This window comes from Arachis hypogaea, chromosome 14 (genome assembly GCF_003086295.3).
Source record: "Arachis hypogaea cultivar Tifrunner chromosome 14, arahy.Tifrunner.gnm2.J5K5, whole genome shotgun sequence".
Lineage (NCBI taxonomy): Eukaryota > Viridiplantae > Streptophyta > Magnoliopsida > Fabales > Fabaceae > Arachis > Arachis hypogaea.
Window position 1 is genome coordinate 2,358,035 of NC_092049.1, and position 116,575 is coordinate 2,474,609.

General features: G+C 33.9%; 9 protein-coding genes across 13 annotated transcripts; 4 read left to right on the forward strand and 5 right to left on the reverse strand.

Annotated features, from left to right (window-relative positions):
• Positions 1-24,149: 24,149 nt before the first annotated feature.
• LOC112740545 (uncharacterized) lies at positions 24,150-29,391 on the reverse strand. Of its 2 annotated transcripts, none has more exons than XM_025789208.3 (3): positions 28,582-29,391; positions 27,107-27,185; positions 24,150-25,700 (listed from the first exon to the last, which is right to left on the reverse strand). In XM_025789208.3, the coding sequence occupies exons 1-3, from the start codon at positions 29,081-29,083 to the stop codon at positions 24,497-24,499; spliced, it is 1,785 nt and encodes a 594-aa protein (XP_025644993.1). In that variant the 5' UTR covers positions 29,084-29,391; the 3' UTR covers positions 24,150-24,496. The 2 variants fall into 2 exon arrangements, with proteins under 2 accessions (XP_025644993.1, XP_029147763.1); XM_029291930.2 differs by having other exon boundaries at positions 27,134-27,185; positions 28,582-29,385.
• Positions 29,392-46,820: 17,429 nt separating this feature from the next.
• Positions 46,821-58,955, forward strand: LOC112740930 (uncharacterized). Of its 3 annotated transcripts, none has more exons than XR_011870517.1 (6): positions 46,821-47,780; positions 56,417-56,469; positions 57,195-57,382; positions 57,458-57,675; positions 57,762-57,852; positions 57,933-58,955. XR_011870517.1 is itself a non-coding variant. In XM_025789652.3 (2 exons), exons 1-2 carry the CDS (start codon positions 47,279-47,281, stop codon positions 52,103-52,105), a joined length of 1,410 nt encoding a protein of 469 aa, XP_025645437.1. In that variant the 5' UTR covers positions 46,821-47,278; the 3' UTR covers positions 52,106-52,375. The 3 variants fall into 3 exon arrangements, 1 of the variants encoding a protein (XP_025645437.1); XR_003171325.3 differs by having other exon boundaries at positions 58,359-58,955; XM_025789652.3 differs by lacking the exons at positions 56,417-56,469; positions 57,195-57,382; positions 57,458-57,675; positions 57,762-57,852; positions 57,933-58,955 and adding an exon at positions 51,198-52,375.
• A 4,496-nt stretch (positions 58,956-63,451) lies between these two features.
• LOC112740931 (uncharacterized) lies at positions 63,452-63,919 on the forward strand. Its single transcript, XM_029291931.2, has one exon. The coding sequence runs from the start codon at positions 63,452-63,454 to the stop codon at positions 63,686-63,688; it is 237 nt and encodes a 78-aa protein (XP_029147764.1). The 3' UTR covers positions 63,689-63,919.
• A 1,456-nt stretch (positions 63,920-65,375) lies between these two features.
• Positions 65,376-67,846, forward strand: LOC112740933 (gluconokinase). 2 transcript variants are annotated; one of them, XM_025789656.3, is made up of 4 exons: positions 65,376-66,283; positions 66,381-66,423; positions 66,798-66,877; positions 67,364-67,846. In XM_025789656.3, exons 1-4 carry the CDS (start codon positions 66,265-66,267, stop codon positions 67,801-67,803), a joined length of 582 nt encoding a protein of 193 aa, XP_025645441.1. In that variant the 5' UTR covers positions 65,376-66,264; the 3' UTR covers positions 67,804-67,846. The 2 variants fall into 2 exon arrangements, with proteins under 2 accessions (XP_025645441.1, XP_025645442.1); XM_025789657.3 differs by having other exon boundaries at positions 65,882-66,283; positions 66,803-66,877.
• Positions 67,847-68,368: 522 nt separating this feature from the next.
• LOC112740934 (uncharacterized) lies at positions 68,369-71,300 on the reverse strand. Its single transcript, XM_025789659.3, has 3 exons — positions 70,837-71,300; positions 69,688-69,902; positions 68,369-68,854 (listed from the first exon to the last, which is right to left on the reverse strand). Exons 2-3 carry the CDS (start codon positions 69,865-69,867, stop codon positions 68,681-68,683), a joined length of 354 nt encoding a protein of 117 aa, XP_025645444.1. The 5' UTR covers positions 69,868-69,902; positions 70,837-71,300; the 3' UTR covers positions 68,369-68,680.
• Positions 71,301-71,404: 104 nt separating this feature from the next.
• On the reverse strand, positions 71,405-73,505 carry LOC112740932 (stromal 70 kDa heat shock-related protein, chloroplastic). Its single transcript, XM_025789655.3, has 6 exons — positions 73,019-73,505; positions 72,640-72,892; positions 72,471-72,550; positions 72,226-72,368; positions 72,021-72,119; positions 71,405-71,876 (listed from the first exon to the last, which is right to left on the reverse strand). Exons 1-6 carry the CDS (start codon positions 73,454-73,456, stop codon positions 71,828-71,830), a joined length of 1,062 nt encoding a protein of 353 aa, XP_025645440.1. The 5' UTR covers positions 73,457-73,505; the 3' UTR covers positions 71,405-71,827.
• Positions 73,506-87,544: 14,039 nt separating this feature from the next.
• On the reverse strand, positions 87,545-87,967 carry LOC112740935 (cysteine proteinase inhibitor B). The gene has a single exon (XM_025789660.2). It carries the CDS (start codon positions 87,965-87,967, stop codon positions 87,545-87,547), a length of 423 nt encoding a protein of 140 aa, XP_025645445.1.
• A 7,394-nt stretch (positions 87,968-95,361) lies between these two features.
• Positions 95,362-97,839, forward strand: LOC112740549 (uncharacterized). The gene is made up of 5 exons (XM_025789212.1): positions 95,362-95,422; positions 95,640-95,833; positions 96,149-96,208; positions 96,616-97,232; positions 97,347-97,839. The coding sequence occupies exons 1-5, from the start codon at positions 95,362-95,364 to the stop codon at positions 97,837-97,839; spliced, it is 1,425 nt and encodes a 474-aa protein (XP_025644997.1).
• A 4,344-nt stretch (positions 97,840-102,183) lies between these two features.
• On the reverse strand, positions 102,184-105,027 carry LOC112740936 (isoflavone 2'-hydroxylase). The gene is made up of 2 exons (XM_025789661.3): positions 103,944-105,027; positions 102,184-102,929 (listed from the first exon to the last, which is right to left on the reverse strand). Exons 1-2 carry the CDS (start codon positions 104,850-104,852, stop codon positions 102,318-102,320), a joined length of 1,521 nt encoding a protein of 506 aa, XP_025645446.1. The 5' UTR covers positions 104,853-105,027; the 3' UTR covers positions 102,184-102,317.
• Positions 105,028-116,575: the final 11,548 nt, after the last annotated feature.

Sequence of the window (116,575 nt, forward strand, 5' to 3'; positions counted from 1 at the left end):
GTCTTTGTGCAAGATGGAAGGGATTGCATGTACCTAAAAAATGAGCCGGGGAGAGTTAGAGCAGCCTGTGCTGAGGAAGATTGTCCTTGGCTGATTTTTGTGTCGAAGAACTCGGTTACCAAGTCTTTTGAGGTCAAGACATTTCACAGTGAGCACACATGTGGCCGGGATTATGGAAGCAACCTTGCTGATAAAAAATGGGTGGCTGATAAATTGGGATTGAGACTAAAAACGCAACCAAAGTTGACACCTATGGAGGCAATGCAACATATGAAAGAAGACTATAATGTTCAACTGAATCAGAAGATGATTACACGAGCAATAAAGCAAGCTAGGGAGACTGTATTGGGCAGTGAAGGGGCTCAATTTGGGAAGCTGAGGGACTATCTGAATGAGATACACAAAAGCAATCTCGGGAGCACAGCACATATGAACACCTTACCCCAGCCACAAGGGCCAAACTTGTTTCAGAGATTGTACATCAGTTTTGATGCTTGCAAAAGAGGCTTCAAGAATGGGTGCAGCCCACTCATCGGGTTGGATGGGTGTTTTCTGAAGGATTACTATGGAGGCCAACTGCTTTCTGCAGTGACCCAAGATGCAAATAATCATGTCTTTGTGATCGCATTTGGTGTAACCAGGGTTGAGAACACTGATAATTGGAAATGGTTTCTGACCTGCCTTCAAGATGATTTTGGGACAAGCATGCTCTTTGGATGGCATTTGATGTCTGATCAACAGAAAGTAAGTTTCATAATTACTAGCTAGCATCATGTATTGTTGAGTTTTCTGCTAGATTAAATGTGTGATATCATATTCTGCAGGGTCTTGTAAGGGCAGTCCAAAAGGTGATGCCAAATGCATTTCATAGGAAATGTGTGCTGCATATGTGGAAAAACTGTGAAAAGAGGTTTAGGGACAAACAGGTTAAGGGTTGTGTTTGGGAAGCAGCTAGGAGCACAACTCCAGTTCAGTTCAAGGCTGCTATGGATAGGTTGAAAACTGTGAGTAATGTAGCTTGGGAATACATGAGTAAGTTTGACCCTAAGGTATGGTGTAGGGCATTTTTCAGTCACTATCCTAAGAACGCTGCTGTGACAAACAACATGTGTGAGTCTTGGAATGCAGTCATTGTGGAGGCTAGCAAGAAACCAATCCTGACACTGTGTGAGGAGCTACGGGTTCATGTTATGAACAAAATGGCTAGACACAAGAGGATCCTAGGGGCATATAAAGGAAAGCTGGCTCCAATACAACAAATGAAATTGGACAAATGGATTAAGCCAGAAAGTCACAAGTGGAATGTTCAATGGTGTGGTGACAATGACAGGGTTGTATTTGAGGTGTCCAGGAATACACACAAGCTGGGGGTTAACCTGAAAAATCAAACCTGCACATGTAACTTATGGCAGCTCACAGGTTAGGTGTATGCATGTCAAATCAGTTTCAATTTTTTTGGCAATGTTGTTGAGCTATGGCAGATGTTATAATTGCTAAATTCTGTCATGTAGGTGTACCTTGTGTTCATGCTGTTGCAGCCATATCCAGAGTGAGGGTAAAGGCAACTGAAGATTTCGTCTCTCCATTTCTCACTATGGAGGCAATAAGGAAGACATATGACATCTGTATCAACCCTATACCCAGTGAGGAGTTTTGGGAACCAACTGACCAACTGAAGGCAGATCCACCAAAAATTGTGAGACGTGTTGGTAGACCAGTTAAGAGGAGAAAGGAATCAGCTACCCCTCCAGCTCCAACTGATGGCAGCAAGGTTAGAAGGACCTTCCAGGTTACCTGTAACAAATGCGGAGAGGCTGGCCACTACTTCAAAACATGTAAGGGAGCACCTAAAAGCCCTAACTGGCAACCAAAAAGCAGGCGAACTAACAAGGTATGGAATAATTTTCTCCATAATTTGGTTTTTTTTTTTTTTTTTGCAGCCATGAAATACTACCAAAGTTAATTGAACTCTTAACTCATTGTTCAGGGTGGTACTTCTGGCCAAGCTCAAAACAAACCCATGCATCAGAGGCCGAACCCTACTTTAGAGGAAATTAGGTTTAGATATATGAATTTTACTTTGCTATGCTTTTTGTTCTTTAGGTTTATTGGTTTCATTGGCTGTGTGTCTTTTTAGAACTGAATGGTTTGCCATACTATTGTTTTACTCCTGGAATAGGCTAAGCTAAAGAAGCATAAGAAAAAGATGCCCAAGAGGCCACATGCTCCACAAGAGGAAATGCCAATTTCTCAATCTGCCCCTCCAAAGGTAAATGTTATAGTATACTATGCAGTCTAACTTGTTTACTCATTTTTTGTTCTTACTAACTGGCTTATTTTGGATGTTGTTGCATAGCAATCTCAAGGTGAACCAGCCCAGCCAAGTCCTGCACCACCAGCCCAGACAAGGCCTGCACCAACAGCCCAGCCAACTCCTGCACCACCATCCCAGCCCACTCCTGCACCACCATCCCAGCCAAGTGCCAGACTCAGGCCCAAGCTGAAGACCTTTAGGCCACCAGGTCCTCTGTCTCCACAAATAGGCCACCAACCAGCATCTACACCAGAAAATCTTGAGGCCATCACCAAGGAAACAGTTGCTGCATCAAGTGGAGGAACCTCTTCAGACTTATTGAAGTTCATTCCAACACCAAATTTCAGGCCACCAAAGCAGACTTAGTTAACTAGGAATTTTAGATTATAAGACTAATCTGTTTGTCTTGCTGTTTATGTTTTTTGGCTGCTGCACCAGAATTCTGAAAACTGCATATGTTTAAGGACATGTTTTTTTGGTAAACTACTTGGACTCACATAGTGTGTGAGTTTTATTATGTAAACTTTGTCTGGTGTACCTTCTGTGTTACCTTATGGAAACTTTGCCTCACATGGCTTGGATTTGTGAAATGACAATGTTTAATCATTGTGTAAATGTGCATTTTTACTATGTTTTCAGTTTGGTTTACCATGATTCTGTCAATCAATTACACACAAATCATGAAATACAGAAAATACTCATAACTGACTAAACAAACTCTATTAATCCAGAAACATAGTTCATTACAATTTCACATTCTTTTCTTTCACTACATCCAGACATTGCCCCCATTACAAAATACTGAATTTACAATGTCAATAGGCATATTAACATTATGCAGCTGTTACTATACTACATCCCTTTCCTATTACAATGCCCAGCAAAATCAACCCAAACACTTTCCATCTGCTAAGAGTACTACTGTTCTTCTCATCGCTTTTGACCTCCTCCATCTTCTTCTCTATCTCTGCAATTCTTTCTTCCATCTTTTTCGTTGGGTCTGATACTCCATCTTGTACCACCTCATCAATACAAAAAGAGGCAACATACTCATCTAGCCAGGCAAAGTATTTACAATGTCCTGTGTTGTTCTACATCAAACATGCCTACTGTTCAGCTCCAACAAGTTACCAAAATAACGCAGCAACCCAAACAAAAACGATTTCCAAAAAATTTACCTTAAAATAGGAACAACCAAAGAAAAGCCTCCTAGGGTTTTTTGAAGTTCCAGATTCGAACAAAATGGCGTATGATCCGCAATTGCACACTGGAGGAACAAATTTCTTCTTCATCCTTCTCGACGCTCCTTCCGGAATGCTTCCATCGGCAGTCATTCCACTGCCCCAACTCTCGTCACCCCCACCGCATCTTTTCTCGCGACTGAATGAAGCACCAGAATTTGCAGTTGCCATACCCACCGTTGCAGGTCCTCTCACATAGCCAGAAGATGCAAACCCTAAATCATTTCAATCATTCAAGAATGGGGGAATATTAACCCAATGCAACGACGCCGTTTGAGTTGCAGGGAGGGGGTTTTGAGTCCCTGCAACAATTCCTACTTACACGTGGCACATTCAGTTGACACCTCAGCCTCCACCTGACACGTCATCCAGGCAACCTATTAGCAACCGGTCACAGGGGTCGATTCGTTCACTTATGTCGTTGGTTGAGGATCGGGTAGAGGTTTCTGGATGATAAAGGTGTGATATGTCCCACTTTAAAATGTTCAGGGGCCGAAAAGGGTATTTACCCTAAAAATTATATATAGCTATATATGCCTCCATTGGTATATTGTCTTTGCCCTAAAGCAAATTATAAATGATTTTTTCGAAGTTTTATGTTTTAAAAAAAATTATTTTGTAAACTTAATATGCAGTAATATTTACCTTCCTAAATTTGTTTTAGTATTAAAATTTAAAAAAAAAATAGATCAATTTAATAAAAAATTAACGAGTGGTAATAATGTACTTTCTTAAATTAACCAATTAGTTAATTATTAAACTAAAACAATAAATAAAATTATCAATGTATTTTTTTATTTTCAAAAATCATTTGATATAAAAAAAGAGTATTATTCATTTGACATAAGTCCTCTATAAAATGTCCATAGTAGAACTACTCACATCCACTCATGCAGTTACTAACAAGATCTCTATCAATATTAAGACCCAACTGATAAGTCATATCCTATTAAGTAATAGACATCTCATAGGATAGGTGAAAAATATGAGACTTTAGACGACATCTCTCTACCAATACGGAGACCAATACTCAATTATGGAATGGTCTCACTCAATCATATAGATCAGGTGCTCAAAATTAGCACGTTTGAACCTTTGAGGTATATCTTCATACGCTTGTTAGGCCTTGCCTGTAAATTCTATCGCGTCCATAAGACTCTATTAAACTAAAAAAAAACTTATGTAAATTTTATGCTCAAAATAATACAAATTTTATATTCATTAAAGATATAACTTCAATGTTATACCAGTTGAAAAAATTTGACAATATATTCCTCTAGTCTAATCTATAAAGAGTGCCCTTGTAGCCTAATAATTTTTGCTCCATCAAAATAACTAAAATAAAATACTTAAAAAATTAATATCAATAGTTTTCAACTAATTTTTTTTAAAAAAATAACAATAATCAAAGTACCCTAATCTAAATAATTAACCCAAAATAAATATAACCAACAAATGGCACAAGACTATTATAACATATTTAACATAAACTAAAAATAAAAAATGAAACAATTAAAACATATAAATATACATAACAAATTTAAATGAAATATTGATCTAAATATTCTTTAAATACATTAATATTTAAAATTATCTAATATAATATAATCTAAATTAAACAACATATTATCTCAAGTAAATACACTTTATAACCATTATCTATTTTATTATTATCTAATTAATTATATTTATATTAATACTTAATCCTAATTTTTACAAAATATCTATTCTAAATATTTAAATAAAATAACATTATAAAAAATAAATAAATAAAATTTAAAAACAAAAAAATAATTTAAAAAACTTATTTGAAATTTGATGTATGCTGAGATGAGATCAGAGGAGAGGAGAGGAAAGGAAGAGAATAAATTTTGAGAGTAAATTTTTGGATTCGGGCGAGTGAAATGAAGAGGGGCCATTTTATATAACAAATTCGTCGTACAGTTAGAAGAACTTTGTTGTTTGCTTAGAACCCGTTTGAAAAGTTATTTTTTTGAGTTTTTGACATACAAAAAGTCATATTAATGTTGTTTGGTATTGTTTTTTAAATATGCTTTTAACTTCTCAAAAAATTATTTAAGAGTTTCTGAAGAAGTAAAAAAATTTAACTTCTCTTCTTCTCAAAAGCTATTTTATCACTCTTATTTATTAAAATAACTTTAAAACAAGTACTTCTATGATAAAAATTTAAATACAAAATAACTTATTTATAAGCTGCTTTTAATATAAGTTCTTATGTTTTAAGCTCTTTTTTGAAAAGAGCTTAATTAAGTTGTTTACCCAAACTGGTTCTTAAAGCTCGTCACTAAGCTAAGCAAATTTTATCTAATTTTTTAAAGTTTGTTGTTGTATTAGGCGAACTTGTTAAAATTTAGAGTAAAGTATCGTTTTTGTTCCCAACGTTTGGGGTAAGTCCTATTTGTGTCCCTAACGTTTAAATCGTCCTATTTGTATCCTTAACATTTATAAAAGTGATTCAATGTTATCCTACTATCAATTATACTAACAAATCAGATTATATTTTTCAATTATTCTTACTTGGATGTATTCATTCTCAATTAGGTCTCACTTGGATGTGGTCGATTTTAATATTATACCCACTATTTGTGTTTAGATTCAATTATGTCCTAGAAAAGTGAATTATGTAAATGTTGTAGAAATTAGTTTCAACATTTGATAAGCTATTTTTCGGAGTAGATCATCGATTCTATCCCAGATATTTGTATTCTAACTTCAAGAAGAAATTTTTAAAACTCAAACTAAAGCGCTCATGATGTATAATTGACGGCAGGATAACATTGAATCAATTTTATAAATGTTAGGATACAAATAGGACGATTTAAACGTTAGGGACACAAATAGGATTTACCCCAAACGTTGGGGACAAAAACGATACTTTACTCTAAAATTTAAAAAGAAAAAAGTGAATTGTTGATATATAATGTTAAATTAATTTGTTTATGGAATTAATTATTTTTTTATAGAAAAAATCGCTCTAAGAGATCGTGGGATTTTTTTATTTAAATATAATATTTACGAAAATGTGTAATCTGTAGTGTATTTATCTATATGCACATACATCTCATATTTCGGGTATAATGTCTAAAAACTAGTTAAAAGCACATCTCAAATATATTGTACCCGAGATATGATACATAAAATTTGAAAACGACAAATTAGGTGCACTGCAGCTGGGATACATACAATTTATAAAAAAATATTTTTTTAAATAATTAAATAAACACACTGAAACATAATTATAGTATAATATAAATCTTAAAATGTTATCTAAATTTAAAGCACTACATCAACAAAAATCTTATGATCTTATCAAAATACAAACTCAAAAATTATTAGTTAAATAATAAGTATTTTTTTATTGATACTATTATTCATAGTTGAAATTGTAAATCATAAAATGTATAAATAACCTTTGATCTCATCAATTATTAACAATTTAGTACTCTTTATATGAAGACATTAATAATTTATACACAATTTAAACAAAGTTGTTAGCACAAAAATAAATTTTATTTTTAAAAATTATTTTATTAAAAGTAATTAAATTAAATTTTATAAAATTTAAATTAATTAAGACTCTTATATAATATTTATAGTCATCGAGTATTTTTTATATTTAAAATTTTAATAATTCAAAAATAATAAAAATTAAATAATTTTATTTTTAGACAATATGTGTTATATTTTATTTTATTAATATTTTAAATATAGGTAAAATTTATCATAAAAATAAAGTAGAAATTAAACTAAATATATATTATAAAAAATATTTTATATGCTGATGATGATGATAATAAGTCTTTAAATATTAATTACAATAAAATTATGAAAAACACTGTAATGAAAAGTAGTACATCTACGAAAAAATTCATAAGTAAAATATATAAGAATAAAAGATAGATAAATATTTTTTAAAGAAAATTTTTTTAATAAATTGTATGTATCCTAAGTACAATGTCAGAAATTTTTTTATGGTTGTATCCTAGGTATAGTGCACTCGATTTGCTGTTTTTTAACTTTATGTATCATATTCCGGGCTCAAGATGTACTTTTAACTAGTTTGTAGACACTGTATTTGGGATATGAGATATCAATAATGCTTTGCATCCAAGTGATTTTCTTAACCAAGTCCATCCAAGAAGTGATTTACTCTCACGCGCCGCACCACTTACTTATAACAGAACTTCAACGTAAAGCTTCCATTCTTTAATGTAAAGCTTCCATTCTTCATTCCTCTTCAATGCAAAGCTTCCATTCTTCTCTGTTTTCACTGTGTTTTTGTCTGATTATTCTCTCTTTCTTGTTAGATTTTCATTTTCTTCTTTAGATTTGTTATTTCGTTGTGTTGTCCTCTGATTTTATTCTCTTCCTCGTCAAATTTCGATCTGCATTTACGTTGAATCGAACTATATATTATTTTTCTGAATCGAATGTATTATTCTTATCAAAACAATGAATGATTCAAGTTCAAATCAGTTGAATGAGAGCGATTTAGATTATTCTTCTGAATTGAATCAAGTGGACGAGATTTGATGATCATATTTTTTCGGTTCATTTGTTATCACACGATGGTCTTGTTATGATAATATTTTGGTTCATTATTCAACAATTTTGATTTGAATGGAATGGAATGCAATTGAATAAAGTGATAATGAATAAATTCATCCTTCTTTGCTAAAATCAGTGTTGTTTATGAATTTGAATTTAGATAGAATGCAAGAGTTTCTAAATTTGAATAATGCACATTTTTCGATTCATTTGTTATTACACAATGATCTTGTTATTATAATATTTTGGTTTACTCTTCAAAAATTTTGAATTAAATGGAATGGAATGGAATGCAATTGAATAAAGTGATAATGAATAATTTCATGTTATTTTCATCCTTTGCTAAAACCAGTATTTTTTATGAATTTGAACTTGGATAGAATGCAGGAGTTTCTGAAATCATATAATGCACAATTTTCGGTTCATTTGTTATTACACAATGGTCTTGTATATGATAATATTTCAGTTTATTTTGCAATCCAGGTGTGTTGTTGATGAATAATTTGTCCCAAAAATTGGAATGACTTTTAAGACACTTGAAGAAGCTGAAAAGTTCTACAAAGATTATCCCAAACTTGTTAGTTTCTCTACGAAAATAAGGAACACCACTCGAAAGAGAGATGAAATTAAGAATCAATTAATTACATGTAATAGAGAGAGAAAATGGAAATCCAAGATATCTCCAACTCTGACGACAAACCCCTTAGCTGGAATTAGGGGTGTTCGCGGTGCGGTTTGGTTCGGTTTTAAGGGAAAAAGTCATCCGATCCGAACGCTTAATTTATGTGCGGTGCGGTTTGGATTGGATGAATTTTTTTTGAAATCCGATCCGATCCGATCTGATTACAAGCGGTTTGGATCAGTTTGGATTTGCGGTTTTTTTAATAAAAAATATTAAATACATATAACAAGTCTCAATATCAAATTTTAAATAATCAATAATGACATAACAAGTTTTAACAATATCTTAAAAAGCTAACGATAACATAACAATAGAAATAAAATTATAGGTTAGTTAAAATAAATAAATAAATAACATTTTGAACATAAAATATTTATTAAATAATAATAATACATGAATAATAGAAAAAATGTATAACAAATTGAACATGTTATAAGTATAATTGTAAATATAATAATAAAATAATAATATTATAGCACATTGTGCGGTTTGGATTGGATTGGATCGGTTATGAAAAGTAGATCCTAAATCCGATCCAATCCAGCGGTTTGCAAAAAATAGAATCCAATCAAATCCGAATTAGTGTGGTTTTAATTGGTTTTCGGTTTGGATCAGATTGGATGAGCGGTTTAATTTGGATCAGTTTGGATTTGAACACCCCTAGCTGGAATAAACTGTCCAACCAGGATTTATGTGTGTATATATATATATATATATATATATATATATATATATATATATATTGAAGGATGTTGGTATTTGGATCATTTCTAAAGTTGTTCTAAATCATTCACATCCTTGTTGTCCAGATCGAATAGAGATGCTTAAACAACACAATGAGCTAAGCATGCTTGTGCGTCGTACCATTGAAAATAACGAGAAAGCCGAAATCAGACCGAATAAAATATATCAGTCACTTATAGCAGTAGTAGGTGGTCATCATGAACTAAGTTTTATTGAAAAAAATGTAAGGAATTACATTATACGGGAAGCATAGAATGTTTCTAAACAAGATGATGCCAAAGAAGTTGGGAAGTACTTATTAAGAATGAAAGAGAAGAATCAAAATTTCTTTTTTGAGCTTAACCTTGAAGTTGATCACTCTATCAAAAATGCATTTTGGGCTGATGCAAGAAGCAGGTTTGGGTACGAGTATTTTGGTGGTGTTGTTTCATTTGATACGACTTACAACAAAAACAGGTAATTTTTTCCATTTTGATTTCGGTTCATTGTGATATACTATTCGGTTCATATGCATAACTAGTTTTGGTTCATAATGGATTTTCCTTCTGGTGTCCATTGCAAGTACAATTTGGTTTTTGGTTCTTTTGTCGGTGTGAATCATCACGATCAATCGACATTTCTTAGATGTGCTTTGATGAAAAATTAGGAGATTCAGTAATTCAAATGGTTATTTGAATGTTAGCTTCGTTGCATGGGAGGAAAGGCGCGAAAAGGGATTCTTACTGATCAATGTGCATCGATGCAAAGGGCTATTGAGACCTGTATGTCAGCAACAATTTACCGGTGGTGTATTTGGCATATCATGAAGAAGATCCCAAGTAAATTAAATGGCTACAAGCGACCCGAAAAGTTCGAACAAGAGATGAGTCATGTTGTTTGAAACTCGTTTACAAAAGATGCATTTGACAAAAATTGAAATGATTTTCTCATGAAGTATGGTGCTGGAGGTAATAAGTAGTTTTCAGGTAACCGTGGTTTCATTTGAATTAATTGATGTTATTTTTTTGGTTCAAACGGGTATAGCTTTCGGTTTATTTTCTTGTCTGATTTTTGGATTGTGTCCCATTTTGCAGAGCTATTTGAAGATCGTCATTTATGGATTTCAGTTTATCTCGATCACCACTTTTGGATCGGGATGAGAAGCAACAAAGGAGTGAGAGCATGCATAATTTTTTAAACAAGTTTATTACGCACAATAGCTCAGTGATTCAATTTGTGAAGCAATATGATAATTGCCTAGGAAGCAGAGAGCAAAGAAAGAGAGAGAATTATTTGATGCTGCAGATTTTTATACTGTGATACTGTGTGCAACAAAATCACCAATAGAGGCTCAATTTCAGCACGTGTATACTCACGAAAAGTTCAGAAAAGTTCAAGTACAATTTAGAGGAAAGGTGAATTGCATCACAAGATCAACGAAGTTTGCTCTAGGTTTTATGGCATTTGAAGTTGTAGAGCAGGTCTCTAACTCAACATTCAACAAGTTTGTTGTTACATACGATGCAATATCACGCGAAATAAAGTGCCAGTACTTATTGTTTAAGTCAAGGGGTATACCGTGCCATCATTCTCTGAGTGCCTTATATAACACCCTACCACACAGAGCTTTACGCCTAGGACGTAAATTAGGGGCGGTGAGGCGCTACGACCTCTAAAAATAAAATATGTACATAGATATAGTTGAAAGAAGTTATAACTAGGAGCCTTGAAAAAGAAGTTAAGCAAAATCGAAACAGAAATCGCGTCGCTCACGAAAGATAAGCGTAGACAGATAAGCAAGATTGAAAGGAAGGCTAAAAGACCATAAACATAGATTATAATTCTAAAATACAAATATCAAGCTCCGAACTTGACCTGCGAAGTAAAGGCCGACCAGAGTATATATATACATACATATAACCCAAAGTATCCCAGACTCGTAAAACTGACAACCTGTTTCTCCAAGTCAACCTCTAAGAGGGACAAGCATAAAATACAAGATGGAGAATCTATATACATATATAAACATAAATAAAATATAAGCCTAAGTCCCCAGAGTTCTTCGCTTCCACAGTCTCCAGAATGCTTAGTGAGGTACCTCCTGACTTGCATTTGAAAAGCAACAATATGTATGGAATGAGAACTGGAGGTTCTCAGCATAATAAAAGTGCTCACATAGTTAATATAAAAGGTCCCGGAAAAACCAGAGGCAATCCTAGAACTCCGACACTCAGATATAAACTTAAAGGAATAAACTAAACCATAAATTTGGTAAAACTCTCTAAGGTATTCAAGTCTCAATCTAACTCTAATTCTACAATTCACTTTCTGTCTCATTAAACTCTAAGCCTACAATTCACTCTCTGTCTCCTCCAATCTAATTGTGATCCAATCCTTCACTTTCCGTTTCCTCCATTCCTCCAAAACTCCGGTGCACAGACAAGCAATACATACAAAGCAAACACAAGTAGGATACAGATACAGCAGGTGGCAAATATAGCAGGTAAGCATAATAATCACATAGGCAAGCCGAATTAATGCACAATCAAACAAAACGTACATATGCATATGATGTATGCCTGCCCTATGGCTGATGAATCTCATCTGTCGGTTATATAGCCAACCCGACATGTCCTGGTAGTTAACCATTGGACAAAATACCAAACACGGAGCAAGTGGGACAACGCCGCAACCCTTGCATCTTACCTGCATACCCGGAGCAGGGGACAATCTCACCACTGCCTTTTACCCAGGCAGTGTTACAGTTCTCGACCCAGAGCAAGCAGTGACAGAACTCAGCCCTTGCATCTTACCCGAAGCCTCGAACTCTCCCGAAGCAAGTGGATAACACCACTGCATCTTACACGGCTTATTGAATCTTACCCGGAGGAAGTGGATAACACCACTGCATCTTATCCAGAGTCACAACATATACCCGGAGTGAGTGGACAACGCCACCGCTTCTTTCCTGGTCACACATATCTCATTATCATTATAATTCATTCATATTCATTCAACAATAGACTTAAAAATCAATTCTCATCAACCTTCATTCCTTATTATCACACCTCCCATTTTGTTCATCAACAATTCATACTCAAAACATAATTCATTATTTTCTAAATAAAGCAAACTCAAAACGTAATCCTTTTTGTTAATAACTCAAAATTAAATTATAAAATCCTTAAAAATCCAAATCTTTCTAAATAACCACTTCAAATGAAGCCTCCTATTTTCATAAAAATTACGGTAGCATCTCCTTTAAAACTTAGACTTTTGCCACCCCTCAAGGGTCCCAACCACCAAACCAAACACCTCTCGGTCATTCAAATCATTTTCAGTATCAGATTATTTCAAAATCAAACCAATTCCTATATTAAATCTTTTTCAAAAACCAACCAACTCTAATAGCAAACCATTTACGAAATTGAATCACACATCATATACCATTTACACAATCCATCAATAATTCATTTAGTTCATTCCTATCTTAAGGCCTTCTAGCCTAAGTTTTCACTTGACATTAAATATTAACTACGAGAAACCCAAACCATACTTTGGCCGATTACCCCTTAAACTCGGAACACTTCAAAAACCTCTCCTTTCACACCCTTGCTATCTAGATCGAGTAGAGATACTTAAACAACACAGGGAGCTAAGCGTGTTTGTGTGTTGTACCATTGAAAATGACGAGGAAACCAGAATCAGAACGAGTAAAACATATCAGTCATTTATAGCAGCAGTGGGCGATCATCGTAAACTAAGTTTTATTGAAAAAGATGTGAGGAATTATATTACAAGGGAAGTACAGAATGTTTCTGAACGAGATGAAGCCAAATAATTTGGCAAGTACTTATTAAGAATGAAAGAGAGGAATCAAAATTTCTTTTTTGAGCTTAACCTTAAAGTTGATCACTCTATCAAAAATGCATTTTGGGCCGATGCAAGAAGCAGGGATGCATATGAGTATTTTGGAGATGTTTCATTTGATACCACTTACAATACAAATAGGTATTCAGTTCACTTTGATATAGTATTCGGTTCATACGGCTAACAAATTTTGGTTCATACCTGTTGGTGTCCATTTTGCAGGTACAATCTGGTTTTTGGTTCTTTTGTGGGTGTGAATCACCACAGTCAGTCGGCACTTCTCGGATGTGCTTTGATAAAAAATGAGAATATTCAGTCATTCAAATGATTATTTGAATGTTGGCTTTGTTGCATGGCAGGAAATGCATCAAAAGGAATTCTTACCGATCAATGTGCATCAATGTAAAGGACTACTGAGAGCTGTATGCCAACAACAATTCACCGGTGATGCATTTGGCATATCATAAAGAAGATCCCAGGCAAATTAAATATATGTGTTGGCTTTTAAGGATGCAAAATGACCTTTTGTTATTTTCATCGGTTGTTGATGGTTGAGGATGCACATTACGTTCCACTCGTTATTGCTTCCATCATCATAGGTCTTTATGTTTGTGGCCCAGAGAAAGCACCTTTCTTTGAGGTCACCCGATACTTCACTCCACCTCGCAGGAGTTTGAAACTTGTCAACAAAGTGCTCGGCGGGCTGTACCTTTTGGAGTAAGGGAGTTCTATCCTCAGCAAAATTTAAGGCTGCCACAACCCCAATGTTTACAACATGCTCTACCAGGTCCTCTAAATCTTCAATTAGTATCGGGCTCTCTTGACTTTTCCCCTTCTCAACAGTTGATCCCCCCTGCTGAGTCATTATTTCTTCCTTACTCGAATCAGTAAAGCCAAGGCTGAACGATGGCGTAGGAAATTCACGCTTTACAAACAATGCTATCCTGGCAATCATCATTAATGCAATAGTGCCTTGAGGGGGTAAATGACTGCATGGTGACATATAAAATACTATAAGAATAAGAATAGGCAAAAGATATCAAAAGAGAGTTATATTGTTTAGAACTTACATTTTACAAGGAGCTGCTGGCTCTGTGGGTGTGCTTTCAGCAGGTTAATGGGGTTGTGGAGTGTTGTAGGATTATAGAAAATGTTTTAAATTAGAAAAAAAACTAATTCCACCTCAATTCACAAGAGATACACCGAAATAATAACCAAATACAGCTCTATATAAAAGAGATGTAATCCATTAAACTATGAACAAATAGACCAAAAGACAGACCGGATACACCAAAAGTATTATTCCTTATGCATTAATTATTTGTTCTTTAGATCCTTGGCTGGGAGACTTTACGGGGGTTGGTTGATTCTACAGAGGGCTTGATGCTACTGTCTCTGATGGAGGTGCACATACTTGAACTGGAAGTCTAACGAAGAGAAAAATAAAAAGTTAATAAACTTTCTTAAAATAGAAGAATAGAAGGTTAAAAGTAAGTTGGAAAACTTACATCTCGAGCGGTTCAGATTGTGAATGAGTCTCTTTCCGAAGAACGATCATTTTTTTTAGTCGAGTCATTGAATAATTCTTCTCCCCCCCAACTTGAAATCCACCAAAATCATGTCAGAATACACCTCAAACATTGAATAGAAACACAGCCTCTATTTTATGAAAATTTACATAGTTGCAGATTTTTCTTTTTTTCCTACCTTTTTTTCTTGAATAAATCATTAAAGGATTTTTTTTCTAAAAAAAATATATACAGAATCAGCAGAAGATGGTAACACAAGAATTTAAAAAAATGGCAATAGAAATAGAAATTACATGTTATCACTTGGTTTGTTTACACTATTTTGATCTGTCTGTGTTTGAAAGACAGGATCATTTTTATAACACCCTACCACACAGAGCCTTACGCTTAAGTAGTAAAGCAGAGGTGGCGAGGTATTCTGACTTCTAAAAGTAAAATATTTACATAAATATAGTTGAAAGAATTTATATCTAGGAGCCTTGGAGAATAAGCTAAACAAAAGTAAAAACAAAAAATCATATTACAGTCGCATGGATAATCGTAAAACGGATAGATAAAATCAAAAGAATGCTAAAAACATAATATACAGACCGGAGTTCCAAAATATAGATATCAAGTTCTAGACTCGACCTGTGAAGCTAAGGTCGGCCAGAGTATGTAATTACACACACACACACACACACACACACATATATATACAACCCAAAATATATAACTCAAACTACAGAATAAACACCTGTTTCTCCAAATCAACCTCTAGGAGGGACAAAATATAAAATATACATGTGAAGATTCTATATACATATATGCATAACCTAAAACAAAATATAATAGCCCAAAAGACAGTTCTTCGCTTGTAAGGAGGGTCTCCAGACGCTCAACGAGGTGTCTCTTGACCTGCATTTGAAAAATAACAGAAATATGTATGGAACGAGAACCGGTGATTCTCAGCATGGTAAAGGTGTCCGCATAGTTAATATAAAAGGTCCCGAGAAAGCCATAGGTATTCCTAGAACTTTGACACTCAGATTAATCTTAAAATTTATTCTAAATCAATAATATCGGTAATCTAACTAAGGGATCCCAACTTTGTTCTAACTCTGTACCTTCTGCCAACTCTAAACTTCCAAATCACCGGTGGAACAACCCTCTTTCACTCTTCCTCCAAGAGAGTGTCTCTCAGAAGCATACACATACATTTTAAGCAAGGAAAACACAGATAGAGGTGCAATTACAGCAAGTAGAACAAGTAGGAGATAAGCAGAGTTAAGCAATTAAGCAAACCAAAACAATACACACTCAAGCAAAACATATAAATGCACATGATGTATGCCTGTCCTATGACTAATGAGTCTCATCTGTCGATTATATAGCCAACCCGATATGTCGTGGTAGTTAACCATTGGACAGTCCCTCTGTGCACGCATCTCCAAGCTCAAAAATAATATCCATGGAGTCAAACTCTAAGTTCAATAATATAATATTCCATGGAGTCAAATTCCAAGCTCAAATATAATATTCCATGGAGTCAAACTCCAAGCTCAATAATATTTCATATATATATATATGCATGCCCATGAAGGAACCCGGAAAGTTAAAGTACCCGATCACATCTTGCAACAGAGGCTCAACAAATAGTCTCAAATATGCAAGCCATATAATAATATTTTTCTTTTTGAAATAACACTTCAAATCAAGACTCTAATTTTTATAAAAATTTTGGCAGTATCTCCTCTAAAAGTCAAACTTCTGCCACCCTTTAAGGGTCCCAACTACCAAACCAAACACCTTTCAGTCATTCAAATCATTTCCAGTATCAAATTATTTCAAAATCAAACCAATTTTGATATTAAATCTTTTTCCAAAACTAATCAACTCCAATAGCAAATCATTTACAAAAAACCAAACCACACATCATATACTATATACACAATCCATTAATAATTCATTCAGTTCATTCCTATCTTAAGGTCTTCTAGCCTAAGTTTTCACGTGACATTAAATATTAACTACGAAAAACCAAAACCATACATTCGTAGTTTCCTCCCTAACCTCGGAACACCTAAAAAATCTCTCCTTTCACAAGCTCCAAACTTCCAACTGTCAATTTCTCAAGCTTAATCACCCGAATTTTATTTCAAACTGCCCAATTGAACTCCAAATCAACAAGAACACAATCTAATTTACAAAATATCACTATAATCATCATAGGGTTCACTAATTCATTGATTCACAAGGATTCAAATTTTTTTTTACCTTACCCATGGATCAATTGGACAAAACCCATTGATTACCCACTTTTAAGGAAATTATTCAATTCCTCGATACCCAAACTCAAAATTATTTTATTTTCTTAAACCATCAAAATTATTCAATTCCTCGATACCCAAACTCAAAATTTACGAAATTGAGAAGAGGAAGAACTGGGTGAGAAATGTAAATTTCTTACCACTTTGTATAGAATTGAAGAGAATTCCGAGAGGAACATGTAGCCTCTGACAGCTCGTCAAACGGAGCTCCAGATTGAAAGTTACATGAAATTAAAATTGGAAACGAGGGTTACGATGTTTCATCTCCTTCTCCTCTCATTCAGCGTATTTCTTGAATTTTAAAGGGGAGGAAAGGCTGAATCAAAGTTTTAAATGTGAATTTGGTTATGAGCTTGGGCCCAGTTTATCTGGTTCGGCCCGCTGGCCTGGTTTTGAGCCAAAATCTTTAAAATTAGTGTCAAAATTCGTATTTTAATATTTCTACTCTCCTAGATTATAAAAATTCAATTGCCTAATTTTATTTTGAATAATAATTAATTTATTAGTTAATTATTTATTAATTTCACGAGGTTTACAATTTTCACTTCCCAAGTTTACCTCCGGCATTCCAAAAATCAAATAAACATCATTCAGTAAAACAAACTATTTAATTATATCAGGTTCTACGAAATTTTATCAAATAAAAGATCTTACGTTTGGAAAAAATCATAGTGAGCTTTCTTGGAGGGGAGCCCAGCTTCCGGTATGTCTGCTTTTTTTTTCCTGCATCCTGAAAAAGCAAAAACAATCACCGGCAACAAAAACACATTAAAATTGGCAATATACACCAAAAATCAGCATACCCTTGTACAACCTTTTCATTTGCTTTTTTATTTTTTGATTCTCTAAAAAATTCTTGTATTTCTTCATCAGTTCTAACATCAGTTATGACAGTACATGCAAAAGAATATGTTAACAAACAAAATTTTGATGAAAAAGAGTAAGATAGCTTTACAATGTATCTTACACATCATCGGATTCAGTTTCTTTTTCAGAAGATGAATCCTCAATAATGTGCTTTCTTTTTCTGAATTGCATCCTGGAAATCAAAGAAGTATCAATCAGACAAACACAACAAAATTGGTAAAATACCCCCGAAAGCAATGCATACTTTTTTGGTAGAGTCTGAACTTTTTTCTTTGATTTTTCTTTTATTATTCGCTCCGATTCTTCACTTGTGACAATAAATTAGAAACACTCTATTAATACATAAAATTTTCTTATAAACAAAAAACATAGCAATGTAATGACAATTTCAGAATCTTACTCATCATCAGATCCACTTTGGCTTTTCAAAGACAAATCCTCAACAATCTGCTTCTTCTTTTTGGATACCATTCTGAATAGCAAACAATCATTAGCAAAAAACGCAGTAAAATGACAAAATACACTGAAAAATATTACTTTTTTATTTTTCTAGTTGGTTGTTTTCTTTTTTTTGGTGGCTCCTCTGAGTCTTGTTCAAAATCATATTCAGAGGAAGTAGCAGTATCACTCTCCGATGAAATATCCTTTTTTTGTGTTTTTTTCTTCTTTTTCCTTCTTTTCTTCCTTTTTATTGTCGTCAATTTCTGTTTCAGCTCTACCCTTTTGACGATGCCGTGAAACAGACAAAACATTAGTTTACATCATGTACATAAAATAAATACACCCAAATTAGATAAAGAATTCTGTTCAGTTACCATATGTCCCTTAGTTTCAGTTTTGATCCTCTAAAGCAGTAACTCCCTAGTCCAGTGCCTCACCCAGGGCGGTCGAGGGATTGCATCTGCATTCTTGTTTTTGTGTTTTGATTTATGAAAGTATACAACCATCAAGGCATAGAGGCAGCCATAAATGGATTTTTTCTTTTTCAAGTGCTGGTCACTTATGCCCTTGATGAGGAATTTGAGGACATGGCCACCCCAATTCCACTCTCTTATGGTGTCCACACGAAAAATTGGAGGCATGTGGACGGGAGAAACCTTGTTTATCGTTGTCGGCAACAAGAACGCCATTTGAATATAGAGGATGAACACCTTCTTGAACATAAGCCGATCTTCATCAGTGTCAATACCAATATCCATCATCAAATCCATCAGATTCTTCAATGTTTTGCCTTGGAACGTTCTATAAAATTTTTTATCCTCCTCAGATAACTCTTTAAAATTAACTTTGTCTGGAAATAGGTCTCCTACAAAAGCAGCAAAACAAAATCACTAATTACACTCCAATTCAGTTGAAATATACTGAAATACCAGCCATATACACCTTTATTTATTTTTTTATTACATGAGATAATATGAGTTCAAAAGAATAGATTAAAAAGAATGCAAGTATAGAGGTTTTGTGTAATCAGTTACCAGATGCATTCAAGCCAAGGGCAGCTTCTATCTTTTTTTTGTTGATGATCAACACACCATACTGGGTGTCCAATCTGTTTCTTACCACATCAAAGGAATATGCCAACCCCTTCAAAAGTTTATGCGGCAGATTCATTAGAGGAATGTGCATCAAACCATCAAATCCTAATTCCTGGACGATGGCCTTCTTTTCTTCGCTCATGTTTTGGAACTTTTCATTCAATAGTTTTGTCGAGCATCTCAAATCTTTGGTTTTCTGTAAATAAATGAAATGAGAATCATTTAAATAAGCTATATTTATACAAGAAAAAATTGAGTTAGTCTAAGATATATGTGCTTACATTGTGTTTTTTTGCAGCAGGGTTCTTGCTTGCCATTTTTACTGTAAGGAATAAAAAATATGGTTAATAGATAAAAATATCACCAGTTACACTCGAATTTCCTTGATATACACCCAAAAAACTAACCATATACACCTCTATTATTTTTTAGATTACATGACATAATATGACTCCGAAATGATATTCAAGTCAACCAAACATGCATAAAATGACACCAGAAACACAAAGACAATATTCTATTTCTAGTTACACTAGGTATAGGACATCACCAGTTACACTCAAATTTGCTTGATATATACCGAAATACCAGCCACATACACCTGATGAACAGAATTTTTTTATGGTAAAGAATTTCTCAAATGAAATCTCGTTGCAAGTATAGTTCTAAACCAACAAATAATTCCCCAATCAAAAATTTGGTTGTCACAAGAATAAACTCCAATAAAAATAACCGAAGTATTCAAACCTCGGGTCGTCTCTCAAGGAATTGCAGGGTAGTGTGCTCAATTATTGGTTATGAGTTGTATATTTTGGGGTTTTGAATAAGAGGCAAGAAACAAAAATGGCAAGAAAGTAAATGAAACTTAAATGATAAAAGGTATTGGCAAGGGTTGGTGGTTAAGGATCTCTATCCTTGTCACTAACCACAATATAATAATTGCAAGGATCAATCCCATTAAGTCATCCTCTAACAAATGAAGGAAAGTCAAATGAGATATATCAATCCTAGTCCATAAGTCCTAGCCACTCACTAATTGACTTAGTGAAAGCTAGAGTCAATGGCTACCAACTATCAAATACTTGAACATTAGTAACTCAAGAGTTCCTAAGTTACCATCCCAAGCCAAGAACACAAAAATCTACTCTAACATCCTTCCAAGCATTTTGTCAAACACTTGGAAGGCATAAAAGGAAAGCAAAATAAAATTACAAGAAATTTAAATCTACAACTACTAATTGCAAGGAAATTAACAACAACAAATAATTAAACAATAAAAGAAATCAAACATGAATTGCATAAAAGGAAAATAAAAAGAATAAGAGTGTATCAACAACAAAGTGAACAAAATAAGAGATGACAACAAAGGATACAAGAAACAAGATGTAACAACAAAGAATTGAAAGGGAAAGTAGATGAAAACAAGAATTAAAACCTAAATCTAAGAAGATCTACCCTAATTCTAACCTAAATTCTCTTCTCTCTCTAGAATTCTAGCCTAAAACATGGTGAAAACTCTACTATGACTACTTGGTTCATCCCCCTTCAATCCTTGGGTTCAATAGCATCAAAATTGAGTTAGAAATGGGCCTGGGAAGCCCAGAAATCGCCCTCGGCGTTTTCACTTTAATGAAGTCACGTGTGAGCATCGACGCGCACGCATGGGTCACGCATACGCCTTGATGGCATTTTCTATCCACGTGTACGCGTCGCCATACAACTTCATCTTCTACGCGTGCGCGTGTGCTGCGCGTGCACGTCGATTGATGCACTCCAAATCCTTGGTTTTCCATGCATTCTCCTCTTTGTATGCTTTTCTCTTCATTCACTCAATCCAATCTTTGCCTTCTAAACCTGAAATCACTTAGCACCATAGTTATCAGAACCGAACCGGTGATCGAACCGATCAGGTTATTGGGTTACTGGGTCATTGGTTTAATCGGGGAGTGATTGGTTGAACCGATTGACCCAGTCCTATGTAAATAAAAAATAAAATATAGTCAAAAATTTATAATTAAAAATTTAAAATACATATTTTTACTAATATTTTAAAGGCTAAATTATATAGTTGATCCCTATGCTTTTAGTGAAATTGCAAATTGGTCCCTAGACTTTAAAAGTTTGTAATTGGGTCCCTAAAGAGAATTAAAATTTGCAATTTAGTCTCCGCCATTCAGAAGTGTTTGATTATATTCTGTTAAAATAGAGAATATGCTAAGAATATTCTGTTAAATCAAACACTTTTTGAACAGCATGGACTAAATTGCAAATTTTAATCCTTTTAGGGGACCCAATTATAAACTTTTAAAGTGTAGGAACCAATTTGTAATTTTATCGAAAGTATAGGACCAACTGTGTAATTTAACCTATTTTAAAAATATCTAGCTATTCTAAATAATATGGAACAGAAATAATAAGTATTTTGTTAATTTTACTCTATCATAAATATTTTTATTTTATTTTTATATTAAAATAACTATTATTTTCGAATTTTAATAATTTATTAATTAGCTTATATCTATTATACTATTATATACTACAAGTATTTATTGAAAAATAATATTAATAGATATTATATAATTATGAAAAGAAAATAATAAGTGACTTTATAATTACTGTTAAATAAAAATAAAATTAATTTAAGAATGAGTGAGCTTATAATTAAAATTAAAATAACTTAAATAGAAGTAAATTATTTGTTGAAAGATATCAATATATATTTTAATTTGTATATATATTAGTAACAAGCAAGTTAGCCTGGTGGTTAATGTTACTGTCTATAACCTTGAGGGAGTGAATTAAATTTAGCTATTTTAAGATCTAAAAAGCATGTTTTCACACTTAAGTACAATTCAAGGAAGAATAACAAAACCATGCTATTTCACTGAATAAATGTGGGAAAATGTGATAAAATCCCCCAAATTAAGCATGGGGTTTATCAACCTCCCCACACTTACACAATAGCATGTCCTCATGCTATACCAATAAGGACAAGAAAAGGGGTATAAACATTTATTCAATGCAAATAACCTAAACACATCTATCTATATGAATGCAAACTACCTAAATGCAACCTATCCAAGTGCAACTACCTAGATGCATGCAATTACTTAGGTCAAAACAAATCAATCCCCAAGCAACCAACATAAGCATAAGGGCTAAAGCAATAACAATCAAACCAAACCCACAATTGCATTGAATTATCAAAAAGATTCACAAACTCGCAAGAAAAGGGATGATCATGATGGAAACATGTAATTGAGCAATCGAACCCTCACCGGATGTGTATCCGCTCTAATCACTTAAGTGTTTGGGGTTGATTCACTCAATTGTCCCCTAATCATGCTTTCCAAGATTTGTTTTTCATCTAACAATCAACAATTACTCAATGCATGCACACAATTATTATGAGGACTTTCCATAAGGTTGTAATGGGGTTGAGACAAGAGTAAGATTGTATATGGTTAAGTGGACTAGAATTTGAGTATTTGATTAACCTAAGTTTTCCACCTAACCTATATAACAACCTATACAATTTCAAAACTAACCTAACTACCCATTTTTCACTTTTCACATACTCATACATTCTCTTTTGATTTCCACTTTGGGGCATTTTTGTCCGCCTTTTATTGCTTCTCTTTTTCTTTTTCTATTATTATTTTTTTTCTTTTTCTTTTTCTACATACATATTTTTTTTCCTTTATCATTTTTTTTTCTTTTATTTTTCACAATAAAGTATATACAAACTTATCAATGCATATGGTTTTACATTTATGCATGAGCATGTACCCAATCCCCTAAATTTCCAATGGAAATACAAAATACCCTTTTATCCCAACCAATGTCCCAAATTTTCCCACACTTGAATGATTCACACACTCACTAGCCTAAGCTAATCAAAGATCCAAATTAAGAACATTTATTGTTTTTCACTTAAAGCTTGTGATGTGCTAAAATTAAAAACAAATGAAGTTAAAATAAGCTCAAAGTTGGCTAACAATGGTTGATGAAAGGTAGGCTATTTGGGTAAGTGAGCTCAATGAAATGATGACCTCAATCATACAATTGCATGTATACATGGAATAATGGACATAAAGAATCAAATAAATCACAGATCACAATCATAGGAAGAGAACAATTACACACAAAAAGAAAAATAAGTGGTTATAAGATATAACCACACAATTAAGTTCAAAATTCACAAACTTGTGTTCTTAGCTCAAAACATATTCCACAATATATATAATTCAAGCAAGTTTTTCATAAAAATTTTCAATCAATTGGGGTGGTGCCCTATAGATAAATTTCTTGAAGAATTTCATTGTTTTAACTGAGTTTATTATATGTATCGTAAATGAATTGTTGTGATTGAGAAAGTTTAAAAATTCCTTAGTTTATTCTCTTTTTCAAACAAACCAAATTTCTTATGCAAAGAGGGATAAACTAGGCTTCAACAATCCAAATTTTTCTAATCACAACCTATAAACTATCAACTAAAAATGCAAATCCAACTAAAAATATAAAATATATACAATCCAAAGTGCAAAGTGCAAAATGCAACAAACTAAAACAAAGGTATCCCAAAATACTAATATGTACAATAATCCAAAAGTGCAAATAAAACAAAGTAACACAACATAAGAGATAAATGTCTGAAATTGTCACCCAAAATAGCAATTCCACCGACGGTGACAACGATGACCTCCCCACACTTAGAATGAAGCATCGTCCTCGATGCTACTGCTGAGACTGGGTGTGAGGGTCCACGTCCGCATCTGGCTGGGGCTGAGGCTGTGGCTCCACAGAGGTCTGCTGCGTCTCCGTGGGAACCTGAATCTGTGTGGGTGCCTCTGGCTGCTAAGTCTGCTCCTCCTCCTCTGCGGAAGAAGTGTCGGAATCAGGGGGCATCTCGGCGCCCAGCGAAACTAGCATCTGACTCACACCATTACAGCGTCGCAATATGCGACGCTCCCTGCGCTCCATGAGTCTGATGAGATGCTGTACTAGTAGGTAAGTCGGCTGGGGTGCTGGCGGTGGTGGTGCTGGTCCGATAGGTGCTGCTGGTGTTGTGGATGGTCCTGCTGCAGCTGAAGAGGAGGGCAGGCCAGGTGTCGCTGCTGCTGAAGCTCTAGCTCTACGCGGGGCTGGTGGCTTGTCACTCACCCACGTTCCCCACGGAATAAATCTCTCCTTTCCGTGGACTGTGGGTGGTGACTCATCCTCTGGCAGCCATGGAATTCCAGCCCGCTGAGCCATCTCTGTGACCAACGTAGGGAATGGGAGTGTGCCTCTAACATGAGCTCGCCACATGAACCTCTTGATCAATCGGGGAAAGTACAGCTCTTTCCCCTCCATAATGCATCCAACGAGCACTAACATGTCGATCGGGATCTCAGTGAAATGCGTGGTAGGCATGACATAGTGTGCGAGAATCTGCTGCCATGTCTTCGCCTCCCTCGTCAGGTAATCAAACAACATCCCCTTAGGCTTCGTCTTGCCGGCATCCAACACCCACGGGGCGTCCGGTAGGGCAATCACACTCCTCAGTGCATCATAGTCGAAGGTGAGGCAATGTATCTCCTCCTCAGCCCTATGATAAGCATCTTTGTCGCTGGCCTTGGGCTGGCAATGGAGGGCGTCCTCTATATCAGCCTCCATCATCAGAATCTGCCCACCTCTCAAGTGAATCGAGTCGAGGGTCGGTCTGAAGAAGTTGCAGTAGAACTCCTGAACCCAGGACTCGTTCACTCTAACTAACTCCCGATCCACGAAAGACAGGCCTAACCCCTCAATTCGAGACTCAATAGATTGCCTCAGATCGGGAGGGATAGACAGCTTCTTCTCCAAATTCAGATGCCGTTTCTGAAAGACCGGAAAGCGGAGCTCACAGTACAAATTAGGGAACCTTGTTCCGTCAACAGGAGGTAAGAGCTGATCCGCTTTCTCTTTGTCAGAAAGAGATATCTTGGCATAGCCGGAGATTGCAGAAGTAGTGGAAGACTGAGATTGCTTCCTTTTTCGGGGAGTAACCTTTGCTTTTCCTTTCCCTCTATCAGACATCCTGAAAAAACAGCAATAACAGGATATAGACAATTAAGGAAGGTAGAGGAATATAAAGCAAGGAATCAAGTAGCAGACAGAAAATAGGTAACCAGAGGATTGAGACATATTCATGAAGTGAGTTAAAGAAGGGAATTCTTGGAATGCAAGAAAACAGAATTTAAATCTCAGACAGAATACAAACCAAGAAATTCATGCAATAACAGCAAATGCTTGTTTGTTAAGCAATCACAACTGTCATACCCCAAAAGAATGTGAAAAGGGTTAATTTGACAAGTTAGAGAGACGATTAAGTCAAAAGTTAGAAAGGTGGTTAGAAATTAGTGGCATGACAATTATGGAGCTTAACCAAGAGAAGTCCACAATGTATAAGAAACAAGCACACTCACGTTCATAAGGATGATGCAAATCATTGATGATGAAATATGAATTGCATAAAAGCATACAATAGAAAAGCAAGCCTTCATCAATGTTCATGGTCACTAAGTTTGTAAAAATTGGTGTTGAAGGAATTAGGATTAGCACTTGGTGTAACCAAAAGAAAGTTGAAAGCAATTTCAGTTAAAAAGGGTTCACACCAGTGGAAAGCACCAATTGTTACAAATGTACGAACCTTAATCAAGAAAAAATACAAGTTTAAATCAAATGGTGAGCTTTGGCATTAGCTTCATTGGTCAAGTAAGGTGAAAATTGAACCTTAACCAAGAAGTCATAAAGCTTTTGACTTAACTTGAAATGTTGAAAACGCAAGAAGGTTCATATTGACTTGATTAATCGAGGTTCTATTTGACACAGAAATCCGTCAAATAGTTCCTTGAATTAACCAATTTCAATGACAAACGGGAATCAAAATAAAACGGGAATGCTGACCAAATCAACTAAGGAATTGTACTTGGTATAACGTGAATGAATTTTCAAACCAAAAAGTGCCAAGTTCCATCCCTAAGTTGCAAGTTAACAACAGATTGCTTCCTAAGAATTTTGGCAGCATTCCGGCAGTAAATTGGACGTTCCCGGATAACAAACAGCAGCAAAATAACACATGAATCCAGATTGCATCAAACATGTAAAACAATCAACCAATTCATATGGTTCAGGCAACATCAAGCAGAATAACACAAATTGGATCAGCATAGCAGCAATCAAACAATTCAAATGAATCCAAAATTAACACCGCAGTAACATACTATACACAGAACATAAACATCATCACCATTCAGCAAAGCAAATTCATTCAACCATTTCAGATAACAAGAACAGAACAATTATCAGGCCTAAATCCACTAACCACATCCTAGCTACCTAACCACATGCAATTCTATCTAACCTAATCAAACAGAATTCAAACTAAGCTAACTAATATTACCAGAACAGAATTGATTAAAGCACAAGCAAAAACAGAGCAACCTGAAGCAGGGGAGAACACGGGGTAACCTGGAAGAAGAGCAGAAATGGAAGCAGGAAGGGTAGAAGAAGGCAGCGCCGTCTAAAGAAAAAGAAAATGATATTTATATGAGTTTAAAATGATATTCAAGTCAACCAAACATGCATAAAATGACACCAGAGACACAAATACAATATTCAAGAACAACAGCACCAGTTACAGTCGAATTTATTTGAAATACAGCGAAAGTTTCTATTTATACAAACTCAGTTCCAAACATGCAAACATGCACAAAAACACATGAAAATATACATTAAACTATTCGCGAAATAGAACGTAAAACAGTTATCACCGATTGAACAGTTTGATGAGAGCAGTAATATCTATTTTAAACCAAGAACACATAATGAATCTACTTAATAAATAGAAATACGACTATATAGTGTTTCACGTTCGAAATGAGAAAGAGAAAAGTGAAAAACCTCGACGATTAGTGAAATAGTACCTTGAATAATCTTTCTTCTTTTGTTTCCGTATTTTATTATGGAGAGTTTGAAGGTTTCTTGTTGATTTCCTTGAGTGTTAGCGACGATTTTGATAGTTTTTTGAGAGATTTCAAACGTCATTTGAATCTTCAGGGTTTAGGGTTTTGATCGAGGAAGAAGAAGAACCATCTTTCATAATCGTGAGTGAGCGCACTATTGAAACCGTTGAGTTAGCGCGTGTTTACACACGCTCGTATAGGTGAGGGTTGTTTTTGTTGGGCTTGTCATAACTTATATAACTTGTAAGTCAAAAAAACTTGTATATATAGTAGGTTTGTACTTTTATTTATATATTATTATGTTTCATAAGTCTTACACCTATAATTTATTATCTTCTACAATAATCAACCAAATAAATACATCATAATGTTCTTATCTGTCTTCTTTTCTTTTTCTTTTTTTTTTTTCATTTTGTTAGTTTTTAATTTTAAACTTTTAAAGAAACTCAACTTGCTCCAGGTAGGCACAGCAAGGAGAATAGAACAAGAATCCCAGTAACATAAATATGAACTCATTAGGGCCATTAACAACAAACAATACAAGCAGAATTAAACCACGAAAACCATCCCCAAAGAGCTATCCTCTAGTTATTCCCTTCAATGCTCATTAATTTTCCATTTCCATTGGCTTAATACACCTAAATGGGCTCCAAAACCGCATGAACAATGTGTTTATGATCATTTCTCGTTGTATGAATACTGAGGTTAGTATTCCATTCTTTAAGTCAACAATGTGTGTTTTATATTAGTTATTGAGCCTTATCATATCTTGTAAGTTATGAACAATGTCATGTCGTGGTATCCATATCATTCAAAATATCATGCTTCCGGTTATCTAGGAATCTAACCACAATATACAAATCCAAACATGTCTATCTAGTTCAAATGTTTGAAAGTAAAATTCAAGCGATTCACAATTATATTATAAGAGAACCATGCATAGAGTTTCCATACCTGATTCACCAATGCAGTGTCCAACACCTTTCTTTCTTTTGAAAGGAGGAGAATCAGGAACAGCCATTTCATTTGAAACCCTTGCATCTTCATTGATTTTCTCTTTTTCCAATCTGTAGTTCTCATCCTTCAGTTTCTGAATGGTCTCCAAATTCTTCTTATTTTCATCCTCCAATTCACTGCATCTGATCCTAAGTGCAGCAATGGCATCGTTATCATCCAACCATTTTCTCTCCAAATTCTGATACTGTTGCTCTTTCTTCTTCAGTTGATCTTTGGTGTGAAGCCTCTGTAGCATCTCCAATTCATACTTCACAACGAGGGAACCAATCTCCGCTTTGTGTTTGGCATCTCTGGCCAACAAAACCTCTTCAGCTTTATCACAGTTGGTGCGTAAACCCGAGAAGAGCTCCGAAATGCTCATCTCGTTCAAGCTTCCATGGTTGCTAGAAGAAGCGAGGATCGGAGGTGAACCAGGTTCGGTTTTAGGTTGCAAGCCCATGAGATTATAAGAAGACCCTAAAAATGCAAACTTTGAAAGGGAAAAATATAAGAGTCGGTTTTGGCAAAGTTATTTGCTTTTGATGAAGCATAAAAATGCATATCCATGGACAGAGAATGTGTTTGAGAGAGAGAGAAACAGTGGAAAATGAAATGAGAATGGGATGTAGAAAAGCCGGAGAAGAATGTGAAGGTGGGAGTGGAAAAACAAAGAATCACACTGGAGAGTGACGTTCCAAAGATTGAGATGAGTAAAATTTGACCATTAATGTGGGAGTGGAAACATAGAATCACACATACAGGGGTGACAGTGGGCGGGTAGGGACGGATTTTTACTTTAATTCTATTATTATTCTTCAAATGTTTATGTATGGATAGGGGTGGAAATACATCAGGTCAGGCCAGGCCAGTCTTTGTTTTTAACAGGTTTGACCTGTCATGTAGTCAATTGGTCTGAGCTTATTTGTTATAGACTTTTTTTAAAGTATTAAACATTTATTCAGCTTGACTTGGACTAAAATCTGTTAAAAGACCTGATAATTTTTAAATAAATATATTTATATGTAATATGTTATATTTAATATTTATAAAAAAATTTAAATTTTAAAATATTTAAAATATACAAAACTATTTATAATTAAATATAATAAATTTAAAATATCTCATAATTTTTTTAATAATAAAAAAATTATTTATATATATATAATTATGTATTAACAAGTCCAGGCAGGCCTGACAGGCTAATAAGATTAATTAGTGAGCCTGGATTTGGCCTATTAACATAATAAGGCTTTTATAAAAGTTTGAGCCTATTTTATAACAGGTCAGGCCAGTCTAAACACAGACCAAGCTGCAGGTCCCTAGCAGGCCGCTTGGCCTTTTTCCATCCCTATGTATGGATAGTAGATTGTTCTACTCTAATCCGCATCTACAGGGGTCCGTCTCGTCTCTATTCACTGTTATAAAAATTAAATAATATTTTATTTTTTTATATTCATATATAAATTAAGATAAAAATTTTAAATTTATACTTAAAATTAAAATACAAACATAAGATTTATACAATGTCAAATAACTTGAAATTAAAAAAAGTTAAAATTTGATCGCTACAAATTTAATATTATAGCAAAAATACAATTATTTTTCATATACAAGCTATTTTACCATACAAGTCCATACAAGTCATTTTTCTTTAAATTACTCTCATGTGCAGGTCTTACGCACGCACATTTCACGCGCCTCTTAGTTTAACAGATTTCAATCAACGCGCGCACTTCTTCTCTTTTGTTATCCTCCTCCTCCTCCTCCTCCTCCTCCTCCTCCTTTTTTCATTGGAATTTCTTCTCCTCCTTATCTCGTTGTTGAAGATAATAAATAATTCAAGTTCAGATTATCAATTGAACCAAAACGAAATTGATTATTGTTTTGAATCCAATCAAATAGCTGAGGTGTGGTTCGATTCTAGTTAATTTTTTTGTTAGTAGTTTATGATTCTGTAGGTGAATAATGTTTCATCGTTGATAGTTTGAATTGAATGTAATGTAAAAGTTATGCATTAAAGAAAATATTTTTCTGTATTTGCAGCAAATTTGGGTGTAACACGAAGATATTTGAGTGTATTTTTTAAGAATTTTTGGTATATGTGTACTGATAAATTCTACATAATTCAAAACTCTTCTTCACCCTCCTCCTCATTTTTTGCTGCTTCTTCTTCTTCTTTTCATCATCACCATCATCATCTTTTTTTTTTTTATATATATTCATCTTTTTTTTCTTGTTTTTATCTTCTCAAGTTTCTTCTTATTTTACTCTTTTAACAAGAATAAAAACAAAAAAATCAAATAAAGAAGAAGAAGAAACACATAATGGTGCAAAATTACTTGGAAGATGATGAACTTACATTCATTCAACTAAAAGAAAGAAAAAAATAAAGAAAAAAAGAAGAAAAAAATGTAGCATTAGAAGAAATGCTTTTCTGTATTTGCAGCAAATTTGGGTGTAACACGAAGATATTTTGGTGTAACACGAAGATATTTGGATGTATTTTTTAAAAATTTTTAGTATATGTGTGCTGATAAGTTCTGCATAATTCAAAACTCTTCTTCTCGCTCCTCTCATCTTCTGCTGCTGCTTCTTCTTTTTTTCATCATTATCACCATTTTCTTCTTTTTTTTCTTATTCATCTTTTCCTTTTTATTTTACCTTATTAAGTTTCTTCTTATTTTACCCTCTCACCAACCCAGCAACACCACCTCCTCCTTTTCTTCCTCCTTCTTTTTTTCATTCGAATTTCTTCTCCTCCTTTATTTTTCTCCTTCTCCTCTATCATCAGTTATTTCGTTGTTGAAGATAATGAATAATTCAAGTTCGGATTGTCAATTGAACCAGAACAAAATTGATTATTTTGAATCCAATCAAGTGGCCGAGGTATGGTTCAATTCTATTAGTGTTTTCGTTAGTAGTTTATGATTCTGTAGGTGAATAATGTTGTTTTTGTTTGTGAAAATTATTGTTCATCGTTGATCATTTGAATTTAATGTAATGTAAACGTTCTGCATTAAAGAAAATATTTTTCTGCATTTGGGTGTAACACGAAGATATTTGAGTGTATTTTTTAAAAAATTTTGGTGTATGTATGCTGATAAATTATGTATAATTTAAAACTCTTCTTCTCCCTCCTCCTCATCTTCTGCTGCTTCTTCTTCTTCTTTTTCATCATCATCATCATCATCATCATCTTCTTTTTTTTCTTATTCATTTTTTTTTCTTGTTTCATCTTCTCAAATTTCTTCTTATTTTACTCTTTTAACAAGAATAAAAACAAAAAAAAAATCAAACAAAGAAGAAGAAGAAACACATAATGGTACAAAATTACTTGGAATATAATGAACTTACATTCGTTCAACTAAAAGAAGGAAAAAAATAAGGAAAAAAGAAGGAAAAAAATACAGTATTAGAGAAAATATTTTTCTGTATTTGCAACAAATTTGGGTGTAACACGAAGATATTTGGGTGTAACACGAAGATTTTTGGGTGTATTCTTTAAGAATTTTTGGTATATGTGTGCTGATAAGTTCTGTATAATTCAAAACTCTTCCTCTTCCTCCTCCTCATCTTATGCTGCTTCTTCTTCTTCATCTTCTTATTTCATATTTTCATAATTCTTCTTGGGAGAAAAAAATAAAACAAAGAAAAAAAAATTCATAATGTTGCAAAATCAATAGAAAGAGAAGGAGGAAAAAAATGTTGCAACAACAACAGTAATAAAAAAATGACGATGAAGATGAAATACGCAAAGAAAAAGGAAGAGAAACGCAAAGAAGGAGGAGGAGGAGGAGGAGGAGGATGAGGAGAAGGAACGTGAAGCGCGCTATGAAACTGTTGAGTAACGCACGTGTTAACACGCTCATATGGGTGAGCGTCCTTTTTGTTGGGTTTGGCCCAACTTGTATGACTTGTAAACTAAAACGACTTGTATGTGTAGCACTTTTCGCAAAAATATTACATCATTAAATATAAACTTTCAATCCTTATTCTTGATCACTTTTCACATTTCCATCATCATTAAAAGGTTTGAAAGTCAAGATTCATATATGAAAATTGAAGAGATAACAATTAATAAATTAATTAATATTAAGTAAAAAATTAATATAAATAAATATTAAGTAATTTATCACTTTTACTCTCTAAAATTGAAAAAAGTTGCCACTAAAAAAAATTAAAAATGCCCCTAAATTATTGAATATCGGCATTCTAAAATCCAAATAAATAATTATCAACTAATCAGAAGGACATGACTTATACATTATCTGAATCCTACTAATCAAATCAAATATATGAGAATTAATTACTCAAATCATATAAAGAATTCTATAGCACAAGAACATGCATTTCATTATATATATTAGTATAAATTCTTCAATTGTTGAGATCATAATGACATAACATTTCTTGAAATATATACCATGACAAGTTTGTTCTGATACAAGCTTTATGTGAGTCCCAAAATCATCACCATTTCATAGTAGACAAAAATGGAAGCCTAATTTCAGTGACATATATAGTACTTAAATACAGGCTTATGGAAGAATGAAAAGATTGAGATAGATTGGACCTTAAGCTGTATTTTCTTAATAATATTTTAAAAATATTAATTAGAGTAAAGATTGATTTTGTTTCTAATATTTATAATTTTTTTAAAATTCAGAATGCACTTAAACCTTGTTCTACCACAAAAATGATAAATCATAGCATAAATAACTAATCCACATTCAAATTCATAATGTTCCACCACAAAGTCAGATTATCAATTTTATTTAACAACAACTAACTAAGAACACAATATAACATTCAGCCATCAATAATAAACAACACAAAATCAACAAACATTCAGCCATCAATAATAAACAACACAAAATCAACAATTAACAACACAAAATTAGATTATCAACAATCAACAAGACAACAATAATCATCTACTTAATATACTAAAATTGAGTTTTCCCCTAGCTAATAAATATGACGTGTCGATCTCTCGTGAGTCCGTTCTCCCTCCAAAATGCATGAAATTTTCAATCAATTTTAAATTATTTTATAAAAAATATCTTTATTATAATTATACCAATTTAGGAACATATCTTCATTATAATTATATCAAATCAATATTTAATGCACTACTAAACTACTTTTCAATTATCAATTAAAAATACTTTTAATCATTTTAATAATAATAATAATAATGATATGATAATGGTACCGGTCGTGATAATCATGATAAGAATATTTGATTCTAATCATAAAATGATCAAATATTATAATATTAATAACGCACATTGATTTTGAATATTTTTAGTTATTTTAATTATATTAATTATAAAAATATTGATATAATTTTAATTCTTGTTCATTATTCAATAATAATAATAATAATAATAATAATAAATTGTAATAATAAAATTGAAATTATCACGTGGGTAAAGTAACAACTTAAAATTATAATAATTTATCACGGGTAATCGTAAAAATTATAATAGGGTTACGTAAAATTATTTTTAGCATTAGCATATAATAATTGTACAAGTTAATTTTTTTATTACTTTAACCCGTTATAATTCTATTTTCTTATGATATTTATTTCAAACATTTTAAGTTATTATATCCGTCCATAATAATATATCTCTACCCCCTTTCTATTTCAATCTGTGTATATTAGGTATAATATTCTTATTTATTGTCTGAGATTTCTTTGATCATGATAGAAGATAATGATTCTAATTATGATATGATAAAAATATATAACTTTAACAAAATTAATATATGATGCATAATTACTGTATATAATAAAAAATTACATTAATAATAAATAATTTACATATTTATTTTTGTTTTACTAAAGTCTATATATAGTATTTTTCTGTGGTACATAAATCTAAATTTGAGAGTCAACTCATAATTTTTTTTTTAACTACTTCATATAATAAGAATGTATTCTTCGTTTTTTTATTGAAATTGATCCTTTTAAGGTACAATTTATAATTTTTTATAATGTTTTTCATATACTCATTCTATTATATTATTCTTTTGATAATTTATTGATTGTTGTTACTCTAAGTTATTCTTATCGTCTAATGTTCCAGTTCGATTGTCTTTTGCCACAATTGTTTACAATGCATCACATCCATGAAATACCTCATTGAGTTGTCTTTACTGATTCGGATTCCAACTACATGGATGTAAGCGTTCAAAAAATGGGAAAATAATCTCTACTTTACCGAAGGATGGTTGGATCTACTCACCTATTATGACCAACCTAATGGAATGTGGTTAAAGTTAGCTTTCTTGGGAGGAGCTCGATTTTGATTGAGGAATTGTTTCCACAGAACTTTATAGGGCAAGTTTAAGTTCCATCCCCTCCATCCTTTTTACGTCTGCCCGAAAATCTTCGAAGTGGAGCACATAATGAGATTGAATTCCCTCAGTTTACGTTCAATTTTGTTAAATTCGTGACAAACTCGGATATGTAATTTCAACGATTGGTAATATATTTAAATTTTCTTATTTTAAGCTTTTTGTTATTAGAATAATTTTATAACATATTGTGATTTTTTTCAGAAATTACCGGTTTTCTTTTGTATGCATGCAATGCCATTGAGGGGAATAAGGGTTAGTTTGGTTTCTCGGTGTGGCAATTCTATACCTTGCCGCATTGCATGGATAGCGGATGATGAAGCTTATTTAACACGAGGATGGTCTGAATTTGCACGAATTCTAAATGTTCAAACTTACGATGTTGTTTCAGTTGGTTGTCGTTACGAGAATGACTCTATTCTATACATGACTAAGGACTAGAATAGAATCAATATTATTTAAGTAATTTGGTTTTAATATTAGTATTTGATTAAATTAGTATTAGAAAATTTTAAATTATTGTCTCAATTTATATATTATGAGTATTTTCCGTAGATGTGCTATTTTTAAATATTTTAATAAAATGAAGTACTCTCAGATATATTTAAGTTTATTTTTATCCTTTATTTCTTTAATTGTATTTTCATTATATTCGAAAAAAATCTCTACCTAAACATATAGTAAATCGTTGACCTAAACACAATTTCTTTGCCGATAAAAACAGATTTTATTCCATGAAAAAATAATGAAATATGCATCTTTTGATGATATATACAAAGTGTAATAGAAATAAAGTAAATATTATGTCATAATAATATCTTTAATTACATTATAATAAGCTCATGAATAATGTATGATTATATTATTTTGAAAAAATATTCTCATTATAATTATATTAAATTAATATTTAATATATTATTAAACTAATTATCAATTAATGACATTTTTTATTTTAATAATAATAATAATAATAATAATCTATCCTTTTATTAAAATACTCATTTAACTAAATTAATCTAAATATTTAATGAAGATAAAGGATAGATTTGTGTTTTGAATATATATTCTTTCTGTATTAGTATAAGTGTGCATGTCGCCTCCATATTTATTTTTTAGATCACTCAATTTTCATTAAGCGTAATAGAAACCATAAAAATCAATAAATAATTACTTGAGTTTTTCGTTATTCCTATATATAGGCTTTATTTTTTTTATAATACAGTTTATATCCATTTATTTTTATTTTTTATATAAAAATAATATTATATATATTTATATATCACTTTTTTTAACTCATTCTTATAAATATTGACATATAATTAATATAAATAACATATATATCGAATAAATATCTTTATTGAATTAATTATAACAACTGATACAAGATAATAACATAGGAATAATCTAATTATAGCAAGAATTTTCATTAAAATAATTGACCAATAATTTGAATATAATTAATATAGTTAAATTGATATAATCGATATGATTGAGAGTATATGGCAATTATAGCAATTATATCAATTTCAAGCATAATTAACATGACTTCATAATAATAATTCACGTGACTAATTACCTATTATGCAATAATAATAATAAGGGATAAGTATGGTTTTGGTCCCTAAAGTTTAGCGCCAGAATCGAAACCATCCCTCATCTAATTTTCGATATAAAATCGTCCTTAACTTTTTTTTCGTATTAAAATCGTCCTTTTTATTTTTTTGGACAAAAATGTCCTCTCCCTTTCCCTTTTCCCTCCCCCTCCACCCCCACCCCGTCTCCCCTTCCCCCCACCCCCACCCCCACCCCCACCACCACCCCCCACCACCACCATGCGTCCCTTTTCCCCCTACTACCACCACCACACCACGTCCTCCCCTTCCCCCCACCTCCACCCCCACCCCGCCTCCCCTTTCCCCCCACCCCCACCCCCAGTCACCCCTTCCCCCTACCCCCACCACCACCCCGCGTCCCCTCCCATTCCCCCCAACACAACCACCACCACCACCACTACCAACACAACAGCAAATAACAAACAGAGATCAATCAGCAAACTTCTTCCATCAACAACAAACAACAATTCAAAAATTAAGAAAACCAACAACTCAAAACCAACAATGATTCAACAAATCAAAGATTCAATAAATCAAAGATTCAACAAATCAAGAAGCAGAAGAAGCAGAAGACGAAGAAGAAACAGAGATCGAAGCAAGAAGCAGAGGCGGCGAGGAGCAGCGGTGAGGCGGCGAGAAGCAGCGGAGCGGAAGCCGACGACGACAAGGAGGTCACGACGGCAAGGGCGAGGAGGAGCAGAAGAGGAGGAACAGAAACGGCTCGACGAGGAGGGCGAGGCGCGAGGGCACGGCGGCGGTTCACGGACGCGGCGGTCGTAGGCGAAGCAACTGCGAGAAAGACCGTGACGAACGACCCGGTGGCAGTAAGCGACACCTCCGCGAAGGGAAAGCTCGCGACGACCCGAGTTGATGAAGCGGCGAAGATGAGAGGAGGAGGAGAAGGCAGAGGCGGCGAGGCAGGCAAGGCTCGCGAGGCGCGAAGGCGGCGAGGCGGGCGAGGCTCACGAGGCGGCAGCGGTCACCCTCCCCCTTTCCCCTTCCCCCTCCCCCTCCCCCTCCCCCTCCCCCTCTCCCCTTCCCCCACCCCCGCGTCCTTTCCCCCTCCCCCCTGCGTGTTTTATTTTATTTTTTTCAAATTTTATAATTTTTATTAAAGTAAGGGTAGTTTAGGAATAAAATTAAAAATTTTATTAAAAATGACGATTTTAATACGAAAAAAACGTTAAGGACGATTCTAAATCGAAAATTAGAAGAGGGACGAATTCGATTCTGGCGCAAAACTTTTGGGACCAAAACCATACTTATCCCTAATAATAATAATAATAGTTTCGACTTCATATAATTGATATAGTTCTAATCAGTATATAATAATAATAATATTATATGGACACAAGATTAATTAGTTAACCAAATAAATTTAGATTATGGAGTTTTATTTCTCAATCAAATTTTTTATTATTAGTGATTTTATTTTTTACATTTACAGTAAATTTTGACTATAAAAAGAAAAAAAATAGTTTTGATTGTTTTCTATTTTATTTATTTACAGTCATAATTAAAATTAATATAATTATAGTAAGTCTCTATAATTATAGCAATATAAACTTGCTTTATATATAGCAATAATATTATACATATTTATATATCTCATGTTTTATCTCTTTTCTCAAAATTTTGTCATGTAATTAATGTGGACAATATAATCTACTGTATATACTTAGCAGGTGTCTCTATTTATATAATTTTTTTCTAATAGTAGCAAGTATTTCTATTAAAAATTCCATATCCTTTGCAATTATTATAATTGAAATTAATTTTAACACAACAGCTTAAAATTATAATTTCAATCTTATCACGTGCATGGCACGGGTTATTACACTTGTATATAATATTAATGAGTCAGAAAGGTAAGAAGTTTAACTGTTTTAACATAAAAAAATAAACCCTAAAAATTAACTCAATAAGTAGTGAGTGAGAGAGGAGTGCTTACTGCTTACTAGTGAGACAACGAGGGAGGAAGGAGGGACGACAAGGTGAGCAGCGACCGAAGACCGGAGAGACGAGTTGGCGAGGAGAATGACAGCAACGAGAGAAGTGGGAGCGACGTGAGCTCAGTAAGGGACAACGACGAGGTGAGCAACTGAGCGAGGTGAATGAGGAGCAGAGGAGGGTTGGTGAGCAATGGCAGCGGTGTGCTTGGTGAGTGGAATGGTGAGATGAGCGACTGAGCGAGGTGAGCGACGGCGGCGGTGAGCAACAACGAGTGGAATGGCGAGGTGAATGGCAAGTGGAACTTGGCTAGGTTCGTTGGAGACTTGGAGTTTGGTTGAGAGGAGGGTAGTTGGCTATATATATATATGCACTCCGGGGAAGGTTCACTCTGAACCTGACCCCGTTCCGCCCCGCTCAACACCCTGTCCTGTTTGAAACTCGCCCCAACCGAATAAAGGCGGGTCCGGTACCCTGCGGGTTCGAGTACTTTTGCTATCCTTAATCACACAACCTGAATCCTGATGTACTTGATGTACTCAAGTACCAACACCAATTCATCCCACGTTTCACCCCAAACGAGTGCCTCCCAAGTATTTAGGAATTTACACTTGGACAAAACAACGGGTGATCTTAGGGATTTTTTATTTAAATTATTTAAATATAATATTTACGAAAATGTGTAATCTGTAGTATATTTATCTATGTACACATATATCTCATCAGAAGAGCTACACATCCAAGTCTTTTTGCATCTAAATCCAACCAAGCAGGCTCAACACAAAAAAAAATCACTCTCATTAAAGAGAGCGTGTACCAGATATCAAATTCGAACCGGACCGACCGGTTCAATCGAAAAACTGGTGAATCGGACCTTAAAACGGTCCCGGTTAACATTCTAACTGGACAAGCAAACGAATCGGTCAAATTCAAAAAATTCGGTCAAATCCAATCTAAACCGAAGATCGAACCGGACCGGTTGGCCCGTCAAAAAAATTGGAAGATATGCTAGGCTGGGTTCGAACTTGAAACCTGACAACCACTAGAAAAATTTTACTCTTTGTAATGTATGGTGTGTTTTTATAAATATATCACCAACTGTTAGACATATCATAATTAATAACTTTATGTATTAACTTTTAGTAATGCAAATTTAAGATATTTTTATCTTTTTAGTCTAATGAATAGTGTTCATATTAATTTAATTTATTTTTTTATTTATATTTACTCTTTCTTAAATTAATTATTTTTTTTATTATATATAATTATTAAAATAAACATTAAACTTTGTTAAATATCTATAAATTAAAAAAAGATAAGCAAAAAAATTTTATTAATCATAACATATTTTTGTTATTGATAATTATATTACATCTAATATTAATATTTGTCAACATATATTTGAATAATGTAATAGATACTAATTAATTATAAATTAGAAAATAAGTTAATTTAATATAAAAAAATTATATTTTATACAATTATTTAATTATGATCGGTTCAACCGGTTTAACCTATGATCCATTGGTTGAACCAGTGATCTAGTGACCCTTGTAGTCTGGCCAAGTCGATTGCCGGTTCGATTCTAATAACTATCGCGTGTACATGCATCGGAAACTCCAAAAATGTTACCCATCTATTCGTGCTCTAATATGAAAAACCATTCATATTTCCTACTCAAAACTGCAACAAAGGAATTTCAAATATCTTTTAAAATCTCTCAAAAAAATTTCAAATTCTCTATGAAAAACTATTGTAAAATCCGGTGGCATTTGGGATCATCAACAAAAAACACACAAAAAGAACAAGAAAGATTTCTCAAGGTACTGACAAAACTATTGTTATTATGTTCAATTACTTTCTCACAATTCTTACATTTCTACTAGTACGGTTTAAGGTTTAGTGAATCGAGTTCCTTCATTTAGTAAATCGAGTTTTTCTGATTCTAGTTTTCTTGTTTTTCTCTATAACTAGGGCATTGAATGAAACTGTGTTGTTAGTTTATTGATTCTAATAAATAATTTGATTCATCTCTTAGTTTAACTGAGGTTCATTTGAATCTAGAAACGAATTGAATGTGTCTTTATTGATGATTGAGTCTTTATGAGTTTTTTGTTCAAATCTGAACCAAATTTGGTCCATTTGTGAATTAACTGAGGTTCACTTGTTGCTACTGTTAAGTATTGACTTTTTGTTATACCTTAAGAAATTTAGGTTCATTTCTTAGTTTAATTTAGGTTCATTTGGTTTCATTTCGGTTGAATTTGCTGAACTTGTTCATGTGTGGTTGTTAGTTAGTTTTTGTTCAAATATAAATTAATTTCGGTTTATTTGTGAATTAACCGAGGTTCACTTGATGCTACTGTTAAGTATTGACCAAATTTTTATTTCTTACAGCCAAAATGAAAAAGAAGACCAGCTCAAAACAAGAGAAGCCACATTACAATGTAAGCATATACACATTAAATCAACTCTATTTTTGTATTATAATTATATCATATAACATAATGTTTTAAATTCTTGCAGAAAACTCACGATTTGAGATGCTTAACGAGATCGATAGCTAGGGTATTCGCCAACTTGAGTGAACAAAAGAAAGCCATCGTTGACGAAATGAGATTTGGTGCACTGAGACATATCTCATAATTAAATGTCGGGCACAAGCTCTTAAGAAAATTGATTCTTTGCTTTGATCTCTATCATGCATTGTTGGACACGCGCTATGGGAAAATCTACATAACCCCTGCCAAGATAGGATATGCACTGGGCCTAAATTAAGGCGGTATTATACTTTCCAGTTTTTACATTTATATTTTTCCTTTTTGATCTTTTTGTTATTTTTATATTAATTTGTTTATATTAAAATATTTCGTTTATGGGTGATAAGTATTGACAAAAAATTTTTATTCTTTAATTAATTTCGGTTCATTCCTTATTTTATTTGAGGTTCATTTGGATATAGAAAATGAAGTTGATATGTTTTTGTTGATGATTGAGCCTTTTTGAAGGCATGTCCAAATCTGAACTAATTTTAGTTCATTTGTATGTTGATTGAGCTTCACTTAATGCAGCTGATAAGTATTAACAAATTTTTTTATTCCGTAATGAATTTCAGTTTATTTCTTGTTTAATTGAGGTTCATTTGGATAACAGAAATGAATTCGATGTATTTTTGTTGATGATTGAGTCTTTTTGAGTACTTGTTCAAATCTAAACTGATTTGTTTATATTAAAATATTTTGGTGCTAGTGCTATTGTAGGGAATAATTTTTCTAAAAAAGTTGTGTACAGCAAACTGAATGAGCAGCAAAAGGAGATTGTTGACAGCTTCAAAGGTGCTACTTTGGCGTCTTTGACAAAGTAGCATGGACGTTGAAGGGGAGAAAAATTTGATGAAATTCAAGAGGACGTTCATTGTCTTCGTCCAGAAATGCTTTTTGTTGCCGACAACAATAAGCACAATCTCCCCAATCCATATGCCACCTGTCCTTCATGTGGAGACAGTCCAAGATTGGAATTGGGCGTCTCATGTGTTCAGCTTCTTGCTCAAAGTGATCAAAGCTCAAAAAGCAGGAGAGAAATTTTCAGTTGATGGCTGCATCTTTGTATTAATGATAATATATTTCTATGAAACGAAATTTCTTGATGCAGAAGCAGATGATGCTCTGGACACGGAGGAAACTGGTCAACTAGATTGTCTTTGAGGCAAAAAATAAAATGGTAACTAAAAAAATTATTTCCCTTAAAATTTCAGTTCAGGTACTTCCAAATTATTGTGCTAACTAAATAAGCTTCTATTTTAGGGACTTCTAAAAAGAGAATAATTGAAGGGGAGAAAGAAAGAAGAAAAGAAGGGAAAATGAAGGAAAAAAAGAAGAAAGAAAAAAACAAACTTATCATCCTGCATTCGTCTTCGAAAGAAGAAACTGTTTCTGAATATGAGTATACTTCTCACCATTACTTATCGAAAACTATCTATTTATTTAAAATTTTATATTATTATTTTAATAAAAATTTTTGTTGTATTGCATAGAAGAAGAAGAAATGCAGAAAACACCACCAAAGAAACGAAAACAACCTCAAAGAATGGCGAAGAAACAAAGCAAAAAAAGAAAGATTGTTCAGATGGATTCAAAAATCGAAATTGAATCCGAAGATGAGTAAGATTTAGAAATGATTATTTTATTGTTATAAATATATATTATGTTTTTATTGATTGAGTCTTTTTGACTGTTTGTTTAAATCTAAAATAATTTCGGTTTATTTGTAAATTAATTGAGGTTCACTTGATGATGCTGATAAGTATTTATAATTTCGGTTCATTTATTAGTTTAATTGAGGTTCATTTGATTTAGTTTTACTTGAATTTGCTGAACTTGTTCATGTGTGCTTGTTAAGTTAGTTATAGTCCTGATATTTGTCAGATGTATACATTAAATGTATTTTTGTTTATGATTGAGTCTTTTTTACTGCTTGTTCAAATCTAAAATAATTTCAATTCATTTGTAAATTAATTGAGGTTCACTTGAATGTTTGTCTCTACTTGTTTTCGAACATGCATTGTATGTTGTGAATGTTTAAAAATTTCGGTTCATTTCATGTTAAATTAAGGTTCATCCTAATTTTAAAAATCAAAACTTTTTGTATGAATTCTCATCAGCGAAGAAGTAGAGCAAATAAGTAAAAAAAAAAAAAGAAAACAAAAAAAATGAAGAAAAAAAAGATGGTGTTGCAAAAATAAAAGTTGCTCTGGATGAAACACAGAAAAATGACCGTGACTCGACGGACGCGTGATATGATTTATCACAGACATAAGATTAAGTTTTTTATATAAAGTTCTTTTTCTTTCTCTGCTAAGTTTTCCTAAATTCTAATGTAATTTCTTTGGTTTTACTGAATAATATTTATTTTTTTGCTTAGACTGTTAATTTTTTTTTTTGTTTACCTTCATTAGAGTTCCTATTGCAATTGCTCTTTCAAGCTCTCTTGTTGGAAGAGCTAAAATAATGAAAAATTTTTTATCTCTGTCCCTTTAGAAGCTCAAACAGAAGAAGCTTCTCTTAATTAGTAAGTACTATTTAAAATACTTTTTATTAGTTTTGATGCTATATCGTAATAATTTCAGTTCATTTTAAAACACATTACTGTGTAATCTAGCTATCCTCCCCAACTTTAACAGCAAACCTCGGCAAAAATTTTGGCAAGGGAATCAGAGCTAAAAGCTCCTATAAATGAGTAAATTTTACTTAAAATCTAATTTATTAATTTTGATACTATATAATAATAATTTTGATTCATTTTTACACACTTTTCTATTTGATACAGCTGCCCTCCGCAATCCCAACAGCAAGTTCACCAAGAAATTTCGCCAAAGGAATTAGAGCAAGAAGTTCCTGTAAAAGAGTAAGTTTTTCTTAAAATCCAATTATTAGTTTTGATGCAATATAATAATAATTTCGGTTGATTTTTAAACACTTTTATGTGTAATTCAACTGTCTTCCGAAACTCCAACAATAGACCTACGAAAAAACTTCGACAAAGCAATCAGAGCTAGAAACTCCTCTTAATAAGCTAGAAGCACTCTTTAATGAGAGTGATTTTTTGTTTGTTGGACTTGTTTTGTTGAATTTGGATGCAAAAAGACATAAATGTGCAGTTCTTCTGATAAAATATACCAGTACGACTAGGTATCCTTTAAAGGTAATCCTTTAATCAGCCTTTTATTACAATAATTTAAAAAAAAATTAAAACAAATACATCTAAATAGATTTAGTATTTTTTTAAAATTAAATACACATCCAAAATACAAACTAAATAAAACTGAAATTTAAAATTTAAAATGTAAAATTTTTGTTTCAATTTTAGCATTTTTAATTATTAACAGATTATCATTTAAATACATATTCAAAAATTAAATTCAATAAAATTGAATATTTTAATTTTAAAATTCAAAAAATAAATCTTAAGAATTTTAATTATTAACCCACACATCTAAAGTCTTTTTTTTTTTACCAAAGATAGGAGACTCAAACCCGCAACCTCTTAATTGAGTATGGGGAGACTATGCCATTTGACCTATTACTCATTGGCATCTAAAGTCCTTAAAAGAGATCATATTTTGAACTAATATGTTAGATATACTTTTATTGAATAAGATCTAAAAAACTTAGCTTAATTATTCATTTTAATAAAAAAATAAGAAATATTAGATGTGTTTTTATCGAATAAAATATAAAAAAAATTAGTTTTATTTTTAACGTTTAAATTTAAATTTTAGATTTGTGATTTTGGATGTGTTTCAAACATATTTTGTATATAAGTCAATAATTTTAGATATGTAATAAATAATAAACATACATTTTAATAATTTTAAAAGCATTAGTGTTCAAATAAGTAACGATAAAATTCAACAAATAATAAAAAAATGAGAAATATTAGATGAGTTTTTTATCGAATAAAATATAAACAAATTAATTTTATATTTAACGTTTAAATTTAAATTTCTGATTTATGATTTTGGATGTGTTTCAGAAATATTTTATGTATCACTTAATAATTTTAGATGTGTTATAATTGAAAACAAAAACGAATTTTTACAAACATACATTTTAATACTTTTAAAAGCATTAATATTCAAATAAGTAACAAAAAAATCTAACTATTAAAAAAAGAGAAATATTAGATGAGTTTTTATCGAATAAGATATAAAAAATTAATTTTATTTTTAATGTTTAAATTTAAATTTTAGATTTATGATTTTGGATGTGTCTCAAAAATATTTTCTGTATAACTTAATAATTTTAGATGTGTTACAATTGAAAAAATTAATTTTTACGAACATACATTTCAATACTTTTAAAAGCGTTATTATACAAATAAGTAATGAAAAAATTCAACTAATAATAAAAAAAATTGTTGAAAACTATAAACCTTTATCAAATTTTTATTTGTTATCTTTTTTTTCTTCCGAATACCTGCAATTGCTCTTTTATTTATCTTTAATTCGGTCTAATTATTTTATGTTGGTGGTCATCTCTAATCATTCTAGAGATAAAGATTAAAAAAATAAAAAGAAAGAAAGAAAAAAGAAAGTAAAGAAGAAGAAAAAAATATTGATGCATAGACTGATAATTCATTTATTGTTTAATTCAAATGTTGATATAATCTTATTAAAATTTCATTCGACAATGATGATGAATGAGTTTTGAGTTAGCATGCAAGTCACTTTAAATAGGAACAAAATAACACGAAATTTTTGTGAAGAACATGAGAGAGAAGAAAAAAGAACGTATACGAGAGAGGAACTGAATTTTATATTAATAAATGTCATATAATTATCAGTAACAAAAATATGTCATGATTAATAAAAAAATTTTTGCTTATCTTTTTTAATTTATATATTGATCCAGGTTTACAATTTAACCGGATAAGCATACGAATCGGTCAAACCTAAAAAACCCGATTAAATCCGCACGCGTCACTCAAATTTCAAAAATATGCCAGCACTGGGGTTCCAACTTGAATCATTCAAGTTATAAAGGGAGCCTCCTACCACTAGGACAAGCTTACTTTTTGTATTATATTTTATCTTTTTATGAATATAATATTAACTATTAGATATATCCTAATTAATAATTTATATATTAATTCTTTTAGTCATGCAAATTTAATATATTTTTTTATCTTTTTGTTCTAATGAATAGTGTTCATATTAATTTAATTTATTTTTATTTTATATTTACTCTTTCTTAGATTAATTATTTTTTAATTATATCATTATTAAAATAAAAATTAAACTTTGTTAAATATCTATAAATTAAAAAAGATAAGCAAAATTTTTTTTATTAATCATGACATATTTTTGTTACTGATAATTATATGATATTTATTAATATTAATATTTTTTAACATATATTTAAATAATGTAATAAATACTAATTAATTAATGAATTAGAAAATAAATTAATTTGATATAAAAAAAATTATATAATTATTTAATTATGACCGAGTCAACCGGTTGAACCAATGACCCAGTAACTTGGCCGGATCGATTGTCCGTTCGGTTCTAATAACTATGATTTTATCCAAGTGTAAATTTCTAAATACTTGGGAGGCACTCGTTTTTTTTTTTATGACTAAATAAAAAAAAAAAAAAAGAGACAAAATCAAATTAATGGGGAGGCACTCGTTTGGGTTGAAACGTGAGGTGAATTGGTGTTTGTACTTGACTACATCAAGTTCAAGTACATCAGGACTCAGGTTGTGTGATTCTTACGTTTTCCACTTCCACATTGACCGTCAAATTTTACTCATCTCAATCTTTTCAACGCCATTCTGCACCCGTTGTTTTATCCAAGTGTAAATTCCTAAATACTTGGGAGGCACTCGTTTGGGTTGAAACGTGGCGTGAATTGGTGTTGGTACTTGCTACTTGACTACATCAACTACATTAGGACTCAGGTTGTGTGATTCTGATTCTCCGTTTTCCACTTCCACGTTGACGGTCAAATTTTACTCATCTCAATCTTTGAAACCCATTCTGCACCGTCATTCTTTGATTTTCCACTCCCACCTTCACCTTCTTCTCCCGCTTCTCTCTCTCTCTCTCTCTCTCTCTCCATGGATATGCATTTTTATGCTTCATCAAAGGCAAATAACTTTGCCAAAACCGACTCCTACATTTTCCCCTCTCAAAGTTTGCATTTTTAGGGTCTTCTTATAATCTCATGGACTTGCAACCTAAAACCGAACCTGGTTCACCTCCGATCCCCGCTTCTTCTAGCAACCATGGAAGCTTGAACGAGCTGAGCACTTCGGAGCTCTTCTCGGGTTTACGCACCAACTGTGATAAAGTTGAAGAGGTTTTGTTGGCCAGAGATGCCAAACACAAAGCGGAGATTGATTCCCTCGTTGTGAAGTATGAATTGGAGATGCTACAGAGGCTTCACACTGAAGATCAACTGAAGAAGAAAGAGCAACAGTATCAGAATTTGGAGACAAAATGGTTGGATGATAACAATGCCATTGCTGCACTTAGGATCAGATGCAGTGAATTGGAGGATGAAAATAAGAAGAATTTGGAGATCATTCAGAAACTGAAGGATGAGAACTACAGATTGGAAAAAGAGAAAATCAATGAAGATGCAAGGGCTTTGAATGAAATTGCTGTTCCTGATTCTCCTCCTTTCAAAAGAAAGAAAGGTGTTGGACACTGCATTGGTGAATCAGGTATGGAAACTCTATGCATGGTTCTCTTATAATATAATTGCGAATCGCTTGAATTTTACTTTCAAACATTTGAACTAGATAGACATGTTTGGATTTGTATACTTTGGTTAGATTCCTAGATAACTTAAAGCATGATATTTTGAATGATAAGGCTCAATAACTAGTATAAAACACACATTGTTGACTTAAAGAATGGAATAGTAACCTCAGTATTCATACACAGAGAAATTATCATAAACACATTGTTCATGCGGTTTTGGAGCCCATTTAGGTGTATTAAGCCAATGAAAATGGAAAATTAATGAGCATTGAGGGGAATAACTAGAGGATAACTCTTTGGGGATGGTTTTCATGGTTTAATTCTGCTTGTATTGTTTGTTGTTAATGGCCCTAATGAGTTCATATTTATGTTGCTGGGATTCTTGTACTATTCTCCTTGCTGTGCCTTCCTGGAGCAAGTTGAGTTTCTTTAAAAGTTTAAAATTAAAATCTAAAAAAATAAAAAGAAAAGAAAAGAAGATAGATAAGCACATTATGACGTATTTATTTGGTTGATTATTGTAGAAGATAATAAAATATAGGTGTAAGACTTATGAAACATAATAATATATAAATAAAAGTATCTTAAAGTATTTATTGAGTTATCCGATACGACACAAATGTGATACAGATGTAGCAACTGGTTTCAACTTGGAAGTACCTATGCATCAGTGTATGTTACCTGTTTTATTAAGGCAGGGTTTAGGTCATAGCTGTGATAAGTTGAGAAAAATGTTTTAATAATGGCATTGAACTAGTTTGAAGCAGATTTTATTAGAGATGAAGCATTAAATGAAGCCTCATTTAAGGAAAGATCACCTGCTGGGCCATGGCTTGTTTACACAAGAAGGAATAGACAAAGGTAGAGTTGGGAATATAAATGAGCAACTATGGAAGCTGCTTGTTGAATAATCTGAATTTGTAAATCAAAGGGATTCAGCTATAATGAATTACAGGAAAGGGGGTGCATTAGCAGCAGAGTGTATGTTGCATTAATAGCTAGACAAGATTGTGGGGGAAAACTGGGTGCATTTGGAATTCTTATTTATCCTTGTTTTGTTGAATTTATCTGTCTTTGCTTTTGCATTGTATCTCCTATCGATAATTTTGTGATACTAGCAATATATATTACAAGGGAATGAATATTGTGCAGAATATTAGATTACGTTAAACACTAGTTTTAGCATTATAGCTGAACTCCAATGTTTGTGCCTATAATATATATTTTGGACTTTACTTGGACTCAACGACTACGGTTTCCTATTAACCTAACTTAATATTTGTTTGCCTTCTTCGTTGGGTCTTATCAACTTGTTCCGGGGTTATCTGAAACGGTGATTTGGGCCTGAGCATGAGGTCCAGACTCCTTTAGTGGCAGCGACCAACTTGTTCTTGGTGCTTAAGTTAGCAAGGGCTTTAAACAGGATTTTAGTAGATTGGGACTTGAACATACTTGAGGGGTGTCAGTGTATTTATAGTAGAATAGATAACCACTTTCTTAGAGTAGTTCCACCTTTGTTGGTGATGGATAACTGTTCTCTTTATTTTGGGAATTTGTTGAGATCTATCTTCTAGATGAGGTAGAGATAGTAGAAGAGATTTAGGGAAGTAGTTATTTATTTAGATAAGTAAGGCTGGACCTCCTTATTGCATCTGACCTCTGAAAAAGTCGAGTAAGTGGAAGAGGTCACCCTTGGTGGGCCTTTATCCTTAATAGGCCTGACTTTGTTTTGGGCCAAGGTATGAACAGTGCCTCTGCTTCAGTCCGAACTTTTCATGAGATCGGATTCAAGCATTTGTGGTTCAAGATTCCTTTGTTGGGTACACCGCCTTCATGAGGTCGGGTATTCGACGTGTTTCAAAATTTTGAAACGTTGCACTTTAGTGACATGGCACACATTACGCGGCAGTTTCCTGAGAATCCATGCGGTGCGTTAAGAGGGGTGCAAAATGTCTTTTTTGCCCCTTGTCTCTTATATAAGCTTCACCTCTTCCCTCTTCCTTCTTTTTCCATTTTTGAAATGCTCATTCACCTTCTCACTTTCTTCGCTCTTTCTTCATAATTGTTTATCAGTTTCAAGATTTCTCCATCGTGAATCTTTTTGAAAATTTCACTTGCATTTCGGAGAGGAATGTTCGTGTTTCTTGCTGATTGATGTGTCCTTCTATTTTCGCGTTTCATCAAGGTTGGTGCTTTGCCCATTTTCCTTGTTTTTTGTTTCGATTGCTTTGGGTGGTTCTTGTAATGATGTTTTGAATGGTAATTTGAAATGTTGGTGACTTTCAGGATGTTGTTGGTGATGGAGACTTTATGATTTATTTTTTATTGTCGCTCACTTGTTGTGTCTTGAATCTATTGAAACTGTTACTGTTTGAGATTTGTTGCTACGGACTATAGTTGTATTGCCCCCCCCCCCCACCCAAAATGGCGTTGTTTTGCATGTTGAAGATGACGCCATTTCTGTATATGATAATTTGTTGTGACGATTTTTCCTTTGTATGTTGTATTTGTAGGTATAGCCCTTATGTCTCCATCTATAATCCACAATATGTTGACCAAAGTTTCATCTCACCTGACTTGGGTAGATATAATTGTTCTTACTCCCGTCCATGTAATTGATAGAAAGTATGCTGAACAGTTTTGTAGACATCATAGGCTGTGTGAAAATCTGGAGGATGAGAGAAAGTGTGAAATTATTGTTGCTGATCCTGAGTAGAGTGTGTTTTCCCCAACTTGATAGATCGAAATGTCATTTCTTTTATGCCTATGATTGCTTTTTTACCAAGTTGGACGTTAGGCTACCTTTTTTTGATTTTGGAATTAATGTCCTCTGGGTTTGCAACGTCACTCCTATCTACACCATAATTCGTGGGCTTTTTTGAAAATATACCGGCTTCTTTGTCGGGAATTAAATGTTCGACCTTCCCTTAAAGTCTTCTTCTACCTCTTTGAGCTAACCAAACCTTTCGGTGCCAAAAAGATAGGATGGCTCTCTTTTCGTGCTGTTTAGGGTAGGAAAGTTTCGTTATTTTTGACGAGTCCTTCCACGATTTTAAAAATTACTTTTTCAAAATCCGAGCCGTTAAGAATGTCCGACCTTTCTTCTTTGATGAGAACGAGGAACCCTGTTTTCCTTTTTACTGGGAAGAGAAACCTATAATAGTTAAGTATAATGTATATGATTTAAATGAGCTTGAGGAGAGCGTAATTGGCCTGCTCCATGAATGTTGGGGACGGGCTCCTTATTTGGATACCAAAATTTTTTAGGAGATCACAGTCAACTCCAATCCGAGCTAGGTAGCCCTCTTTCCTTTTGCTTATAAATTTAGTTGTATGGTTGTGTTGATGATTAATGTGTCTTTATTTGGGTGTTGCAGAAAGGATGACTCCTAACTCGGCTGCCATGAAGACACTTTGGGCCATTAGGAAAAACGTTGTGGCTCGGGGCATACAATTAAAGGAAGGTGGTGAAACTACCGCCCTGTCCTCACCCTCGAAATCAGACTCGGGCGCGTCAGCCTCTCGAAAGGTTATACCCATCCCGGCGTCTCGGCCAATTCCTCCTATTTCCACCTTGGACAGTTTGACTGCCCGTCCTCCACCTTCTTCCTCCGAAATGATTCTTGCTGAGTTGGAGGGTATATACGACCAGAGCTTTGACGGGCTTGCTTGGAGTGAAAAGCACATTCTTGCACATAGCCACATTAGTATGGATGATGCGTCCATCAAAAATCATCTCCAGCTCCTGGCCCGAGGTGGAATTCGGACGGCAGGCGTATGTGCAGCCTTGGCCAGGGAGTTGGAGAAGACTCCCCTTAATGCCACCCATAGTTCATTGGTGGCTTCACAGGCCGAGGTGGTTTCTCTGAAGGAGGCAAAAAGGGAGCTTGAGGAGGAGAGGGATGCGTTGCTATCCGACTTGGGTAAAGCTCGGGTCAAAGCGAAACAGGCGGAGGCAGCCTTGGCTATGTCGCACGAGTTGAGAAAGGAAGCAGAGGAGAGCTACACCCGCGTCTTTGGGGAGAGGCTCGACCTCGTGGATGAGCTAACTAAGGCCCGGGACAAATATGCAGAACTCGAGGACTCTGTGGCTGAGGGAATGGACGAAATGTTTGCAAATCTAAAGGCCCAATTCTGTGTCATTGCTCCTGAGGCGGACCTTTCCCTGATCAGCCCAGACAACATTGTGATAGACGGAAAGATCGTCCCTGCTCCCGAGGAAGATGAGGAGGTTCCCTTGTCCAACCCGAATACTTCGAAGGCAGATGTCGGTCAGACTTCCTAGAATCCCGATGTTCCTCCTGGGAATGAGGTCGTTAGTGGCGAGATCCCTCCTCCGACTGGTCTGATTCCTGTTGTGCCGATTTCTGAGTATGACTCGACCCCTTTCGTCCGAACCGATGATGCTGTTATAGGAGAGTAGCTCACTCTTTTGTAGTTTTCCTTAATTTTCGTAGTTTGAATGCCTGATATGTGGGTCTTGGATGAACATCTTTTGTAATAACTCGTAATTGTCTAAACAATTTTATTCGGTAAAGAATATCACGTTTTGTTTTGTAAGTTCCGACTTCAGGTTAGTCGGACTTTGCCAAGTTACTTTTACATTTTGTTTTTGTGTTGCCTTACTTTTGAGGTCGGTCTTACGAATTGCTTACATAACTTTTTACATTAATTTGTACCACGTCGCTTTGTCTTGCCAACCATTCTTGATCGGATAATGATTTTCGCGATTTGTCGAGTATAAACTAATGCGTTTTTATAGGAAACTTTAGAAAAGAAGTGGATTTATCATTGATAGACGAAAAATGCCTTACATAAGTTTGCTACTAAGTATTTTTATCTACCCTTAGCCTTTACTATGGTGCCTCATTAAAATTCCCTTTAGAAAAAACCCTTCTCAAGAAAAAATCATGAATTCGGGAAAAAGAGTACACTAGGGAACAAGGAGCGCTTCCTAACTGTAATATCTTTTCAAATTACATGCGTGCCACCACCTTGGGAGTTCTTTCCCTTGTAAATTCAAACACCTTGTAGTAACATTTTCTCAAGATTTCAACAATCTTGTAAGGTCCTTTCCAGTTTGCAGTCAGTTTTCTATTGCCCGACTTCTGAATCCTGATGTCATTTCGGATCAGTATAAGGTCGTCGATGGTGAAGATTCTTTTGAATACCTTTTGATTGTATCTTAGAGTTATCTTTTGCTTTATTGCTTCCTCTTTGATCCAAGCTTATTCTCGGACTTCAGGGAGGAGGTCGAGTTCTTCCTTTTGTGCTCGGATATTGACCCCTTCATTGTAAAAGATGACCCTTGGAGATTCTTCAACGACATCTACAGGAATCATGGCTTCCATTCCGTAAGCAAGTCAGAAAGGTAACTCCCCTATTGTGAATGAGAAGTTGTCCGATATGTTTATAAGATTTGAGGAAGCTCATCTGCCCATGCCCCCTTTTGTGTCTTGTAGTCGGCGTTTTAACCCGGCTAATATGATTTTGTTCGCAACTTTAACTTGTCCATTTGTCTGAGAGTATTCTACCGATGTGAATTGCTGCTTTATCTTGAGGCTGGCCAGCAAGTTCTCAAAGGTTGAGTCTGTAAATTGAGTTCTATTGTTTGTGGTGATGGAGTGGGGAATTTCAAACTTTGTGACAATGTTTTTGTAGAGAAACTTCTGATTTCGCTGGGCTGTGATGGTTGCTAATGGTTACGACTCGATCCACTTAGTAAAATAATTAATCTATACTGTAAGGTATTTTACTTGTCTTTGAGCTTGAGGGAATGGTTTGAGGAGATCGAGACCCCATTTTGCAAAGGACCATGGTGAGGTGACGCTGATAAGTTCTTTGGGAGGTGCAATGTGAAAATTGGCATGTTTCTGGCAAGGCGGACACCTTTTGACAAACTCGGCTGCTTCTCTTTGCAAGGTCGCCAAAAGAAGCCGGCTTGGATCACCTTCTTGGCTAGTGACCGGGCTCTCTAGTGGTTCCCACATATGTCACTGTGTACTTCCTCTAGAACATCTTTCGTATTAGAGGTTGATACGCATTTTAGGAGAGGTGTTGATACTCCTCTTTTGTATAGAACATTGTGGACCAAGAATGCAGTTGTTTCATATTAATTTGTTATATTGATCTCTAATTAGGCAAGAATGCAGTTGTTTTCAATAAAGAAGTTGATATTAAGCATCCTTATGCATTGGAGACATCTTGCGTGCAAGATTTGTTGCATCGTAATTGGTAGTTTCATGTTCAATACATCTATAAGGAAGCTAATTGTGCTGCTGATTCTTTGGTATCAGTTTGACATTCTTCATATTTCCGTATTTGTGGTTATTTTTCTCCATGAAATGGTTTTCGGAAGTGTTGTGGGAGATGATATAGCTGGAGTTTTTTTCTTTTTCCCCGCCTTTGTCCCGTTGTATATACCATATAGAAAACAAAGCTTGGCAAGCTTGAGAACACAGTTCCTTTCTTTCTTTATCTATTTATCATTGTTATTGCAGTTTTTCTCATAGAGAGCTTTGCCTCCTTCTTGGATCCTCCAGATTTGGAATTTATTTCTATGTTTGCTTCTGCCCATATGGCTTCTTGCTTCCTTCTTCCATCAATGAAAAATATAGATGGAGTGCCTATCTGGCTATCTTGCTTGGTTGGACATCTGGAAATTCTTCATCCCCTAATCTTTTGGAGCTTCATTCCACTCTAAGTGCAGAGGTCCTTGAGGTCCTTGTGCATCTTTCTGATTTTGGGTTCAAAAGGTTCTTGGATTGAGAGAACTAGAGCTGTTCTACTCAAACCTTCCCTCCCAAGAAACATGGAAGAGTTAGTGAAGCTTTCTTTCGAAATTGCTTCCACTATATCTTGCTTGGAAGGCTCCAAACATGAAGCCTTCGAGCTTTCTACTCTCCTTGACGTGATGAATGCTGGTATTGGTGTTGAGTGCCATCCTATAGCAATTGTGTTATCAGAAGAAGGTATTGGAGGAAGGTCAAAAAGTTCTCACTTTTCTCTTTTCTCTTTGACATCCCTGCATAGGATTGTGCCCCTTTTGTTGCTTAATGCCCTTTTATTCTGAAAATACTGTTAAGTGATTATTGGTGACATCATATTTCAGATTCATGTATTTTGGATGCATAGGTAACACCCCTTTGGTGACTCTTTTGTTGTTGAGCCTTAGTTTTATGAAATATGAATGCTCAGCCAATGCAAGAATTTCTCAGAAAAAGATTGCATGCATTATAATTTTAACAAAATATAAAACAAAACGTTGTAACCAAACTCCTATCACTTGTGCTCATATTTTATGTTGGACTTGAGTCACCAGATGTTATGTTGGTAGTTCAATTGGGACCAAGAAAAAAGAAAGAGAAAGTTGTGCCTATATTTTATCAAATTAGGCAAGAAAGTTCGGACATGCTTTTCAAGAATTTGCTGACGAAAAGTGTTGGGAATTCATCCGGAATAATCAGTGTGCAATCGTCGTTACAAGTATAGAGTAATGAAATGGATTTGTCAGAACATGAGGAGAATGAAAAGAAAGAACAGGAACTTGTGTAAAAGAAATGGTTGTTCTATTCCAACAACTATAAATATGTTTACATTTGACAACTATAATCTACAAACACAAAATACATAGAAAGGAAAAAGTGTGTGAGTCTATTTTGTCTTTAAAAAATCAAAAAGAGAAAGAAGGACGTGTTCACTCTTTGATTCTTCTCTTTTTTCCTTCCCCATTTTTCTCTTTCACTTTGATTTTGCTTCCCTCCTAACAATGTTCTTCTCCGAACTCTTCTTCTTCCCGACCCAAACACGAGTGATTGAAACAGTGAGCACAGGCCGCACGATGAAAAGCGAAGGCAACAAACAGCTACCCCAACCGGTGTAGTGTGGAGTGAAGCCAGCAACGACAATCATGGCCTGTGCAATGCAGTAAATATTGAAGACAAAGACAGTGATGACGACAACATGTTTGAAAATTTTTTTACAGCACTGGGATTTTGTTGATTTTGCTTGGTAAGAGAGAGCTTTTTGGGAAGTAGAAACAATATAGGTTTGTTTTTGGTAACTTATTTGAAGCTCTTGAAGCCAGAACATAACACTGGGTTCCCAAGGTTGTTTATAGCCTCTTGCAATATGCAAATCTGATCATAGTTATGGTAAAGATGATCAAAGTTGCATCTAGTTGGTGCTGATGAAAGGGATACATTGGCTTTCAAGATTCATGTCTCCACAATGATTAGCAAATATTCCTACCATTTTCATTTTGCAAATATAAACTATGTTGTTGGTATTTATTTATTTTTATAGTGGAATTTATTTGGGATTTTTTTTAAATACATAAAATAACTTAATCATTTACTCATGTATTTTTTAAATTATTCATATTTTTGCGTTATATTACTTATATCATTTGTTATGGCGATAAAATATATGTTATCTTGTTGTCGCAACGAACGAGATAAGTAAGTGTTGTGACTAAATAGCCAGCCTGATGATGAGATAGAGTGGAGACAAGTAATCATTTTTTTGTTTGTCGTAGTTTTGGCTTTTCTTATGCTTTCTTTGAGTTTCATCTAAGACATTATGGCATGCTCTTCAGATATTAATAGACTGAACGAGAAATGGCACATTGCTGGAGCACTCGACTTTGAGGTTAGTTTATATTTTATGTTTTGTATTTTTTTACAATTAAAAAGTGAATTATTTCAAATTAAACCTTATGTTTAGTATAGAATTATGGTTAGGGTTATTTAGGAACACTTTTATGCATTAGATGCAATATTTAGAATTTGTTAACTTGTTTAGATGTACTATATATGTAGCATATACATAATACATTGTTATCCGTGGGTTTCATATGTTTGAATGAAATTAGATAAAGTGATAGTGTTAGGTATAATAATTTGGGAAAATTTTCAAGTGTGCCGTTGTACCGGTGTTTCAGTGATTTTTAACCGTTTGATCTTAATTATAAAAATATATATAATATATATAATTAAGATCAACGGTTAAAAATTACTGATATACCGGTATGACGGTACACTTGAAAATCTTCCAATAATTTGTTTTAGGTAAAATTTAACATTTTTTTTTCTGTGAACATCTATTTTTTCGGCAACATGTTTTGATAACTGATTTTTTTTTGTGAACATGAGCCTAAAGGAAAAACTGAACATGACACTTACTTTTTGGTTAACAAGTATATATTTTTTTAAATTTGTTGTTCTTTTAACTTTTTAATATGCTTATTTCGTTTACCTTTTCTCATATATATGTTTTATATTGTATTAATATACTCATATTTCTTTATTTTTATTGGTTGAGTTTAATGGTATTAGTTTTTCTTTTATCTTATTTTTTTTAATCTTTTCCCATAGAGATATCGACTATTACTTCCTAGGCGGAGTAGTCACACTATGTCTCCACCAGAGGTACCTTTGCCATTTCTCAAGGAGGCTCATTTTGGAGACGCTATCCAGCTTAAGGACTTTATCTTTGACAATACCTTAATATCTGCATTTGTTGAGAGATGGAGGCCGGAGACACACATTTCATCTATCATGGGGTGAGTGTACGATCACTTTGCGGCAGTACGTGCGTTGCTATATCTTAATGCTGATTGGGGGATACTTGATGACAGACAAGTCGAACATTCTTGTCCATATTCGGTGGCTCCCATTGCTAGCAGACTTCGATAGATGCCGACAGATGTCATGGGGATTGGCAGTGCTTGCATGGACGTACCATTCTCTTTGTAGGGCGATCCACCGCGATGTGACAGACATTGTTGGATGCATCCCGCTCTTGATATCTTGGATATACCACAGGTTCCCTCAATGGGGACCTAGCGACAGAGATGTAGCCACGTTCCCTTTTGTTTTTTATCTTTTAAATTTTTATAAAATTTCATAACTAATGCATAATGTTAATTTGTGATGTACTAGGTTGGTCGGTCTAGGGCAGCAGAGCAGGGACCACCACGAGGGGAGGCTGCTGAGATGGCGACACAGGTTGGACACCGTGTGTTTTGATCAGGTATATTATGAACAACTTTAGTTGGAAGCATGTTATTGGTATACTTTTAACTAATTATGTCTTAACCTTTTTAAATATAGTGCTTGTTTGGGCGCCATTATTTTGATAAAAAAAGATATTTTTTCAATAAAAAATATATTTTTTTACTTTTTAGCGTGTTTGGCAAATTTCTAGTAGTAAAAGTAAAAGCACTAGAAAAATTAAAAAAAAAATCTTTTTTGAGAAGCTGTAATTTACATCTTTTTTTAAACGATCTTTTTCTCTTAAAAAAAAGATGTTTTTCATGTAATAAATAAACAAAAAAGTACTTTTATATCGTTATACTCAAATATAATTGATAAATAAAAGGATCTTTTTGCATGAGATATCCAAACATAAAATTACTTTTACTTTTTCATAAGATCTTTTAAAAAAAGATAACTCAAAAAAAGATCTTTTCTTAGAAGTCCAAACAAGCTCATGTCTTTCAGTTCCGATGGACACCCTATGACCGACCTGAGTTGCAGGCTTTGTGTCCTGACTGGTTGAGGAGTGGGCATGAGATCCACACATGGAGGGCGGTTGTGCCACTAGTTTGCTTCAACTTTGTCGAGTTTCATATTGACAGAGTTAAAAGGCAGTTGGGGTCAGACCAACAGATTCCTGAGGATCCTGTCAATGTGGACAAATACTTATCTACTACGGCACGAGGGGATGATGTATGGTGGCCTGAGGTGCTTCGAGAGTGGTACGATCGATGGAGAGCTCGTCATCAGCCATGTCACATGATTACAATCACACCTGAGCCTAATCCCCGTCTCACACAGGAGTATTTTAATTGGTGGCTTGAACAATGTCGCGTTCGGTTCTTGTCTGTTGATGACATCCTAGCCGATCCCAGACTCGCAAAATTGTCAAATGATGTTCCACCTAGACACAAGGCAACTCGCGGAGAAGATCCACTACCCGAGAGCTCGGATAGTGCATCTAGATGTGGAGTCGGAAGAGGAGGAGGAGGAAGTGGAGTATCAACATCATGACAAGTTTTAGGACTTGATTCTTCTAGTGTTTCCACAACATTTAAATTTATTTTATTTATTTAAAAAAATCAAATTTATTTTGTCTGTGGTTTCGTTTTCTATAGGGCTAATAATATGTCTTCTAAAATAGAAGTCACAACATATAAAAATAACTACCTAGATTCTAAGAATTGTCCTAGCAATATAACACTCGGTTTCTTTTTGGCTGAAGATAAAAAATTAGATGCAAGTGAAAAGTGTAAAAGAATGAACTAAAAAAAAACAATTTCTAAAGGATAGAACTTACAATTCAAAATCATAGATTATAGAATTCGTACCGAAAGTAAAAACAATCTCTTTCTCAATATAAATTACTAAATTATCTACAAAAAATTTATTATTCATCTTTATTCAGAGTCCCTATTTAGTTTGCTCCTCTACCAATTCGAGTTCATCGAGAACAATCATGTTTATTTCAATTGCCTAAGTGATTTTTAATTGATCATGTCTCTTACAAAAAGCACCAACAATATTGACAATGCAGTTACTTGTGTAAAGATCTTATGAGTTCGAAGTACTTCTTGAAGCTGCAATCAGTGTTAAGTGTTAACCGCAATCTATGAGTAAAACAATGTACATAATATATTTATAGATAATTATTGAAAATCATAGCTAGTAATTCATTCTATTCACCTCGCATACTATTAGCACTAGTATATCGGCCTTAAATATTTTCAATTTGAAAATTGTGATTGGAAAAAGTAGATACTAATGGGAGTGGATCCTCTCCAGTAGAAAAAAAAACTGGATGGTATCCAGTGTAGGATCTCACCCTTTATTATTCTTTCTTTCCTATTTAATTTTGGTTCCATTTATAGAATTAAAGATGAGAGATCACACTTTATTCTCTCAAGTGTTAAAAAAATGGAGAAGATTCATTTCCGATACTAATTCATTCTTTAAAGTTGATGTACTAACATCACCAACATGAACAAGATTCCAAAATTTGTCTCGAACAATGGCATATAGATCGAAAAATCTCAACAAAATAACCACTTGCTCGTTTTTTCCTATTCATCCCTGTTGTCATCAATAATGATACAAAATTTTGGATCTTCTAAATCTTCCTAATTGAGTTTATCACCTTAGTTGTGAGAATATAATCAATATATAGAACTTCTTTTTTGAATATTCTTAGAAATTCCGTGCTATGGAACAAGATTTTTGTAATGTTCACTAAAATTTATGTGTTTGTATATTTTATTAGTTGGGTGTCAGTGTTTTAAATATGTAATATTTAAAAAGTTTTTGTGTTATATACTAAAATTTGTGTATATGCATCAAAATGTTTATGTTCTAGTTTTTTGAACATATATTAAAAAAGAAAAAGATGAAATCGATGAGGATGATAATAATGATAATAAAAGAAGATGAAGAAGAAAAAAAGATAAGAAGAAATTAAAGAATAACAACAACAACTATGACGACGGCGATGGCGACAATGACGATAACAATAATGATGTTACGACGACGACAACGAAAGAGGAGGAAGAAAAAGAAGGAGAAAGAGAAGCACAGACATAATTAAAAACTTTATTATAAAAAGATTTGGATACTTAGTATTTTTGTTTTTATATTGGTGACATAAATAATATCGAAAGAAAAATATGAATGATAAATAAATTTTTATGTGGTTTTTACTAGCATAATTAAAAAAGGAAAAGTATATGGAACCAAAAGGTGATCAGCCAAAAAGTAAACAAAACTGTTTAATTAGAATCACTTTTTGAATAATCTGTTTGAAAACTGCTCCTGGGATCACGGAGCACAAACCAAAACCCAATTTTTCATGGAGCCCAAACACATTTTGGCTGATTTTTGGCTGATATGTTTTTGGTTCCCTAGTTGTTCTCATTAAAAAAATATATATTTTTATTCTTAAAATATTTTTATAAAATTAATAGTTTAAAACTATTAGATAATAATTTAGTCAAATATATTAAATTATTCTATAATTATCATCTACCAACTTAAGATATTAAAAAAGGGAGTTCTATATTCTATAATTATCATTTAACAACTTTTATAAAATATTTTTTTTAATGATATGTTTAATCTATGTTATTAGGACGCAAAGTTAACAAAAACTCTTTTTTCCCGTAAATTCCCAGTCCAGAAGTCTCGGCTGTAATAAACTAATAATATCAGTCCTTCCCACGAATCTGTGGTTTGTGTTGTGGCTGTGAAATCTGAAATTGCAATTTATGGTTCTCTCATTTGAAACAGGAAAAGCGCTCGTCTAATCCAACACTGCTCCGCTTCGCGAAGCTTCTCTCGACTCTACCGTCCTTGCCGCTTTCTTCTTCCACCAACAACATTGACCCTCCGCTCTCGCGTGAGTTCTATTTGTCTCCGACGATGCTCGTTGCTATTATTTTCTCTAATTAATACTCATAATTTGACTCCACAAAGTGTTTGAAATTTATGTGGAAAAAATTGGCTTGGTTCATTCCAATTTAGTGAAGATGCCTCAGGTAATGGTGCTTGAGGATAAGTCGATAAGTTGGATAACCATGTTAATGTCATGATCCAAGTGAGAGAGAGTAAAAACCACAAATTTTTTCCCTAAACTTTTTTTTTCTCCAGTGGCAACTTTATTCTTTTGTTTTGGTTTATTAGCTTTTAGTTCCTAGATGTGCACATTGTGAGACAGATGAGTACTATTTTGTAAAATTTGATTGGGGACTAAAATTCCTCTTTTGCATGTTTAATTGCTAATCTTTGTAATGATTTGAAAATTAGGGAATAATGGTTGAAAAACAACAATGAAAGACTAAAGTCGCCACTCAAAAAACGTTTCTAAACCAATTGGAGGTTTTACTCGGTGAATAGACTAGTGTATGAATTATTTAATTAGTGTACCATCTTGGTGAATTTTCTTAACTGTTATTGTGATTAGTTTATCAACTGTAGTGATTTTTCCTTATTGCTATGTTAATATGGTTTTTCAATGTAAACAAAGGAACCTTGTTGATTAGCTTAATCCGATAAAGACCAAGGTCACTAAGTATTGAAGTGGATGTCATATCTCATAATAAGTTATTTGTGTGTTGTTTTCTGAATCAAGATAATAACATTAACTTATGTACCATAGAAGTTTTAAGTTAACCTTAATCAACAACAAATTCTTTATTCAATAGCATGATAGCAACAAAGAACCGAGAATTATTTAGAAAACTCCAAATTAAAGAGTAATTGATAATGGTATTTGATCTTGTTGAGCCTGAAATTTGTCTTGATCATTTTCACAGTGGTAACATAAGATAGTACTCCATATATTAGTTAATTTTTCTAGTCTTTAGTTTAAATTTAAAATCTGATATTAGAAAGTCAATTTTGGATTTTCATATCTGTGTTTTTTATTACTCATGAAGCTCTTTTGAATCTAGCCTTTATGAATTTGTTGTATTTGATTTTTTTTTAATAATTGTTTCTAAGCTTGTGATTGTATTTGATTTTTTTTTTAATAATTGTTTCTAAGCTTACGATTGTTTTACATGTAGACAGTAGACACTTGTTCCATGTTATTTTTCTAAGAGATTTTTTAGTTGGTCATAATAGGGTCAATATACTCTATAATATTGTTTTTTTAATGCTAAAAAGTTTTATATATGGCCATGTTATTTTTCTAAGAGATTTTTTAGTTGGTCATAATAGGGTCAATATACTCTATAATATTGTTTTTTTAATGCTAAAAAGTTTTATATATGGCTGAAGTGTATTATTCTGATTAATCTATGAGGAGAAAATTTCAGGAAAAAGTAGATAGATAAATTGATATGCTTCCAGTAACATCCATTTTTTAACTCTTATTCTAAGGGTTATTTTGCGTCCTGGATGTCTGTAAATAAAATGATGTATAGATATCTAATTATGTATTGCCATATAAGCAAAAAGTGTTTAATTCAACCATGTGTAATTTTATATACGTGTGTGCATCAAATTCACCCATGTAAATCTTCACCTCTTTTTTACTATCCATCCAAATCCTTCGGGATTATGCCATATTCTATTGAATTCTCTTTCCTTTCCTTTAATGTTCAGTTTTCTCTCTGCTTTGATTTCAATTAACATCAATATCTGTGAAGATGCTTCTTGTTATGTCATGTTAATTGAAAAAGGTTTCATTGCTAGATGAAATATTCTTCTTGGAATGCTTGGTTCCTTCTTGGTTGTTTCTGTTTTTTGTGCAGTGCCCAAAAGAAATATAGAAAAGCAAAAAGGCCAAATACCTAGATTTCAGTTTCAGTAATGGAACCTGTCAATTATTTATGATCGTAATAACTTGGTCTAGTCCATGTCAAGCTCAAATTTTCATGAATATGTAACACCCTCTGTTGAATCAATCTGCTCTGTTAATTCCAGTGTTTGCAATTGCATACCATTTTTAGCATACAACTTATTCATATTCAAATGCAGATGAAATTTGCAGAATTCTTCATAATATTGATAGCTATAGTACTTACTATTCATTCTATGCGCAAGTTATTCTTACATGTCAGTGCTCAATTTGGGAGCTGATCAGATTGTTTTTGCCTTCCATGGGAAACAAAATGGGGAAGCAAGAGAAGGATGATGTAATATTTTTGAAGATCGTACCTCCTGTGGACCAGGTATATGCCAAGTGGCTTGCTAGAGATGTTGAGAGAATTCATCGCTTTGTTCCGAAACATACTCGTGCAGTAAAGCCACCAGATCATTATGTGGAGTACATGAAGTTGAATGGATTGTTGGATGTGGATCTGGATGATCCTGCTCTTGCCCATTTGTTCAAGTAGATATATATAATCTCAGATCTGTATGCAATTCAGAGAAGTAGCATGAGTTGATATACTTGCATTGCATTGTGAATAACTGAATATATTAATGTTTATTTTCCTGTCTTTCATTGCTTTTTCCTATAAGAGTTTCTAGAGTTTTTGTTTCTTAAAATCTTTGTTTGGATAGATGACAAAGAGAATGATTGCTTGGGAGTGATTTGAAAGAAAGTTGCTATATTTATAGTTCAAGGTATTCATTTTTCTCTTTCCAAAGAGGTATGTGGAATGGTTGATGGTTCTAGTATTTTCTTCCTTAACAATGTTTTTTGACACCAAAAATCGTCCAACAACTTAAGTTTTTTTAATATTTTTTCAAAAGAGCAATTATAATGTGTTTTTTATTTTATCTTTTAACTTTTTTTCTTTTCTCTTTTTCAGAAATTACAATTGTTTAAAGAAATTATCCATTTTTTATACTCAAGCTATAAACTATTTGATGATATGATAAACCACTCTGTAGTTTTTCCCTTTTCAAAATTTAGCAAAATGATCAATGTACCTTTGATAGTCTCCAAAGATAGGATGGCCCACAATTCAAAGTGTGTTTTAATGTGACTATAGTTTTTGGGTTTTAAAGGAGCCCATTCATCTTTTTGTGACATTAGAGAAGGTTTCAACACGTGTTTTCTATCACCATTTCACATCTTTAGTTATTGTGTTGGTTATTTACCAATAATAGAAGATTTTTTTTCATAAGTTTATCTATTTTTAATCTCTCTTCTTAATCTTTCTTAATTTATTCTCATAAAACTACACTCGAATCATTTGGTAACTCTACAGGAGAAGAATACTTCGATACAATGGCAGAGTTTAACAATACTCATTTTGAACAGAATTAACCACCTAAGCAACATTTAATAACCCCTCATAATCTCAATCTTAGCTTGGAAACATCCCAAGACGAGGACAACCGCAACCAAGAAGAGTAACACATGGAGTAGCAGAATTTGGGTGCAGAAAGAGGAGGAGCTTTCGGCCATGGAAATTTCTTCATACCTCATGATGGAGGTAGTGAGGTACTATTGATCTGCATACCCACATTACCATTCCTGCTCACGTGCACAACCATATGATAGACAACCAAGCAAAGATGCAGGCTTTGATTACTGAAATGATGGTTAGGAACTAAATGAGGTATAGAACTCTTTCGTCACCTCCTGTCATGAACCAGGAGCATGTGGAGAAAGATGAGAACATCACTATAACTGTAGGGAATTGGCACACATTCTAAAGGATAAAGGAGAGACAAATAAACCCACTTGGGAGATAAATCAACGATTTGGACATCATATTCTAGTAAATTTGTACACTAAGTGCTATTAACCGCCTACCATTCGCAAGTTTGATGGTACAAGAACTGCCAAGGAATACATCCTATCATTCCTGAACGATCTCAGGGTATTCAGAGTTCAAGGAATTTTCAAAGTCGTTGACGGGAAGAGCATTTACCTGGTATGCTAAGCTGAAAGCCATTAGCATCAACAATTGAGAACAATTGGTGACATAATTTTACATCAAGTTCTTGGAGGAGAAACCCTCCGTGTTATTTCAATAAGAAATATTCACCTCATTTTAATAGATGTTAACAAATTTTCACTTCAACATAGTAGTATGACCCATTTAATTTAGAAATTAAAAAAGAATTTTCAAAATTTATTTTCCCTTAACGGTATACTAAATAGGGGTGGTAGTGTGTATTTTATTTATGGGTATCCAACCCACCTAATCCGATCGGATAAGATTGTCAATCCAATCCACAGCGGGTAGTGCAGATCGAATAGGATGCCAGTTAAGTCTCAATCCTATCTTGACTAATTCGCACTCTATATATGTATATATTATATACTTATATAAAAATATGTTTTAAATGGGTATTGAACCAAAGACCTTTTATTTGGTACAAAAAAATTTAACCACCCAACCAAAATGTTCAATTAATAAATCTTTAATTTGTATGCTCATCGCGTTATATAATATGTAACTTGCAAATAAGATTAGATACTCGCACATTAACAACGAATAAAGTTAAAAACTTAAAATTAAAATGTCCTCAACCTGCAAATAGTATTAGAGTTAATTCCAAATCTTATACTATCTTATTCATTGTTACCCTATTACTAAAGTCTAAATGAGACACCAACTTAAAAGTTGAAAGAACATTATTATATTTTTACACGTTATATTCCATAATACAGAGAATGCAGAGCAAAATTCAGTTAAGGCACGCAAATGCCATGGTTGGAGATTTATAAGCGCGTAAGTTATTCTTGTGGTTATTATATATGTAGCTAGGACTTAAGAGCTTAACCTCAATTGCTTTGCTGGAGCTGAGTCACGTGATAGCCGGCAACATTTAATGCTCAATTTCTATCATTATTACTATCATCATTTGGCTCATTATTTTTATCCTTATGCGATGAGTTCTTGTCAAGGCTCGCTCCCTCTATTCTTCTAGAAGTCAAAATATATATCGTTCTTGATTCTTCACTTGATTTTTCATCCCTTCATCAGACACAGAGATACCTACATTAGATATGGCTCCAAAGAAAAAAGGTGAATCAATTGGTTCATTTTGTATATAAGAATTCAATTTCCATGTGAAAGTATAGATGTTAATCTTTGCTTATATATATATCATATGATTTGGCAGGTGAAATTATCGTAATCATGGGTGTCAGCGGTGCCGGAAAAACGTAAGTGTCCATCCATCCAATAACCAAAACCTCTATTGTCTCCTATTAAAAAAAAAATTGATTTCAGAATTAAGATAAAGTAAGGATAAGTGTACTTAGTTTGTATTGTATCTTAAATTAACCCACATATATTGTAAAAAGTTCAAGTAATATGTTTTAGATTCAAATTTTCTTGTGTTGATAATGATAATAATTCTAGATTATGGCTCCGCTAATTGCTAGTCTGCTGAACAATTTCTCTGGATTAACGCCTTGATAATGATATGTTGGATAGTTCTATCTTCATTCTTAAATTTTTGAGCTGATGAATGAAACTGATTGGTTAACTATTTTCTTTTCAAAACTTATCAATCAATTGAAAATTTACTCAACAGCACAGTAGGGCAGATGCTGGGAAAAGAGATGAAATATAAGTATCTTGATGCTGATGATTTTCATTCTGAATCAAACAAAGGTGGGTATATGAGCATACATGCACAATTGTACAAATGCAATGCATCTTTGAGTGATATTATCCTGAAATAAAGAACTTGTTTCTATCTGTCTTGTTTCTTTCGTTATTTGTTTATGTTGTTCTTTTACTTTTTTAGGTTATGTTATTTTAATAACTCAAAAATTGTCTAACAATTTTTATGGAGTATAATAAAAATGTAGGGTACATACATTCTCTCTGCTAAAGTTTCCTTCCGAAACATAGCAGAGCTTTCCCTGCATTGATAATAACAAAAATTTCATTTAGAAGTTACAAAGTTCTTTACTCTCAAAAATTCCTCCTTTAAGGCTTTAAAAGTCACAAACCTTTTTAGAAGTTCAATTCCTTTCAAGCTAAAATTACAAATTATTTACATAGTTACCAACTATATAGACAGCTTTTAGCAATGTTGAAATAACATTTCTATTAATTTTCTCCCCCCTATTTTGTTTCTTCTAAATATTGCAGAAAAGATGGGCAAGGGAATCCCACTCACTGATGAAGACAGAATGCCATGGCTTGAATCACTAAGAGATGCCACAAAAGAACACATAGTTAACGGAAATGGTGTGATTCTTGGGTGTTCTGCATTGAAGAAGCAATATAGAGAAACATTAAGATCAAGTGACCCTGATTACAAAATGGGAAGTTATGAAACAAGTGCTGTTAGCTTTGTACTGCTGGAAGCTCCTGCTGAGGTGCTAAGTGTTCGTTTAAATAAAAGAGCTGCAGAAGGGACACATTATATGCCGGCATCTCTTTTGCAATCTCAGTTGGATTTGCTTAAGATTGATGAATCTGAGGGAATACTTACGGTTGATGCCACTTTAAGTCCTCAATCCATTGTCAAAACCATTATTATAAGCATTTTCCAATTTCAGGACTCTTTTCATTCATCACAATGTTGAAACTAGAAGTTATCTATAATAATACATAATACTAATGATTAAATCAGGTTTCATCATTAAGTATTATTCAAACAAAAGTAGGATATGAATTATCCTAGGATTGTTTCATTTGAATTGGCTAATGAATCATATAATTAAGCCTAATTTTTCCGGATGGTTAACATATTTTAAAATATGATGCAATCATTTCCTATCATTATTCATAAATTAATGCAACTCCAAGAACAATAAGAGTTAAATCAATAAGAGAGAATTTGCTACATGAACAAATAATTAAACTATAAAAAACAAAATCCTCTACATTAATAATGCATATAAAATAAATATCAATTTATGTTAGAATTGACAAGATACTTCACCATTCGGACACATTCTTAATCTTAATTTAATTTAGAATAGAGCAAATACTCCTACTATCTGATAAAAAATCTTGTTGCATATTTTAAAAACATGCTGCTCCACTATAAAATCAAGTGGAAAGTATATAATTATTTAAATTATGTTCAATTCTATGTAAGATTAAGAAAACATAAGCTACATATTTTTAATGCAGAAGTCGTAACAATTGTCCGGATAACAATAAAAACTTTGTATTTAATTTGGCAAAGTTGTCCTTAATGTAACTGAAACCATATATTTTCACTACAAAAAGTACCAACTCATCAGTGTGAAACTGTAATTCTAAAAATTTACAGATGAAAAAATATGGACCAACCAATGACTTTCCAAATTGAGCAATGAATAATGAACAAATAAACCACAACTTGACATGAAATTGCATGTTCATCTCTTAGCTGGACTAACCCTCTCTTTTGGAGGTGAGGAGTGGAAAACGTACTTTTTTCCCATTCTGGTCTGCTAAGCAGAGCATCAAGCATCATTTCTTTGCCTTGGCGAATCTAAGGCATCGGTACTTTTCGCCGCTCACTGTAATTTCAAGAGCTCCATCTTGGTTATCTTGATTTGAGGCAGTTCCCATTAAGACACTTTTTTCTTTCTCAAGGTTATCTCTTTCCATCTTCAGCCTTGCCTCTTGACGCGCAATCTCTGCCTGAAACAAAAAAGTAACTGTAAATTTTTGTAAACCAGCAGTATCATAAAAGAAAATATTGTTATAATGCCAAAAAGTTTCTTCAGTCAATTTCCATCTTTTTTTTCCCGTCAAAATGCTGGTGACTCACAAAATGTCCCAGATCATTACAGAACAATGAAAAGTGGTACCTTTGAACGTGTGAAACATGATATCAACAAAAATATTAGATAAAGGTTGTCCTATGTATATGCATCTCAAAAGTATAATGTCCTAGTCTAAGGAGAACTAATTTTGCAGAAAGTTGCAGCAGCTAAGCATCTTAAAAATCAACCATGAAGCCACTGTTTCAGTGATACTTGCCAACTCTAACTGATTAGTCAAATAATTTGCTCTGTATAATGCCTAGTACCTAAAAGCCACATTACTTTGTCTCTATGGTTTCAGGAAAGTTCATTAAAATTTCACTTATATCAAATCTTCAATACCATCAACTTTAAATTAAACTGCTACATCTCACTTTGTCAAGCTTTCATCTAGACATCAGAATTGGAATTCATACAATCATTTCTTGGTCAATGGTCATGCATGACTACAGGGTAAAGGGATACTTAGTGATATCCAAATTCAAAGCATTCATCTAAACAAAAATCAGGTTATCCATCAAATCAGTGGATAATCATCAAAAGTCAAGTGACACTAGCATTGCTAGATTGCTACTGCTTTCTCCTTTCTCTAATTTCTTTAACATTTTAAATATATCCATATGATCATACAAGGATATATGATTAATCATGAGAGTGATGTGTAGCAAAACCCACTACAAACATTATAAATTTTAGAGAAATGGATACCTCACGACGAGAAAGTTCAGCCTTCCATGCAGCTTCACGCTCCGCTACTTCACGCTCACGCTCTTCAATATAACTTTGCATCTCTCTCTCCTTCATGATCCTATCTTGAATATCAGCATCTAATGCTTCTTTCAACTCTTGAACAAACTTATCTACCACAGCCTTTATACGAAGAGACATCCTTGGCTCTAACTTCTTGTGTTAAAATCCCAAACCTTGAAACACACCAAAAAAGTCTCATATATTCTAGTACTCAGTTTGAGAATGGAATACCCTAAAGAACTACAATCAACTTTGGATTTATGCTTGACAAGCACATAAAATCTGTTTGGGAAGAATTTTCATTCTTTTAAACTTCATACTGATGCATCAATTAAAAACATAACTATCCAAAGCATTTATTTATTACATTTAGTTTTGAATGAGCAGCAGCAATATTCTATGTTTTTAAAATTTTCTGTTCTGAAAGTTACTTGTTTCTTTTGAAAACTAAGGAAACTTCTCAATCTGGGAATATTACTGCATGAAACTGGCAATTGCCCTAATCATCCTTGTCAGTATCCCTATCCCTGACCTAAGAAGGCCCCTTATAAGTTTATATTTTATCAAGTACAGAACAGAGTAAAGGTTCCTTTGAGGTGATATGGGTGAATTGATACATATAAATTTTCCAAACCAAGAAAATGAATCAAAATGTTGAGGCTCCTAATCAGAAGATAAGTTTCTTGGTATCTATGTCATCTTCAGAGATATTCAAATCAATTATTATCATTATCATTATCATTATTAATAATGATAATAATAATAATAATTCAGCTCAAAGTGGTAATAAATAGGTGAATCAAACCAATCAAGTGATCATATCAAAATGAAGCAAAATGGAAGCATTTAATGAAATATGATGACACATTATGGAGCAGACTCTAACCATTTACCCATAATTAATTAATTAGTTTCAACTCACACACAAATCATCATCTTCACCTCATCAAGTCTAGGTTCAGCTTTACCATTTCATTGCAAAGATCAGCACAATTCTAGTAATCCAAAACCCTAAAACTAAGTTCAACAACAGCTTCTTTACTTATCCTTTTAATACCGAAAAAAAAAAGCAAAATGTACGTGAAGAGAGAGACGGAGAGTACAGACCAAGGGAACTAAGGAGAGGATCTGCCACCTCCGGTTACCGCGGCCGCCGCTTGTCGTTCACGGAGCCGCAGCCGATTTCTTCTCCGACGAGTCGCGGTGCCTCTCCGATTTCTTCACCCGGGCACTCGCCCTTTATCCCTCGCCGCGGTCACTCCCTTCCCTGTTCGCTATTTCTCTCTTTCTCTTCACTAAAAACCTAAAAGTGGTATTTGGGGCAAGAGAACAAGCATTGGAGAGGAAGAGAGTGTGTGTGCTGCGGCTTTGGTTGATACTTGATTGTGTTCTGTCAATGAAGACCTAATTAATTTTTTGGAGTGGGAGAGAAGGAAAGGGAAAGGGGTTGGGGCACTTGGGGGTTGTGCTCCGCTATTTTCACTTTTCACTTTTTCAGTTTGTGTGTGTTTTGGAGTTGTCTGGTAGAAATGGAAAACGAAAGGAAAGGAAAGGCCAGGCGTAGCGCCCAGTTTTGGCAATCAAAGGCTGTACAGTCTCTCCCAACCCCAGCCACTCAAGTTCCAATATTGGATTTTTCTTTATTTAAATTAATTAAATGTATTATTTACTGAAATTCGTAACGCATAAAATATATATTGATATACGTAATTTTGTTTATTTTGGATAGTGTAAATCTAATTGCATTAAACACATATTTCAATCAGGACACGAGATAAGCCTCAATGTAGTCCCTGAAATTGCACTCGAGCTTCGTAGTAGTCAACTTAAAAGTTTTTCAAATTCATCCCCGAACTTGCACTCCGGGACTCAAACTTGTCCTTCCGGCAATTTCTAACCACCTGGCGCAACCGGAAAGCAGAGCTGGCAGCCTTCGTGACACGTGGGCGTTACAACGGCTAGCTGATGTGGCAGAGTAAACTCTTTCGAATCAATTTGGTCCCTCAATTGAAGTTAAAATCCTAATCCCCAAATTTGAAGGCCACAGTGCTCACTCTGTTCTCTTCTCTTCGGTTCTGTGTTCTTGTCTTCTCCATCCTTAAAGTCCGACGGTTATGGCAAGCGCGAGCATCATTATACAAGATAGCCTGTCACAGAATTCATGCAAGTAGCATCATTATACAAGATTATACATCATTATACATGATACATGAGTATTTTTGCTGCATTTTAGATATGGAGCATCAAGAAGGTTTGTCATTTGGGGGAGGGGGGGATTTGGCTATCATTACCTATCAAGAAGATCTGAACATAATTCTTCAAATTTAGCCCTTGTAAGGGTGGTCTCAATAAGCTTGGGGCCATCTGCTGTCGCGGTTATGAACGACAAACTGGAAACATAAAAATCAATATCTCAGAAGTTTTCACAAAGCAAGGAAAGCACATTCAAAAAACTATTAGCTTGGCTGGAGACTGCTGCGAGAAGAAGTAAAATACCTAATGTTTGTTTGGGTCAATGACAAGAGCTCCATTTTTGCTTTTTCAGCTGTCTCGGTAAGGTGCTGAAGAGCTTGTTTATCTTTCAAAAGATCAATACCTTCATCCCTCTTGAAGTTTTCAGCCAGCCAATCGACAATTCTCTGCAGCCACACGATAATAGCATGAAACATTTAGATATAATACAGTATACATAACAAAAGCCAATAACTTATCATGCTAAAATAGAATGGAAGAATTCCAACCTTATCAAAGCCATCACCACCCAAGTGTGTATCTCCAGAAGTAGACAACACTTCAAACACTCCATCACCAACCTCAAGCACTGAACCAGAGTAAAAAACAAATGAATACAGGTATCGAGACAACTATTTTAACAAACAAGGGACACCAGAATTGTGTTGTTTTCCATACCCGAGACATCAAAAGTACCACCGCCAAGGTCAAACACAAGGATTGTTTCATTATTCTTCTTTTCAAATCCATAGGCAAGGGAGGCAGCAGTTGGTTCATTTATACTACAAAGAACTTCCAAACCAGCAATCCGACCAGCATCCTTTGTAGCAGTCCTTTGAGAATCGTTGAAGTAAGCAGGCACAGTGACCACAGTCTTTGTTACTTTGTCATTCAAAAACTTTGAAGCATCATCCACAAGCTTCCTTAAAACCTAACACCCAAAAAATGCCCCAAAATCACTCACGGAACATGAACTCTATTCTATGGCATGAAACACTATCAGCACAAATTGAAGAAAATAGACAAAAAAAAAGAATCGAAGAGGAATAATGAAAACCTGAGCGGAAATCTCTTCGGCGGCGAACTGCTTGCGGATGACGGGACATTCGAGTTTGACATTGCCGTTCTCATCCCTAATGACTTTGTAGGAGACCTGCTTGGACTCCTCGTCTACCTCCGACATCTTCCTTCCGATAAACCTCTTAACGGAGAAGAAGGTGTTCTCCGGGTTCACCACCGCCTGCCGCTTCGCAATCTGGCCAACCAGCCTGTCACCGTACTTGGTGTAGGCAACGACGGAAGGGGTAGTCCTCTGACCTTCGGCGTTAGTGATGATGGTGGGCTTGCCTCCTTCCATGGCAGCCACGGCGGAGTTGGTGGTTCCCAAATCGATGCCGACGACCTTCTCATTGACGACTCTGAGAGGAGGAGGGAGATCATAGGTTAGTGTAACGTTGAGGGAGGAGGCTTTCAGCATGAAACGACGTCGTTTCATCTTATTTTGGTGCCACAGCCAAAACGGCGTCGTTTCAGTAAAGCCCACGTGTCACGAAGGCTGCCAGCTCTGTTTTCCGGTTGCATTAGATGTCCAGAAATTGTCGGAAGGACAAGTTTGAGTTCCGGAGTGCAAGTTCGGGGATGAATTTGAAGAACTTTTAAGTTTAGGGACTACTATGAGACTCGAGTGCAACTTCAGGAACTATATTGAGGCTTATCTCATCAGGACACTAAAAACTGAACATAGTTCGAATACATTCGAAATATGAGGCAAAACAAAAAAATAGATATAATGAATGCACTCGAGATATTCACTTATTTTATTAAATTTTTTACTTTAAATTTTTTTTACACTTTTAGTTTTAGTACTTGAAATATAGATGTCTTTTTGACAATATGTACTTGCTGGAGACATCAACCGACTAAATACAACATTATTAAATTTTGAAATTGGTTTTTTGTCTCTTTTGTTTTAAGTTATTAACTAATTTACATATTTAAATTTTATTAAGTTAATTGATATGTTAAGATACTTTTAGTTAATTAATAAAAAAAATATATAATAAAAAATTATTATTTTTTAATCAAAGATAAAAAAATTTGAACCGACTAAATCTTAAATGAGTATAAAGAGATTATGCCATCTTTCTTAACATGTATCAATATATGAGAATAATGGCAAGTTATATTATTTTGATGGAAAAGTATAAATAATCAACAACTTTTTTGAACAATGTGTGAACAATGTGAATTAATAGAGTTAAAAGAGTAAATTTAATTAATAGCATTAAATTAGAGTGTAGTGTATTTTTATTTGATTGGTGATTGTTCATGTTGTTCAAGATAGTCATTGTTTACCTAGCATTTTCCTATTTTGATTTACATCGTTTTATTCAAGACTAGTAGAATAATTTATTTATGCCATTGAAATCATTGAACCAAATTAAAACAGCAGGGACTCAGGGAGGTTGGGGTTGGGCACGAAGAAAGGCCAAAGGCCAAAGACGAGGACGAGGCTAAAGGACTTAGGAACGAGGACAAGGATAAACACGGGTTAGCGACAAACAGAGACCAGAGGCGAGGATGAGGAACTTACCGTCGACACGCTGAAGAAACAAGCAGAGATGTCATTCGGCGAAGACAAGAGGAGAGGCCAACGGCAATTTTTGGGCGACAACTCAACGACGTTCGTGAGATGTAGTAGTAGCTAGGAACCAGAGAGGGAGGCGGGCAAGAGGAGTGACGTTCTTGACGGTGAAAGAGTGTGAGCAATGAGAGGGAGATGCCAAGGAGAAGAGGACTGCGATAAAGGAGACACCGGTGGTGCAACACCCTCTGGCTAACGGAGAGTAGTTTGGAGGTGGAGAAGTTGGGGGTTGCAGTTTATGGTGGCTGGCTAGTCATCTCTTGGGCTGTGTTTGTTTCTGAGAACAAGACAGGACAAGACATGAGAACAAGACAGAACAAGACACTGATAGACAGAGACACAAAATTTTGTGTTCTTATATTCTGTTTGGTGACAAACTAGAACAAAGTATAAAAATTCAATTTATTCTCATTTTTTTTCATTAAAAAAATTTGAGATAAAAAATATAATAATAAAAAAATATAATTATGAAAAATTAACAAGAATAATGAAAGAAAAAATGAAAAATAAGTTGTGTCCCTTGTTAGTGTTTTCGTATCCTTCCTGTTAGGATGGACACAAAATACACTAATTTAGTGTCTCTAAATACATTGTCTCTGTCCATGTCTTTTCTGTCAAACACGATTTTGTATTTCTGTGTCCCTGTCTCAGTGTTCTATCTCTATAAACAAACACAGCCTTATGTATGTGTGAGTGATAATGAATGGGTTTAGGGCGACAAAACAAATTTTTTTTTTAATAAACAACTATCCCTTAAAAAAACCTATCGATCCAAACCATTTATCGGTTAATTATCAATTTAATCAATTTTTTATTTTTTAGTACAACTGAACCGATTAGAAAATTGATATCTGATTGAACCAACTAATTCGATTCGATTTGATTTTTAAAACTATGACTATTTACACATTTATTTTATTGTATTTTTTACCTATTCTTATTTTACCCTAAACACATTATTACAGTTTCATTACGAGGGCAAATATCATAGTAATGGTAGGTTTGATAATATGTTTATTTTTTTAAAATAATTTAATAAAATTAATTTTAAAAATGATAGTATTTAACATAAATCAAAATAAAAATTACTTTTAATAAACATAAATAATAACAATAGTATTTAATAAGGTATTTTAATTTTGATAAACACAATAAACTAACTTTAAAACATACCTTTTTGATGATACAATTACGTCATTTTTTTTGTTTAAACACTATAGTCCTAAAAATGGACCGAATTCGTCAATCAAACAAATCAACCGAAAATTAAACCAATGTTTAATCTAATGAATTGTTGCAAATGAACCACAAAACTGTCAAAAAATCGGTGAATCAAATCGAATTTGAACCCAAAAGGTTCTGACCAAGACGATGTTGATAAAAAATGAAAAAGCATCAAATGCAGGAGAAAGAAGGTGCACATATACAAAACAACATTTAATGACAACGAAAGAAGGAGGAACGCAAGTAGAAATAGATCTAAACTAGCAGCCAAGACAAAGGAGGAATGGTGACCAACATAGAAGTGGATTGTGGTGCGAGCAGAAGCAAACCCATACAACAGAGAGTTAAAGGCAAAGCTATGACTAAGTAGAGCGGATCAACAGAATCGGATAATGAGCCAAGGAAGGAGAAATAGAGAATGCTGGAGCATATTATTTTATCAAAAATTATACGAGTTTAATTTTGATGACACAGTCGTACAATCATATCCGTTCTTTTGAATAACTATTTGGTCAATGTAAAAGGTAGTTATTTTTACTAATATGATGTTGTGTAATTTTTTTTTATCAAAGATAAATTTTCATTTAATGAAAATAATTTTTTGGGTTCACACTGGACCTCAAACAATGACAAAACAGGGGATTCCCACAAGTAAAAAGTCATGAAACAACCTATGAAAAGAGATAAGAGTAACATTTGGGTTTCTTCTTCCTAGCATCAGCATCTTCACTATATTCTTCAGACTGCCCAGCAATATTGAAATTCTGAAACATTCTTCCTTACTATTTCAACAATGCATTGACAATCGAAGCTACCACCCTCGAAGATGAAGTTATTTCGGGCTTTCCAAATTTTCCAAATCAAGTACGCAGCTGTTCTCATTTGCATCCTACCATTCCTTTTGTTCTTCAATTTTTTGGTTAGTTCGAACCACCATTCCCATGTTTCTTGCCCGGTTCGAAAATCAGGAGCATCAATTCTAGAACTCATCCATACATCTCGGGACTGCATGCAACTAATCAAGCAGTGTTGGATAGATTCATCAACTTGGTTACATCTCTAGTAGATTGGGGAAACAGTAGGTATTCGTTCATGAATCCTTTGACCCACTGGTAATCCTTTATGCATTACTTTCCACAAGAAAACTCTGATTTTAGGTTGTACTTTCAGGTCCCAAATTGAGCTCCAAAGTCTTTTCTGCCGGCACTGTGTAGGCATCAACTCAAGGGGAGGGTGGTAGAACTGGTGAGCTAAGTCATATCCTGAAGCCACTTAATAATTTCCACTTCTTCCATGATTCCAGGTGAGTCTATCACTTCCTTCTTCTATATCTGTCTGTAGAATGGCCTGAGCGATCTCTGCATTAAACTGTGCTGTTATGAGCTGTTGGTTCTATTGTTTGGTATCTGTTATGAGTTGATTAACCCATGTTAATTCTGAGTCACCACTTGAAACCATTTGGGTAGATAGGGCCAGATGATCCTTGATCCAAGTATCCTCCCAGGTTCTCACAGAATGACCATTTCCAACCTTCCATCGTACACCTTTTTCCAGAACCTTCCATCCTTCTAACAAGTTTCCCCAGCTCCAAGAGAGGCTGATTCCAATTTCTGCCTTGAAAAAGTCCGAATACTTGAAATACTTGCTCTTATATACTTTGTAGATTAGTGAGTTAGGCTTTGTTTGTAGTCTCCAACCTTGCTTACCTAACATCGCCAGATTGAAAGCTCTGAGGTCTTTAAAGTTCAATCCTCCCTGGATTTTTGGCCTGCACAAAATGCTCCATCTAACCCAGTGCATTCTTCTCTCTGCCCGCTTCTGTTCCCACTAAAATTGTAATCATCTGATGTATCTCTTCTAGCAATGTCTTTGGGAGTTTGAAGCAACCGAGAGTATATATCGGTATAACTGTAGCTACCGCCTTAATTAGTACTTCCCTTCCACTCACCGAAAGCAAGGACCTCTTCCACTGCCGAAGCTTCTTAGCAACTTTATCTTTAACATAGTTGAAGGTGGCCCTCTTTGTCCTGTTTATTACTGCTGGCAACCCAAGATATCTATCCTGATTACCAACTTGGGAAATTTGGAGAATGGCGTATTGTGGCTGAAGAAAATAGAGGATTTATCAAGGTTAACCACTTGACCACTAATCAATGAATAGGTGTGTAGGACATTCATTAAATTATTACAAGCTTCCTCCGTTGCCTTGCTAAATAAGATAGAGTCATCTGCAAAGAAAAGGTGGCTGATTGTAGGACATCTGCGATTCAGTCTCAAACCAGTAACTTCTTGTCTCTATTCTCCTCTGTGGAGCAGGTGGGACAAGTCCTCTACACAAAAAAGAAATAGATAAGGGGATAGAAGGTCGCCTTGACGCAGCTCTCTACATGGCTTGAAAAAGCCATGTGGTTGTCCTTCCACAGTAACAAAACAAGAGACCGTCGTCACACACTTCTTTAACCAGTTAACCCACTTTTGGCAAAAACCCACCTTCTTTAAAATAGTCCATAAGAAATTCCACTCAACTTTATCATATGCTTTACTCATATCTAACTTTAATGCAAAATCTTGAGTTCCATATCTCTTGTTCTTGAGAAAATGTATGAATTCGTGTGCAATAAGGATATTATCACTTATGAGTCTTCCTTTGATAAAGGCACTATGATTAGCACTGATGATCTTATCCATAACATTCTGCATCCTGTGAAAAAGATTTTTGAAACAATTTTATAAACCACACTACTAAGGTCGATCATCTGATTTGCTTCATGCTCTTAGTGTTAGCCACTTTAGGAATCAAACAGATATGTGTATTGTAACTACCTACCACACAGAACTTTACGCTTAAGCTATAAAATAGAGGTGGTGTGGTATTACGACCTCTAAAATAATATATATATATATATATAGAGGTAATGACCAAATCAGTACCCGAAATATTCAAATGCTGACATTTTGGTACCTGACTATTGTTATTGACAAAATGATACCTGAATGTTTTAAAATTTTGCCAAGCGTGTCCTCGAGCTTGTCGGACCATGGCTCTGGCGAGTAAGATGCTTACGTGTTCACCGGTTTTTGCTGACAAGAGAAGTTTATTTTGAGTTGGAATTTGTAATTAAAAATATTATTCCAAACCCTAATCCCTCCCCCTCCCTCATCGTAGCCCCCTTTCCCTTTCCCTTCCCCTCCCATCGCAGCCCCCTTCCCTCTCCCTCCCGCTCATATCATCTCATCTCATCTCATCTCATTTCTACAATAAAAAAGAACAACAATTTAATTTCTCAAAATTCCATCCTTTCAAAGCAACTACAAACCAAAACTTTCGATTCTCTCTCTCAAATCAGAGAAAAACAGAACGAGAATCTGAGAAGAAGAAGAAGAAGAAGAAGAAGAAGAAGAAGAAGAAGAAGAAGAAGAAGAAGAAGAAGGAATAATGGATCTAGCACTAAAGGAGCTACAATTCCTGAACATCCCAGAAATCTGTTACCTTTTCTTCCTCTTCGCCTTCTCTCTCCACTCCACCGCCGCCGCCGTCTTTACCGTCACTTTCCTCTACACCAACAAAGTTGTCTCCTTTTCCTCCACCATCTCTGCAATCCCAAAATCTTCAAGCGTTTGTTCATCACTTACCTCTGGGTCACGCTTTTGATATTCATCTGTAACTTTGTCTTCGTGATTTCCTTGGTTTTGCTTATTATAGCAATTGATACACAGAACTCGTTTCTGCAGTTTTTCACGGTTATTGTGAGTGTGTTGGTCATTGTGAATTTGGTGGGATTGTTGGTGCAGAACGTTTTTTACCGTTTGCAAGAGTTACCATCACCAAGGGATTGATAAGAGTGCTTTACATGATCATCTTGGTAAGAAATTTGGGGGGTTTGTAAGTGAATTTTTTCTTTTTCTTCTTTTTTAATGTAATTGATGGAATATTGTAATACATTTGGAAAGAAACATAAATGGTATTGATAGATTGTAATTTGAATTGTGATTATGTTCTGTTGTGCATGCTTCTCTCTGTGCCTTTATATGATCTGCGATGGGAGGGAGAGGGAAGGGGGCAGCGATGGAGAGGGAAAGGGAAGGGGGCTGCGATGGGGAGAGAAAGGGAAGGGAGGAGTGTGTTGGGGGGCTGCGATGGGGATGGAGGGGGAGGGGAGGGGGCTCTGTTGGGTAGGGGAGGGCTGCGATAGGGAGGGAGATGGAGGGGGAGTCTGCATTGGGGAGGGAGGGCTAGGGTTTGGGGGGTGGTTTGCCATGTCACCAAAATACGGTGGCCATGTCAGCATTGTGTTTGCCGGAGATTTCCTCCGGCGAGCTTGGGGACATCCTTGTCAAATTTTAAAATCTTTTAGGGACTATTTTGTCAATAACAAAAGTAAGGTACCATTTTGTCAGCGCCAGAATCTTTCGGGTACCGATTTGGTATTTACCTCTATATATATATAATAGCAGAAAGAATATAATAAACTAGGAGCCTTGAAAAACAGGTGAAACAAAATCGCAAAAATAGAAGCACAACGCCAGGAAACAGAATTACTTGCGTGCTAAGAAACCTACAGATCATAGGTATAAATAACTGAAAGTGAGATTAGAGAGTCAAGGATACAGAATAGCTAGCTCCTAACTCAGCCTGCGAAGCCAAGGCTGGCCGGAGAATATTTACATACATATATACATCTCCCATCAACCCAAAATACATAGATAAAACCTTAACTCTCCTTAAACCTCTAAGAGGAACAAAGTAAACAAGTTATTCGGAGAGAAAGCTAAGTACTTATATACATAAACTAACAACAAAAGAACCCAAAAACCTCTCCGCTTCAGAAGTCTAGACGCCTAGTAAGGTGCCTCTCGACCTGCATCTGAAAAATAACAACACAGTATGGGGTGAGAACCGGAAGTTCTCAGCATGGTAAAGATGTCACGCACATAAGATATAAGGTCCTGGGAATGCCAGAGGCAATCCTATAACGCTGACACTCAGATTGAAAAGCTTAAAAGTATTAAACAGAAACCATAAAAAGAGGGTAGGTATCTAGGAAATTCTAAACTAAACTTAAACTTAATCTTAACACTCAACCTGTCCACCTTTCTTCCATCCCTCCATCTCCAGTGAATTTGCAAAGACAGACAAATAGACAATTGCAAGCACAGGTAGGAGACAAGTAGTGCAAGTAGATATTATTACAATTAACATAATATATTCAATTAGGCATTCCCAAATAAGGCATAGCAAACAAACAAACAGAATGCACATGATGTATGCCTGTTCTATGGCTGATGAGGCTCATCTGTCAATTATCAAGCCAACCCGACAAGTATGAAACCCTTGGACTGTCCCTCTTCGCGCATCCCCATGAGTCTATGCATAGCTTTTTCTCATTTCATTCATAATTCATACATTCATATATAACTTACTCAATGGGGGATATCCATTCCCGGGAATTTATACATTCCCGGTCACCCTTACAACGTAGGGTCAACAGAGTATCGAGTCTCAACCTGGAACATGTGGTGGCAAGCCACGGTTCTGTACTCAGGAAAAACTCATATCTTAGATAACATTAAATTCATAAGCCGCATAATATTCATAACCATTAATATTCATTACATAATTATTTATCATAGCCATGGCATCATATCTCCTTTCATGCATACACATTCTCCTCATATACTCATCAATTTTAACCTTTACTTCACTCCTAAGTTACCTCTATTACCTAGCTCCAAGTTATTACTAGGCCTATCATTATGTTCTGGGGCTAAAAATGGTGAAAACAGAGGTTTGGAGGTTCAAAATTCAGCTTTGAAACACAAAATAATGATTTGCTGAAAACAGGGGTGTGCGTACGCACAAGCCTCTTTTTGGCCAAGACGCGTACGCATGGGCGCCTAACAGAAGCACACAAATGCGCATGGGAGTTTCGCGTACGCAAGCACCCCATGTCACGCGTACGCATAGGCTGTTCCGCGTACGCATGGGGAGGATGCAGTGGCGACAATCTGCGAATGGAGTGTATGCGTGCGCAAAATTTCCATGCCACGCGCACGCGTGGGCGTACGTCTTTCCAAAAATTTACATAAGTTTGAAAAACTGCAGAATTCCAACTTTTTAATCCTAACTTCTGACGCGCATAACTTTTCCGTTTTAAATCTTCTTTCTTCCGTTCTTCGAACGACATAAACTTCACGAACCCAATTTTCATATAAAACAAATTTGAAACGATTTGGAGATCCGGAAGCTGAGTTCTGCCTTGCCGAAGTTCGGACAAAAACCAGTTTTTACAAAACCTCAAAACCTCCACTTTCTTTTAAAAACTCACTTCAACTCAACTCATCACACTTATAATCATCAAAACAACATATCTTCATCAATATCACAACAATCTTCACAATCCTACCATAACAACATCATACTTCAACCTCTCAAGACATCAATAGGATATCATTTCACCAATTCAACACATATATGCATACACATAGCATCATCAATTCATCATTCATAGTTCATCCAACAAGCACCAAACTCATATCACAATTCTCATCAAAGTGACTAAGCATTAAATATACTCATACGTTTCAGCCTATCCTATGGCCACCTAGCCTAAGTTTTCACAGAACCTTATATATTAAATACGTGAAACCTAAACCATACCTTGGCCGATTTTCACGTTTTGTCCAAGGCAACCCACAAGGCAAGAAGCAAGTCCTCTCACCACAATTCCAGCTCTAACACCAACCCAAACTTCCACCAATCACCAATGTCCACAATTCAAGCTCCAATTACATATACACAAACCTAATTCATATATACATTAACACATATACATCCAAACTCAATATTTAACATACTAAATCAAGAAATTAACTAGGATTGATGATCCTCACCTTTTCCAAGCATCACACAAGCAAGAGTGAATATTTTTCTCAAGTTAATTTGAACCTAAACATCAAGACATTGAATTTCAATGACCAAAGCCCCAAATTTTCAAAAATTCAAGAGAATGAAAGGTTGTGATGAGAGATGAGAATTACCTATGAAATTGTTCCTGTAAAATCGTAGAGCTCAACGCGGTGGTCGCGTGGCCATAAATGGTGCGGCGATCGGAGCTCGGATTAGCAAGATATGGTAGTTAGAAGTGGAGGTTAGGGTTATGGAAAGTTTACATGTTCTTCCCCTTCCCAAATTGTTGCAGCGTGAAAATGGAAGGAAGGAAGGAAGGGTTGGATTCCTTTAGTGTTTGTTTAGGTTGGATTGGGCCATTGGGCCTATTTTGCGCCCAGTTCGCTCGACTCGGCCAGTTCGGCCTAATTTTGGGCCAAATTCTTTAAAATTAGTGTCAAAATTCTTGTTTTAATTAGCTCTATCTATTTTAATATAAACTTTACATTTCTAATTTATTTTATTAAAATTTAATTTATTAGTTAATTATTCGCTAATTTTACAGGGTTTACATGTATGATTAAAGGCCCTTAGCATGTGGCCTCCGGAGAAAAAACTAGTTACAATACTAATAACATCAATTTTTATATCATGCCAAAAAAATTGAAAGAACTTTACAGTAAAACCATCATCACCTGGGGCGGAGAAGGGGTTGTTGGAGAAAACTGCTTTCTTGATCTCCTCTTCTGAAAGAGGTCTTGTTAGTTTTCAATTAGTGTTGTTATCTATTTTCACTAGCATATCTTGTATTGAATCGTCTGAATTAATTGAGTTGGATGAAGTGAATAGAACCTCAAAAAATGTTTAAGCAATCTCTGCTATACCTTGTGCATCTAATCTGCTTTCTCCATTCTCATTCTCCAGAATATAGTTATTAAAACCAGACCGGACCGGCCGATTCGACTGAAAAACCGATAAATCGGACCCTATACCGGTCCGGTCCAAAGTTAAGACCGTTCAAGACAGAGAACTAGAATGAACCAGTTGAACCAAAATGAACCAGCCAAAACCGGTCAAATCCAATGAAACCGAACCGGACCGAACCGCTCGGGCCCAATTGAAGGCGAAGCTACGATGCATCTGGGTTGCAAGAAAGACAATTATACCACCAAGCTACATTGCTTCTTACTAACATATATCCAAATTATAATACATATAGCAATTTTTTATTTTACGTATATTCAATTAATTTTAATTTTAAAGTCACTCATTTTTAAATCAATTATATTTTATTTAACTATAAATTTTATTATATATATATATATTTTAAAAATATAAATAAAAAAAAATATTAATCATAATTTATTTTTTCTTTTCATGATTATATGATATCTATTAATATTATTTTTTCAATAAATACTTGTAGTATATAATAATAGGTAAAGACTCACATGCAGTTGTCTTCATATGAAGTTGATAGTTGAAAATCGTTAGATGATATTTAGTTAAACTTGTCAAATCATCTAACTGTTTTTAAATATCAACTTCACATGAAAATTAACTGTATGTAAGTTTTTACTTATAATAATATAATAATACAATAAATATAAATTAATTATTAAAGTATTAAAATTTAAAAATGATAATAATTTTTATAAAAACAAAATAAAAGTACTTATAATAAAGAAAAAATAATTAAATTTTACATAATTATTTAATTATACCGGGTTAATCGGTTCGACCAGTGACCCACCAGTTGAACCAATAACCCAGTGACCCAGTAACTTTACTGGTTCGGTTCTGACAACTATGCTCCAGAATATTGATACAGTTCTTACGGTTCCGAATCTGAAACTTAAAGTGAAAATACTTGGTGTTATTGTCTCCCCATTTCAGCCACTGAACTTTAGCTTTTTCCTTCTAGTAACGTTCTTCCATCAGATATGCTCCTTCTAGCTCCTCCTCCAATTGTCGTATTGTATTACCATCTACCCTACTTCCTTTTTCTGTTTCCTCATCTAGTCGTTCCTTAATAAACTTAATTTCTGACTGCGAATTAAGGGTGGTTGTGCGCTGCCAGTTAACTAAAGCATGTCGACACCTTTTAAGTTTTTGCTGGAGTTTGAACATTGGAGAGCCATCACATTCCATCGTCTAGGTATCTTTTACCAGTGCCACTACCTCCTCCTTATCACACCATCTCTCCTGAAATTGAAACCTTCTCTTAGGCTTTGGGGCATCTGAATCGGAAACCAACAGCAAAGGTTTATGATCTAAACCTGTGTCATTAAGGTGTGCCACCAAACCTCTTGGGTAAACTTCTCTCCAAGTGCTTGAACTTAACATCCGGTCCAACCTTTCTTTAATGAAATTATCCCCAAAATGCTTGTTTGACCAAGTGAATTTGGGTCCCTCATACCCCCAAGTTAACCAACCCATCCTCATTAATAAAATTATTGAAGCTTCTAATTGATGATGCAGATTTTATGTGCCCGCCTTCCTTTTCATGGTATGCCTTGATTGCATTAAAGTCCCATCACCACTATGTGCTCACTAGCTAATGCAATAATATCCAAAATAGCTTGAAACTGGTCCTCTCTCTGGCTCTCCTTTGTATGTAAATGAACGCCTATCACTTTTCAGATTCTCTGCTCTTTGGGATCTATCATACTGAAGTGAATATAGAACTCCCATGACCCTTTATTTGTAATTCCACTTCCTACTTCCACCCCACCAGCATTCCACCCGCTCGTCCTCTAGGTTCGACACAAAATAGGTTTTTAAAACCTATGGTGTTCATCACTCGCTCCACATTCGAGGTAGTGTTTTTTGTTTCACACAGAAACACTACCTCGGGGGAATGGGCCGTGCACAACCCTTTCATGTTGTGAACCGTTAGGGGTTTTCTCGAACCCCGACAGTTCCACATCATCATCTTCATGGGCACCTAGGTGCCTCTTGTAGGCTGGCACCCTCTCCCATTCCAGCAACAATCAATTCAACTGGACACATCTTCTTCTTCCCCACTTCCTTCATCTTTCCTTCAGCACTTCTTTTAATCCCCAAAATTATTTTTGCTGTTTGAGCTTTACGAGATAGTTTCTTCAATGATTACTTCCTATCTTTATTCAGAGTTTCTACACTTATCTCATTCGATTCACATTGTTGTTGCAGGCTTTCTTCATGACTTCCACATGGCAGCTTGTTATCACCACTAAAGTTGTCTGCAGTCTTTTCCGAGCTGAGATTCTACTCTCCCCTGCTTTCCTCCTTCCTAACCAGTAACGACTATAGCCGCTGCCATACTCTGAACTTTCTCCTCCTCTTCTTCCTCCCATGTCCTCCGATCCCCTTTAACAGAGAGATTGGCCAATCCTTTAAGTAAATTGATAGGAGTTGGATTTTTAGATTTGGATCCTCCCCCTCTCTCTTTACTCATAGTTCTAAGATTGCCACTCTCTTTCTGATCTCCAATTCTTCTACCCGCTAGCTCTGCTCGTAGCCATTCCCCCATCTCTCCTCCTCTACCTCTCTTTCAAAAGCCGCTTTCACTTGTTCGTTATAGTTTTTAACATCATGGCCAATAAAACCACAATAATTGTAGAAAGTTTCTATTCTCTCATACATTAGCTGCAGTTCAATCACTTTTTGGTTTGGCCCTACCACCTTAATAATTCTCCTTAGCGGCTTCGTTACATCCATCTGAACTTGTACTTTAAAAACTTTCTCTTCTCTCTAGCGCATTTGAAAGAGGTCTGAATCGATCACATCCCCATATGCCCTTCCGATCTTCCTCCCTAACTCCTTTATTTTGCAATATTCCGGTAATCCCCATAATTAAATCCAAATAGGGACATTAGCAAAATCCTTATCTTCCAGCGTTTCACCCTGTTTCCATCCTCTTATATTGATAATGAAATTTTTGAATAGCCATGATGCACCATTCTCCACTCTTACTGCGTCAATTTCATTATCAAAATATAATTAAAAAATATTATCCCCATGACTTTGCACCTTAAACCCTTTAGGATGGCCCCAAATTACGTACATTGCAGATTTCATAATCCCTGCACTAAACGATCGATCAGCCATTACTCTACCCATCAAGCTTCTCGAGCATTTATCAATCTCTGTTCTAATATCTGCATCATCAAATCCTATTATCTCTTCCTCCTCATTTAAAGAATGCCCCTGCTGTTGTACTGCAGGTTAAGCTTGGCTTCCCATGGTCAATGGTGTTTACCATATTAAACAAAGTCAATGACTAACTCAGAATTTAAAAATTAAGATTTTTCCAAAAGCCCTAGTAGAGCACGTTACTAAACCCTAGAGGGCACGTTAATTAAATATATATTAAAAATTAAAAAATATAAAATATACTACTTTTAAATAAAAAAATTAAGATATAATTATACTAACAAATATATTTATGTGTGGTTATCTTTATCCTTCTATGACATATAAAATAAAATATCATGAATCTTATACATATATAAATTGAATATTTGATATTTCATTTTGTATATGACTCGTGTTATAATTGCATAGGATTATAAGACTTAGATTGGTACTGCACTTTCAATTTTCGTAATTTTTTTTAAATTTATACATTAAAATATATTTATATTGTTTGAATATATTTTTATTTTTATATATTAATTTTATTACAATTCGATTATTCCGGTTGAACCATAATTCAACATTTAAACCACTAAACCAACAGCTACAATAATTCTACTACCGGTTTGGTTTTCATGAGATAAACACCTCACCTAAAAAATTTACCAAACCTAATATTGCAGCTAAGCATGATTATATACAAATCATCCTCACTGGGAGTGGGAGGAGGAGCTAGTGGAATAAGGACCAAAATGGAGGAGCTCCTTGGAACGCAACCATGGCTTTACCACCACCACCGAATTGAACATCTTTGGAACGCCATTCTCCCTCTTCGTGGTGGCCGAAATCTTCAAGTAGTACTTCATCCCTGACACCACTTGTTGCTTTGCCTCCACCACCTCCCCAAACTGCAGCTTCTCTTGACCGTGATCTTCCTCACCGCCATTAAAGGAAATCTGCCATAGCCTCAAACCCTCGTTGTATTTCTCCACCGCGAACTTCCCTAGCTCCTGCACCTCCTTGTTCGCTTTCACGTCGGCAATCTCCGTAGCCCGGCCGACCATCGTCCGGCAAGACGCTGTAGAAAGGAGGCAGAGGGAGGTGAAGAGGATTGTAAGTGTCACCGCCGCCATATTTTGAAAGAACACAAAATCAAGAAAGCAAAACGCAGAGGCTTTTGCCGTTTTGGTTGTTTATGAAGAGTTTTACTGTTTTAGTAGCTCAGTGAGAGAAAGTGTGTTGTGTTGTGTTGTGTTGTGTTGTGAATAAAAAGGGGAAGAGGATGGCGGTATATATAGTGTGGTTTGAGTTTGGAGGGAGGTGGGTTTGGTTTGGACACGTAAGTAGTGGGAAGAACCAATAATTGAGAGATGAGATTAGGTGGAAATGGAAGAGAAGGGAAAACGGACGGTGTGCCGCGTATGTTATGGGAAACAAAAACTATGGTCTCGGTCATCACTGGGAGGGAGGCACGAACTTCTTTGGAGTTTTGCATGTGATTATGTGATGAAGGGGAAAATGTTTCTGAACATTGAAATATATTTACGGGGACCATCTTAAACAACATAAATAATTATCAATCAAATAAAAATATATTACATCCTAATTTAATATTACTAATTAAATTTAAGATTAATTTACTCTTTTAATCTTATTAATTCATATTGTTCACATATTATTCAAAAAAATAATTCTCCACATATAAGTGTTTTTTTATACAAGTCTTTATAAGTCATTTATATTAACACGCTTCGAACCTTTATTGCACATTTTCACTGCACCTTCTTCTTCTTTTTGCTGCACGTTCTTCTTCCTCTTCCTCTTCTTCTTCTTCTTTTCTTTTGTTTCTTACCTTCTCTTTCTCCTTCTTCATTTACGTGCTTTTCTCTCTGTTTTCTTTCTTCGTTATTCTCGATTTCCATTATTTTTTGACATCAAATTCTGAAATCGTTTTTGAAGAAGAAGAAGTAGCAGAAGATGAGGAGGAGAAAGAGAAAGAGTTCTGAATTATGCATAACGTGTACTTCAACGAATTTTGGGTGTATTTCTTAAATCTTTTGGGTGTAGTTTTGTAATCCTTTGGGTGAATTTCTGTAACCGTTTGGGTGTATTTCTGTAATCCTTTGGGTGTATTTCTGTAATCGTTTGCGTGTATTTCTGAAATTCCATTATCTTCAAATTTGACAAGAAACTCGTTTTCATGGAGGAAGAAGAAGAAGAGTCGTTCATAATGCATAGTGAGTAGCGCGCTTTGAAAACATGAAGTTGTTGAATAACGTACGTTTATTTACTCTTGAATGTGGGAGTGTAATGCGTGTGTTTTGTTGGACTTGTGCCAACTTATAAGACTTGTAAGCCAAAAAGACTTATATATATAGCAGGCCTCTATTCAAAAATATTGTTAATTACCTATATTTTTCCTATATTTATATGCTAATGTAAACTCTCTGGAGTTTTTCAATATTGAACAACTTTGCTACCAAAGCAACTAGGGTTGCAATTAATATATAGAGTTCAAAAGAAGTTCAATAAAAAAAAATATTAAAAGGTCATCCAAATTTATTATTTTTTATTATTATTTAGTTATTAATTTAATTTTTTTAGTCTATTTTTTTAACTTAGTAATTCAATAACATATTTTATTCTATACTTTTAAACATTGATGTTTAATTGATAATAAAAAATAATAAATTATAATAGTCATCTAGCATTTCTTTTAAAGAAAACTTAAATCCACACAACTTTATTTTTAATTTTCTCTTTGGAGAAAACATAAATTTAAATCATTACGAAAAATATCTAAAACCAAATAAAAGAATTTAAAATATGAAAGAAACATCTAAAATCTAAAAATCAAATAAAAACAAACATCTAAAATCATTATAAAAAATATCCAAAATATAATAAAAAGAAACTCCAAACGTAACAAAAAGAAACATCCAAAACCCAACAAAAAATAAATATCCATATTCATTTTAAAAAATTCAAAATCTAACAAAATGAGACATCTAAAATTATTGAAAAAAAAAACATCCAAAAACTAAAAAAAGAAATATCTATCTAAAACTATTAAAATAATCATCCAAAACCTAAAAAGAAGACGCATATAAAAACATCCAAATATATAAACAAATACATTCAAAACATAGAAAAAAAAAACATAAAAAACAAGTAAAAAAATCATCCAAAACCTACAAGAAAAAATATCGTATGTCACAACAAGAGGACTTTAAAAACGATCATATAATTTCACAGCAAGAAGACTTCCACGGGATGACAGCCAACAGGGAGAGAGGAGATGAAAGAAGAAGGGGCGGCTCTGCGACAAGAAGCTAAGGGTTGAAGGAGAGGGGCGATTTGCAACGCAAAAGGTGAGGATGCGACGTCACTGCGAGTAGAGTTGGAAAGGAGAGGTACGACGACAGTGGAAGGCCAGGAGGGGATGGCGACGCGACGAGAAAGGTTGGAGGGAGATCAGAGGACATGATGTCGTAGCAAGAGAAGTTGGAGATGAAGGTCGCGATGTGAGAGGATGGAAAATGAAAAGGGTGTATTTTTTTTAGTATAAATCTAGTATTTTTTTTTTAGTTAAAAAACCAGATTTTTAAAAAAGTTAGTTTCATTTGAATGGATATAGAGTTGGTTACCTATACCAAAAAATTGTTTATACTTAAAAATATACTAAAATTTTAATATTTTTTAGAATTAATTAATCAAAATAAATTTTTAAGAGATACTTTTTTAAAAAGTAGTTCTAATGTATAAATAAAAATAATTATATTTGATAAAATAAATTTTAAATTTAAAATGACTATAATAAATATAAAAAAATAAAAAAAAAATTTGACCATAAATAGAAATTGACATCAATAATTAATTAATGATAAATATAAATATTTATAAATATATAGAATTATAAGCAAACTAACTTTAAAAATTATATTGCAAGATGCTTTTAATTTTAAAAGTATTTTTAACCTCTTATTAATACAATCACATAATAGTTTTTATTTTCTAAACATAAAATAAAATATTTTTACTTTTTTAAAAAATACAAACACTTTTTAAACAATTTTATTAAAGAGAAGTACTACATATACAAGTCATTTTGGACCAAACCCAACAAAAAGAACGTTCACCCATATGAGCATATCAACACGCGCGCTACACAATGGTTTCCATAGTGCGCTTCGCGTTCCTCCTCCTCCTCCTCCTCTTCCTTTTTCTCCTTTTTCTTTGACTTTCTTCCCCTTCTTCGCGTTTCTCCTTTTTCTTTGCGTTTCTTCTCCCTTTTCTTCACGTGTTTATTTCATCTTCATCGTTGTTTTTTTATTACTGTTGTTGTTGCTGCATTTTTTTCCTCTTTCTTTTTCTATTGATTTTACAACATTATGTATTTTTTTTTTTCCTCCCAGGAAGAATTATGAGAATATGAAATAAGAATATGAAGAAGAAGTAGTAGAAGATGAGAAGGAAAAAGAGGAAGAGTTTTGAATTATGCAGAACTTATCAGAATAAAAATACACCCAAATATCTTCGTGTTACACCCAAATTTGTTGCAAATACAGAAAAATGTTTCCTCTAATACTGTATTTTTTTCCTTATTTCTTTATGTCTTTTAGTTAAATGAATGTAAGTTCAGCATCTTTCAAGTAATTTTGTAGCATTATGTGTCTCTTCTTCTTCTTTGTTTGATTTTTTTGTTTTTATTTTTGTTAAAAGAGTAAAACAAGAAGAAACTTGAGAAGGTAAAACAAAAAGAAAAAGATGAATAAGAAAAAAAAAAACAGCAAAAGATGAGTAGGAGGAAGAAGAATAGTTTTGAATTATATAAAACTTAACAGAATAAAAATACACCTAAATATCTTCGTTTTACATCCAAATATCTTCGTGTTACACCCAAATTTGCTGTAAATACAGAAAAATATTTCCTTTAATGCTACATTTTTTTTCTTTTGAATTGAACCACACCTCGTCCACTTGATTGGATTCAAAACAATAATCAATTTTGTTCTGGTTCAATTGACAATCTAAATCTGAATTATCCATTATCTTTAACAACAAGATAACTTATAATGGAGGAGAAAGAAAAAAAGAAAAGAAGAAAAAAAATTTCAATGAAAAAAGGAGGAACAGGAGGAGCAAAAAGAAGTGGTGTTGATAACGATGATAATAAAAAAGAAAAAAATGTGTAATAACAGTACGAAATGCGTGAATATAAATGACTTATAATAAATATTTGTACGAGAAAAACGCTCGTGCGGTTGGAGTATAATTCTTTATTAAATTAGACCTTAATCTATGTTTAGAAGTATTTAGAGTAGTTATTTTTATTTAAAATATTTAAGTTATATTATAAATGAAACATCGTAAATCTTTACATAAGAAGATTTAGAATACTTGGATTAGTCTCTTACTCCATTTTTTGTCTCTCCTTTTGTTTTTGTTCTTTCCTAGATTGTCTGTGCCATTAAGAACTTGTCACGCATCTTGACTACTATAATCTGACATTAATTATTTTCTTAAACAATAATAATAAAAACATAAATACAAAAAGTAGATCAGTAACTATATCAATCCACTAAAATTGTTAAACATATATCTTCGTACGGTTCAACTAGGTATCCTTTAAAAATAGTATAACATTCAATTTTTTATTACAATAATTAAAAAAAATTAAAACAAACATAACTAAAAATTATGAATAGATTTACTATCTTTTTAAAATTAAATACACATTCAAAATACAATCTAAAAAAACTGAAATTTAAAATTTAATATATTTAAAATTTCTGTTTAGATTTAATATATTTAATTATTAATATATTATAATTTAAATACATATCTAAAAATCAAATTATTCAAAATTCAAAATTTTGATTTTAAAATTATAAAATAAACCTTAAACTATCAAATTATTAATTAAACTCGTACAAAACACTCAAAGAAGCAGAGAAGTCACGTTTGCGCCATGTTGAAAATCCAGAGGCGCACATGAAAAACTCAGAGGTGCACATCGAGAAGTCATCCTCCGCTGTCGTTTATCCGTGCCACCTTCCTCTTCCGCGCTCATCCTCAACGCTGCCTTCCTCCTTTTCGGCGCTCATTTACAACGCTGTCTTTTTAATGTTTAAATTTAAATTTTAGATTTATGATTTTGGATGTGTTTTAAAAATATTTTCTGTATAATTTCATAATTTTAGATGTGTTACAATTATTTTTTAATGTTTAAATTTAGATTTTAGATTTATGATTTTGGATATGTTTCAAAAATATTTTCTGTATAACTTCATAATTTTAGATGTGTTACAATTATTTTTTAATGTTTAAATTTAGATTTTAGATTTATGATTTTATATTTTCTGTATAACTTCATAATTTTAGATGTGTTTTAAAAATATTTTTTGTATAACTTAATATTTTAGATGTGATACAATTGAAAAAGAAACTACAATTGAAAATATTTTAGTTTATGTATATAATTATATTCAACCATTCATAATTGTATTATTAACATTTATATTGTATTATTAAAGTTGACTGATTTTGGATGTGTTTTAAAAACATTTTGTATAAAATATCATACTATCAGATATGTTATAATCGAAAAATAACAACACAATTTTAAATTAATTGTTGATTATAATAATTTTGAAAACTAATAAGTATCGAAAAAGATTTAACTGATAATTTAAATAATAAATATTATATTCATTTGATCGAATAAAAAATCAAAAGATTAATTGTATTATTTAAATATTTAAAGTTAGTCTGATTTTGGATGTGTTTTAAAAATATTTTGAATAAAATATCATACTATCATGTGTTATAATTGATAAATAACAACAGAATTTTTATGATCATATCAACTACATCTTCTCTCTTAAACTCCAAATTTTTTTTTGCTTCTTTGCTCAAACTACTTACGTAGAAAGTACTTTATTTGCAACAACTTTATTAATAAAATTAAATAAGATCAACCTTGTTCCAATTTATGTTTTAATTTAAACATAAAAATACTCTGCTGATTTTTTTTTGAGTCACCAAAAAAAAATCAGCAGAGTATTTTTATGTTTAAATTAAAATATAATTAAAAATATTGAACATGATATTTCTTAACAAATTACATCAATACATGTGTGGAAAATAATGATACCTTTCACCAATGCAAAATGAGAGAGTGCTTCAGCTGGAAGGTGGTGATGGTCTTCATCAATGAAGACGAGATGGAGAATTCAACTGGCAGCGTTCGTTTTGGTTTAGGATTCACTAATGCGTGTGAATATCCCGTAGAATAAGGAATTTAAAAAACTGTATCTGTTACGTGAAGTTACGAAAGTAAAGCAAAGTCACCGTAACTACCAATGAAGTGGGTAGGTTTTAAAATTTAAATTTAAATTAAAATCTAATTATAGATATATATCTACAAAATAGGAACATGTTACACTAAAAAAATAATTAAATATTATTTAAATCTGATTAAAGGCTGATTAGTATTGTACAACTAGCATTTCCCATCTTCGTATTAATTAGACATTATATAAAATTTTAAAATAAATAATTTCACATATTTTAAATTATATATTAAATCTTTAAAAAAATATATATATTTTTTATGTGAATTATTTTGTTATGACTCTTGAGTCGTGAGCTAGTTTTGACGGTATTGAGTAGAGTTATCTTCTTGGATTCTGATGGTCTGATGGAGGGATGGGCAGAGAGAGAGAGAGAGAGAAAATGCTGGCTGTTGCCACTTTGGAGATGGTGATGGTAATCCTGCTACTCTTGTCAGTGTCATATAACTCGTACCACGGCCCATATATATGATCCATAATCCATGGCCAATATAAATATTTTTTTGAAGAATGTTAGGGGCAGTAATTTTTGTAATTTGTAACTATCAAATAGTTATTAATGATGATTTTAATGATGTGAAATTAGTGTGAAATTTCATCCAATAATTCACTTTTCTTTACTAATTATATGCTGGTTAAAATTTAACAAAATTATTGCCTACTAGACTTTTCCATATTTTTTTCTCTCAAATATTTTTACTCTCCCAAACAATTTAATGGTTGATATTTTGTAATTTAGCTACTTCTTTAGTATTATCAGTGGATAAGAGAAACCTTCGTGACTCTTTTCCTTCTTATTATACTTCTACTTGTTAATTAATTAATGATATTACACTTAATTTATGTACAAAGTATTTAATTAATTTAGAAAATGAAATTTAATTTTTCAAAGTTAATTAGTCTGTATGGTTAAAATATTTTCTAATTTAATAATTTCTAATATTTTTCTTCTTTAAAAAATAAAAATAAATGATGGTAGTATACTAGTATGAGATAAGCTAAATAAAAGTGGGCGCCGCTGTGCAAAATCGTTAATTTGCTGATTTTAGGAGGGACTGACAGATAAGCCACTATTTGCTTGAGAGAGTGCCACGTTTGGAGCATGCATGCACATGTCCACTAGCCGAAAATTTACCTGCTGTATTTCATTCATTCTAGAAAAGGTAATAACCATGGTCCTGAAACCGAATTGGATCGGCCGGTTCAATCGAAATAATCGGAACCGATTACCTAGTCAGTCCGAGTAAGGTTAGAAACTGTTTTGACAAAAAATCGATAAAAAAACGGTCAAATCAGTGGTTAATCGGTGAACCGGAAAAACTGTTATGTTTTTTAGCGGTTTTTGGTTTGAAAATAAAAGTACTAAACGGCGTCGTATTGCCTCTTTAAAAAAAAAAAAAGAAAAGAAAAGAAAGGCTAGACGTTTAACAAAGCCCTAATCACTAATCAGAAATCACCCAGAAGCCAGTAGAGGAATCTCCCCTCTTCGCAGTCGCATCGCCACCACCATCCTCCTCGCAGCCCACCGCCATCGCCACCGCATCCCGCAGCCACAGCAGCAACGACGTTGACCACCGCAACCACCACCGCGTCCTATTTCGTTGCGGAGCTCGCCTCCTCTTTCGTCGCCGTTACTCGCCGCCGGTAATACTCTGTTCTTATTCAGTTATTCCTCCTCTCCGCCTTCTGATTTTCTGTGCTTGATTTTATTTATTTGTTTGCGATTTTGATTTATTTGTTATCTGTTTTGCTGGATTCATGATTTTGTTTTTTGATTTTCTGAGGTTATTTGTTCATGATGAATTTGTTTGCTGCTTCATGATTCTGGTTTTTGATTTTCTGAGGTTAGTTGTTCATGATGAATTTGTTTGCTACTTCATGATTTTGGTTGCTAAATTATTTATTTGTTCATGGTTTTCTGAAGTTATTTTCTGGTCTGTGATTTTCTGATTGTTACAGATGGAACAATCACAAAGTAACCACAGCCACAAGATAATGCTGTTCAAGATTCTCAAACTGGTTCACCAGAGGAAAATCTGATCCAGCTTGACAATATTTTACAGTGAAGTATGACAAAAATAACAAAGCTCAATATACATGTATTTTCTGCTTAAATACTTACAATGGAGGGGGATATATAGAATGAAATATCATCTTGCAAAAATTCCTGGACAAATTAAAGTTTGTAACGAAGTAACTGAAGATGTTGAACTTTAATTCAAAAGGCTTTTGGAGGAAAACAAAAAAAATAAGGCAGAAAAAAGAAAATTTACAGCTAATTGTTATGATGTGGAAAGTGAAACACAAGCGGAAGAAGAGTGTGAAGCGTCTAATCCTGTACAACCTCCGGCTCCTGCAACAATGGGAGACAAAGGAAAGAGAAGAGCGATTGCTGCTACTCCAATTGGAAGTTATTTTAAGTGAAGGACTACGCCAGGCTCTCAACCAACTTTGAAAAGTGTCTTGGCTTGGGGCTTGCAAGATGGATCATTGATGCACGGATTTCATTCAATGCAATTCAATCGTCTTACTTTCAACCTGCCTTGGACGGCGTTGCTGCAATTGGACCTGGTTTCAAGGGACCGTCATATGATGAAATGAGAGTTCATTTGCTGGCCGATCTTAAGAAGGAGTGTCAGTTGCTTGTTGAAGGCTATAGGAGCTCGTGGAAAAGCACTGGTTGTACACTGATGGCAGATGGCTGGACTGATCAAAGGCAGCGTACATTAAATAATTTTCTAGTTTATTATCCTGCTGGTATGTCATTTGTTAAGTCTGTTGATGCTTCTGATATGATAAAAACTGTCGATACCTTGTTTAAATTGTTTGCTGAGGTTATTGAGTGGGTTGGGTCTAGTAACATTGTGCATGTGGTTACTGATAATGCTACGAATTATGTATCTGCTGGAAAACTCATTCATGAAAAGTATCCAAACATTTTTTGGTCTCCTTGTGCTGTTCACTGCATAAATCTTATTTTGAAAGACATAGCAAGTATTCCTCACATAGCTGACATTGCCTCTCATGCTTCAAAAGTGACTGCGTTTGTTTACAATCATATGATTTTCTTGTCATGGCTTAGAAAAAGAAAAGATTGGAAAGAAATTGTTTGACCAGGAGTTACACGTTTTGCTACTGTTTTCATTACTTTGAAAAGTATATATGATCATAAAGAAGACTTGCAATCATTGGTGGTAGACAAATATTTCACTTCTCATAAATTATTCAAGAGTGTTAATGGGAAGATGGTTAGCTCAATTATCTTGGATAGTAAATTTTGGGAGGATTGTATTACTACCGTTATGCTTGTTGGTCCTCTTATTAAGTTATTGAGACTTGTTGATGCTGATGAGAAACTTTCTCTGGGTATCGTGTATGAGGGCATGCAAAGAGTCAAAATTGCTATCAAGACAATGTTTAGAAATAGAAAATTTGCATACACACCTTATACAAGTATCTTGAAAATGCGGTGGGATAAGCATTTGAAGCGTGACCTCCATGCAGCAGCATACTTTTTGAATCCAGATTTCTTCTATAGTGAAGGGTTTGTTGAGAAGCCAAATATCTTGAAATCTTTGCTTGATTTATTTGATATTGAAACTCTTTGCGATGACTCAGTTGCCGCAATGCAAGAGATACAATTCTATTGAGATCGAAAAGGAAGTTTTGGAAGGGAAATTGCTTTGAAAGCAATTAAGAGACTTGAACCTGGTAAGTTATTATATTTCTATGTTCAATTTACTTTGAAGGTTTTTTAAATATTGAATGAGAGAATTGATGTTTGACTTTCATATCTTGGTAGGTGAATGGTGGAGGCTACATGGTGGGAGTGCTCCTAACTTGCAAAAAATGGCAATTCGTCTTCTTCATCAAACATCTTCATCATCCGGATGTGAGAGGAACTGAAGCCTCTTTGAACAAATCCATTCAAAGAGGAGGAACCGATTAGAGCATCAAAGGCTAAGTGACATTGTTTATGTGACTTATAATCTACACCTTCAATCTAGAATGCATCGCAAGAAGAAGAATTATGATCCAATTGACATTTAAAGCATTGACACAGTAGATTTATGGGTAATGGCGGATGAAGATGATCCTGAATTTACTAACGGAGGCATCGAAGGCATTGAAAATTTAATATACACGGATAATGCTATGCCTTCATATCCTAAAGGTGATTGAAATAGCAAAACTTGTTTCATTTACTAAAGATATCTGTTGTAAAGTTATAACTTTAATTTTTTCTTGGTTTTTTATTTTATTTTATTAGATGGAGATGTGGAAGTTGATGTGGATTTGCCTGATGTCGCTGATTCTTCAAATACAGCTTCTTTTGGTGGTACTTCTGATGATGATGGCTTTGGATTACCTGTTTATGATGGAGATATTGGAACACTTAATGATAATTATGATTTTTGATGAGTTGTACCTTTGATTAGTTGAAAACTTGCTAGTAATTGTTTCTTTTGAATGTAGAACATTATGGGTTTGTCATTATGTGGGTTTTTTTTGTTTAGTTATAAACTTTGATGTTTGAAGTTGTTTGTGAACCTCTAATTTTAAGTTATGAATAATTTATTATGTGAAATTTTAAATTTTATTAAGTTAGAAATTATTGAATTTATATATTTAAAATTATTTTTAGGTTTTTTAATAATTTTATTTAATATTTAATTAAACCGGTTGAATCCTGGTTGAACCCCGATAGAACCAGTGAACCATTGAACCAGTAACTTCATCGGTTTATTGACCAATCCGGTTCTCGCAACCTTGGTAATAACTATTCAAAAATTATAGTTAAAATTTGTTAAATAATTTAAAATATTCGATTAAATTATTAAATATAATATACATTCATATTTTAGTTAATATATTTGTTTATGTTAGTAATTATTTCTAGAAAAATGTTAGCCTGTGACATATGTGTACGGTTAGAAACAAGAGAATAATTTAAATAATATATTATTATAGAGTTATGTTATGTGTACACTAAAATCAGCTATCAAAATTAGTTATCAGTATAAAAGATATGTTGAAATATAAATACATATTAAAAATAAAATAAACCACACATTATTTATACACAAATATATTTGTGGCTGATTTTAATGTACAAATAGTATTTTTGATTATTATATGTTCAAAAGGTATAATAGATAAGAGTATATATAGGTGTTAGAAGAATTAAAGTAATAATATAATTCTATAATTAATATACAGATATTCTATATAAATATAAATGACACTAATTAATCTTAATTAATCTTAATTATTCTCTAACATTTTCCTCAAACCCAAGTCGGAGTTAAAGAGACCATATTGAGTTTGAATACTAGAGTCCAAAAACGAATAAAATGATGGTCTTCGCGAAGATGTTAACTGTCTGATCCGTTCCAACAGTGACGAGGCAAACAACATCAATAAAGAGAGGTTGCCGGACAAAATGATAATTAATCTCAATGTGTTTGGTGAATTTATGAAACACATCATCATGCGCAATATGAATAGCGCTGCGATTGTCACAAAAAATATCGGTTGGAGATGACAGAGAAACACTCAAATCTACGAGAAGTCAACAAATCGAGATAATTTTAGCAGTAATATCAGTGAAAGCACAGTAAATTTAAGGACTAAATCTCTAAATTTAAACATTTTCTTATTTTTAAAATATTCTATTAATTTTAATATTTTTGACACAATAAATATTTAATTATAAAATTAAAAATAATATAAAAAGTTAATTAAAAATTTTTAAATTATGAAAATTTAATTATAAATTTTATAAAATCGTAAAAATTTGGTAGAATAATTTAACCATTAATCTTCTTAAAAATAAAAGGTCGACGAGAACAATTGTATGTTTGAATTGTCATATAATTCTATTTTTTTACAATACAATATATATAGTTTTAGACTTTTAGTTTTAGAGCAATTTTAATAAGCTATTTTTTAAGTATTAATTTTGATTTTTATACTAATTAAACTGATTTGAAATTAAAATTTGTATTGGATATAATATTTAAAATGATACTAGTATCAACAAGGATGTTATTATTTAAAAAAAACTAGTAAAATATTGTTATTTTTATATGCATTAAATGAGTTGTGTTCTAAGTAGTGTTTGGATAGTGTCTTTGAGACACAAATACATAGACACAAATACACAGTAAGACATAGACACAAAATATACAATTTTTTTTTGTTATGTTTGGTAATAATGTACAAGACATATTAATCTTAACTAAATATCATATTTACCCTTATTACTGCAACACTACTACTAATGAAAGGAGGAGAATAAATTCTAATGAAAAAAGAAAGAGGAAGAGAAAGAGAAGAAAGAGGTGGTGTGATGACAATGATAACAAGAAAAAAAATTACAAAAAGAAAAAGAATAAGAGACACAAAAAAAAAAAGAAGAAAAAGAAGAAAAGGAAGCACGGAAAAAATAATAAAAACGCATAAATATAAATGACTTATATGACTTGTATAGAAAAATACTTATATATAAAGAATAACTTATTCAAATTATGATTTAACAAAAAAATTAAAATAATTATAATTAATTAAATTGTTTGAATTTTGATTGATTAGACACTTAATTCCTTATATTCTTCTATATATATTTTCACTCCCACTTTTAAAACTTCACGAATTCTTCACCGTAATGATCACTCAAGGGTACACACATATGGAATGAGTATGTATATATACTGATCATGCTGTAAGGAAATTAAATTATAAATTCTACTTTAGTCTGCCTAATCTACCTCCATATAATTAACCTTCTCTGATATACTAAAAGCAAGTACATAAATTTTATTAAGGATTATTCATATATGTATGTGTAAGTACTACTTGCGTTTTGTGTATATTTTTATCCAAATGAATTTTATATGTAATTTACATACGAAACTCGGCTCATCTTTTTATATATGAAAAAAAATATTAATATTATACAATAAAATGAATGTTTATACAATATTTATATTGCTATGATGTTAATACAAATCACAAGTTACATTTTATGTTTTTATCTTTTTCTTTTTTTTTTTTTTTTTTTTTGTATAACATAAAACATAGATTGCGTTTTATTTTTAAAATTTTTTTGAAATAAAACCCGCAAAAACGTAGGTTACATTTTGCATTTTACTATTTTTTAATAATAATCAAAACGCAGATTACGTTCTCTCAAATAATAATAACAATAACAGAAGTGCTAATACTAATAATCTAATAATAATATAATAATATTAATAGTACTATTATTTCTAATATTAACTAATAGTAACAATAATATAACTAAAACGGTGAATAATCATAACAATAATAAATATACAGTTCCATTTAATAGTAATAATAATAATAATAATAATAATGCACATAACAATAATATATAATAATAATAGTAGTATTTAATAATAGTAATTACAATTAATACTAATAATAAAGTTTAATTATTCTATTGGTTCTTATAATTTTATTAAATTTTTAATTAAGTTTTTTTTTTTAATTGGGTTCTTATATTGCTTTTAATTTTGTAATTACGTCATTTTTATATTAAAAATGTTAAAATTAACATAATATTTTTACCAAAATACATACGGTCAAATATTTAATTAAGTTTTTAATTATAAATATCTTTAATTTAGGAAGAAATATTCAGTTAATTCTAATATTTTTTACATTAAGAAGAATTTAATTACAAAGTTAAAGCAATGTAAGGATCTAATTTAAAAAAAATATAAAGATGTAATTAAGAATTTAATAAAACTATAAAGATGAACAGAACAATTAAACTTAATAATAATAATAATAATAATAATAGTAGTAGTATGCCTAGCCAATTCCGCTTGGGATTTTTTTTCTTTTTTTCTTCTTACGTTAAAACGCATGTTGCGTTTTGGTTTTAAATTTTTTTTTGTTACTAATACAACGCAGGTTACGTTTTGCAAGACTATAAATAGATCCATAATTTTGCATAACACACCATATTACAATATGTGTGCATAACACTATTTTTTTTTTCATTTTTAAATTATTTTCTGACGAAACTCATGTGGGTCAAATTTATGCCTAATTAAGTAATTATTTCAGCCTAAATTTAGGACTTATTATAGCAAATTAATTACTTCTGCATTAAATAGTTGACGATGAGTGGACGTGGTTTGCACATGGCCTTTAATGAGACTAACCTTGACAACATAAATCCAATTTTCTCCCTCATATCAATCTCCTTATCACCAATTCGTTTCCAATCAAAGCACTGAATTAATACTCCCAAAGTGAAGCTAATAGTCCGCAAAGCCAAGGCTTCTCCCGGACAAGCTCTCCTTCCCTTCCCAAACACAATTAATTTTTCTAACTCTCCTTCTTTCTCAAACCTCTCAGGCTTAAAACATGTAGCATCGCACCAAGTTTGAGGATCTCTATTGATATGCCATGCATTGGTCAACACTATGGTATCTCGTGGAACTCTGTATCCCCCAATAGTGCAATCATCTGAGGATAAGTGTGGGAGTAGCAAAGGGCCAGGAGCATACAATCGAAGAGTCTCGTAAATGATGTTTTTGAGATATGAAAGTTTTGGAAGATCTGACTCTTCTAACAAACGGTCTTGACCTACATGCTTTTCCATTTCATCTCTCGCCTTCTTCATTACATCTTGATGGTTCAGTAAACATGACATTGCCCATTCTAAAGTCACTGCTGATGTGTCAGTTCCAGCAAGAAACATGTTCTACAACGCAAATCAACTTAATTAGTTAAAATGGAGCCAAAAGCAATGCAATATAAAATAATATATTTAAAACAAAAATAATATATTTCAAATATCAGAAATAAAACTAAAATTTAAATAAAGGTTAGAAGCTAAATAGTAATTTAGCTTTTTGCATCTGGCAAATTAAATCCAATAAAATATAATAGAAGAAGTTAAGGCTAGAGTAGGTGTGTGTCTAGGAATGGCAGTATGGATCTGGAAGCGTGAGCAGTGTATGTTGGAATAACTGAAGATGGAAACGGAGAGCAGGAGAAGGAGATGGAGCAAAAATCACCATATGATAAGGATAGAGATGAAAATAAAGAATTTTTTTTTTGAAAAAATTTAAAGTGAAGATGAAAACTATATCTCTCAGTTTGTAGAAAAAGTAATGCTAGGGAGACAAAAAAACAGCCAGAACTTGTCTTATTTAGCATTTATTAATTGTCGCAACAATTAATGAATACTAAATAAGACAACTTATAGCTGTTTTTGGCTGATTTTCTTTGGTTACCAAATATTTTTAATTTTAAAAATATTATTAAAATTAAAATAATTTTTTTTATTATTAAACAATACTTTTAAAAAAGGTGAAAACTCAGTGGAGTCGGTTTTGAATTTTTTTTTTTACCAAAGATATAAGACTCGAACCCACAACCTCTTAATTGAGTATGGGGAGACTATGTCATTTGAGCTATTACTCATTAGCTCGGTTTTGAATTTTTGATAACTGAAAGTAGTTAGATAAAAATTTAATCAAATTATTTAAATCATTAGTCAACTTTGATAAGTTAGATAAAAATTTAGTCAAATCATTTAACAATTCTCAACTATCATCTTCACTTAAAATTGACTGTATTTTCACCTCTTAAAAAACATTACTTAAAAAAAGTGCTCTAAAATTTTTTTTCGACTTTATATCTATTCATTGCTAATGACTTAATGAGAAAGGAGATGAGAAAAAACTTGTGTGTGTGGTGCTACTAATTTTACCAAAGCAAGGCCTTTGATGATGTGATCAGGGTAGTAATCGGGCTGCGATTGTTGCAGAGTTAGGAGATGATCTATCATGTTCTCTTCAGCCTGCTCCTTCTTGTTGCGACGATGCTCTTCAATCAGTCCTTTCAAGAACCTGTCAGTTTTCTCACCAATATTCCTGATCCGCTTCTTCAAACCACCGAAATCAACAACCCTAAGTATCGCCAAGAAATCGTTCACGTTGCTAGACCCATAGTCTTGCAAAAACTCAGTAACTACCGCTCTAAACTCCTTCCCTTCTTCAACATCGTGGTGCTTCCCACCAGAGATCATCTTCATGATGTTGTTGAATGTCATTTCGTAGAACTTGGAACTCAGCTCCACCTCAGAAAAGTCGTCGTCGTCATCATGATGATGACCTGCTGCAAGGGTCCGAACGAGAGTCATGATCTCATCTCTTCGGATTTGGGAGGAGCACAAGTCGTTGATGCGTTGGGTGGAAAGGACATGGAGGGTGGTGATGCGGCGGAGGTTGCGCCAGTGATCGCCGTAGGAACTGGAGCCGAGGGTGGTGGAGTCATATAAGACGTACTTCCCTGAGAGGAAGCGCGGTCGATTGGCAAGGATGACGTCATTCTTGGTGAAGCATTCTTCGGCAGCAGAGGCTGATGAGACGACAACCACAAGGCGGGAGCCGAACCGGAGGGAGATGACGTGGCCATACTTTTGGGAGAGGGACTTGAGAGTGTGGTGGAGAGGCCTCTTGAGATGGTGGAGGTTGCCTATTATGGGGAGGCAAGGTGGACCGGGTGGCAACCTTAGTCGGTGGAATTTGAGCACAAGGTTAATGCTGATGGTGATGATGAAAAGAAAGAATGCAAGATGAAGGATAGAGTATGATGATAACAAGGAAAAGATCTCCATCCTTGTTATAATTTGGTTTATGAGTTTGATGATTTTTTGCAGCTACTTATTTCCAATTTGCCGTCCTTCCATTTAAATATATGTACTTGTTTGGTAACATTTTTATGTTACTTAAGAAGGCCACGTCTCTTGGCTAAGTATGAGTTTCATTAATGAAAGGGAAAGTATTGGAACCAATATTAAATGTGCATAATGTGTACAATAAATTAAAAAAAAATAAAATAAAAGTTAAAAATTAGATCATTAATTAATTATTTAATTTTAAATTTTAAAATTTGAAAATTAAGATTAGTATTTAAATTTATTCACGCTATGTATGGTTATTTCTTATGAAGCACGGACATATTTCGGACACGACACTCATTCGACACGCGTGTCTACTGTGTTCAACCGTGTCTTAATAAAAAAATAAAAAATTATTCTCCGGATACGTCTGGACACACCTAAATACCATCACATGTCCGCATGTCCAGTCTTATTCTTAACATATATTCTTAAAATAAATTTAAATATAGTATATATTATTATTTATTAAAACAAAAAATATTTTAAATACTTGACATAGTTAAAATAAGACATTAAAAATAATTAAAAATTTTAATTTATATTTTAATATCAATAAAATATCAAAATATTATTACAATTTATCTAAAAAATACTTTATATTTTATATATATGCGTGTCCCCGTGTCATCTAAGATTTTAAAATTTCCGTGTTGGCATGTCCCGTGTCCGTGTCAGTGTCCGTGCATCATATTCTAATCTTACAGTAACCTCTAATACACGTCCAAAATTCACCGTCATCTTCTCCGGTTCTCACCTCGCGTCACTAAATTTCTCGCTGGTCATACCGAGGCCGCTGCATCCTCCCACCGATACCGTCCTCACCTCCCTCTGACGCTCGGCCTAACGTTGTTGCCACTATTTTCGTGCCTCTCTTCCGAACCGGCTTTGCTTTCTCCCATTTCTTCAAGCCTCTTCTCACCGATGATACCACCATGCTCTTCTTCTTTTTCGGATCCAAGCATGGTTAGCTTCTTTCATTATTTAAGCCCTATGCTTCACAACAGTGCCGCTTTTGTCATGACTAGTCCTTCAAAATTATGTTTCACCACAATAATAGTTTCTTCTGTTTATTCATCTTCTTCTATTTTAATGGTCAATTTAGGATGGTCATTTTAGTAGGTATGCAGATGATTATTTTATTTGTATGTAGATGATTATTTTGATTGGATTGAGTTTAGTTATATATAATTAAAATATGTTAGATGTTCAATTCATTAGGTATACGGATGATTATTTTTATCTTTAAGTAGATGGTTATTTTTATTAAGGGTGAGTGGCGTGTGGCAAGTCAAGTAGCGATGGTGAAATGGGATGATTATTGATGAAGGTGGGGTGACCGCCGCTTAAAAAAGAAGAGAGTATTGGAGAATTTTAGATGATTATTTTTTTGAAATAACTAACTGGATTTTTTAAAAATTTAAAATTTGATGTGAAATAACTGAATAAGAATTTTTAAATTCATTATTTTATGGATAATTTTTATTTTTAATTCATATTGGACTAAATAAATAGTCTATTGTACACATTGTATAAATATCCTTATAATTCCCTAGCGGAACTCTTAATGAAAAATCAGTAGGTCCAATGGGACTACAATCGAATCCAAGAGAACCAATAGGCAAGGGGGGTTTATCCCCAATGTGCGTGCTTTGACAAATTTACATGGCTCGGGACTCGGGTGCTGTTGGCAAAAAATTCATCCAGCATAGAAAAAGTACTGAAATGCCGAGACAAACCAAAAAAATATATATATATATACTTAAATCTATTTTTTTTTGTTTTATTTTTAGAAACTACTTGAATAAAGATATTTAAAATATTTTTTTAAATATTTTTTAATAATTAATATTTAACACATATAATTAATTAAATTGTTTTATTTTTGTTAAAATTAGTCCAGATAAATTAATTTGACTTGGACTATACCGGTAAACCTTAGCTTCAATATCTTTGACCGAGTAACCCACCAAAATCGGAATCCTCGAAAGTCTAATCAAATTCGAGATTCCCAACCCAACTAATTGCCACGAACTCCCTGGATACTGGGATAACAAACTTACCCAACGTTACGATGACGAGCTCCATTGTATCTATAAAAGAGAGATAGCTGCTCTGCAGAAGATATACAGCAAGAAGTAACAATACTCACGAGAGAACCAGCCTTCAATACTCAAAGACTATTATTATTTTTCTCTTTTTAGCAAGCACATCGACTAACTTGAGCGTCGTAGTCTCTTTTGCATGTTTCACGCCAAGGTCCCACGTTCGAGGATATCCCTTCCGAGTAAGATTCGCCAAGGAGTGTGCGTCCGAGCTATAACCCGGAAGAGTATCCTTCAATAGAACATTTGGTGCCCACCGTGGAGCCCGAACTTATTTAACCCACATCTCTCTACCATTTTTTCCTTCTTTTTTCTCCAGGATCACTACGCATGGTTGATAACGGGATTCAGCAACCCACACCGGCCGAACTAATGATGATGATGGTAGAGCTTCAGGTTGAAGTTCGAAAAATAGCCGAACAATCGTCCAAGGGCTGAAACGGCGATGGCACCAAGAGCCATGGAGGTAGTAATGCCCATGCCCGAGAAACAGAAATAGAAGAGGTTACACCGCCAAAGGAAAAGCTCACACTGGACAGCCCTTTCTCCGAAGGCGTCATAGGCTTTCAGATGCCAAAAAATTTTGTGCTACCCACCGGGCTCAAATTGTATGAAGGGTTCGGCGACCCCCGTGTCCACATCAGAAAATTCCAATCGATGATGTTCTTTAATGCTTCAAGGATATACGTCAACGGGTCGGATTACCTCAGCACCATTAAGCAGGGTCCACACGAAAGTTTGAAGAATTATATGACTAGGTTTGCCAAGGCAACCATGGAAATACCCGACCTTGATCCCAATGTACACCTCCACGCACTAAAGAGTGGCCTGAGACTAGGCAAATTCCAGGAGACAATAGCCGTAACCAAGCCCAGAACCCTAGAAGAGTTCCGCGAAAAGGCGGCCGGCCAGATGGAAATTGAAGAGCTTAGAGAAGCTCGGTGAGGTGACAAACAACAACCTCGGCGAGATGACGAAAAACACCCGAAGGCAACAAGTCACAAAGACAACAAGAAGCCTTTCAACTTGACACCAAAGTATGATATCTATACCCAGTTCAATACCAGAAGAGAGGACATCATCAAGAAAATTTTACATGCAAAAATTATCAAACCACCTAACAGAGCAGACTCGTACCAAGACCAGAAATATGTCGACAAATCGAAGCACTGCGCATTCCATCAAAAGTTTGGCCACACAACCGACGAATGTGTGACCGCGAAAGATCTTTTAGAAAGACTGGCCAGGCAGGGACACTTAGACAAGTACATAAGCGGACGAATACAACGAAACCAACGAGGCACCAACGATGTCCGATTAGAGAAAGAGCCGAACACTCCGGAGAAAACAAAGTGGGGCTTATCCCCAACATGCTTTGACAAACTTACATGCTTAAAGCCTGGGGTGCTTGGGAAAAAAATTCATCAAGCATAGAAAAAGTACTGAAATGCCGAGACAAACAAAAAAAGGAAAGAAAAAGTATTGAAATATATTTTTTCGTTTTATTTTTTAGAGCCTAATATAGTCGTTATAAATCGTTTATAAAAAACTCAGCATATATGTTATAGGTCGACTATTAAAACCATAACAGCGAATTAGAATGTTATGATCTCCATGCGTTACCACTATGGTTCGATAACCAACAAATCTCATATCACAAACTCCTAATATAAAGGCAAATGGAGAATTCATAAGGAGGTAAGTTGAATTCCACTTAAGAATAAGTTGACAAAAGGTGACTTGAGCGTCGGAGTGCCTTTTGCAGGTATCTCTCCCCATCTTTATTCATTTTGCATCAAGGTGTACCTCCCTTGGAGAAGTTATACATCGACTGACAAGTAAGAACAATTGGCACCCACTATGGGCCTAAAAATAAAACCCTTTTTTTCTTTTTATTCTAGATCCCCCAAAATTTCTTTATCTACCTATGGCTGACCAACCTCCTCTAATACTATCCGAACTGCTTCGGATGATAACTGAGTTGCAGCAGGCCAATCAGCGCATGCGGAAGAAAATTAAAGAATGGCAAATCAAATATTTGGTTAACCAATGCTCAGATTGAGAATAATGACGACCATAATGAACAGGCAGAGGATGAGGAACACGAGTCTGATCCAACACATGTCTCTGAAGCCCAGCGACACAAAGAAGGTCGGCGAGCCAATGAAGAGGACGAACCGGAGAATGCTGTTGGTCCATTCACTGTCGATATCATGAACTTTCAAATGCCCAAGGGGTTCACTTTGCCTACGACCTTAACCCCTTACGATGGACTAGGCGACCCAAGGAAGCACATCAAGAAATTCCGATCTATAATGATAGTAAACGGTGCTTCTGATCCTATTTTATGTCGTTGTTTTTCTACTTTTTTAGACAGTCCTGCACTTGATTGGTTTTGTTCTTTGCCTGTAGATTCTATTTCTCGTTTTCAGGAATTAGCAAAACTTTTCGAAGATCAGTTCGCTGCATCTTCTATCTACTTACATGATTCCGATTACTTGAACACAACTCAAGCAAGGACAGAATGAAAGCCTGAAAGACTATATTATTCGTTTTACAAAAGTAGCAATTACTATACCAGATCTTCACCCTAAAGTGCATCTGCATGCCATCAAAAGTGGACTTTGACCAGGCAAATTCCAAGAAGCAATCACGGTTGCAAAGCCAAAAACACTCACCGAATTTTGTGAGAAGGCTAAAGGTTAAATGGAGATTGAGGAACTTTTCCAAGCTCGGAAATCAGAAAAAATCCACAGTAACAAGGACGAGGATAAAGCTCGGGACAGCAAGAAGGTCTTCAAACTAACTCCCCGTTATGACTCATATACACAGTTCAACACAAAGAGGGATGGCATAATCAAAGAGATCCTAAATTCAAAACTCATCAAGCCTCTCTGGAAGGCCGGTAATTATCAGGACACAAAGAACGTGGATAAATCCAAATATTGCACATTTCACCAAAAGCATGGACACACTACTGATGAGTGTGTGATCGCCAAGGATCTGTTAGAGTGATTAGCTTGGCAAGGCCATTTGGATAAATATATCAGCGGCCACATGCAAAAACGTGCTACATTCTCTGTCGACCATACCTCTATAGGACAATATTCCCGAGACAAGGAGAAAACGACTCATAATCATCCTGACCAACCACAAGGAGTTATTAACTGTATCTGGAGGTTTTGTAGGTGGGGTAGCAATGAACTCTGCCCAAAAGCGTACATAGCTCTATACCGAGCTATGCTCTCGATAGAAGGAACTTTGAATGAGACCCAATCACCTCGTCGTCTTTCACAAATGACATTTTAGACATCTGATTTCAATGCAAACACCATAAATTCGGATGACCTGGTTGTTATTTCTATCCAGCTGGGAGACCTTCTGGTACGAAAAGTATTGATCGATCCTGGAAGCAGACGTTCTATTTTATTCTACATTCCAGAAAATGAAGCTGAGCGATAACATACTCCAACCCTCCATTAGAGACCTGGTAGGATTCTTAGGTGAACGTGTCCCAGTATTGGGATCTATGTGGTTACAAACCACACTGGGTGAGCATCCTTTATCCAAAATTTCTGACGTTCAATATTTGGTTGTCGATTGTTTCAGTCCTTATAATTTAATATTTGGCCAACCTTTTTTAAATAAGTTCGGTACTATAATATCTACAATTCATCTTTGTGTTAAGTTTCCTGTGTAGGACGACCTTATCACAACTATTCACAGTGACCATCGTGAAGCTCGTCAGGGTTACAACATCAATCTCAGATTGCCAAACCGACCTATAGGAGCCCAAGTAAACAATGTCCAATACACTGACGAGCTCCCAGTACTAGCAGATCTCGACCCTAGAGCCGAGCTCCTCGAGCGACCAACACCAACGGAAGAATTACAAAAAGTGTATTTCACTAACAACCCTAACAAATTTACTTATGTAGGTACAACTTTAAGGTCAGAAGAAAAGAGTACACTTCAATAATTTTTATGGCAACATGTTGATCTGTTCGCCTGGACCCCTGCTGATATGCCTGGGATTGATCCTTCCATCATATCTCACAAGCTGGCACTTAATCCATCTGCTGGACCTATAGCTCAGAAAAAATGCAACCTGGGCACTGAGAAAAAGCAAGCTTCTTTGGAAGAAACTAAAAAGCTCATCAATGCCGGTTTTATACAGAAAATCAGATTCATAACATGGTTGACCAACGTGTTAATGGTAAAAAAACACAATGATAAATGACACATGTGTGTTGATTTCACCGATCTCAACAAAGCATGCCCAAAAGATGTTTATCCTTTACCATCTATTGATTTTTTAGTTGATAATATTTCAGGTTGTAAAACATTAAGCTTTATGGACGCATATTCTGGTTATAACCAGATTTTAATGCATCCTTCTTATCAAAATAAAACTGCCTTTATTATTGAATATGCCAACTATTGCTATAAGGTTATGCCTTTTGGACTCAAGAATGCATGAGCAACATATCAGCGTCTTATGGATAAGGTGTTCGCAAATCAAATCGGCAGGAACATGGAAGTCTATGTTGGCGACATGGTTGCAAAGACAAAGCTCGACAACAAGCATGTAGATGACCTCACAGAAATTTTTAATCAAATTAGACGCTATAAAATGCAACTCAATGCTTAAAAATGTGCCTTCGGTATACAAGGAGGCAAGTTTCTAGGATTCTTGCTTAAAAACCGAGGAATAGAAGCCAATCCTGACAAGTGTCGAGCTGTACTTGACATGACAATCCCACAGACAATTAAGGAAGTCTAATGGTTAACAGAAAGACTTGCTGCCTTGTCTAGATTTTTATCATGCTTAGCATCTAAATCTTCTTATTTTTCCCAAATATTGAAAATGAAAAACAATTTTAACTGGACTGATGAATGTGAAAAAACTTTTTCAAATCTAAAGGATATTTTTTCAAAACCCCCAATTTTATAAAAACCTGTTCAAGGGGAAGAACTTTATCTTTACTTATCCGTTACTGATTGGGCTATAAGCTCTGTTCTTGTTACAGAAAGAGAAAAAGAGCAACGACCGATTTATTTCATAAGTCATTACAACATGCCGAACTTCGCTATCCGAAGATAGAGAAGCTAGCTCTTGCTTTGGTATTCTCGGCTAGACACCTCCGACCATATTTTCAAAGCCATGTTGTCAATGTTAGGACTGACCAACCACTACATCAAGTCCTACATAAATCAGAACTAGCTGGCCGACTTATAAAATGGTCGGTTGAACTCTCCGAATTCGACATCAGATATCAAAGCAGAGGACCAATCAAATCACAATACTTAGTAGATTTTATGGTCAAATTCACTTCTCCCAATCTGGAGGAACATTTCACGGAATGGACCCTTTATGTGGATGGAGCATCCAATCCTCAAGGAAGTGGTGTTGGAGTCCTCCTTGAATATGGTAATGGGTTTATCCTTGAACACTCTTTACATATTTCCTTCAAAGCAAGTAACAACCAGACAGAGTATGAAGTTCTGATTGCGGACCTAAGGTTAGCAACTGATCTGTATATCTTAGAACTAAAGGTATATTGTAATTCTTTGCTAGTCATATAATAGGTAAACGATCTCTTTCAAGTAAAAGACCCTTTGTTAGCAAAATACTTGGTTATTGTCAAATTTCTCATTTATAATTTTTTCAAAATTCGAAATCCATCACATACCTAGAGAACACAATCACCGAGTTGATATATTATCCAAGCACACAATCACACACTTCTTCTCTCTATCAATCTACATTGCTCAAACCAAGCATCGATCTAACAGAAGTTTTGAGTTTAACTCAGGAAGAAGATTGGCGGTGGCCCTACATCCAGTATCTCAGAACTGGAGACATACCTAAAAGTATTAACAATGATTGAAAATTTCTACGTCAAGCATATTTCTTTACATTATTCAATAATATTCTATATAGACAAGGTTTTTTTCGTCCATTGTTAAAATGTCTTTCCTAGTCAGAGGCTGAACTAGCTATAACAGAAGCTCATGAAGGTATTTATGGAACACGCGTCGGGGCTCGAAGCCTATCCTCCAAAATACTTCGCACTGGATTCTTTTGGCCGACCTTACAGAAAGATTGCAATGCCAAAGTAAAAGTCTGCCCCAATTGTCAAAAGCACTCTCCGATCACACACATCCCTGTCGAGGTGTTACATTATTTTGAAGTAAGTTGGCCTTATAATCAGGGGCTTGATATCCTCGACCATTTCCCTTTAGCACCAGGCTAAGTAAAATTTCTAATAGTAACTATTGATTATTTTTCAAAATGGATTGAGGCTCAACCTTTAGCTGAAATAACATCTCAACACATGATTTCTTTCGTTTGGAAATATATCATCTGTATATTTGGAATACCTCGGCACATTATCACTGACAATGGTTGTCAGTTTGTTGATAAAAAATTCACCTCTTTTTTTGCAGAATTTAAAAATAACACAACACTTTTCTTCTGTGGAACACCCACAAACAAACGGCTTAGCAAAAACAGCCAATAAAGTCATCTTACATGCCTTAAGGAAGAAACTTGATGATGCCAAAGGACTCTGGGCTGAGCTCATATCCGAAATCATATGGGGGTACAACACCACCATACATTCAACAACAAAAGAAACTCCTTTTAGATTAGTGTATGGTTCTAAAGCCATGATTCTTGTGGAGATCTCTCAGTCATCATGTCGAACTCAATTCACTGATTCTCGGCTGCAAGATACAGCTTGACGACTTGATTTAGCCACCATGGAAGAAGTCTGGAATATAGCAGAGCTACATCACCGAGCTATGTAACAACATATAGCTCGGTGATACAACCAAAGGGTCCACCACAATCCTTTTAGGTGAATGACTTAGTATTCAGGAAAATTGAACAAGCCAGAAGGCCTTCCGCACAAGGAAAATTAGCAGCAAATTGGGAAGGCCCTTTCCGAGTTATTGAAATATTAGGAAACGGTGCCTACCATTTACAATCCTTAGGTGGTACAACTTTACATAATACTTGGAAGATTTCATCTTTAAAATTCTACTATAGTTAAAAAGACAGGGACAGGCTTGTACTATTTTTCCTACTCACAAGATTTTTTCCGACAAGGATTTTGCTTAGAGAGGTTTTAACGAAGCAAGCCTACCTGCACCTTTGTAATCAAATGTCACCGATGCTATATAGTCATATCCGACTTTTTTGATGTTGTTCTCTTTTTTACCGATCTATGTCTTTCTATCAAAACTTATGAATTATCTCTCATAAGCAAATGCTTCATGCCACTTACAAATCTCATCCATAAACAGTGACATCTTTCATACCACAATTGATCAAAATTGATGTAAATCAATCAAGCCATTACTACTTTATCAGGGTCATTCAAACTACCTGAATTATACTCTATGAAAGAGTCAAACATATATCAACAATCAGTCGAGTTTTATTATGAAGCTTCAAATAAAAATGAATATCTTCAATTTTCCATTTACTTATCATTATTATAAAAAAAATTCAACCCTGATTAACAGGTCATCCTAACTTCTAATTCAAATAACGAATCGAACAAATCTACCAAAAAGCTCAAATTGATGATTCTACGTGATTAAGTGCCTTACATACTTTGTTTATACACAGATCATGCAAACAGTTCAAAATATTACAAACTAGCCACAACAGGCATATAGTAAACTAAACAAAAAAAGTTCAAAATAAACACAACAACATCAAACGAGCTAACCCTTTGCTCCATTCTCACCCTCTTCCTCCATAGGGACAACACCATCATCATCAACAAGCATACCATTGTGGACCACCTTTGCTGGATCCATAGCACTCAAGTCGTGATCAGGCATTAAGAACTTTGCCTGACTGCCCTCTCAAAGCCTTCTGTAAAGGCATCTAGAATCTCAACCTCTTTCTCTTTTTCTAAATTTTTCATCTTCACAGTTGTCTCAATCATTTGATTCTTCATATCTTCCATATCATTTTCATCCTTTTTCAATAGCTCGGCATCCTTATCATGAGTGACTTTGACGGCCTTCAACTCCTCTTCTTTAAAAAGCAGCTTTTCCTTCAACTCAGATATCACATTTTTATTCTCGGCAATTTCACCTCTCAAACACTCAGAATCATTTTTCTCCATCAAATTTTTATGCTTATTTTCTTGGCTCCGACCAATACTCGCCAAAAGCAAGCCAATTACCTAACCAAGAGCATCATAAACAAATCCCTTTCTTCCAAAAAAAAAAACCCATACATACCTGCATATGTTGGTCGATGACAACATTGCCAATATACATATCCAGCTTAATATCAGTAGGAGCTTGCAAAACTTCATCGGTAACCATTGAGAACGGAAAGTTCTTATCCCAAATAGAAGTACCATCACCCACTTCCGAAAATGAATGCAATTTCTCTTGCTTACCCACAAAATTGGTCATCTCTTCCAATGAGACCCCCTTTCCAGCACCTTCAGTATCATCATCAATAACAACCATATCTGTTTTCCTCTTCTTGAAAATCATGGGTTTCTTTTTCGAAATAGGTTGGTTCACCTCCCCCTCTGCATCTGCTCCCAGATTAGACGACGACCATTCTTTCTCCATATTTTTGCTCCTAAGCCGAGCTCATAAGGTCATCGCAGTCACATCAGGGTGCTTCCCACCTACAATGAAACAAAATATCAAATCATTTATTATCATATAATAGCTATCTTTTCATTACAGTATCAAATCCCTTACCTAAATACTTCACGACAGATTCTCTATCATCTTTCCATGGAAGTATCTCATAAATAGAAATCAATTGGCCATTCTTAATATGGCTCAACAAAAACTCTATTATACATGCATCCCTACTACTAATTCTTCAAGACCCAAAACATGGATTGACTGAGAGCACCAATAAAAGAAAAATTTTTCACCTAAATGCTCGTCCATGTAAAATGGGAATTTGTCATCCACACTTTTAATTTTCAAAAACAATTTTTTGAAATTCTTAAAAGAGGATTTATACGGTTTAAAAATTTCCAAACCCGGAAAACTATTTAAGTTCACCCACTTTCCACACCCCTTTTTCTTGAAACAGTGAGAAAAACAAACTCAGTGTAGGTTTCATTTCCAAATAATCCATTAGAATTTCAAAACACCTAAAAAATGCCCACCCATTGGGGTGGAGTTGAGAGGGGACGCAGTTCAACTGCCACAAAACAGAACATTCAAAGTCTGTAAATGACAATTTTTACACGCAACTCTTGCAAAACACAACTATGCATATAAAAGCTTTTAAAATAATTTCTTTTATGAAAAACTCTTTCTACCCTTGTACATGGCAACAACACAACATGAATACCAGAACCCACCCTCACTATTTTCCGCTTATCAATCTCAATGACACTCTTTTCATCAACAAACAAAGACCCACGAATTTTGACATCTTCCCCTACCTAGTTATACGAACCATCATCTTTCCTTCGGACTTCAGTCAATTTCTTCACACCCATTACTCTCAGAAATGACGAAGAAAGACAAATAGAAACACATGCACTAACC

What these genes read in the sequence shown, in the direction of transcription:
- LOC112740931 (XM_029291931.2), top strand. Translation starts at nt 63,452, where the DNA reads ATGGGAAACAAAATGGGGAAGCAAGAGAAGGATGATGTAATATTTTTG.
- LOC112740932 (XM_025789655.3), bottom strand. Translation starts at nt 73,456, where the DNA reads ATGAAACGACGTCGTTTCATGCTGAAAGCCTCCTCCCTCAACGTTACA. An exon ending in GTGGTGATGGCTTTGATAAG is followed by an intron (nt 72,369 to 72,470) that starts GTTGGAATTCTT and finishes GTGTGGCTGCAG; the next exon opens with AGAATTGTCGATTGGCTGGC. An exon ending in TGTTCAGATCTTCTTGATAG is followed by an intron (nt 71,877 to 72,020) that starts GTAATGATAGCC and finishes ATTCTGTGACAG; the next exon opens with GCTATCTTGTATAATGATGC.
- LOC112740930 (XM_025789652.3), top strand. Translation starts at nt 47,279, where the DNA reads ATGGACTTGCAACCTAAAACCGAACCTGGTTCACCTCCGATCCCCGCT. An exon ending in ACACTGCATTGGTGAATCAG is followed by an intron (nt 47,781 to 51,197) that starts GTATGGAAACTC and finishes TGGGTGTTGCAG; the next exon opens with AAAGGATGACTCCTAACTCG.
- LOC112740935 (XM_025789660.2), bottom strand. Translation starts at nt 87,967, where the DNA reads ATGGCGGCGGTGACACTTACAATCCTCTTCACCTCCCTCTGCCTCCTT.
- LOC112740936 (XM_025789661.3), bottom strand. Translation starts at nt 104,852, where the DNA reads ATGGAGATCTTTTCCTTGTTATCATCATACTCTATCCTTCATCTTGCA. An exon ending in TCATCAAAGGCCTTGCTTTG is followed by an intron (nt 102,930 to 103,943) that starts GTAAAATTAGTA and finishes TTTGCGTTGTAG; the next exon opens with AACATGTTTCTTGCTGGAAC.
- LOC112740545 (XM_025789208.3), bottom strand. Translation starts at nt 29,083, where the DNA reads ATGGGCTTGCAACCTAAAACCGAACCTGGTTCACCTCCGATCCTCGCT. An exon ending in ACACTGCATTGGTGAATCAG is followed by an intron (nt 27,186 to 28,581) that starts GTATGGAAACTC and finishes CTTTTTCTTTAG; the next exon opens with ACGGCGCTGCCTTCTTCTAC. An exon ending in CGTGTTCTCCCCTGCTTCAG is followed by an intron (nt 25,701 to 27,106) that starts GTTGCTCTGTTT and finishes CTGTTTTTTCAG; the next exon opens with GATGTCTGATAGAGGGAAAG.
- LOC112740933 (XM_025789656.3), top strand. An exon ending in GTCAGCGGTGCCGGAAAAAC is followed by an intron (nt 66,424 to 66,797) that starts GTAAGTGTCCAT and finishes TTTACTCAACAG; the next exon opens with CACAGTAGGGCAGATGCTGG. An exon ending in TCATTCTGAATCAAACAAAG is followed by an intron (nt 66,878 to 67,363) that starts GTGGGTATATGA and finishes TAAATATTGCAG; the next exon opens with AAAAGATGGGCAAGGGAATC.
- LOC112740549 (XM_025789212.1), top strand. Translation starts at nt 95,362, where the DNA reads ATGGTCCTGAAACCGAATTGGATCGGCCGGTTCAATCGAAATAATCGG. An exon ending in TAATCGGAACCGATTACCTA is followed by an intron (nt 95,423 to 95,639) that starts GTCAGTCCGAGT and finishes ATCACTAATCAG; the next exon opens with AAATCACCCAGAAGCCAGTA. An exon ending in TGTTCAAGATTCTCAAACTG is followed by an intron (nt 96,209 to 96,615) that starts GTTCACCAGAGG and finishes TTTTAAGTGAAG; the next exon opens with GACTACGCCAGGCTCTCAAC.
- LOC112740934 (XM_025789659.3), bottom strand. Translation starts at nt 69,867, where the DNA reads ATGTCTCTTCGTATAAAGGCTGTGGTAGATAAGTTTGTTCAAGAGTTG. An exon ending in CTGAACTTTCTCGTCGTGAG is followed by an intron (nt 68,855 to 69,687) that starts GTATCCATTTCT and finishes TTTTTGTTTCAG; the next exon opens with GCAGAGATTGCGCGTCAAGA.